General features: G+C 36.2%; 9 protein-coding genes and 1 long non-coding RNA gene across 10 annotated transcripts; 6 read left to right on the forward strand and 4 right to left on the reverse strand.

Annotated features, from left to right (window-relative positions):
• The first annotated feature begins 5,240 nt into the window (after window positions 1–5,240).
• Window positions 5,241–10,711, forward strand: LOC141902415 (cytochrome P450 20A1-like). The gene is made up of 11 exons (XM_074790128.1): window positions 5,241–5,377; window positions 5,615–5,664; window positions 6,186–6,355; window positions 6,437–6,582; window positions 6,757–6,924; window positions 7,917–7,995; window positions 8,196–8,369; window positions 8,719–8,842; window positions 9,057–9,171; window positions 10,139–10,203; window positions 10,276–10,711. The coding sequence occupies exons 1-11, from the start codon at window positions 5,309–5,311 to the stop codon at window positions 10,529–10,531; spliced, it is 1,416 nt and encodes a 471-aa protein (XP_074646229.1). The 5' UTR covers window positions 5,241–5,308; the 3' UTR covers window positions 10,532–10,711.
• A 4,144-nt stretch (window positions 10,712–14,855) lies between these two features.
• Window positions 14,856–16,316, reverse strand: LOC141902349 (RING finger protein 32-like). Its single transcript, XM_074790031.1, has one exon. It carries the CDS (start codon window positions 16,301–16,303, stop codon window positions 15,125–15,127), a length of 1,179 nt encoding a protein of 392 aa, XP_074646132.1. The 5' UTR covers window positions 16,304–16,316; the 3' UTR covers window positions 14,856–15,124.
• A 1,041-nt stretch (window positions 16,317–17,357) lies between these two features.
• LOC141902447 (THUMP domain-containing protein 1-like) lies at window positions 17,358–21,985 on the forward strand. Its single transcript, XM_074790178.1, has 3 exons — window positions 17,358–17,645; window positions 20,460–20,661; window positions 21,192–21,985. The coding sequence occupies exons 2-3, from the start codon at window positions 20,461–20,463 to the stop codon at window positions 21,951–21,953; spliced, it is 963 nt and encodes a 320-aa protein (XP_074646279.1). The 5' UTR covers window positions 17,358–17,645; window position 20,460; the 3' UTR covers window positions 21,954–21,985.
• A 3,443-nt stretch (window positions 21,986–25,428) lies between these two features.
• LOC141902448 (uncharacterized) lies at window positions 25,429–30,251 on the reverse strand. The gene is made up of 4 exons (XM_074790179.1): window positions 30,050–30,251; window positions 28,757–28,876; window positions 27,306–27,388; window positions 25,429–26,427 (listed from the first exon to the last, which is right to left on the reverse strand). The coding sequence occupies exons 1-4, from the start codon at window positions 30,114–30,116 to the stop codon at window positions 25,744–25,746; spliced, it is 954 nt and encodes a 317-aa protein (XP_074646280.1). The 5' UTR covers window positions 30,117–30,251; the 3' UTR covers window positions 25,429–25,743.
• LOC141902450 (large ribosomal subunit protein mL46-like) lies at window positions 30,178–34,708 on the forward strand. Its single transcript, XM_074790180.1, has 6 exons — window positions 30,178–30,257; window positions 31,318–31,516; window positions 32,608–32,735; window positions 32,820–32,965; window positions 33,833–33,964; window positions 34,440–34,708. Exons 1-6 carry the CDS (start codon window positions 30,185–30,187, stop codon window positions 34,590–34,592), a joined length of 831 nt encoding a protein of 276 aa, XP_074646281.1. The 5' UTR covers window positions 30,178–30,184; the 3' UTR covers window positions 34,593–34,708.
• A 576-nt stretch (window positions 34,709–35,284) lies between these two features.
• On the forward strand, window positions 35,285–52,182 carry LOC141901698 (uncharacterized). The gene is made up of 17 exons (XM_074789116.1): window positions 35,285–35,470; window positions 36,082–36,165; window positions 36,900–37,082; window positions 38,199–38,247; window positions 38,590–38,685; window positions 38,812–38,879; window positions 38,960–39,055; window positions 40,125–40,220; window positions 40,983–41,108; window positions 41,623–41,818; window positions 42,414–42,472; window positions 42,552–42,680; window positions 43,274–43,384; window positions 44,068–44,125; window positions 44,549–44,691; window positions 46,088–46,152; window positions 46,723–52,182. Exons 1-17 carry the CDS (start codon window positions 35,384–35,386, stop codon window positions 49,952–49,954), a joined length of 4,878 nt encoding a protein of 1,625 aa, XP_074645217.1. The 5' UTR covers window positions 35,285–35,383; the 3' UTR covers window positions 49,955–52,182.
• Window positions 52,183–56,077: 3,895 nt separating this feature from the next.
• LOC141902419 (cytochrome P450 20A1-like) lies at window positions 56,078–63,358 on the reverse strand. Its single transcript, XM_074790132.1, has 10 exons — window positions 63,092–63,358; window positions 62,055–62,104; window positions 61,241–61,410; window positions 61,012–61,157; window positions 60,223–60,301; window positions 58,522–58,695; window positions 57,645–57,768; window positions 57,425–57,539; window positions 57,277–57,341; window positions 56,078–57,187 (listed from the first exon to the last, which is right to left on the reverse strand). The coding sequence occupies exons 1-10, from the start codon at window positions 63,158–63,160 to the stop codon at window positions 56,932–56,934; spliced, it is 1,248 nt and encodes a 415-aa protein (XP_074646233.1). The 5' UTR covers window positions 63,161–63,358; the 3' UTR covers window positions 56,078–56,931.
• Window positions 63,359–103,670: 40,312 nt separating this feature from the next.
• On the forward strand, window positions 103,671–104,515 carry LOC141902918 (uncharacterized). Its single transcript, XR_012618978.1, has 3 exons — window positions 103,671–103,973; window positions 104,071–104,106; window positions 104,484–104,515. It is a non-coding gene; the product is annotated as an uncharacterized LOC141902918 (long non-coding RNA).
• A 7,801-nt stretch (window positions 104,516–112,316) lies between these two features.
• Window positions 112,317–114,222, forward strand: LOC141902155 (uncharacterized). Its single transcript, XM_074789795.1, has one exon. It carries the CDS (start codon window positions 112,551–112,553, stop codon window positions 113,913–113,915), a length of 1,365 nt encoding a protein of 454 aa, XP_074645896.1. The 5' UTR covers window positions 112,317–112,550; the 3' UTR covers window positions 113,916–114,222.
• A 4,166-nt stretch (window positions 114,223–118,388) lies between these two features.
• LOC141902182 (uncharacterized) lies at window positions 118,389–119,894 on the reverse strand. The gene is made up of 3 exons (XM_074789821.1): window positions 119,852–119,894; window positions 119,655–119,770; window positions 118,389–118,640 (listed from the first exon to the last, which is right to left on the reverse strand). Exons 1-3 carry the CDS (start codon window positions 119,892–119,894, stop codon window positions 118,389–118,391), a joined length of 411 nt encoding a protein of 136 aa, XP_074645922.1.
• Between the last annotated feature and the right edge of the window lie 8,285 nt (window positions 119,895–128,179).

Raw genomic sequence — 128,179 nt, forward strand, 5'->3', positions numbered from 1 at the left:
ACACAACCCTCCAATAACAACATGTTGCACAGAATAATGGCGAGTGTCTAAATGTTGTTTCAAAATCTGAATAGTAAACTATACTCGTTCATACCGTTAAATCAACTAGTTTATTCAATATCTTTACGATAAGTTTCATTTAAGCTACCGGCATATAGTATTTCTTATTTTTTGGCTGTGGTGTCGCTTGCAGATAAATCTCCCAGCATGAAGAAATCCTTTTCCTTTTTGTTTCTGGTTTTATCAGCTCCGGCTTTATCAACAATTCCCCAAAGATTTTAAATGACGCGTCTAGCCAGGATGATTCTACGTTTTACGAGTAAAATCCCACAATAAATGAATTAAATGATAAAATGTTTATTTAAAACATATGAGAAATATTTCGGGTGGTTACTACCACCCTTCTTCAGTCTAAAATGACTTGCCAAATACACACACAGTATTAATACATGAAATAGGACACGAGTCACTGCACCTTACGTTATGGGGACTAGAGCACTGACATATCTTGAAAGAAGTTTATTATGGGGGCTGAAACCATTATTGAGGTTGGTCCATTCTCAATCTGAAGCGACTGATCATCCAGCTTCTTAAAAAATTGATAACGAATTCATTTGTTTTCAAACAGTCTAAGCTTGCAGTAATCATTAAATACTCCAAGGTTTAAGGCTGTGGTTCATAATAGAAGTAATGCAATGTGGTTATTTCTCGTACTTTCAATCTAATGGGGAATACACAGCACCAGCTATCACTCCCGAATCCATATATTATCACAGGACCTACCAAATTAACAATAGATTAATCTATTTTTCTTCTCTGATATTCGGTATAATTTTCATTAATGATTTATTCATTTAAGAGAAAAGATCATTCAGTTTTAATTGAAATGTAAAGTAAATCGCACGCGGAAGACCTACTATCAACTAGTGAACCTGGTGGATCCTCGCCTGCCATATGTGTAGAATCCTCAATTGCCACAGTAGCGGTGCGGGTACCCCATTATTTGTGTTATCGAGGAGATAGCTCCCTTGTATGATAAAGAATAGGCGCACGGATCATGAGATATACGGTTTTAGATATAGTGATCCGAAAAACATCTTCTATAGCCTCTTCTACAGCTAGAAAACAATATCATTGAATAATCTATTGAAGCGCACTGATACCAGACGCGTAGCTTGTGATATGAATTGCTACTTTTCTGAATTTTACATTCGTAACGCAATACACGATAAAGTTAACCGAAGAATCGATGATAGAAAATCCTAGCGCTATCAGCCTCATCGTGTTAAGTCGACGGATATATCCTAGACTCATTAAACGGTCAATAAAACCGAAACCTTCGCAAATAATGAACAGCAAAACCACTGACAAAACCATCCTTAAAACCCTCATTTCCCTTCGAGACGATTCGTCAGTTACGCCGAGTTTGCGGCGACTGATCCGCCGAAAAAATGTCGCCAGAATTAGAATGACATTGATCACAACTAGAAAGCAAATCGGTAAAATGACGGTAAGATGCAAAACTAGAATACGCCCGGAAACTTTATAACGCCATGTCGAAAGTTTGTACCGAACAAAATATTTATATTTCTGAGTTCGCATTGTAATATATGGCCAAATGTCGGGGCAGTTCATGAATCCAAGGCGACGTTGGGGTAAAAATTGAATGAAGTGCCCCCAGAAATCAATCACTGAAATAAACGCCATTGCCCATAACGAAACCGTCTTTCTGGGAAAACAACGAGATTTTATTGGAAACAATACGACGATTAACCGCTCTAGACTGAGCAGTACAGTGCACCAGTTACGCGTCATCTGAAACATGTAGAAAAACGGCGTGGCAAACGAGATGAACATCCAACCGAAATTCCAGTCATTCACTCGAAACAAAATACTTCCCAACACGGCGTAAATGTACACAGTTCTCAGAGGATAAAGAACGAACGTAGCTACCATGAACAGAAGGTCGTTTAATGCGAGAATTTTGATGAGAAAATAATTATCAGATTTAAATTGCTTCAGAACTACCAACGTGAACGCGTTGAATATTATACCCAGTACGGACGCGGGTAGATACCAGCCTAAATATATAAGAACATTGAATTTATTAATCCATTTGACTGGATGAGATTCGTAAATCTGGCATCGACTAAGTTTCGGTGTTATCCACGCATCACTTGTCAAGTTACCGAACAACTCATCACCGCTGTACGACTGATTCGTCATATTGTGTGCTTGTTTGAAGAATAGAGAATCGCGGGGTAAATTCAATCAAGAATATAATTAAACTGTCATTATTCTTGTATGTTCCACTAATCAAAAAGTCCACCAATCCCCGATAACGTATATATTTGCAAACTAGATGGTATGATATGAATTTATTTTCAACAATACCTTTTCAAAATTGATGAACAAACAGTATAGTATAAGGTGTCGATGTCGATTTTCGAATATGGTTGAAATATATACAATGAGAATTCGTAACAAAATGTGCGTAAAGTACAAAATCATAGCGCATGTAAGGAAATGAAGAATATGGACCTTCTTGGAGCGGTTGTGAATCTCATTGGATCGGTGTACGATTTCAAACAAGGATTAAACCCGCACTGACAATCCATGGCTGTGACTGTTAAACCTGACTTAAACCGACAGGAATGAATATCCAGCGGAGAAATCGGAAGAGAATCTTTGTCTATGGATAGCGGGGTATTTTGGGGATTAAACGGTGAAATAGTAACGACCCGTTTTACATATCGAACTGTAACCGACTAATCTTTCACGATATAAAAGTTGGTGTTTTAGTTGACTCAACCCCGGGTGCAACTGCTTCTGATATCGAAGTAATTATGAAAAAAACTGAAAATAAAAGAATCGTCAGAGAAAAGTGCCGTAAAAAATGTTGTGTGTCATTTCGGAACAAATGACATTTCGCGCTTCAAGGATGACCACGAACAGCTAATACTCAACATAACAAAATTAATAAATGTACTAGAAAACATTTTCCAAACGCCCTGATCCACGTTTCGAGTATACTGCCCATGCCGCGCAAGGGGAAAAGTAAAACCGTCATATCCTGCAATGAGACGTCAAAGAAGGTTAACTCTTTCATCGAGAAACTGTGTCGGAAAATGGCGTTATGTATATAAACAACGACGAATATTTCTTCCCAAATATGTACATACCGAAATATGTATATACATATATATGTATATACCGAAATCGTTATTTGCTGTGAACGATAAAGGGGGAATCCACATTGGAATTGAGGGAGCCAAGATTTTAACTAACACATTTTTGACGTCTTTTGGGTCTATCCAACAGATTCTGAAAGCAATAAACGATCACTGAGCCAATCATCGTCTCTCCATGTGAGCCCTGCGCACAAAAAGATAATTATGGAAACTTGTGAAGCTAGCTTTGTATAGATAAATTTTCTCACTTTCATTTTCATGTCCTGTAAATATGTTTCTGAAACCGATTTTCATACGGTTGGTCAAAATAAAAGGTTTTCTACTTTCATTTAATATTCGTAGGTACGTATTTATGAGGTACATGTAGTTGAAAAGAGGAATGTTTCATATGTAAATCGTAATAATTAGACACCAGTATTTCACGCATTGGGGGTTAGCTTCCGCAATGAAAAGCTGTATCCACAACCTGAAAAGTAAGTACGATTGGACATACGGACGGCATGAACGTTCTGAGCGAGCTTGTGATTGGAGCCAATGATCTATTTGAATTTTCAGATTTGACCCAGAAAGGTTCTCGAAAGAAAGAGTGAAAGTTCGTCCAACACACGCATATGAACCGTTTGGATTCGCCGGGGAAAGATCCAGGATTCAGATTCGCACAAAGTGAAAGCTACATTTACATTGCGCGAATTATCAGACACTTCGAAATAAAGCTCATTCCCGACCAGGTTATCACACCAGTCTACGGTCTGGTAACCCACCCTAAAAACGAAATATGGATAACTATTGCTAACAGAATTGAATAAACTTCGATCGGATATGTAAAATGTTTTGGAAATACATTAAACAATTTGTTGAAATCAAAGTGGTTCACGCTACTCAAAATAGATGATCGTAATCTGTAGTCTTGTAATTTGGTAAAATTTGTATAGCGTATTTGCTTGATATGTAACAGAAAATATAATATCTAGAAATCAATGCATCGTCCAGTGTCGGTTGTTATTTGGGGTTTTTTCGGAATAATGAACATGTTGTGAGGGTTGAAGAAGAGCATACGGGAATCAGGTTTTTATTTTTACATGAATTATGGTAGAAATGCAGTAAAGTATATATAAAATATATATATATATACACACCGTATATATATATATATATATATATATATATATATATATATATATATATATATATATATATATATATATATATATATATATATATATATATATATATATATATATATATATATATATATATATATATATATATATATATATATACGGTGTGTATATATATATATATTTTATATATACTTTACTGCATTTTATATATATATATATATATATATATATATATATATATATATATATATATATATATATATATATATATATATATATATATATATATATATATATATATATATATAGTGTATATATAAGTGTTTATCACCAACTACTACGCACTTACGCGTACTTATTGTAGCAAAGTACTACATACACTGAGTTGAAAACTGTAAAACAAAAATAGTTATTCATAGTCCTTCAAGGCGTTGCTTTGGAAATCAGCTCAACACAATGTTTACTCAAATTACGTACTTGTAGATTAGGGCGAATCCTTTTCTTGATAGAATCAATGGGATTTTGTACTCCAATTGGTCGAAGGATTGGGAAATTTTCTCAGATTTCAAAACTCCCTGATATTTCAGAATTTCGAAACCGGCCAAATTGGACGTACTTAATATTTGAACAAATACCATATATGCATTGTAATACCAGATACCTAAAAAGGACTGATTATCAGAATAGGTCTACGTCAAATTGTTTTGAATATACGGTATTAATGACCAGAATTATAGCATGTGTGGATCGAAAGCGCTCTACTATAGCTCAGTGCATCTGCCGTGTACCTACAACTGCGTGCTTAGATACACGATGTACATACAAATATATAGTAATATCAAATGCATTAAAAACAAAAAATAAAAATTGCCCTACATACACAAGCTGCGGAAATCTCATCAATCAAAGCCTTTTAGTGAAATGAACAACCCGATATGGCTGACTCGAGTTAGACGTATATGAGATATCCGCGAATGAACTCACAGCTACATCGCGATGTTTGATTTGATGATATTATTCGCTGTATTTGTAGCAAGCATTATTGCATTCTGCTGTTTTCATAAGGTATGTTCACAATCAGGAACAAGTCCCATTGAGGTGAGTTGTAAAAAAGACTAATCTAAGTTTAGCTGATACGTAAGTATATGTATTACTATCAATGTTTTGAACTAATGAATGTGCGTCACCACAAAAAAAAACAGTACGGATAATCTTCGAGATCATTCTGCTATTCGTGCTTAGATCGCCATGGTTTGTTTATTACAATGACTGTTAAAAGATGATGCTTATTGTTCATTTCAGAAGGCTAAATGGCAATCAACTGTCCCAGGATTGAAGCCATCCGATCCTAAGTAAGACAATTTACTTACAACTTGTTTGAATTACGCGGAAAACGGATCCATCGCCCCGAATTCCGCTAAAAAGCTTTTTTCCAATACTTTAGTCTCAATTTTCGATCTTTGGATTTGCAGTGTTGGTTTACTTTATTTCGCCCATTTCACACAGATGTCAATTTATATAATCAATTGATTTTTGATGTCTCAGGAAGAGCTCTACTATATTTTCATTGGCTTTCTTTTTTTAATTTTTTTCCCTAAGACTCCATGTGGAATACTAATCGACTGATGGATTCGGTAAAATTAATTTCCCTGTTCTCCCTGTTTAAATTAAGTCAAGTAATTAAAATGCCAATAACTGGGGGTAGACTTATAGTAAACCTGAAAATAGCTCTTCTTACTTTTCGAATCTTTCATCTTAGTTCAAGCATGATTTGATCATCTACATATTCTGAAAATTTTACCGTATATCAGATAATACGACGTAAATAAATTATCGCCCAAATTAACTAAATTGACTGATTCGTTTGTTCAAGAGAAGGAAATTTGGCGGATATTGCGAAAGCCGGTAGTCTCCATGAATTTCTGCTAGAAACCCACAAAAAATTTGGACCGATTGTATCTTTCTGGATCAGAGAAACGATGGCTATAAGCATCTCCACCCCAGAACTATTTTCCGAACATGGGACATACTTTGACCGACCTCGTAAGTCTCGGAAAATATTCTATAAATTAAATGGCCTTTAAGACTGAGTCTGTTGTATGAGAGCAATTTTGGTTTTTTTAGCTCAGATGTACAAAAGCTTTCTACCTTTAATTGGTGCAAAGTCAATAGTTTATACCAACGGTACGGAAGGTCGTCAAAGGAGAAAACTTTATGATAGCTGTTACAGTCACCAGGAAGTTAATTCATTGTACCCACTTTTTAACGAGGTAAATCATTGAAATATCGTTATGAGTTATATTTCTCATCGTTTCGACGAAAGATATTTGCATGTCTTCCGAGTCTGGCGAAAAGTCTTTGTGTACTATTTCATGGTAGGCTACACATTAATCTGTTATAATATATGAATAGAATATGAATTAACCAAAACTATTTTTCTCCAGATAGTTGGGGAATTGATTGAAAAATGGAGTGCAAAGGTTGATGGGCAACATATTCCTGCTTTGAGTGCCATGACTGCACTGACTTTGAAATCCATTACGCGAGGGAGTTTTGGAGATTATTTCAAAGATGAGGAACAGATAACGGCATTCACAGAATGTTTTGATACTGTAAGTAACATTTCGTAGAAAATTAACCCGTCTGATAGATACCATCCGATCATTTTTAGCCCACTTGGAAGTTTAGTCCCAGCGGGCTATTGCGTTAGCTTTTCGTCCGTCCGTCCGTCCGTTCGTTCGTCCGTCCGTAGACGGAATCCAGTTATTTTGGGAAGTTTTGAAGACGCTTCAAGGTATGTCTTGATATTTGGTTTATACATGGATCTACCCCAGGCACATCTTCGCCAAAATCAGCACTTTTTACACATTTTCGATGTCATTGGTTTTTGTATATGGCCACCAGGGAGCGTTGAACAATACAATAACATAGTATTTCTATATGATATTCGTACCTATGCATATTTTGCTACCACAATCAATTGGAAAGTTGTAGCTCATGACATAGTCTAGGATCGTGGTGAGTTTTAGGGTCATTGGTTTTTGCATATGGCCACCAGGTAGCGTTGAACAATGCAATAACTTAGTATTTCTTCATTATATCCGTACCTATGCATATTTTGTTACCACAATCAATTGGTCAGTTGTAGCTCATGACATGGTCTATGATTGTTGTGAGTTTCAAGGAAATTAGTTATTCTATTAGTCAGTCACTAGGGAGCGTTGAATAGTAGAATAACTTAGAATTTCCTTATTATATTGGTACCTAGGTATATTTTGTTACCATGATCGATTGCAAAGTTGTAGCTCATGACATGTTCTATGATTATGGTGAGTTTCAAGGTAATTGGGCTTCGCATATGGTCACCAGGGGGCGTTGAATAGTAGAATAACTTAGTATTTCATATCATATTGGTAACTAGGCATGTTTTGTTATCACAATAAATTACAAAATTGTTGCTGCTGAAATGTTCTATGATTGTGGCGAGTTTCAAGGTCATTGGATGGGTTATTGAATATTTAAATTGTTAGATTGTTGAGCATCTGAAACCACTTCCCAAGTGGGCATGGTGTTCCTGGACCCCTAGTTTTTTTCATGTCTTTAGTCCTGGGCTAAAATGGAGCACACCCTTTCCTCTGTACCACCGGTGCCTGGGAGTGCTGAAGAGAAACATTTCAAATCAGGTACCTGCAGTCACCATATTAATAAGGTTTTGATTACACTTCAGGATCCAGTTCCACGGTTGTCAGTTAGAGTTAACTCTGAGGTAAGATTAGTTCATTTTCAAAGAGTTAACTCAGAGTCAAATCTTAACACCGAACTGTTGAACTGGGTCCTGTAGATAAAATATCTCCTTCTATAATTATCTCGTGATGTTTAACAGCTCTTGGAAAGTTGAAATCAATGGTTGCAGAAATAGTAGAATACCGCCGTAATAACCCAGCTACTGATGGAAGACGCCTTCTTATAGATGTTATACTTGAATCTGATGATGATGACCAGATCACTTCTGATTCCATGACATTTTTTACTGGAGGCTTTCATACTACTGCATCAAGTGAGTCTTTTTTTGTAATGACCGATCAGACTCAATTAAACACAATTTACCTCTCATCGATTTTGTTGATTGATTTGATATATTCCTATTGGTGTGTCCCTTGCAAACAGCGCCTCATCTGGAAACGAAGCAGAAGGTTTGACTTTGAAATCGGTACTCGAAATTTATACGTAATTTTGTTTGTGTAGTAAAGCTATATTTTCAACTGGATGTAGCGAGCTTAGTTGTAGAATGATTCTCCAATAATAAAAAAGACCATTTAAAGCACCGATCACTTATGTTTGATTATTGAGCAACATTATTTCACGCATATATAGACACAGAAGTGATGAATAAGTTTTTATTGCAGTGATGACATGGGCATTGTTTTTCCTGGCAGAAAATACCGATGTACAAGAAAAGCTATTTAAAGAATTGGCAAGGACATTGGATAAAAATGAAGACATGACTCCTGATTTGATCGAAGAGATGCCGTGAGTATTTTTACCCATTCAGCATTGTATGGACACTAAGATAAAATATAACATTGATAGGTCTTCTACGTACCGTGATTTTTGGCACCACGTACGATGTTACCATGTATTATACTTTCGGGGAAAGGGGTACTTTTGTCTATCACCACTGTATTCCTGAACAATACCCGGATCTGCACCTTGTTTGAAGACATTTTCACGTATCAATTTTCAGATACTTGCGACAAGTTATCGATGAAACTTTGCGCCTAGCTGTCATATCCCCTACTGCTGCCCGTTACAAACCAGATACCGACATCATGCTGGGTGGCTATATTGTTCCACAAGGAGTGAGTAATTTACTTTAAAGATTTCTATAGCCCACTTGGGACATTAGTCCCAGCGATCTATTGCAGTCACATTTCGTCCGCCTATCCGTCTGTATTTCGGGAAGTTTTGAAGATGCTTCAATAGATTGTATCGATATTTGGTTTATATATCTACCCAACACATCTTCCGAGGACATCTCTGATCAGAATCCAGATGGCTGCCTGGCGGCCATTTTTGCATACCGAAATTAGCACTTTTTGCACATTTTTGAAATTTTCGAAGGAAATTCTGAAAGTGTTTCAATTAGTTATCTTGATCCCTCATATATATTTGTTTCCCCCAGGGCCCATCAGCATGAAAAAATAGGTTCGATCGGACACTAGCTAGCTGCCTGTTAGCGGCGTGTTAGCGGCAAAAGCTATTTTTGGCTTGAATTCCAAGACCTGTAGCTTCCCAATGGTTAACCACTTTCATTGAAATTCGTTATGGGTATATGGGTATACTTTCGGAAAGGATCTCTAACATATCAGACGTGTTTTTGATTAGCAAATTGTCACGTTATTTGCGGCCATCAGTCCTCATTTGTAGGTAGAATGAGGTTTTTTGCAGAAAATTTCTACAGGTTTTAACTTGATAATTGTTACCATTGTCATATAATTCATTCTCTCACATGGAATTGAAGTTATCCAGTTTTTGTTCTCACCACCATGGCAGTTGAATATTGAAATACATTCAATTGTCTATCTATATTGGTTCCTTGATCGATTGCAAAATTGTAGCTCATGACATTATCTATGAATGTGGTCAGTTTCAAGGTCTTTGTCGTCAGGGCGTTGAATAGCCGAATTACTTAGTACATGTATTTTCATATTGTATTGGTACTCAAGAATAGGATCGTTGGGCATCATTTTAAACCACGTCCCTGGACCCCTGGTTAAAATACGGTACGTAGTTAAATAGAGAAATGATGTAATCTATCAATTTTAGACACCAGTACTTCACTCATTTGGGGTTTGCTTCCGAGATGAAAAGTTATATCCACAGCCTCAAATGTAAGTATTATGATGGATATATACGTCCCAGCTTCAGTAAAGAGCCAATAATGTTTTTGTATACATTTTTAGATTCGATCCAGAGAGATTCTCGAAAGAACGAGTGAAAGCTCGTCCAACACACGCGTTTGAACCATTTGGATTTGCCGGGAAAAGAAAATGTCCAGGATTCAGATTTACACAAAGTGAAAGCTACATTTACATTGCACGAATTATCAGATACTTCGAAATAAAGCTTGTTCCCGACCAGGTTATCACTCCAGTCTACGGTATGATAACCCGTCCTAATAACGAAATATGGATAACTATTGCTGAAAGAAATGAATAATATACATATGTACTGTTGATTCTATATGTAAAAAAATTTGGATATGTATTATACATTATGTTCAAATTGATCTATTATACATTATGTTCAAATTGATTCAAACGCCTCAAAGCAAACGATCTTTTAAGATTCGTATTCTTATTATTTGTGTAGAACTGTTTGAAATGGATTGCTTGAAATGCAACCGAAAATATAATTTCTAAAAATCAGTGTTTTGTCAGTGTTGGGTATTATCGCAACAATGGGGACCTCGAGGGACCGCCAAAAAATGGCGCCTAGAAACTGGAAACTTCTTTATTGAGTTCATCTTCACCGTGTTGACCGTCGTTTCTGGTATCGCATACGCGATGGTCACTGATGCATCGCTGATCATTCATTACATTTAAACTGTCATGATTTACAACCGTTATAGCAGTTAATTCTTCACCAGTAACATTATAGGAACTTAGAACGGAATGCGCTACATCCGTGGCATTGTCAATCTTTTGATAATGTTATCTCATCCCTGGTAACAATTGGTTCAATTTTTAGGATTCTGCCATTTCCGCCATCTGCCAGTATAGCATCATATTGAGGTCCGTATCGGAATGTTTGAATGAATACTTATATTTTACATCAGTGGTTATTATATCTATCGCACCATTGATCACAAAGCACATTGCTCTTGCAGTGTGGATGAGCAAAGTTTCAGCATGCAAAGTCGTAAGTATCTGGTAGCAGCATCCCTTTAGACCGGTCCACCCACTAAGGCACTTTGAATTGACTCCTTCGGAAATCATACGACAAACATTATTGTCTGCATTATCTTCATTTGATACATTAACGTTACTATTGTTAGTTATTGAATATTCCTTTTCACAAATAAAAGTCGTATGAGTTTCTTCGATTTGACACGGGAATCGAAGCCAATTTGCTGATCCTCGTAGATTATTCAATGTCATCGCAGTACACGGCATATTGATATCATTTATCGGTTGTTTACGAAGAGGAGGTATCAATCATCGAATAACTTCTGGTGTCGTCTCGTTACCAGAAGGTCTAAACCATCCCGTGTAGGTCAATGGTATTCCATCAGTCCACGTGTAGTAACCTTAATTGTGCGAAGTAGGCATGAAACACGTGACAACATTAAGAGCAGAGTATAGTTATGAATTCGAATATACATTTTTTACGTTCAATAAAAAATAAATTCAATACAAAGGGACTTTTTTAAGAACATATCTGTTAAATATCTGAGTTTATCAATGTATATGTTCATTAGTGTATCATTGGTTGTAAATCTCATTGAATACTGACTACATCGTGTGACATGTACTTTCAAAACCATATTTAGAAGTCCCTGCCATCTCAATCCAATCATGATTATAAGCGCCGGTAATGAGTATGCCTTCAACATTAGTTCTGTCGCAAAAATCTTCATCAGTCCACGTGTAGTAATCTTAATTGTGCGAAGTAGGCATGAAACACGTGACAACATTAAGAGCAAAGTATAGTTATGAATTCGAATATACATTTTTTACGTTCAATAAAAAATAAATTCAATACAAATGGACTTTTTTAAGAACATATCTGTTAAATATCTGAGTTTATCAATGTATATGTTCATTAGTGTATCATTGGTTGTAAATCTCATTGAATACTGACTACATCGTGTGACATGTACTTTCAAAACCATATTTAGAAGTCCCAGCAAACTCAATCCAATCATGATTATAAGCGCCGGTAATGAGTATGCCTTCAACATTAGTTCTGTCGCAAAAATCTTTTTTACAGCCAGCATTTCATGTTCAGACCTAATGCTGAGTAGATGTCCTCCTTTCTGTCAAAAGTAAAATTCTGCATTCTCCCAATTCCGACGTCCATGCATGATGTAAATAATACAAGAAACCCCAGAATCTAGAAACTCTGCTCTACGGCCATTATTGCGATGTGTCTTTATAGGGGATTATTCTAATGTACATGTATATAAAAATGTATGTAAAAAGCTTCTGTAATAATATCCAACTTAACACGCCGCCACAAGATTTTTAAAAATCTTACTCACCCAGGGGTAGTTGACTTGTATATCACCTTTGAATATAGACTTCACTTTAAATTCAATTTCACATCATTTTATTCTTAAAACACAGGTTTCATAGAAGAAAGATATAGTCTCAGGGGCCAGTTGCACAGTCGTGACTTAAGTCTAAAAGTGGTCTTAAATCTCAAGACTGGTCTTAAGTTGTTAGATTAAGTCTAAGCCATGACTGTGCAACTGGCCCCTGGAAACATTTTGAAATTTGTCAGTTATAACCATGGTTTCTCATTGTTACTATGGTGGTCACCCAAAATTGAGGATTTACCCCTAGGGATAACTTTGATACTCAGTCTATGAAACCGGGCCATAAGCATACTGGAGTTCCAGCCGTCATAGATACGAACAGATCAGCGTGATTTACTCTGAATTCTAACTGTATGATATCGTGGCTGATTCGGGCCATACTAAAAAAATTTTCTGTACGGCTAGAGCAACGATAAAATATATTTCACCAAAAACCAAAAGTTTTGAATTCTCGCGCGAGAAAACCAAACTTTTTGAATTCTCGAGCGAGAAAACAAAACTTTTTGAATTCTCGCGCGAGAAAACCAAAAAAGGGCCACCGTGAAAATTTTTTTTTATCGTTGCTCTAGCCGTAAAGAAAATTTTTTAGTATGGCCCGAATCAGCCACCATAGTATGAACGTCAAATTCATGGCAAACCCATCAGGGATGCCAATCCATTCTACAAACAATTGACAACGTTCCAAACTCATTGCAAATTTGTATCCTGTCGGTGTTTTTAGTTTATCAATTATTAATTCGTATTTTCTGCAGTTGTGAATCAACGCTCAAAACGGTATATGATATATACCCGACTACCCCGTGCACCATCGACAATAGTGCCAAATATCAACGATATCGAATCATTACGACGGATATCGTGCTTTCCATCACCGCATAATATTTTATTGGACTGACCGATGAGAAGGAAGTTTTCACTACAGAATATCGATGTCTCGATGTCGTAGTATAGTTTGATGTCGAACGTTCCCGGTAAAGAACTGTTGGTGAACCAACGACATTCAACACCGCGCGTTAGCGACGGATAATTTGGCGAAGCGATGTACCAGGCATGGAATCGATTGGGTACCACCAAAAATACATTACGTATTTTTGGTACCACGTATTATCACATGTTGAACTGACAGTCACAGACACGGAGAGATCGGCGTGTATGATCACCACTTTCAGGACGATCAGCGGTGTTATTTTTTTATCTTAAAATAGGGATTGTCCCTGTTATTTATTTGGTTGGTAAATTTTGTTTGATTTTTTGATTGAGTGTCCCTTACAGACCCACCACACCTGCCGAAGTGTAGTTGTATGACATCGACGGTGCAGCTCCGATGAGGATGGGTTTCTCCGTCAAGGGGTGCGCGATCTTTACTTCACATCTGGTGCTGAGTTTGCCTAAAAGTAAAAGTTTTTACACGGAGAGCAGTTTTGTGATTCTAATATACAGTGCATGGTTAGGTCTGTGGGTGCGTCGCAATCGAAGGGACAGTACTATGCGCATTGATAGACCGTCAGTAAGAAAACGGCGCAGGCACGTGAATATTGAATAAATATTTGTACACTAACGTATATATACAGTCTCGATCGGGTTTTATTTACAGTCACAATTATGTTTTTGGTAGTTTTTAATGAGACCGACGTCAAGAGGCAACTTTCCAGTCATCATTGCGCGCAGATAGACTGATCGGCGGTGTTATTAGCAGCACTCTCAGCAGCAGTATATACACCATGGAGAACAACAGAAACGAAATAATTGCATGCGCAAAGGATCACGCATTTGTTGCCACTGCAATCATTTTCGAAATGTAAATCGACTCCACTTTACCGTGTTAATTTTTTATCTGTCTCGTCTGTTTTCCCTAAAGGCCTCCAATCGAATCATCGCCAATTAGACTATACATGCAGCGTAATTTAACTATCTGGCTTATTCGTGATGATGAAACTTTCGTTTCGAAAAATGTGTAAATTATACCAGAATTTCAACCATTCACTCGAAAACAAATACTTTCAAACAGGGCGTAATTGTCTGGGGGTTAAGAATAAGCGTAGCGACCACGAACCACTCTATACTGAGCAGAACAGAGTGACCCGCGTCAACTAACACAGAAAAATAGCGTGGCGAACGAGATGAAAATCCAACCAAAATTCCAGTATTCACTCGAAAAAAAAATTCCCAACACGGCGTAAATGTACGCAGTTCGCAGAGGATAAATAATAAACGTAGCTATCATGAACAAAACGTCGTTTATTGATGATAAGTAATTATCAGATGTTTTGATAAGTAATTATCAGATTTAAAATGCTTTAGAACTACTAACGTGAATGCGAATGCCCAGTAGCAGTAACTTCGTCAGGTAAATGAGCTTCATCATTTACCTGACGAAGCTATTTATAGCGAATGAATTTATTAAACCTCTTCAAAGTACTTTGTCACACTTGCTGATGATTTCTACACCGGGTTAACGCGGACTACTTCAACTCAACCAAACTAGAATGACTCTAATGAAGAGAATGTTTTTGATAATTAGACCTACATACCGGACAGCTGTTAACGCTGCCTACATTCAATTCTTCGAACATATTCAAACATGTTTTATGAAATACGTGTGAACATGACAATAAAGTCACTTCTCTAACGCCAGGTTTGTAAGATTTCTTCGATGGTTCTGGTGGAGTTGCTTCCTCCTTCATTTCTGCCTCATCGTATCTGCCTAAGTTGGGATTTTGGTATAAACCCGTTTTAGACAACAGATTCAAACAAATAGGGCATTCCGAATCAGCCCTATCTTTAGCTGACGTTTCTATACATTTCCATTGTTCTTCCGTTATTTTAAAAGACGATTTCTCCCACTCATTAAACACTCGGTTACTAGATGCAACACTTTGATCAATCTCTGCTAAGAAATTATTAATATCGTTATCGAAAGAGTTTACCATTCTATCTACTATCGTTTCGAGTTTTCCTTCAAAATATATCCTCCTCAGCTTCGGGTTCTTCGGCGGATTTTTCTCCCTGTATTCTTTGAACCAAGCCCTAGCCCTGTATCCTCTCCAACACGCTTGTATTCTCGTAGCGCAACTGTCGCGGTGATGTTTGGCGCCTTCGTGAATAACTCTGGTTTCATACTGTTGTCTTCTACACATAGGGCACGACTTCTTACCGGAAAATCTCTCGAAAGCTTTTAAACAAACCAAATGAAAAACATGCGAACACGATAGTAACACCTGCTGACCGGTTCCAAAATCATCCTTACAAATGATACACGGTTCTTTAGAATCGTCGCGATTATTCGACTTAAGTTTAGCTATTCGCCAATCTTCCTCCGATAGTAACGACGGAGGCGACTCTACTAATCCTAGTTTCTGTGCAAGCGTTTGCGCAGGGGGTGCTTTATCAAGTACATATTCCCGTGGTTCCTCCTCAATATGATTCGAGTTTTTCTGCCGGTGCTTCTTAAGTCCAGTATCGACTACAGGTCGTCGTACCGGTACTGTTGGTTTCTTCTGTCGACTCTGCAATGAATGACTGCGTACCTGCTGAGCTGAATTGAGATTCAAAGCCATATTCTTCATATAATGATCTTGAAGAGCGACTGCCGCCAAAGCAGTGCTGTACCGGTGATCATTTTGTTTTCCAGCTTGTCTGTTTCGAGTAGACATTCGGCTTCTTTGCTCCATATACGCAAGTGATTATTTCTTGTTATAATAAGAACCGCCACAAGGTCTCCTGTGCCTAGTAACCGCAATATTGTTTATTCGTAACTAACTGTGATGAAAGGCAAATGGGATATTAAGTGCCGCATTGAGCTGTTCTCGACTCTGTGCGCGTTGTGTCGAAGTACTACCTATTGCGCCTTTATAAAACGCATTAGAGTCGGCTATTGAAGCTTACGACAAAGTGAAAATACTTGAACGCAAATACTATCAGGACAAACCCTGACGAGCAGCCTAGTCACGGACAAAATATAGTCGCTCTCGTGACTTTGTGAATTTGGAATAAAAGGCTTTTTATTTTTCCCTTTTTAAAGGGCAAAACTCAGAGAAAACCTAGTGCCAGACACTCACTTTCCGAAAAGAGACTAAGGGCTGATGAGAAACAAGGGTATTTATTTGCGTGGCCTAAGAATAACATAGGCCTATATCAAGATAGAAATATGATAGATAAAAAAACCAGCTCTCGGTAATACGGAGCGCCGAAAGAGAGCACTAACGTAATTTGGACTAAGGGTTTACGTAGTCAGTAACCTGTCTGTGGTTTAGTTTCACAATCGGATATTTTCACAAACCACAGTTGGTATAAGCCCATCCGATTATAAAAAGCTTACCACCAACGATTAGGTAACTAACTAGGGTTTACGATGACGATTCTTGTTCGTTCGGTGTGAAAGGAAGAAAACCACCCAAATATTGTCTGGGAAAAAGAAATGAATACATTGAATTTATCTTTTTATGAATGAAAAACTTTGAAAAGGAAAATGGTATGCCTAAGTACAATGGTCCCAGTTTCACAAAAAGAATCTCTTAAAATTCATTCTTTAAGTATCCCATGGCATAGCAAATGTCCCTATCATTATCTAAATTTTATGAATCGATCTTCATTGCAATATCACGGCTAATTCCCAACATTATCAACCAAGATTACACTTATGGTAAAGTGGTGCCCGGGATGAAACCTTAGAGATAGATCGATACCAAACGGCAAAACTAATATGATCAAGGCCGCGAAGTACGGCCTCCATTTCAATCGAATCATCGCCAATCATTCCAATTAGACTATCCATGTCATACCAAAAACCAACCATTATGCTATGCCGATTACATGTTTAAGAACTCAAATAATTGAAATAATAGAATTGACATTTGAATGGATTGAATTGACCCATGATCAAGAAAATCAAGGTTGACATGGTACATTCTTCCATACAAATTCAATTTTATTTTATTTTTATCGAAATTGTTGGTGGTGTGACTAAAAAGAAGTTATACTTTGTGTTAAAGCAAATGAACTGACCAGCTACATGTAAGTATCATTGATAAGATACCGATACCGATATCTTAACAAGGTTAATAATGCAAATTCTAGGATTTTAATCCAAGTCTTGGTCAGTAAATGTGGATATCAACAATTCAAATTCCAATTTAAATCCATATTTATTTGATTTCTTGTAGGTTTTTTTGTAAATTTAGGTTCAATAACCAAAGGCGTTTTTATTTAAGCAACTCGAATCAACACGGATCGAATTGTCCATTTATTTAATAAGCAACACGCCTCTACAACGATTTGCCTACAACGACTACGTCCATTTATTTGACCAAATCGCCAACCCGAGTCACCCGAGTACCCAATGCGACCAAATCGCTCATCGAAGCGCTTTGATTCAATTTGACAGTGGAGCGTTCGGGAATAGATCAAAAACAAAATGGCGGCTTTTTCAATCGCAGAAAATTCAGGTTCCGGTTGTGGAGAGTAGGCCTAAAGTCTATTTATTTTTGATTGTCCACGATCTTTTTGGGATATTATGCTTAATTTTGGGTGTGCATACCTCAAATAGGCTAGGTCTTAATCGAATCAGTAGAGTTGTGCAGTCCAGAAAAATCATCGTTTTTATATCCATTTTGTACCTAGTGGAAGGATTGATGAATATTCTCGAAAGTTGAGCTTTAAATCGGCGAGAAAGACCGCCATTTGGTTCCAGTTTGTTTACTTCTTTATGCAAATGAGCAGTGTGTACCATGTGATCTGGGTAAGTTTATTTTTTATGGGGAGAGTACGTTGCTCGCACGTGTTTCACTACGTGGGTATGGCCGTAATGGTTGTGCTATCATAGGCCTAAATCATTGCAAACCACATTGTTTTGATACCTTTGACAAAGCCATCTTTATTCACTAAGACGGCTTTCTAGACTAATATTGTGAGTCGTTGATTGGTCTCTTGGCGACAAGAAGCTGCTACATCCCCCATGATATAATTGACGCATCCTCGCCTCATTGCGCATATGTGCAATGCCTCATTTGCATAAAGAAATACGCAAAAAGGAACAAAATGGCGGTCTTTCTCGCTGATTTAAACCTCAATTTTCGAGAATATTCATCAATCCTTCTAAACAGTGTAAAATGGATATAAAAACAATGATTTATCTGGACTGCACAACTCTACTGATTCGATTAAGACCTATTTAAGCGAAATATCCCAAAAAGATCGTGGACAATCAAAAATAAATAGACTTTAGTGTCATTTATTTAAGGCGATTCGATTTGTACCACGTGACAGTAATCGATGGTGCAAAGCGATTTTATATGAGTTGCTTAAATAAAAACGCCTCAAGCGTTATAACAAAATTGCGGTTTTTTCAACTGCAGAAACGGGCTGAAGTTCAAAAGGGTTACGCAATGGATAATTTACCGTATACGGGTATTTATTTCTGCTATTTTACCGTACATCATCGCTGATTGGCTGATTTACGCCGCGCATGCGCACAGAGGTGCGCGACTTAGAAAACTCAAGGAAAGTGTGGAGAACAGAGTTAGAGAAAATAGAGCGGATAGAGTGAGACTCGAACCCGGGCCAGTAAATTACTAGCGCAGCGTCATACCACCAGACCACCGAGCTCGCTGAAACCCAACCGAATGTTTTAACTATCTATAGTACCTCACCTTACCCTAATCCTATCCCTAGGGGTAAAACGGAACCCTCTGGACCCTCACGACACTAACCCTATCGAAACCCTAATCCTCTTAACCCAATATAATAAATTTATTGTTACTTTTATTAGTTAATACTTTATAATTATATAGACCTAGTAATAATGTACGGTAAAATAGCAGCAGTAAATACTTTGCCATATACGGTTAAATATCTACTTCGAAAGGGTTGTGGTGTCTTAATAGCAGTGGGGACTGTTTTTTGGGGGGTCCAATCCGAGTATTATAACGCTACTCAAAAAATTTGCTAATTTTTGTATGGGAAGTTACATAATTATAAAAAATGCACTCCTACATGTGATAAATACCATCTGGCTTAACCATACTCTACTGTTTGTAGTTAGTTAACCCTTAACTTGCCCTAACCCTGACTGCAGTCCCAGTTTGCTTTTTGTGTCTCACGCGCCGTAGTGTGCGTTGAGCCGTAGTTCCAACTGGTGTACTTGAGAATTCAAACACGAAAGTAATTTCACACTTTAACCACAAAAACGCCCCGTAAATGTGATATTTTGACAAAGATTCAAAACACCAAACACGAAAGTAATTTCACACTTTTACGACAAAAACGCCCCGTAAATGTAATATTTTGACAAAGATTCGAGACATTTAGACAGTAATAAGAAGCATAATACAGGCCGATGGATATAGTAATCTATGGTGTCTATTAATGAATATTGCACGGGACCCCAAAATCGGAGGTTTAATTGTTCAGTCTCATTCCATGACAGTTAAGACTACTGCTTTGTCAAGTTTCAATGCCCTTGATATCCAATAGTTTGGAAGTTATGAGGATTTAATGCATTAATTCATTAACCCTTTCAGTGCTGACCAATTAAAACCCTATAGTGCTGGAGATAATTTGAAATTTGTTAAAAATTCCACCCTAGTGTGTTGAATAACGGGAATACCACTTTATAGTGTCTAGACCACGGCGCGGTGTATCGTTATTTGCTAATATTTCACTGTGTTTGTCAGGTGCTGCCATTTTTTAAGAGAGATAATTACTAATTACATCAATACACTGCAATGCGGTGTACTAGCAAAATCCATCACTGATTTATACACTGCACTGCGTGTAGACATGCAAATCATCTGGCACACACAGCTAACCTAATTTCTTTCTTGTTTTTAGTATGAGCGAAAAGCAAGGTCAAAAGCGTAAAAAGTCGTACTACGTCGACAACAAAAAATCCAACTGGAAATCTCAAAGCCAGTTGTGTCCGAAACAGAAAGGGTTTTTATTGACTTGCAACAACATGCAAGACAAACAGTGTAAAGCAGAAGCCTACCGGATCCTAAATGAATATGCTGATATTTTATACGGGCCAGAAAAGGTATTTGTATTAGCGTTGAAGGTTGAAGTTGCAAATTTTCTGGAGTTGAGTTAGACTAGAGTATACTGTCTTGACTACCCCTCTAATATGTCGAAATTCTCTCAAACTTCGACAAACTTCTTGTTAGACGACAATTTCTGATGTCAATTACTCTCATCTGATGATTTACTCAATTTACTCTCATCTGTAAAGTACCAATGATACTTAATTGGCAAGTGGGCATGGAGTCCAGTAACCATAGTTTAAAGTTGTGCTACCCTCTGCAGTTGTCCCTTCTGTATCAACTTGCTGCTAACCATTCATTGTATTGTTCATCCTCACAATTATTTTGTTAAAAAGCGACTTAAGTCACAAATTCACTCCCTAAGTATGTGACTTATGCAAAGTTGACTGTTATTAACTTAACATCAAACTTATCGCCAATTTGGCACCAAATAACTGACAGGAAATTCAGCAAAATAATAACTTAGACCTCACTTCACCTTTAACGGCTATTCATGTATTCATAAAATGAGTTGATCTATTTTCAGTCTGTCAACGATGGGGAAACAGAAGATAAAAATGACGACGACAACGACGATTTAGATGCGGCTCTTCAGCGAGAAATCAAGCGAGCGAAAACGAGCAAACAACGTTTTCAAGCGTTGAACTGCGGCGCGAAAAACTGCGTGTTCATCAAAACCGATTTGCCGCGGCCGGACGAACTGGCGACGAAAATATTTGCGGACGTTTTGTCGAAGCGCGAGGCGAAATCTCGGTTCATCCAGCGATTTCTGCCAATAACGCACGTGTGTAAGATACACGACGAAGACATCGCGAAATGCGCCGTCGAAATGGTCGGCGAGTTCAAGGCCGCGAATCGTCGGGACGCGGATGAAACGTTCGAATATTGCGTAATGTTTCGACAGAGATGTAACGGAAATGTCGCGCGTACGACATTCTACCAACACATCGAAGACGCGTTGAACGCGAACGGCGTTAATTTTCTCGTGAAGTTCGAAAAACCGAAGTTCGTCGTCATAATCGAGGTTATCAAAACGATCTGTTGCATGTCGATAGTCGAGGATTATTTCGAGTTCAATAAGTACAATATCGCCGGATTGATTAAACCCGACGAGCAACCGCGGCGAAATGAGAAACAGGAGGGACAACGAAACGAGGGGGAAAACGAGGAAGGCCGACAACGGATCGATGGAGAAAGCAAAGGAGGAGAAATAGACGAAAATGAAGAAGTAAAGAGTAATAACGTAAATGGAACTGACAACGATGAATCAGTTTCGGATATCGTTTGAGACCAGTGTATTTCATATTAGATAAATATACACAAATCTCTTCAAAACGAAAGAATACTTTATTTCATGATATCTTTCAAAAATCACTAGATACAACATGTAAGCGGACAAAAATTGATGGTTCGGCAGTGGGAGTCTACTTTTCCATGGGCGTCCCTAGGGGGGTTCGGTAGTAGTTCAAACGAACCCGCTTTTTTTTTTGTTGAATTTTCAAACGTCAACGAACGTCGGCAAATGGTCTGCATTTGCTAAATTAGCAAAATAAAATCGATACATAGGAAGTAAATGGGAACCAGCGGCCTCAGATCGCACCAGAACGTGCCTGCTTGCACGAATTTCCAAAAAATATGGGCCGGTTGCATAGTCATGGCTCAGACTTAAGACCAGTCTAAGACCAACTTAGTTCTATAGCTAATCTAACAACTTAAGACCCGTCTTAAGATTTAAGACCACTTTTGGACTTAAGTCACGACTGTGCAACTGGTCTCTGGGGAAGGTCCCCCAGACCCCCTCTATTCGTAAAAAGGAACTCCCCAAAAAAAATCCTGGGGACGGCCATGTTTTCATGATTATAGAATAAAACAGTTTAACCTCGTTAATACGATTCTGTATGAGACGAAACCCATTTGTTTCAGTGGTTTCCAACGAGTCGTAGCTAAGATATTAATATCAATTAAGCTTTGAATAATACAAAACCCATTTAGTACAATGTACAACGATTTTATTTTTGCCCAAAAGATTCGTATTAACAAGTTCCACTATGATTTAATTTTGGATTTAGCAGTTTATGGGGAACCAGTTTCACAGGGTTTTCACAGTTGTGTGCACGTTATGCTTGAAAAATTGAAAACTAACTCGCCCAATATATACCACCCATATCAGTGATTTAGGATTTTTATTTGACGCCTTATAAAACGTTACCATTATGAAACTTAAACAATGTTAACCATTCAGCGTCATTTTACAAAACACAACCGTAAATCGATGTGCAAAACGTCACAGGTTTATGTGTACACATACAAGCTATTTGGCAAAATATTATTGATAAAGATGTAGAATGGCTCCCTGTGATTATATAATGACCTCTATTTGAACGTCGAAATGTTATATTGCATTGAATATCATGATAAGAGGTATTGTAATAGTAAAGGATGTATGATTATATCAGGAGCGGCAGGCATAAATAGAAATGATAAGTAAATCGGATTATTCGGTTAAATGGCGGATGTATACACGATTTGGAAGTCTGATATAAAAGTCAGACCCTGACATGGGGATGCTAGTGGAATGACGAAGCTTTCTACGATCTGAGTAGGGCCGGCGTGAATTTCATCGGCGGCTCCAAGCGGTCAATATAAAACGTGTAAACAAATAATTTCAATATTCAAATGTTTTAGAAAATATGTTCGATATTAGGGGTATGCAGGTTTCATGAGATTAGCAATCTATAATAGCATAGCTGTCATATACGGCTCCGCGTCCACTGATGGCATGTGTATAAGGTGACAATTCAATTCAATACTTTATTGATCCTTATTACATTGAAATTCCGGGATGAAATTCCCAAATTCAATAAAGTTACAAATTTTAGAATAAGAAAATACAAAATACAAGACACATGGGTAATTCACACAGAATAACATGAATAAGTTATTTAAATGACGACGTCTACTTCAACCCAGACTCAAGTCTAGGATATCGAGTGACAGCCAAACCGGGCCCCGGGACCGGGCCGGCTGGCTGGATGAAGCAGACATCAGAAGAGCTCTTTCTTCAACTATGGAGGCAATGAAGTTGCAGACCAGCTTAGAGCATAAGTGAATCGAAGTTGGTCACAAGTTGACAATTTTTTTTTAATTAGACCAGTCGAAGACTGTATCATCGCCAAATCTCATAAATTTGCAATTCCACATTAGCTTATCCCAGAAATTCTACATTTTTTCGCAGGCGTCAAATAATTTATTAAAGTTAATTTTCTTGTTGTGACTAGTTCCAATACATAATACTGATGTTCTGGTCTTCGAAAAACCAGGCGTGAGGGTGGCAGCATTTTTGGGGTTGACTTGTGTTGAGAGAGACTGTAGAACCGAGTCAGAATTATAATATAAATCTCTTGATGAGAGAAGAATATTTTATTCCACAGCCTGATTTCAAGGTTGAGTCTGGTCCAAATATGTTTTCAATATGCTCCACATCTGTCTTTGTTGACATTAGCCATGATCAGACAAGTGTTTTTGGCCCGTGCCAAATAAGGCGTGGAACAATTGCTCAAGCGGTGTCAAATTGACCTATGCCTTTTTGGCGTGTCCATAAAAGGACCAGACCTGAGCAAAATATTCTTATTGGTGAATTTATTGCGTGTGAATTACAACTGCTTCCGGAAATTACTCACTTTGCTTTTTTTAAGCATTCTTTAATATCAAGCAACTGGTTTGCGTGCGATAATAAGCACATCCAAAATTTGACTTCGGCCTGATCGATGCTAATTCGGCCCAAATCGTCTCTGTGTGATCACGGCTAATATATTGTATTGCCTAGACAGTGTCTACAACAAACGATTTTGCCTCTGAATTTTGTAGTAATTGATTATAGAGTGCAATTTCATATAACAACAAACTTCAGGGCCCCAGAAAATCTGTTCGTTATAACCGAAAGTTAGTTATGTCCAGCATACAATCATCCTACTTGGGACGAACTTCTGAATCTGTAACAACAGATATATCATATCTGAGATTATAATGAGGTTCTACTGTGGGTGTCACTAAACCTAAGACCCCCTAAACCTAAGACCTAAGACCCGTTAAGACCTGACTCTAAATCATTATTTGTGTACTTTAGACTATTCAAAATGGTTCTAATATATAGATATTAGTTAAAATGATCCATCGATGGCCCATTTAAATTAGGTTTATTTATCAGAGACGAGATATTTGAGGGTCTTAGGTTTAGTATATTATATATAGGTGTCACTAAACCTAAGACCCATAAACCTAAGACCCGACTCTAAATCATTATTTGTGTACGTTAGACTATTCAAAATGGTTCTAATATATAGATATTAGTTAAAATGATCCATCGATGGCCTATTTAAATTTGGTTCATTTATCAGAGACGAGATATTTGGGGGTCTTAGGTTTATGGGTCTTAGGTTTAGTATATTATATATAGGTGTCACTAAACCTAAGACCCATAAACCTAAGACCCGACTCTAAATCATTATTTGTGTACTTTAGACTATTCGAAATGGTTCTAATATATAGATATTAGTTAAAATGATCCATCGATGGCCTATTTAAATTTGGTTCATTTATCAGAGACGAGATATTTGGGGGTCTTAGGTTTATGGGTCTTAGGTTTAGTATATTATATATAGGTGTCACTAAACCTAAGACCCATAAACATAAGACCTAACGGGTCTTAGGTCTTAGGTTTAGGGGGTCTTAGGTTTAGTGACACCCGTTCTACTGTACACAGTTGAGGGACCCTTCAAATAGTACCTACACATCCATGTTAGAAATTGATCAATATTGGCCATTTCAGCCGATTCAATTGGTAGAAAACATGTGTACGTACTATTTATATGGTTCGTTAGTCAGGCGTGGATTCAGGTGCTCTGGGTGCTGGAGAATCTCCCCTTTTGGAAATCATCGCTACATTTCAAAGTACCGTTATATTTCAAACATACAAGATGATCAAGTAGTGCCTAAAAACACTCGGAATGCATGAAATTTAGACCAAATTGAAAATTTTCAGGATGATCACAGTTAATCCTGGATTCGACCCTGCTAGTTTAATCTATATCACTGCCAAATGAATCGTCGTTCGACGTTGATTTACAAAGCGATTCGTTTATCGGACTTTTCATGATGACGTTTTGAAATCGTTTCTTCAACGCGACCGTCACCAGATTCGTTGGATCGTCGATCGAATAGCGTTTCGCCTGTCTGATCGGAGTGCCACCTGGTGAATGAATTCCCGGCGTACTTCGTAACGATGTTTTGCCGCTGGTGATGTGCTTTTTAAGTTCGTCGCCGAGAAGCGGTTTTCTAGTCAACGTCGACGGCAAACTTTGTCTACGAGATAAGACGCTGTTTTTTATAGCTGTGCCTAACTTTCTAGTACTTAACGGTGTCACGTTGAGGTGAACACTAGGTGGCGGCACCGGTGGAGGTCGAGGAACTGCAGGTACGGGAGGTGGTATAGGTATTATAGATGGCGCTGTAGGCGAAGTTTGACAAGCCATATCGGTACTACATTCGGCGGCGTCGAGTTTTCGTTTTTTGGCCTTCGGTTCGAAATTATCTCCAGATGGCGCTGAAATGTCATTGTGATCGCAATATTCCTTAACGTATTTCGAACATTGAATAAGACTGAGTCGAAGCGACGTCTTCAACGATGACGTATCCAAGTTGTCTATCTGCGCGAATAAACCCATGATTTCTCCTAGATGCCGATTCAGTCTGTCGTCATTTTCCTGAAATACGGCAGAAACGGCTTTTATACAGTAGAAACACCGGCTTAAATTCCGATTAGGGATCATTCATTTATTACGTACGCATAAAATTTGATTTTTTCAACCCCCCTTCCCCTCTGTACACAAAATCGGCCATGTTTTTATATATATTAAGCATTACACTATGCAATTGCACTGACCCCTCCCCCCTCCCCATATGCGTACATTATAAATGAATTACCCTTTATTTGGGACCGATGAAATAAATCTGGTTTTTTTTAGTAATCTGGATTTTGCATGATATTTTACATGCATTTGCGTATTCAGTCAATCTCTGTAATAGCGCCATCCTTTTCAATGCCACTGCCGGTGTAAAAAGTCAAAATTTCAAATTCAATGGAAATACCATAGCGCCAAATTTGGTAAAATGTTTTTATTGGTCCAAACAGTTTCATTACTAAGGACTTTAAGTTATACTGGTGATGGACCATTGATAATATCCAAATAAGATCAGATTTGACCGTATATACGTACAAACAAAATATATGTAGTTCAGATGCGTAGTCTTATATACTTTTTGAAAATGATAAAATGTCGAAAGTCTGGCATCATAAGTTCTCTTTTAAATAAAAATTTTGTGGGTGAAATCCTTGACCTTGACGATATGAAACTGAGGTTAATAATTGATGATCAAGTAAGTATCAAATATCCGATGGGGTGGTGGGTCCAGACAAACCGGCCTTGTTGACATATTTCACCGAGGTGATGCGCTGAAGAGATTTTTCTGAACAAATGGTGGCAATAATTTTTAGCGGTTTTCTTGACCAGTACTGAGAGTCTACTGTAGATTAAAAAATTTGGTGCTATTTGTTAACGCCGTTTAAAATGTTAGAACGTACTTTTCCGATTCGCCGTTTGAGTAAAACATCTCTTTCTTTGACTAACGTGATCCATTCATCTACTAATTTCTCATCCTCATTCGCTGTTCACAAGAAAATGAAATACATTATAAGCGTCTACAACAAGAATGGTTAAAATGTACTCCCAAAATATGATCAACTCAGTGGAACCTTGTCACAACGAATACCAGTGGACTAGAAAATCTCCGGGGCAAGTTGCTCTTAAGGCCACACTAAAAGAAAATCCTGTTTCTCGGGCAGGGCAATCACCAAAATGGGTAGGACATTTTTTTGTCTTTTTATAGAAAAAAGATATCGTTTATTCTTCTATCAGTGGGTAGGTTGCCGTAAATAATTTTTACTGGACTAAATTTTTAGTCAAGAATATGATTAACAGCTAGTAGACCACAATAATAAAAGGAAATTGAGGTGTTTGTACAATTAACTATAAAAAAAACTATATTTTGAACAGATTTCAGGGAATTCCTGGAATTTTATAATCCAAGGTCGCCATCAAAGTCCGATTAGCAAAGTTGTCTGAGCATGGCTGAGCCATTTCCAGAATCAAATTTTAAATCCGATATAATACAATTTTTTTATGATGTTGATCTAAGTGCCGACATCACGATTTGGTAAAAAAAAATATTTATGAGAAAGGAGTTTGGTAGTCGGTCAGCCACACATATATTTTTGAAAAAAGTTGTTTCACTTAAAATTTTGAAAAAGGGTCGGTAGGCAATTATATTTTATTCTGAAAATGATTATTTGAAATGGGGAAATATCGGGTCGGTCGGGCCCGAGAAACAGGGTTTTCTTTTGGTGTGGCCTAAAAGTTGGTTAAAGCGAACACTGGTGGATGAATGCCAGAGAGTGGCAGGGATCAGATTGATGAACTCAAGAACATTCACATGAAAATCCTAATAATCGGCTTATTTCATCTTTTGCACAGCATAATACCAGGATTTTTCGCAAAATTTCATATCAAGGTACAATAACATAACTTTCTATCACAGCCTAGATCTCCCTATTTTTGTTATCATCAAGGCTTTGTGTATTGTGTTCAGGATCTCAATGCAGACATGACTGATTGAAATAAACTAAAACAACAAGAATTAGTCATCAACATACTTTCAATTTACTGATTAATCTTTGTAATCGTGTTTTCGCAATTTTCTTGATAAACTGTAGAGTGGCAGATTATTATTAAGGGCTGTCCGTTGATTACTCTAAGCTCTCATACAGCGAAAAAGTGTCTTGCAACTAGTTGTCTCCAGTTACTTTGTCGATGTACTCTAGGCTTTAAGCTATCTATCAAAATTGGACCAGGGGCTGGTTGCGCAAAGGTTGGTTAAAGAATAGTAACAATGGACTTTTAATTGTCACAACTTTTCAGACACTGGCTCCAGGCCAATACCAAACTAAATCACAATCGGGTTTCATGACTACCTTACCTAAGCTTCCTAGCTGCGACTTGTCCGGTAATGAATTCAGAATTTCTACTCTGCGCTTCTCTAATTTCTCATGTCTCTCATTCAATGATGATTCTGTATCTGTTTGCCAGTGATACAAACCTGCAATTTCAAAATAATCTGACGCGGAACGGTGCATCATTCAGGGAATCATTTAGCCTACATTACAGGCTTCCTTACGTTCTCAAGGTGTTTAAATGAAAAACGGTTCGGGGTCATTCATTTATTACATACGCATTAGGGGAGAGGGAGGGGTCAGTGCAATTGCGTACTGCAATGCTTAATGTATATGAAAAATGGCCGATTTTGCGTACAAAGGGGGAGGGGGTGAAAAATTCAAATTTTATGCGTACATAATAAATGAATGATCCCTTCAGTATGTTTCGAATGTTTTGAAGTGTTGTACGGTAATCAATTGAAACAACAAACCAATTCATAGATTTACGTTGAACTGGATGCTCGTGGTATTCATGGCATACTTGTTAGGGCTTTAAATTGCATATGGAATTATTACCATGGCATCACACAGCAGGACCGTACATAGTATTTGAATTGGGGGAGGGAGTTCTATTGGATATAACACTTTCCCAAACTTCCTGAGGGGGAGCACAGGGGCTCGTATCAGAGTTGTAGGTAGTGTTAAAAGGATAATCTGTTAATCCAGTGTCTATATAATATGTGTAAAAAAACATAGTAATATAATCGATCCTTCGTCGATCGATCGAAGAGAGACGAAAAATTATTTGATTTTATCTGTGTGGTTATATTATATTCATCGGTCACCAGTTTTTGAGTTGGTCAGTATCCAATTTTATTTGGTCGGTATTGGTAAAGTTACTTTCGGTCGGTATCATAGTTTACTTTTTGTGTACTAATTTTACTTTTGGTCGGTATTGGACGGCTTTTGGTTGGTATCAGACGGTTTTGGTCAGTATTGGACTGGACAGTTTTGGTCGGTATTTAGAACCACCCGCTCAGAGATCCTGTTTAGATTTTGTGGAAACAACCCCAAGATCAAAATTTTCTTTTGACTGGGTGACTTGGGTATGCTAGGGTGTGTTTGTGATTGTGACTGTCAGACTTGTGCAGTAGAGAGTAGGCCCTAAGGCAAACCGGCAAAGGCAAGCCGCAAACAACCAGGAAAGTTATCAGATATAGACTATAGTTGCAAATCGCCCGCCCGGTTCATTCTTATTTTGTCAGCAGTTGAAATTAATTGGATCGGAAGTGTGTAAGACTATAGATCAGAATTTGATGTATAAATGATACTGATACCTTGTTTATCGGCCTTTTTGCCGAGCGAAATTATGCTCGAATTTGCCTCCATGCTCTCCATGGTCATCGACCTTCGTCCTGATGATTATCGCGCACTCCAGAAAATGTCGTCTCAACCGAAAATTTTCATCCAAGATGGCGGCCTCCATGTCTTCGCGGATTTTGAAGAATTTCAACAGTAAAATCTACAAAACCTGGCTTAAACACGGTAATAATGAAAAGTATTTCAATCCAAAATGTAAAAGTAAATTATATGTGATTTTGAAACGACCATTTAAGAAGAAAATGTTAATAATTGTTGCTTGGAATTTATGTTTTACTCCGTTCTTTCGTTTGTGGATGTACTAATTACCGAAATGAAATGAATAGTACGGTCATATCAATCAATACTAATGCCGAACCCAGTACACAACACACTTATGACGACTTACCATCATCATCATCATCATCATCATCATCAAAATCACGGACGGAAGGTCTGGTGCTACTGCCACTGGTGGTGGCTAGTCTGAAAACCAATCGTTATTACGTATACATTTAATCGACCAAATAACCGCTCATTTACCGCAAAGGCCAATAGTGGTACGGTTCCCTCAAACAACGTCTCGTCGTCTGACGCATAAGTGCCATAAAGAGGTTAACTCCTGTTTTTTGCAATGCAACAACTGATTTTAGCATCAAATCAAACCTATGTACTTAAATAAATTAATTATTTACCTTGTTGACTTTGAAGACTTGTTTTATAATAATATTTTTGATGATTTAAATTGGGAACCGGAGAATTTATTGATTTGATTTGAATTGAATTAATTGCCACAATCGGGGTTGTTTGTTGAACGACGGCTTGGTACCAGACTAGGTGGTGGCCTATTATTGGTGTCCAGCTTGTTTGTTGATTAATATTGGTTTAGTTGACAGGGTGGGTCCTCCTTATATACAGTGCCGACCCTCAGTGCCATGCAAATGCAAATACTCTTTCGGCGTTTGCTCGAAATTGACTAACAAGCATAGAGTATGGAGCGGTTTGTTCATATTGCCAGCAAATCAGGAACTGTGTCATTCCCATGTGCCAGAGTGCATATATCTTATTGAAAATGAAGGTATATATTTATATCAGGCACTGGTGACAGAACAGAGGTTTAATTCATAGCTGGCACTCAACGTGTTTAATGGCCAGCGTAGATGGACAGCTGAACTTAAGCTGTCCGTTAGAATACGGATATTCCAAGTTCTGAATAAAAGAAAAAATCTATTGCGTATTTTTCTAGGGATCAGGAAAGCTTCGGCAGTGACTGATGAAGCTCCCGTTCAAAAATGGAAATTATGCAGTGCAGTTTGTGTGGAGAGATATCCAGTGATAACCGCACCGATGAATACATTGGAGACGAAATGTGCAGAACTCATGAGTCAATTAGAGTTAGAAAATAGCGTACTGTCCAATCACGAAATCCAACACAAGGAAGATTTGTGAGTGCATCGGTTTTTTTTAATGATCATTATTCAAAATGTATTTATTAAGCAGAGAGAATCCCACAATGATAACAAAAAACGGTCGGAAAATGTTACTGGAGCTAGTAGTTTATTCGACGTTTCAACTATGTTCTAATAGCCATTTTCAGGTATTAATTCGAATATTGTCGACACATCGGATACACTACTAGCTCCAGTAACATTTTTGGACTGTTTTTCGTTATTTTTGTGGGATTTCCTCTACATTATCGTCACAACACTGATATGGTGTTTTATCAATCGTATTTATTAGATTTACTTTTTTAATTTACTACTTTGACGCCTCTTCGCAGGCATAGTACATTCTACATCACATTGTATGAACATCACAATGTATGACCTCTAGTTAGTGACCTAATCGTTAGTGATAAGGTTTTCAGATGCAGCTGATAGGGAATACAGTTACATCGATAAGTTTAATTTGGATTTTGACCTAATCTGGATATTGTTTCATGGTCCACCTATAAGTGTATGAAAAATACAGTCAAACCCATTTAATTCAAATCATTTTAATCTTGTGTTTTGGTAAAAAGGTAATACAATAAATATTTTCTCGAGTTATCCCACAAAATTATACGTATGGCTTGGGTTTAGTCAACCAGTCGTCATAAGATTTAATATCTTTTCGCTGTATCCAGGTCAAAGTCTAGTTAAGTTGTTACGATCTAGTCAGGGGTTATTCATTTATTACGTACGCATTAGGGGAGGGGGAGGGGTCAGTGCAATTTCATACTCTAATGCTTAATGTTTATGAAAAAATGATCGATTTTGCGTACAGAGGGGGAGGTGGAGTTGGATAATTCAAATTTTATGCATTCGTAATAAATTAATGATCCCTCATCTGTTTTTCTGATTAGTTCAATGTGTAACTGGGCTTGGTGCATCACATTTCCACGGTTGAGATTTCAATTTGGCTTTTCAGTTACTCAATCGTAGCTTCTAGTTTTAACTCGGAATTGTGGGGCCCGGATCTGTTGTTAACGCGATCTCAGAGGGAGTACCCGTAAAATCACCTCCTTATCGGGAAAAGTCTTTTCATTTCAACGTAGGAAAATTGCGGAAAAGAAGAAATTGGGCGATGAGGATTTTGGCGAAGTGATAATTCAAACTCGGTTAGATTTAGAGGACATTTGGGAACACGAATTGCAGAAGTTCTCGCCGGCGCCCCGCACTACCGGTACCAAATGGAAAATTCATCGTCATCATCATCAGAAGTTATGATAGAGAAAATCATCGCGAAATATTTCCGATCTCATTTCAGAATCTGATAAAACGAACGATTTAAAATCCACAGACCGGAAACTAGATCGGAAACTAGTGCTACTAGTCAAACAAAAACTCGGCGCTAATTACCATTGGATTTTTCCGCAAAAAGATTTAACCGACGACGAAGACTCAATGAGAGAGGTATCATTTTATTATGCGGGGTTATGTAGCCAAAAATTGTTCTTTGCAAACAGGACTGTCTGTGCAAATAATGGAACTGTCCGCTGCATGCTGGGCAAAAAAAATGTCCGTGCAAATAGGACAAAAATTGTCTGTATGAACAAGAAAAAAAATAGGGAATGTAGAATGATGAATTCCCTAATAAACTCCTGGCACAGGGGTAGCATAACCGGCCAGCTGCGAAATAGATTTAACTAACCGTGGAACCTGGTTACAATGAACCTCGGGAGATGAGAAAATATGTTTTTGACAACCAATAGTTCATTATTTTATGCAATATGAAATTATTAAACAGTCGTGTTGGAACTGCAATGATCGCCAATAGTGATCTGAATGGCGTTTTTTTTTTTTTTTTCTTTGAAAACCATGTTCTTGAAGTATTCACTGCGGCAAAAATCAGCAATTTGCCGAGGCAATCAATTGCTTACAATGCGCCTGTTGAAATTTGTGATTAAATGTGATATTTGGGAAAGAATTCTAGCTTCGTAATCACACCGCAAAAAAATCATTACATTTGAGGTCGTTACAAGGAGTATCCAACTGTACATAAGTTACCAGGGCTGTACCTAGCATTTGAATATTATTTTGGGGGGGGGCAGAGCATCCCGAAAATGGGACGTTCTATTGGATAAAGCAATAACATTTGCAAAATGGGCACTTTGCTAAAATATCTGGGGGCAACTAAGTGCGGCCCTGGTTAGTGATAGATGTCTAAAAAATTTATTTTTTTACGGATTTATTTGAAACATTTTTTCAGCAAATGTCGCACAATCAAGTTTGTTGCACAGTACACGTGACGATAATATTTTGTTAATTTCTTCCCTCTAGGTCGCTGACAACGCGTTGATTCAGAATTGCGGTGAACAAATGAAAACTCAGATATTTGGAAATGCTCCTTGCGGATTTCACAAATACAAATACGGAGCAGGGAAATTAGTGGATGACACTATCGGTTCAAAGGTAATTTCGAGAATTTAGAGGCTTTCCGTCAATTGGTCAGACTAGCGCCTAGAATCCTATAGAAAAAGGAAGGAATCATGGCGTTATCTCAGGGAATTATTGTGAAAGATGTCAAAAATCACTCTGTTTCAAAAAAACTTCTGGCAACCAGCAAAACTGTTTGTCAAAGTAGAACTCGCTTAATTCAGATTTTTATTCGGATAAAATATTCGGGCCATTAACCTGGAACCGTGATCTAAGCTATAATTCATAATTCGGATTTCACTTAATTCGACGAAATCCGGGCAGTTCCAATTAAAGTGAGTTCTACTGCATATCCAGCAACAAGTATACCGGTATCACATTTTCTTATACGGGTCCAAATCTTTTGGTTGGTTCTATCCCATAAGTTATGGCGCACAAATGTTTTTATCAATGTTCCACTGTTTTAAGAATGGTTTCATACGAAATTAGAATCCTCTCCGTTTCTTCGTAGGTATTTTTCTTCAAAGCTCAGTTGAGAGATGGAAATGTAACGATCAACGACGGCACAATCGCCGACTATGTTTGGATTCCTAAAGAAGAACTGGAAGATTATCTATTGCCGTCGTATTTAAAATCAGTGAATAAATTTTTATTGGATTTATAGCAGACTTTGAGAGATGTTGCCGGAAATATGCAGTATGTGTTGATAATCACAGCTTTATTAAATGACAATATTAATGTACCATAGTCTTGTATAGTTTGTGTAAAATAAAAGGATCAAATACTTGGAAAAATGCGGAAAGTTTCTTTATTGTCGTGATTCTTCAGTTGAAAAAGGTCACTGAAGTAGTAGGATGAGGAAATATTTAGAGGGCTCAAGATCTCGGATTGTTTATATTGTTAAATTTTTATTTCTATGGATTTTCCACAAGGACCTGACACAAAAAGTTTTGACCCCAGTCTCCTAGGTACTATATATACAAGGACTTTTCATATAAAGTACCTAGAATACTAGAGGGTAAAAATCCGCCTTTAAGTCCTTGTGGGATTCTTCGGAACAGATTTCAACGAAGAAATGTTAACCCCGCCAACAAGAATGTCGAGAAGGAAAATTTTTGAGTTCTCATGATTTCTTATCTAAATTCGAAAGTGGATATTTTTCAAAATTAGATTGTTTTGAGATTCCTTCCACGTCTCCGAAAAAATCCCTGCCGGTTTCTTTACCACCTAGGAAAAAAAATCGTTACAAAGCGGCGGTTTTCATCCTAGGAAAAGTAAAGGTAGTTTCTAGATTGCTGTGTAGATGGCGCTAAATATACGGAAGTAAATCAAAACAAATCCCTGGGAATTTTATATTTTCCCCAAAAGAAAAAACCCATTTAGGCCTTGATGGCGTCCGCGACGGTTATCAGTTTTAGTATAAGTGTATGATTGTTGTGAGGTAGAACCAGAACAATGGCTCAGTTTGGAAAGAATTTGGACATTTTTAGCGCTTCGAGAACCGTGAAAATTATTGGAACTCAAAGCAATGAAAATTTTACTGTAAGTTTTTGTACCACCACCATGTTCACTACTAATGTCGATGCCATAAAAACTTATGAAACTTAATGATTACGGTATACAAGGGTCCAGTCGTAAAAAAAGTTTAACTTTTAAATAGATTTGATTTCTTACAAATTTCTTATTTCGGTCGAGGATTTCGGCCTAATCAATCAAAGGCAGTGATATTTTACCAATGCAGCTTAGCCTCAGGTATGGATTTAGACGGTAGCACTTTAGTTCTTTCTACCATCGCGAAATATCTCGTGCCTTCTTTTCATGCCCAAAGTAGAAAAGGGCACATTGTTACAAGACAAGGTAGGCCCTGCTGGATGATTTTAAACTAAGAGATCAATTCTTCAAGATTTTGTCGTTATTGGCTGGAAACTACATCGCAATGCAGTTAATTTGCTAGAAAGCACTCCACGTCAGGACTTTGATTGCTTGCAGCTAAAGGCAGATTTTCAAAATTTCAGAATGCCCTTTTTATTTCAAAATGCCCTTTTAATAAGTTGTGCTACCCTAGACATTATCCCTGGATCAGCCCCTGAACCTGAAGATAACATTAAGGCTATGAGCTACCTGGTTCTTGTATTTTGTTTATTTCATTACAGCTGTATATAGTAGAAGTGTCAATGGGTAGATTCAGTTGGACGGTTAAACATCGTTACAGCGAATTTCACGATATGCACGAAAAGGTAAGAAAGTGCTGTCGATTTCAGGGTCCAGTTGCTCAAAAATTGGTTATAGTTAACCACAGTGGATAGTTGACATATTGACAATTTAAATAGCGTTGTTTCTACGGTATTTATCCCCCGGCTATCTTTAACCAATTTTTGAGCAACTGGACCCAGGACCCAGTTCCACAGTTGTGAGTTAAGATTTGACCCTGAGTTAACTCATTGAAAATGAACTAATTTAACTCAGAGTTAACTCTAACTCACAACTGTGGAACTGGATCCTGGTCTTTGGTTTTTGGACTCCTGCTTTGGATGCTGACTGACTGTTCTGGACTTATCAATTTTACCCTGTGTTTGGATTCGAGAACTCTGCTTTGTCCCCACTCGGAAACTTGGCCTTCAAACTGGACATGGCAACCAAAACCTCCATTTGTCTTGAAGCTCTGAGTCTGGTTTTCAAATTGAAAATTGTCTTCTTTACAAATGACAAGTTAAAAGATTTGCTATAACGGAGACAGACACAGAATGAGCCAAGCTGGCTTATCCAGAAAGTGATATCCCATGCTGAGTCCCACAATCATGAAAACCGAAGAGTCGAAATATTGAGAGGTTGAAATTTATTCAGAATCCAAATTTTTGGTTCGGTTCTAAAAACAACTCACATATCAGTAGACTTAATGGTTTGGATAAGCCAAAAATTGATGGGCAGGATGATTATTAGGTTATTACGATAACGGGAAATTTCTTATTAGCTTGTAGCTGACCACAAGATCGACAAGAATATTTTGCCGCCGAAGAAAATATTTGGTAAAATGTCAGAATCTTTTATAAAAAGACGACAGATGGATTTGGAGATTTACATACAAAGTGTACTGCATACGTTAAACTTTACGATTCCGCCAGTGCTGGCACATTTCCTTGACTTCCATAAATATGTAAGTACGTAATCATAGTTTTTTGGAGCGACGAGGACGCTTGTGGCATGTTAGGATCCTGCGGACGAAGATGCCGGATTTCATCTCAAATTGAATTCAAATCTAACTATAATATCTCAAATTCTACAAACGGTTAATGAAAATCGTGTCGTATATGAGACCTAAACATTAATCTGAGTTTTATCGAGATAGGCCTATCTGATTTGCTGGGAGGTTAAAATCTAGGTGAAAGTTTATTGCAGATGAATTGAATTTTGGATAAGATGTCCTTTTGACACACATGCCACTTGCGTTACTGCTATATCCAGTGAAACATTGATTTATCATATTTGGGTCATGATTTTCTGTTTTATGATTGCCTTAATAGTTCTACTTCATTGTACTATAAGGGGCTGTCCACAAAAGATATCCACACAAAGTTGCAAAATTCTAATAAATAAATCGTTGAAAATGAAATTTGTGGAGAGGTGTTCACTGTAGAGAGGGTTTAACTTTTCCAAGTGTACATGGTATTTGTATAAACCAGTATAATTCAAATTTCAATAAAATGTACAAGAAAGAAATTGAACCACAGTCACTGACAAACTACTAGTACTATAGCTACCTAGCCGGGTCCTAGCTTGTCACAGTTCCTCATTGTTTCACCTGATGGGCCTTGAGCTAGGGACACATGAGCGTATTTTTTGCCCGATCGCGACGATTAAATTTGCCAGCGAATTCGCCGATGAAATTATACGCCCGATACGAGCGGGCACACATAGCGAAATTCGGTCAGCGACTGGCACTAAGAGGGAGAGAGTTAACGAATCACATGATATCAACAATGCATCCTATTCGTTGATAAAAATGGATCGCTCGGCGAAATTCGCTGAGTGCGGGCAGACAAGCGAATTTGCGGGCGATCGATCGCCGGCGTAAATAATCGGGCGAAAATATCAAACATGTTTGATACGGGCGATTCGCCGGGCGATCGAGTCGGCCGACGAAATCGTCGTCGCCGTGAGTGGCCACACGAGCGAATTGGGCGAAAAAATACGCTCGTGTGCCCCTACCTTAAGTGAATATTAAGTAGTTGCGTTGATGTTTTTTGTGAAATGACTGAGTTATTTATTTTAGGAAATCCATGGTATAACAGAAAGTTTGGCTGAGACCCTTTATCTCAAAGGTAAAATTAAAAAAGGTGTCTTCCATTTATTTTCGTGTTTTAGGGCCCGATATCGGGTCTCTGAGCTGGCACAACGAGAAAGCTGTTTTCAGCATATTTTTTGAAGGAAACATATTTGACACTGAAAATTTATTAAAGAAATGCTGCTTACATGAAAAAGTGCCCTTTTTAGGGTATCTTCTACTCAGAGCAGATTTAACAATAATGGGGAATAAACCGCATAGGTACCAGTACCCAAAATAGCCTCCACCCCTCTCATTTCTGTACCCTTAACTTTGCCACATCTCACTTTTACAGTTGTTTCATGTGTTCTTTGCCTCAAATCTTTTTCCATTGAATTAGGTGATGGATTGCTTCAGTCGAAAGGTATATTCTCGTTAACACCACTACAGCTGTACGCTATAAATGAACGCCTGAAGCTAGCAGAGCCCACTTGTGGTAAGTAACTGCATCCAGTTGCGTAGACGTGGACATAAAATAGTCGGCATCCAAAGTGTGGAAATAAATGGATATTACAGAATTATGCCATTTTTCAATCTTTTTTGTTGATTGGTCTTGTTGTAGAGTCTGGTGATAAGAAAAAGGACATCGGACATATTTTAGACTTTGTCACTTTGGATCAAAAACTACGGGTATGGTATCAATTTGTTATTCTTTTTTGAGAATAACCCCATGACATTTTAGAAAAATGGTGTTGATTTGATGATTGTAGATTGTGGGATCACGAGACCCAGTCGGAGATAGTAATATTGATATGAATGCACTCGAGTTTGACATGACCGTGTTCCGAAATTTAGAGCATTTAGAGGTTGGTTCAAATCTTTTTAGCCCACTTGGGACTTTAGTCCCAGCGGGCTATTGCGTTCACTTTTCGTCCATCCGTCCGTCTGTAAAGGGAATCCAGTTATTTTGGGAAGTTTTTAAGACGCTTCAATGTAATGTCTTGACATTTGGGTTACACATGTATCTACCCTAGAAACATCTTCAGCCCAAAAACTGGCCCTGTCAGAATCAAGATGGCCGACCGGCAGCCATTGTTGTTCACCAAAATCAGCACTTTTTACACATTTTTGAACTTTTTGAGGGAAATTTTGAAGACGCTTCGATTAATTACCTTGATCTTGTGGCACCAATCAGATTGCTCGTTGTATAATCGCTGGGGTAAATTTCACGGAAGAACCATAAATGGGAAAACCCGGGCTAAAATGAAACAGAATATCTGATTGGCTAATAATGACATCATCTAAGCTGCGCGCGTAACTGCGCACTCAGTCTAGTGTGGCAGGGTTTCATACCGTGGCAATCTCAATGCCATCAGGTTTGAATCCCTGCCGGGGGAGGATGACTTATACCAGTCAATTTGGGAAACTGTTAGTCAAGTCAGTGAAAATTTTTCTTTTTGGAAAGACTGATATTCAACTGAACAAATTTCATTGCTTAACTGAGTCAGTGAATTGCATCATTGCTAGGCTACCCATTAGATGAAACTTTACCATATAGATTGAGACACTGTCTAAGGGATATAAATGAATTGTATTTGTTGGCTGATTCAGGCCATAAAATTTCAAATTGATGAAGAAAATAAAAGATGCTTTAGCATGCTGTGAAAACCTGGTAGTTGATTTCAGCACCCAACGTAAGGTTTTTTTTAGGTTGTAGATCCTGAAAAAATTTTAGGGCCTGAAAAGAACTAAAAGTTGTTTCTAGGACCTAAAAAGTTACACAGTTGTGTTTCTTTAATCAATTTGAGTTATGTGGCTCGTATCAGCCCCCATTCTAGATTCTACCTTTAAGATGGCGGCACGTAAAAATTAAAATAACGTGTGTGTGCTTTATTTTTCAGAGGGACGTTGAAATGTTTTGTTTTCTAATTTTAGATTGTAAATTGTAATGCAGCCATGATAAATGGAGTTGAAGTCTTAAAGAGAACTGTTAAAACTCTATCAGTTCGTCATACGATCAACTCACTAAAGGTGAGGTACATCATTTTCGATGATTAGTGTCTTTCAGTATCGATACACGGTTCATTACGGGCACCCCCAGTTAATTGAAGAAATCTCAAAAAGGCCTTGAATAGCAGTGAGTGTTCAAGAAAGGCATTGAAAATTGAGGCAAGGGGAAAAATAAGGGTCGGTGGCTGGTTAATTGACTGGAGGAAGTTCTTCGAACACTAGGCCAAACAGAAGTAGCCTCTGTTTAAATAGTCTCCTTTCTAAGTCTGTATACTCAAACAATTGCAATACGAGTTATAGGCCTAATGTTCGTTACCGGAAGTAGGTATCAGTTTTCGCGTCAACCAACTACATTTCAATGAAAATCCGTTGGTTCAAGTTTCCAGTAAGCATTTTCTCTAAAACTATACACGCTCTCACCTTTTCCAAGATTTCCCAATTTTTTGAGAAAATGCTTACTGGAAACTTGAACCGACGGATTTTCATTGAAATGTAGTCGGCTGACGCGAAAACTGATACCTACTTCCGGTAACGAACGTTAGGCCTATTACCCGTAATAGGTCCGCTTATAGAAGTTCTTTTTTTCCATGAGTGTATATGGGTTTCTATCTGTATCGATTAAGTCTTTTGATTCGTGTGGAAATTGCTTTATTTGGCTGAAAAAGATGGGTTCAAAGTAGCGTTGAATATCCACCAATTTGGATCTGCGATGCCATGAATTCTGATGCAGTTTTCGTCATATATTTTACATTTTTGATCATGTATATAGATATATCGTTGTAGGATATACTAATGAGGGATGTAGCGGATATGCCAATTGATGGACACGGATATTTGATTCCGTTTTGGTTGTGCTTGAGATTCGCTGATTTTAGTCATAATGAAATATCGTCGTTGGAAGAAAGCGTGGTACGTAATTTACAAGTCAAAACTCTGCAGTATTTTTTCTTTCATCCAAATTTATAATTCCATCATTAGATTTCCATCCTCCCCGGCAGGGATTCGAACCTGATCACTGGCATCGAGATTGCCACGGTACGAAACCCTGCCACACTAGACCAACTGAGCAGCTACTCGCGAAGCTTAGATGATGTCATTATTAGCCAATCCGGACCCGGTCAAGTGTGGCAGAGTTTTGTGTCTTGGCTGGGTGTAGTGATGCCATCGGGTTCAAATCCCTGCCGAGGCAAGATGTGTAGATTTCCTGTTGGATGAAGTTCTTGGTGTTACTTAGTTTGGTAACTAACCAAAATTTCATCTTGTTTAACATTCTAATAAATTCTCTGAATATTCTGTCTGAAAGAAATGTTAGAAAAAACAAGGAGTTTGATCTTTAGGTTGTGGGTTATTCTTCTATCCAGGGAATTCCTCCGAATTCGAGGAACTGGTTTTTCATTGTTGTTCATTCTGTTTATATTTTCAGAAATTGATCAGAAAAGTTGAACATTTAAACTTGAGTCACAATAAACTTTTGAGGATTGAACATTTATCGGAACTGAGTGAACTGATGAATTTAGACTTGTCTCATAACGCGCTACACGATTTAAACGCTCTTCATACGAAACTGGGAAACTTGAAAAAATTGAATCTTTCCGGAAACAACATTACTTCATTACAAGGTACATGTACAGATTTGTTTGCTTTTACTTGCGCACGATGGTCACCCTCGATAGAACTAATCGGTCCCTGGTTAAACCTTAAGATTGCTTACCGGGTAATTTGTACCAGAATGCTTAGACCGTATATATAGATTGAGTCCTGTTCTGGAGGAGGGCTATTACATTTAGTTCATTCGTCCATCATTTGTCCATCCGTAGCTAGATGGAGTCAAGCGCTTTTTTGGAGATGTTTCCAACCGGCTTTGATGTGTCGTCTTGATGCATCTACCCTAGACACATCTGCTGCCCAAAAATTAGCCCGATCAGATTTACAATGCCATTGTCAAAGTTCAACGCAAAATCTTATCGGTTATTTGTATCAGCATGCCACATTGGGCTCTCAACAAGTATTGGTATGTGTTTATACAGAAGGACGTTATGAGGTCTTGTGGCATTAGATGCTATTGGGTTATCAACAAATCCTTTTTTGATGAACCACCTTCTCCACTATCCATTGGACAAATGAACCAGAGTACAGAGAAAATATAATGTGCTCTCTATGAATTCAATTTCTCTATAAAGCCTAAATGAACATATTTGTTATCTTATTTTTCAGGATTGTCAAAACTTTATTCTCTTGAAATACTCGATTTAAGCAGTAATGATATTTCCAAGGTAAACTTCATTTTAGAAAAAAACATGGCCGTAGAAAATCATTTAGTGGTTGGGTTACTGGGTATTTTTTTTATTTAAGGTGATGGAAGTCAGTCATATCAGTCGATTACCCTGTCTTGAGAAACTATTACTAATGGGTAACCCAGTAACTATAGTTTTAGACTATAGGACTAAAGTGTTTGAACTGTTTGGTGATCGCTGTAGTGAGGTATGTGTTATGTACTGTTTACCTGTTAACCTGTTCTGCAGTTGTTAGTTATCAACAATTGAAATAAATGCCGGGGCTTGGTTTCTCGAAGAGGCTTAGCCTTTTAATGGTAAATTGATTTGGTAGTTAGTCCGTTTCTTGAAACTAGCCCCTTAAATCAGATTTAGACCCAATTTGAGAGAGCTTTGTCTGGAGATTGCAGACCAGCGAGCTCGCTGTATGTAGATACTTGCCCTTATATGTACTGTTTACCTGTTAACCTGTTCTGCAGTTGTTAGTTATCAACAATTGAAATAAATGCCAGGGCTCGGTTTCTCAAAGAGGCTTAGCCTTTTAATGGTAAATTGATTTGGTAGTTAGTCCGTTTCTTGAAACTAGCCCCTTAAATCAGATTTAGACCCAATTTGAGAGAGCTTTGTCTGGAGATTGCAGACCCCTATTTTGGCAGCGAGCTCGCTGTATGTAGATACTTGCCCTTATTTGTCCTTTTCATTTATTAGTGCTCCCATCAAAGTCTGTCCCTGAACCCAACCCTGTCAGATAAGTCTTGGTAGATATTCTTTTCAGTATGGTACGTATATTTCTTGTTGCAGTTGTGTTTAGATAATTTACGCCCGAGTCAGAAAGAATTGGACACTGTGGCGATATTACAAGCTATTCATAAAGCTCGACAAGGACGAGAAAAGTCGAAAAAACCAAAAAAGGTTCGGTTAATCAGACAAGAACTTCATTTGTAGAAATTCTGCAAAGCCCAACAATCAATACATGTTTAATATAATTTTAGGGCACTCTACTGTTACACCAGAAATAGGCCTACATTTATACAGTTGACTACACTTATATTGTTACTGCATATATGGTAGAAACATTTATATCGTATATTTCATTTGGCCTGATGAAACTCTTCAGTTTAGTAGCTCTCAGGGAATGAGCACAATTCGTAGGTAAAACAAATCGATCTGAAGTAATTGTTCCTGCCTACCACTGTCTGTGTGTGTGTTGAAAATTGCAGTTTAGCGGAATTTAATCAAAATGATAGACAAGGCTTCAGTCTTGCTGTAGTGCCCTAGGGCACTTTTTAAAAGAGTAGTAATGATATGTTTTCATCAATATCATGAATCCTGGACCTCAAGAGCACAGCACCTTTGGTCTTCTAGTATTTATATGCTTATACTGTACTACACTTACGAATATCATATTGATATTGCAAGTCCTCGTCAATACCATATAAGGGTAGTTGACTGTATGAGCTTGATAGATTTTTTTAAACCCACTAGAGAAGGCCTGAAATATCGTAAAGGTTCTTAATTTCATTCTATTTCTGTATATATTTTATCTTATTTTCCGTTGCACCTATTTTGGTTGAATTTCTATTTTGTTTTTTCAGCAAGCTCATTCAGTTTCGATAGCAGATTTAGAGGAAGGAATATTGGATGATCAAACAGGTAATCATAATGTACGTAATGTGACCTTCATTGGTTTTGTAAACTTATTCAATACAAGTCCACTATTGCTAAGATGTTTTCCAAGGATTGATTAACAATAAATACAATATGTTTCATTATCCTGTAATTTAAAATTCAAATATTCTATTTTCTAAAACTGATCAGTCCCCCACCTGACTCCAGTGGGTGTGATTTAGTTTGTTATGGAGCTACAACTGGCCGCTCAGCTTTTACGGCAAATAAACTTAAGATATAAAAAAAAACAATATAAACTGACCCTTACCTGATGACATGATCTTTGTCTCTCACCTTCCTTTAAAAAACATTTAGCTGTTCAAACTTTCGTGATTACGAGTTAGGAAAGCTTGATAACCGTGCCAACAAATTAGAAAATTTCATCATTCAACTTATTCATATCTACAGTGAGAACTAGAGAGTCGGATGAAACAGCGACCGAGGGAGCAACGAGGGAAGCTGAATATTTTCGATTACAAGTCGAAACTATTCGCGCACAAGGTGGCGAAGGTTGGCTGAGTCTACTTAATGATATACAGATTTCAGATCAGGTAAAAAAGTTCTATTTTATACAATTGTTTTTGACTAAACCGCTAAGGCTATTGTCTGGATTCATTATTTTACTACGTGCCCTCTGTCTCCTAGGTCGTAATGGGCCTTTACTTTTTAGCCCACTTGGGACTTTAGTCCCAGCGGGCTATTGCGTTCACTTTTCGTCCGTCGTCCGTCCGTCCGTCGACGGAATCCAGTTATTTTGGGAAGTTTTGAAGACGCTTCAAGGTAATGTCTTGATATTTGGTTTATACATGTATCTACCCTAGACACATCTTCAGCCCAAAAACTGGCCCTGTCAGATTCAAGATGGCCGACTGGCAGCCATTGTTGTTCGCCAAAAAAAGCACTTTTTACACATTTTCGAAGTTTACGAGGGAAATTTTGAAGACGCTTTGATCATTTACCTTGATCTTTCGATTATATTTGAATCTACCAAGGGCCCATCAGCATAAGAAAAATTGGGTCCATCTGACTCGAGATGGCCGTCCTATGACCTTTTAAGTGCCCAAAAATGTCAAATTTGGCCAGAATTCTAGGTCCTGTAGCTTCCTACTGGTTTGCCATTTCTCATTGCAATTTGTGATGGGTATTCTTTGTAAAGGGATGTTTTATACCTGAGACAGGTATTTTTGATCTGCCAATTATGATGCAATTGGCGGCCATCTTGGTGTCATTAGTACTTATTTGTAGGTGGGAAAAAGTTTTTCGACATTATATTGATACCTAAGCATATTTTGCTACAACAATGAATTAGAAAGTTGTAGCGTATAACGTGTTCTATGATTGGGGTGAGTTTCAAGTTCATTGTTTTTTGTATATGGCCACCAGGGGGCGTTGAATAATACAATATCTTAGTATTTCTATATTATATTCGTACCAATACATATTTTGTTACCGCAATCAATTGCAAAGTTGTAGCTCATGACATCTTCCATGATTATGGTGAGTTTTAAGGACATTAGTTAATGTATATGGTCACCAGGGGGCGTTGAATAGTAGAATAACCTGGTATTTCCTTATTATATTGGTACCTAGGCATATTTTGTTACCATCATCAATTGCAAAGTTGTAGTTCATGACATGTTCTATGAATATGGTTAGTTACAAGGTTATTGGGTTTTGAATATGGTCACCAGGGGGCGTTGAATAGTAGAATAACTTAGTATTTCCATATTAAATTGTCAACGAGGCATTGTTTGTTATCACAATCAATTACAAAATCGTAGCTGCTGACATGTTTTATGATTGTATTGAGTTTCAAGGTCATTGGTTTTTGTATATGGTCACCAGAGGGTGTTGAATATTGAAATTCTTAGATTGTTGAGCATTTGAAACCACTTCCCAAGTGGGCATGGTGTCCCTGGACCCCTAGTTTGTTTCTTTCTTTGATAGGTGTTCGATGTCGGTTCAGTTAATTCAAATAGAGTGTCTACATCAAGTGAACAGTCATCTGTCAGGTAGTGGAGTAGAAATTTGATAATCATTTGCTTCAAATACGACCTTACTTCAGTAGAAAAAGATTTCTGTTTTGAAAATGGCTCATTGAATTGAGTGGAAACATCACTACTCTCTTCGCGTTTCTTCAATCATAATTGTGGATCATAATTTTTCTTCAAAAGAAAAGACATCTGTTGCCCTCATTCACGCCAGATTTCGACATTCTGGACCCACTTCTACATTAGATGAGTTTATTTTTTGCCCAATTAAAATTCTATGGGTTTCCTTTGGATCCAGTTTGACATCAAGAAGCAATTCCCGAGTTTAAAAAGTGAATATCTCATCAGAAAGTAACTCTAGAGTCATATCTGAATCCATAACTGTTCAGCAGTATCTCTGCATCAGCCTTTTACGATGAGCAGATTTTCTAAGCAGATCTTATGAAGATCAGCGTTGAATATTGTTCGCTAGAAAATGAGCGATCGCATTCTCCCTTGGTGAAATTGGTTACAAGAAGCTTTGAGTACATATAAATTCTCATGCAACCTCGAAAGCAACTGAAACCTTTTTTGTTGCGCTTTGTTTTCTAGATCTGAAGAGATCGTGCAGTCGGCCACTTGTTCGAGTATCATTCCACCGCAGTTGCCCGGAGTCGAGGATAGCGAATTCGTTACGCACGTGAAACTGCTTATCTCTAGTTTAAACATACAGACTCATATACCGGGAATAACCGGTTCTCCGTGCGACGAAAACGAACACATATTCTCCGTGCTTTGGTGTCGGTGTTACCCGTATCGATCGGAGCAGACGTCGTTTTTCGCTAGCGTCGTTTTAACCAACGAAATGTTGCACATATTCAAACTGAAATGTTCGACGTCGCGCAAAACCGATCTGTCGCACGTCTACAGCATTCCGATCAACAACTTACAAGAGGTCATCGTCGGTTACTGCGGAATGTACGCGCGCGTCGAAGAAGCGTTTATCGGGTCGCCGGGCACGTTTACGTTTCGACCGGCGGACGCGTTTCAAATCGAACGGTTCGTCGCTCGATTGCGCGATCTGTGTAAAATCAACGATCAAGACGTGCTTCTGGTCGTACAGTATGCCGACGTAGCCGAGCAGCGGCTACAAATGGAAATCCAACGCCACGAACCGCGCGAAAATCTCGAAATCGTGCACTACACGTACGTCGAAACGCAGCAGCAGCTGACGGATAACCGCGTGTGCTCGGCGGTCGCGCTGACGCGACGCAATCTCTACCTGATTCACGAGAATATCCTTCATTTTCCGATTCCGACGTTCGAAATCAACGCGACGCCGACCGACAAATATCAATACGAAATCGTACAAATTCATCCGCTAGTGAATACGGTGAAGGACGTGCAGTTTATGACCAAGAGCGACGAATGTTCGGGAAAGCTTGAAGTGTTGTTGTACGGTTTAGAATTGACGTTTGAATCGGTTCCTCTTCCGTACAAAACCGAATTACCGGTTGGATCGGCCATCGAAGTCGTAGAGGATTGGTCACCGGTGTTTAAATGTTTTTTCCTATCTGCAGAGAAAAGAGATTTATTCCTCTGTCAACTGATGCAACAAAGGCGTAAATTATTACTGCCTATAGATCGCGCTGAAGGAAATGGTCACAATGCAAATTTTGATGCTGTAAGTTTAGAAGGCGCAACAGGATTTGGATCGAATATGTCGGAGACAACACTCGATGAGGAATACTGGGAAACTGCTGAGGAGGACGATATGATAGATACCCCTGGGCGGTTAACTCCAGATCCATCAAATTCAACAAAGGAAAAGAACCTCGGACTTGGAAATTCGGTTTTAAAGCTTAGTGTACAGAGTGAAGAAAATGACTTTTCAATCACTGATGAATTGGTTTCAGACCAACAAGTGACAGAGCCAGATCAACTTGCAGAGGTAGACGTAGTCTCACAAGAGCAATTGGACAAGGAAACACCCTCAGGTCAACAATCAGATATGTATAAACCCTCAGACCAACAAAGTGACATGGACAAACACTCACAACAGCTAATATACATGACCAAACCCTCAGAACAGCAAACATCAATGGAAACATTCTCAGAACACCAGCAAAATGACATGAATACTTTGCCAGAAGAGCAAGCTGATATGATCACACCCACAGAAAAAGAACCTGATATGGATAAATCCTCAGAACAGCAAACGTATATGGGGACATCCTCAGAACACCAGAAAATTGACATAAATACATGCTCAGAAGAGCAAACTGATATGGTTACACTCTCAGAAAAAAAACCTGATGTGGAAAAACCCTCGGAACAGCAAACTGACATTGATAAACCCTCACAACAGGAAACTGATATGGTGAAACCTTCAGAACAGACAACTTACAGAGAGAAACCCTCGGAACAGCACACTGACATGGATAAACCTTCAGAACAGTTCGAAAGTGAGGTTGAAGATTCTAAACAAGCGCTCTCTACTGCGAAAACAGATGATAGCCTTCAGGATGGATTGAAATGTTCACCAGCACCGAGTTCATCTTGTTGCACAACATCCGCTTTACCATACGTTTATGAAAACTCGGAGTTCGTGGAACAAATTGAGACTCAAATACGCAACACAGAAAATGTGATGGAATTATCATCAGCCATGAAATCATTGTCCCAGAAGTCTGGTGATGAAATCATTAACTATTTCCATAATAACCTCGTGCAATGCGGTCTCGAAAATGAAGAATTGAGGCACATTTTATGGAGTCCAGTTATTCCTTACGCGAGCCCGGATGTCACCGTTGTAACGTGTATATTTCTGAGCAGTAAAGCGATATATATAGTGTCGGATGAAGAAACCGTGATAAACCGAACGCAACCGACGACCTGGCAAAAACATGTCCGAACTCAATCCGATTCTACGGTCGGCGCGCACAGAGATCCTATCCCTGTTATGAAAACGCCGTTACAAGAATCGTTGCGCTGTATCGCCGTATTACCGCTGAAAAATCTTAAACAAGTCGACATCGGATTATTCGACCAGTGTTTCCGGTTAGCCGGTATAGACGGCGACAGCGTCTACACGTGTATGGCGCGCAGTATGAGTTTGACCGACGCGTTCGTTCATCAGTTGATGTCGGTGTTGATGAAGTGCCCGGCGAATTCGTCATCGGACTATTCGAGCAGCGATTCGGAGCAGGACATCTACGCGCGGTATTCGCGCAGCGAGCCGATCGCGTCGCAAATAAGCCAACGATGCAAGGTGAAATTCGTCTACGCCAGCGAGGAGTCGATCGCCGAGCTGTGCTTCCTCATTCACAGATACCTGAAAATAAAGATCGAAAATCCGACTGCGTTCACGATTCTCAGTTATTTGCTCGTTTTCCGACTCGAACCGTCGTCGGAATCGCCGCGAAATCGCGGTCGGCGCGACCAAGCGCGCTCGATTATATTGACCGATCGATATCTCTGTATCGTCAAAGAGGACTACGCGAACTATCCGCTGTTGGATTTCGTACGCAGTCCGCCGGACAACGTCCAGTACGAGGTCTGCGACGTTCGTCGACTCGAGTATCTGCGTCGCGTCGTCGTCAGCGACTTCACATCGAACGACGTGACGTTCGAGTTCTCCGACCACGACGAGGACATCGTCGTTGATCCGAGTAAGGATTACTTTCGCAAAGACGAAGACGGCGGCCGAGAGTCGCCGAAATCTGTTTCGTGGACGATTATCGTTCAGAACAGCCGCGACAAGGACAAGTTGTTGAAACTTATCGGTAAACAATGGAGCGATTGTCACAACGGTTCTCAGTTATCGATACAAGTCAGTACATGACTGCGCTATTAAAACTCGGATGTCTTATTACGAGAATTATTCTGCCGTCATTCCTCGTTCTCCTGCGAGACTTGTTCAGGGTTCGGTATATTCGTTTGAAGTTCCTTAATTGTTAACTGATAAATCTCGATATAACCATTCGTTTACATTATATTCGTTTGTATTGTATTTGTTTGCATTTTTGATTTCTGTGAAACCTTGTTGGAATGAAGCTTTAGCAATCAGGGTATCTGTTCTTTGGTTCATCATGTCCAAATTTTAATAACGATGATAGTGATAATTTATTTTCTTTTATAGCGCAACTCTAATGATAATTTACAATTTACAACAAATGAAAATGAAACGATATACATGAAAATAAAGGAAAAAAAAACTATTCGAGCAGCGATTCGGAGCAGGACATCTACGATAGTGATAATTTATTTTCTTTTATAGCGCAACTCTAATGATAATTTACAATTTACAACAAATGAAAATGAAACGATATACTTGAAAATACAGGAAAAAAAAAACTCCAATGATATTAGGGTAAAAACTTACTTTGAATGCAATCGAGTGAAAGGTCTCTACAAACTCTATCAATATAACTTCATAATAAGGTTCAACTGCAACAACTAAATATGCTGCAACTAAACTGAATAAATTTTTTTAGAATGAAGCTCATTTGGCATTTTCATATTGTATGATTGCGATAAACTTCAACGTTTTGGTCTTGACTAATCCAAAATTTATTCTGCTCACTTGAACAACTAACATATACGTATTTTATTTCGAAAAGTGGGAATAGTTGGGCCTTTTATTTTTATTAACTTGATCTGTATGTTGAATTTTTAGATATTTTAGAATTGTACCAGCTAGGTAATACGCTGGCTTGTGAGTCACCAATTCATGTTACATAAATACGTACCTGAAGATTACTGCCTTCTCCTACGTACAAATGCTTACGAAAAGAATTTGTACAAGACAGTGTATATCCTTTCAATGATTACATGTATACTCTGCCTTATTCAACCAGTACCTGCAGTACCAGTCTAATGACTAAACCATTGGTGAATGATTTGTTTGGAAAAACTTTTTACTGCCAAGATTCCCAACTGGGCATGCGGTCAACTTGGTGAAATTTCCTAAGTTCAATCATTAGCCACGTTCACACTAGATTCAGCGCTTACGAAGTACCGTACTTTGCTGGTGCCGAATTCACCAAAATACGGCGCTTACACAGCTAGTTAGTTCACACTACGAGTCGACAATTTGGCACTTAGTAAGCCCGGTATAGTAATCACCCGGTGTGCCGATAGAGGGGAGTGTAATTAGCTAAGCGGCGAATCTGCTTTACACTACAGAAAATACGCGGCCAGCTCAGTTCCGTACTGAGATCAGGTTTTCGGCTTGGAATCGCATTCCGCGCTTAATAAGCCGCGTATTTCAGTACGGAACTGAATAAGCCGCGAATAGGCCTCGAATAATTTCCAAGTGTGAACTCTTTGTACCGTACTGAAATCCTAGTGTGAATGCGGCTACTGTAGTAAGGCAGAGTTTCCTGCATTCAATGAGGTGTGTCTTGTGTTCACATGCATGCATTTATCATACTTGCTTAGTTTCATAGAAATATCAATTTGTGCTGAAATGTACAACGTTTCGACCCGGAATACATATAAAAAAATCTCTGTCACAGCATTCGTAATTGTAGTACTAACAAAATGTTGATCCTATTATCTAAAACCTAGCGCACTTCAAAGCATCACTTACAGGCAATTAACATGTCCCAGTGCGAATGACATCAGTGATTTCTCCTTAGGTTTTTGTAACGGTGGGTTTGAAAAATCATGATGAGCAGTTACGATATCTATCATAGGGGCACAATTTACCAAAATGGTTACTTTTACTGCACCAGTAGTGCTGAAAAGTGTTTACTTTTGCTTTACTGCTACAGGCCGTGTTTATGTTTGAATGTTAAAAAACGGTATTCTTTACTGTAAATATTCAGAATACGTCTGCACCTGGTTCGCGTAGTTTATGATGAGTTTGGAAATAAACTATAAATTTTGACTTTTATTTTCAAGAGCTTGTTTGTAACGGGCCCCTGGTTTAGAAAACTTTAAATTGTTCTTTGATGGTTTTATTTGATGGTGCAATATTCCTTATTACAGTTATTATATCTCATATTTAATGTTCGCGGTTTACCATTCTATGTAAAGATATATTTATTCAAATAAAAGATTCAAGAATCAGTGTATAGAACGTGTTAGCGTTTATTTGGATATTTTGATTTTTCTGAGCTTAACGATTCGAATACCAGTAGCTGGGCCCTTTGGGGTGTGGATAACCCTGTTACGCATTGAGTAGGTATATATTGACTTTAATCTGGAGGTTAACCCACTTATTAGCCCACTTGGGACTTTAGTCCCAGCGGGCTATTGCGTTCACTTTTCGTCCGTCGTTCGTCCGTTCGTCCGTCCGTAGACGGAATCCAGTTATTTTGGGAAGTTTTGAAGACGCTTCAAGGTAACGTCTTGATATTTGGTTTACACATGTATCTACCCTAGACACATCTTCAGCCCAAAAACTGGTCCTGTCAGATTCAAGATGGCCGACTGGCAGCCATTGTTGTTCGCCAAAATCAGCACTTTTTACACATTTTTGAGGGAAATTTTGAAGACGCTTTGATCAATTACCTTGATCTTTCGGATATATGTGAATCCCCTCAGGGCCCATCAGCATAACAAAAATTGGGTCGATCGGACTCAAGATGGCCGGCCTATGACCTTTTTAGTGCCCAAAAATGTTAATTTTGGCCCGAATTCCGAGTCCTGTAGCTTCCTACTGGTTTGCCATTTCTCATTGCAATTTGTGAAAGAGATGTTTTGTGAAAAAGATGTATATACCTGAGACAGGTATTTTTCATCAGCCAATTATGACACAATTGGGCGTTGAATAGTAGAATAACTTAATATTTCCTTATTATATTGGTACCTAGGCATATTTTGTTACCATGATCAATTGCAAAGTTGTAGTTCATGACATGTTCTATGATTATGGTAAGTTTCGAGGTCATTGGGTTTTGAATATGGTCACCAGGGGGTGTTAAATAGTAGAATAACTTAGTATTTCCATATTAAATTGATAACGAGGCATATTTTGTTATCACAATCGATTACACAATCGTAGCTGCTGACATGTTCTATGATTGCGGTGAGTTTCAAGTTCATTGGTTTTTGTATATGGTCACCAGGGGGCGTTGAATATTGAAATTGTTAGATTGTTGAGCATTTGGAACCACTTTCCAAGTGGGCATGGTGTCCCTGGACCCCTCTAGTTATTTTAGTCCATTGAGTTAAAGGGGAACTGCAATGAAAAATCTTTTGTATCTATATGTGTTAGAAACCTTTATAAATACATTTTCAAAACAGCAGAAAAACATTTCATCTAATACTTTATCCAAAAAGAGGGTTTTGTAGAGTGCTTGGCCGCCGCCGTCTTCACGTAGCATTTGGATATGTTTCACACAGTGAGTGGATAAATAAACGTTAAGGCTCCACTGGCAGCTCAGCAGGAGTATTTTAATCGCAATTTTCAACTGAGATCTTCGATGAGTGTATCTAAAATTTACACACTGGAGTGTGTGATGGGCTGGGATACTTCATCAATGTTTACATGCCTCACTTTTGGAAATTAAAACCAACTTTTAGTGTTTTTTCGATTATAAAAGATACAGTCAACCTTGCGTAAGACGGATCTTTTAGGACCAAGAAAAATCCTCCGATTTATGATAAGTCGGATTCCCAGGCTTTTTCCGGAAACTACGACTTGTAGAAGAGAAGGGAAAATCTGGACCATCAATAATATTCATCCGATATAAGCGATTATTCGACTTTCACAAGGTGTACTTTATCTGTCTTGAAAACCACGGGATGGTGCCGACTATTCTGCGTGAATGCCGTAGACCTTGGAGTATTCAATGATAGCTGCAAGCTTAGACTGTTTGAAAACAAATGAATTCGTGATCAATTCTTAAAGCGACTGGATTATCAAGTTCGATTGAAAATTTCCAAATAGACCAGCGAATCCGTCAAACTGCGAGGAAATCGAGACTTGACGAAAAGAGATAAAACACTCCGAAGAGAATCACCTTCCGGTCCACCTTACAAATTTCAACTAGATTTCACAAATTCGAATCCACAAACATAAGGTACTTGAATTTATGTTTTTATTACCGTTATCAATGCTAGGTTCGAATGACACACAAAAAGAGGCCGTATTCATATTTTAGCTTTGATATCTTGTTTTGTCAATACATCGAAGGTTAATTGTAATCTTGGTAAATAATGTAGGAAATTGTGATTTCAAGATCGATTCATAACATTTTAGATAATGACCAGACGTTTGCCTCAAAAGCGATGAGATACTTAAAGTATCAATTTTAAGAGATCCTTTATGTGAAGCTGGCACCATTGTAATTTAATAATTTATGCAAAACAATTGAGATCATTTTCCTTTTCAAAGATTTTCATTCGCAAAAAGATACATTTAATGTGCTTATTTCTTGTTCCCAGACAATATTTAGGGTGATTTTCTTCGTTTACTTCACACCGAACGAACGAACGATGTCAAACCTTATCCCAGTCCTGAATTAGTGGCCGGTTTGCGGCACTTCATGAATTTCTGAGAGCAGTTCTTACCTATCAAATTTTTGTCAGTATGTAATTCCTAGGCTGGTCTCGCAAAGAAATACCCTTTTCTCATTAGCCCTTTTTCTGAAAAGTGACGAGGGAGATAGGTTTTTATTTTTATCTTCATCCATTAAATAATATCATCAAATCAAACATCGCGATGTAGCTGTGAGTTCATTCGCGGATATCTCATGTACGTCTAACTCGAGTCAGCCATATTGGGTTGTTCATTTCAAAAGCGCACTAAAAAGCTTTGATTGATGAGATTTCCACAGCTTGTGTATATAGGGCAATTTTTATTTTTTGTTTTTAATGCATTTGATATTACTATATATTTATTTGTATGTACAGTGTGTACAAAGTACGGAGTTGTAGGTACACGGCAGATGCACGGAGCTATATTAGAGAGATTTAGATCCACATATATCCTATTATCTTGTGTGACTGGGAGATCAATGACGTTTAACTCTAATTCCAGTCATTATACCAAATATTCCAAAAAAATGTGACGGAGACCTGTTCTGATAACCAGTCCTTTTTAGGTATTTGTTATTATATATAGTATATGTTCAACTATTACGTACGGCCAATATGGCCGTTTTTGAAATTCTGAAAAATTGGGAAGTTTTGTAATCTGACAAAATTTTCCAATTCTTCGACCAATTGGAGTACAAAATCTCATTGATTTTATCTAGAAAAGGATTCGTGCTAAATAATCTTCAAGTATTTCTGGTAAACATTTTGTTGAGCTGATTTCTAAAGCGCAGTTGAGGTACAAAATTAACGTAATTTCCTATTTTTGCATGAAGTTTTCAACTCAGTAACACTTTGCTACAATAATGGTGATCTGGCTGAGGAAAAGCTGATCCCAATGAAGTGCGTAGGAGTTGATTATTGGTGATGAACCCTTTACTGGCTGCAAATGATCGTCGTACGGTATACGGTTTTGCGTCGTATTTCTTATGAAATATATACACTGTACCAAACCAGCCTGGGCGAAATTCAGTTATCGGAGTGAGTCGACTATAGTCGAACTGAATGAAACCGAATGTCCGTTAGTCGGAACTGTGGTCCGGAAATGGTCGACCACGCAATTATTGACCACGGTCGCTATAGCTCGGACCTAGGTTCAAGATGGCCGACACTGTGAAATACGTTTCGACCGAACTATAGTATGTTCGGTTATTAGTTCCGACCACTAGTCGACTAGCTACGAAAACCGAAGTTGGCCCTGGTTGACGGTCCGTCCTTAACAATATTCTCACTATTGATGTAAAATCCATACGAGGTCGGAAAAAACAACTGTAGAGGACGTTAATTAAAGCATAATAACGATAACACTTTCGCCATTTCGAAAAAAGAAACCGTGTTTTTCTTCATCACCACGTGCGTCGGAAAAGTCGCGTAGAAATAAAATGATAATATTTTAATATATATCATATGTTAGTTTTTATTAAAAAAAAGATATAACACTCCCATCCGCATTAATAAATCTTCGTTCATATCATCTTCTTTTCTTTTTTTCGTTCTTGGAAATGGATGAAAGGGTTAGGGTTGCCATATAATATGCTCTCTCGGCAATGAATCTGGGGATTGAAATGTGTGTTGATTGGGGTTCGAAACTCCCAGTGCTCTGGCATGCACTGATTTCGGTAACGACCATCAAAAAGTAACTAGGGGTCCAGGGGCACCACGCCCACTTGGGAAGTAGCTTGAAATAGACTCAACAAATAGAAAATTCCAATATTCAACGCCCCCTGATGAACATATTGAGAAACAATGGCTGTAAAACTCACCGTACCAATGACCTTGGAATTCGCCACAATCGTATAACATTTCACAGGCTACAATTTTGCAATACATTGTGGTTACAAAATATGCCTAGATGCCAATACAATATGAAAATATTAAGTTATTCAGCAACGCCCCCTGGTGACCATATACAAAAAGGTGACGAAAAGTGAATGTAGTAGGCTGCTGGAACTCAAGTGGGCTAAAAAGTGGCTCCCTCGGCCTATCTATCTTTATTGCATTTATCTAAATGAAAATAAAAAGCTGATTCCCGTATGCACTTCTTCAACCCTCAGAATATGTTCATTATTCTTAGAAACCACGAATAACCACTGACACTGGACGATGCATTGATTTCTAGAAATTCTATTTTCTGTTACATTTCAAGCAATACACTATACAAGTTTCTCCAAATAACAAAACTACAGATTATCAATTTTTGAGAAGCGTGAACCACTTTGATTTCAACAAGATTTTTAATGTATTTCCAGAAAATTACACATATCTGATCGAAGTTTATTCATTTCTGTCAGCAATAGTTATCCATATTTCTTTATTAGGATGGGTTACCAGACCGTAGACCGGAGTGATAACTTGGTCGGGAACGAGCTTTATTTCGAAGTGTCTGACAATTCGTGCAATGTAAATGTAGCTTTCACTTTGTGCGAATCTGAATCCTGGACATTTTCTTTTACCAGCGAATCCAAACGGTTCAAACGCGTGTGTTGGACGAACTTTCACTCGTTCTTTCGAGAATCTTTCTGGGTCGAATCTGGAAATTCAAAAAGACTCATTGGCTCCAATAATCGCAAGCTGGGTCATAATAATAACGCGTTCATGCCGTCGTCCAATCGTACTTACTTTTGAGGTTGTGGATATAGCTTTTCATCACGGAAGCTAACCCCCAATGCGTGAAATACTGGTGTCTATAATTATTACGATTTACATATCAAACATTTCTCTTTTCAACTACATGTTCCCTCAAAAATACAGGACGTAAATTACTCACTCCTCGGGGAACAATGTGGCCACCCAGCACGATGTCACTATCTGGTTTGTAACGAGCTGCTGTAGCAGATACAATAGCACAGCGCAAAGTTTCATCAACAACTTGTCGCAAGTATCTGAAACCGCAAATTCTAAAATCTAAACTAAAATCTCAAAAAAGTACAAAAAGTATTGATACAATTTTATGATCGTAATACTATTGAATGAGTAGAATGACTCACGGCATCCGTTGAACCAAATCAGGAGTGATATCTTCATCTTTATCCAATGTTTTTGTCACTTCTTTGAATAATTTCTCTTGCACATCGGTATGTTTTGCCAGGAAAAACAATGCCCACGTCATTGCTATTGAATGAAAACTGATTTATCACTTCTACGTGTCTATATACGTGAAATAATATAGCTAAATGCAACACGGATCAAGAATCGAAAATAAAACGGATGGATGCGTGAAATTGCCAAGAAATTATCGTTCTTGGCGAAGCTCGCTAAAACCCGTGATAATGACAGATCTGTGACGATTTCAGTGTTTTCTTCGTGTATTGATTTACATGTATTTACTTATTGCTATGAGTGATATTGCTTTTAATTCGTATCTATATTCTCTAATTATATGGTTATGTGGTTTGTAAGTTGTGTCATGGGTTGTGAGTTTTTCGTATTCATATGTGTAGATTAGGCATGCGGGGTACGGCAATTGTAAGTACTGGGTAAGACTTGATATGGTGGGATTTGTGAGTTTAGTTTGTAGCAGAAGGTTTGTGTCATCTTGGAGTAATCAGACTGATCAGATTGTGGGCCTTTTAGTGTGTAGTTTATGGGCTACTGTTTGTAGTGCCTTGGCACAGAAATATCTATCAGTCTGGATGGCAATTTGTTTACAAGAATCGGAAGAATGATGCATTTTGTTTCCGATTTCAAACTACTTTTTTCGTAAGGGACGCAACGAATAAATACATGTACATTGTAATTCAAATTAGAATATCAACTTAATATAGGGAAAATAAGGGATCTCTTCACCAAGGAACTGAATAAAAAATTTTGCCAAACATTGTTTAAGCGGAGTCTACCAACACCTATAATAACAAATTGACTCACTTGACGCAATAGTATGCAAGCCACCAGTAAAAAATGTCAAGGAATCAGAATCTATCTGCTCATCGTCATCAGATTCAAGTATAACATCTATAAGAAGGCGTCTTCTATCAGTAGCCGGGTTATTTCGGCGGCATTCTACTATTTCTGCAACCATCGATTGCAACTTTCCAAGAGCTGTTAAACATCAAAAGATATAGGGAGACTGATAGATTTTGTTTTCAGAATTTCAAACGGAACCTTAGATACTAATGGTGACTGCGATATACGGAATAATGCCACAGGAAGAAATGTCACCAGAATAAAATGCCACCAAATTTTGCGAATATAGGAAAAAAGCCACTGGTAAAAATGCCACTTTTTGTATAGTAGGAAAAACGCCACCAGGAAAAATACAGTTATTTACATACTTAGATTTAAATTGACAGCATTAATTTTCAGTCATTTTATCGATGATCCCTTCCTATTGAATTTCCAACTTACTCATGGTATTTAAGTACCAATCAGTTTCCCTGCTTTAAATTTCTTTAGTTTTTGGCTGATTTTATATTGTATATTACTCCTAGCTTGTACATGTACTTATATTTACTATTGTACCTTAATACCCCCTTAGTTTACTCTGCTTGTGATTTGTTTAGTTCATAACTGCTTAACTTCCGTGCATAACTTAAATTGTAAATATATATATCTTTATTTACGTGTCATCTCGATTGACAAGCCAGCCTATAATAAGGCTTACAAGACACATTGACATTTACAAGTACAACAAACATGTGACAAACTGGTACAACTAATTCAGATTGGATATAATTGGATTAAAATGAATTAGGAATTGCGAAGTTTCATTGCGGCTGATATGAATCTGCAAACACTAGTTACAATACGACTATTACTTAATAGAATTCTAACCTTATCGATATTTGACAAAAGATATATGTCTAGGCCCAAGATAGCATTAATCTTAGAAAAAAGGTCATTACGTAAATCAACGTATTTGAGACAAGTGCACAAGAAATGTTCCTCCGTTTCAACTTCATTCGATGTACATGCAACACATATTCTTTGTTCAATTGGCAGATTACGGTAGCGACCTAGTTCTATGTTTAAGGGGAAAGTACCATTTCTTAATCTTGCTATTGTGGAGCGGTTTGAACGTGATGTGTGTAATTTGACATAATCTTCTGTTCCAAATTTTGGCTTAAGTGAGGTATAAGAACGGAGTTTTGGTTGCAGAGGAACATTTCTTGGCCACGTTAAAGCATAGTTCCTATATAAAATTTTTCTAATATCATTCAAAACCTTTTTAATTTGATAGGTATTTAGTGTAGAAAACTGCAAGTTCTCATAAAAATATTCCATATTGCATTCAGTTAGTATTGCCAATTAGCTTTGCCAATAACGGCCAGTTCATAATCATAAAGAAACAAGTGTTTGGTATATTACCCCTTGTTTATATATCATTGTGGAAAATCAAAATGCTATGTACATAACTCGTTAATCAAACAAAAAATTATCAGTCTATTCTTAGTTAGAATTAAATTCATAATCAGTAGTTAAGTGGTAAAAGTCTGGAAATAAACTGTAGCCTTTTATTGCCATCATTTATTCAGTTCAAGCAGTTGAAAAATCATTGTTGGCATTTTCCCTACGTTTTGTCATTTTCACTGGTGGCATTTTTTTCCTGCAATCAGTGTCTGCGGGTACCTGATTTGTAACGTTTATCGTCAGCACTTCCGGGCACCGGTGGTACAGAAGAAACGGTGTGCTCCATTTCAGCCCAGAGCTATGAAGACACAATATCAGGAAAAATATCAGATGGAATCTTTCGATGGGTTACTTTTCGATGAAATGTAACTTACAATATCAAAACATTCTCTGAATGCCATAATTTGTTCGTCATCTTTGAAAAAATCTCCAAAAACTTCCTCGCGTAATGGATTTCAAAGCCAACGCAGTCATGGCACTCAAAGCAGGAATATGTTGCCCGTCAACCTTTGCACTCCATTTTTCAATCAATTCCTCAACTATCTGGAGAATAAATAATTCTGGCTAATTCTTATTTTGCTTTTTATGCTGTATCCATGTAGAATAGATTGACGAAATTTGGTATGTCGATATTATGGCTAAAATTTTATTAGAGCCGATTTCCCAATTTGACCTCTAGGGGGTCCTGAACAGGTCACACTTGTAAAATCTGTCAATTGCGATTAGTCCTACAATCATCATCCGATCATGACAAAGCTTGGTATGCAGAAACTATGGCCAAGGCATAAAAAGTTAGAGCCATTTTCTGGATTTGAACACTATAGCGCGCTGCTTTTTATGCTGTATCCATGTAGAATAGATTAATGTGTAGCCTACCATAGAATAGCAGGGCCTACACGCCGAGTTTTGCTAGAATCAGAGGACATGAGAATCAGAGGACATGAAAATATAGATATCCTATCGTCGAAATAATGAGATTAAACTCATAAGGATGTTTCAAAGATTTACCTCGTTGAAAAGTGGGTACAATGAATTAACTTCCTGATGACTGTAACAGCTATCATAAAGTTTTCTCCTCTGGCGACCTTCCGTACCGTTAGCATAAATCAGTGACTTCGCTCCGACCAAAGGTAGAAAAGCTTTGTACATGTCGGCTTAAAAAACAAGATCTTGTTTATATCACAGTCTCATTCTTAAAAACATATACGAGTTTGTAGAATACTTTGATGAGACTTACGAGGTCGATCAAAGATTGTCCTATGTTCGGTAAATAGTTCTGGAGTCGAGATGCTTACAGCCATCGTTTCCCCGATCCAGAAAGATACAATTGGTCCATATTTTCTGTGGATTTCTAGCAGAAATTCGTGCAGACTACCAGCTTTCCTAATATCTGCCAAATTTCCTTCCCTTGAACAAACAAAAATTGTCAATTCAGTCGATTTGGGCAATACTTGTACAATTTCTACACGCCACATTATCATCTGCTTTAAAGTGAAAATATGCACACTTTAGTTCGAATGAATTCATGCTTAAACCATGATTATAGATTAGAAAAGTAGGAGGTATTCTAAGAATTGCTAAAATCCTCCGGGATTAATTCCTTCTTTTCATTAACATTGGAGTATGAAATTTTCGACAGATATTTTCGATAGGGAGCCTTTTACATTTTCCGATTTTAGAGTTCGAAAGGGGAGGACCATTCCTATTGTGAGATTTTAGCTTGAAGTCAGTGGGAAAGTTGTAGCTTTAGAACAATCTGTAGTTTATTTTAGTGAACGGTTGCACCATTCTAGGACCAACCGTTTGGGTCCTTGGAGACTTAATATGGAGATCCCAAATTAAAATCAGGTTTTTTTTACCGGCCAGCGCCTAAACTATAACCACTTTCAACAAATATCGCTTGAACCAATAGAACGATTATGACGATACTTGGTACACAGGCACCAGACCCGTGCAAATGGAGTATCGGGGGTCCCGCTCCGAAGAAAACTTAGTTCCTTGATTTTTTCAATTCAAAAGGCAATATCAAGCAGAAACGTAAATTGTCTCACTTAGGATCAGATGACTTCATTCCAGGGATAGTCGATTGCCTTTTTGCGTTCTGAAATGAAGAATAAGCATTTAATTGCTTTTAACAAACAACCCGTGGCAATCTATAATTTTACAATAATTTAACAATCTACGTATCTAGAACGGAAGAGTCATGGGTACATCAAATGGAAATTTCATTTTTAGTTGAGATATACATGTACCTCCAAAAACCAAAACAAAAAACATTTACGATAAATAAAAAGTTTTTCCGATTTCATATCAAGTTATCATCTCAACATAAATTCAGAGATTTTCTTCTATAATTCAAAATTCGTTTTTTGGTCGAGGTCCATCGCCGTCCTAGGGAGATCATGTATGAAAAATGAAAATTTGCTTTTATGTCGAGTTATTACCTAAACATCAATCAATTTACGATTAATAAAAAGTTTTCCCGATTTTATGTCGAGTTTTTATCCCCACATGAATTCAACTTTCTATTTTCCATAAATTATTTCATATCGTATGGACGCATTCTTACGGGTGCATTCGTACGGAAGCGTCCCGAGTACATGAGAAAAATGTTTTATTTCTGATTTATGAATTAAGAACAAAAATTCAGGTATCTTTTGATGAGATATAACTCCAGAAAATAGATTTTGTAATTAAGATAATTTTTTTCCATTTACCGACGAGATATATCTCGTCAAAATACCGGAATTGTTTTGATTAGATCAAAAATACATCCAAAGCATGAAACACTGCCGTCCTGGGGAAATCTTTTCGAATTCAACAGACGTTTTCGATTTTCGAATTAAAAAACAGAAGAAAAAAGAAGGATTTCGTGTCGAGATAAAAACCCGTCATAAACTCGGCAAAACTTTTTATTAATCGAAAATGATTTATGTTAAAATATATCCCGACATAAAATCAATTTTCTATTACTTCTAAATGATGTCCCCAGGACGCCTCCGTAATCTTTTGATACACGTATTTCAGTTGAAATCTAGTTAGCCTCGTTTAAAAACACTTAAATTCCCGGTGGTTAACAAAGGCATACCTTGTAGAAATAGCAAAGTGCAATAATGCTTGCTACAAACACAGTAAATAATATCATCAAATCAAACATCGTGATATACCAGTAAGTTCCTTTGTGATACCAGTAAGTTCATTCGTGATATACCAGTAAGTAAGTTCATTCGTGATATACCAGTAAGTTCATTCGTGATATACCAGTAAGTTCATTCGTAATATACCAGTGTGTTCACTCGTGATATACCAGTGTATGTTCACTCGTGATTCACCAGAAAAAAATATACATTCGCAATACGTTTCATTCGCGGATATCTCGCATACACGTCTAAAACTACAGTCAGATCGGGTTATTTGAAAAAATTGAAGTAATTTATGTACAAGCTTTGTTTATCAGATTTCCGGGGCTTGGTTTTTTAGGACAATTTTTTTTTTTTTTATTTCGTTGTATTCTATTACGATGTAGGCCTTTACGTTGTATATCGAATCTCGAAAAGCACAGAGAAGTTGTAAACAAACATGCGTCGAGCTATGATAGGTTTCCCACCTGAATCGTGGTATTTTAGTAATGTCGTAATAAATAACGTCTAGAAGAGTTTACAAATAGTAACACCCCCCCCCCCCCCCCACCACCACTGCAAAATCATGACAAAATTTCATAGACCCCGTATATAAATCTTGATCCCCATCCATCTTGCATGATCGATCTGTAGACGCTGGATGCTTTCACCGGAAGGAGTATATCATATTAGTTTAACACCATCCTCCCTTGGCTGGGATGGCATCGCCACACTCAGCCACGGCACGAAACCATGCCACACTAGACCAGGTGCGCACGTACATGTAGAGAGAATCCCACAATTATAACGAAAAAGTCCGAAAATGAAACTTCGAGATAGCAGTTTATTTCAACGTTTCGACTATATCCTAATAGTCATCTTCAGGAATAATGAGATACTACAGCAGCAGCAGCAGCAGCAGATAAAAAAGACAAACGCGCAGAGCGCGTTTTTAATGCTCGAGAGTGGTGGCCACTCTCCTACATTCAGGACGCGTAGGTGCATTATTAATTGCTTGATATGATGATAGATATATGAATTGAACTATTATGAGATGAACTAAGGGGGATGTGGGTGGTGTGATATTTGTGTGGATGTGAAGGTACTGGTGGAAGGATTCAAGCAAAGGTACATACAGAACGGACAATTATTACTGTTTAGGCGTTTTTATTTGGTTCGGTCCTTATCAGGAGTTTGTTAGTGATTAGTTAGTAATGAGATACTACAAAAATCATGAGATATATATATACAATCCAGAGACAAAGAGACTAATTCAATTAATCAGAGATGATACAAACTAAAGGAAAATAAACGTAGAAACAGTTACACACTAAAATAGATTAAAGGGGAGCAAACTAAGGGGTAATTATAAACAACAATAGTGAGTGTAAATATAAATTAGAACTTGAAATCAGTAGTAAAAAGACAAACTAGGGGGCACTTAAATTAAAACAATGGTGAATACAAGTTGAGAGACTAAAATAGATGAGAGAACAAATAACAAATAATCAAAGGGGAATCAAGTGTCGAGTTTAACCAGTTTACAGAGGAATTTAGATATAAGTTTATTATGGGGTGAAAAACCATTGTTTAGGTTTACAACGTTGTTAGAATTTTCAATTATTAATGCAGATTCCAAAATATGTCTTTTAGTTTTATCGCTGCAAGGGTAAATTAATTCAGCATAAGCGAAATCAAAATTGTGTGAAGTCTGAAATACATGGCTAGCAACTCCGCTTTCAGGTTTAAAGTTTTTTACATCTAACTTATGCTCTTTTATGCGTTGATTAAGGTTCCGACCTGTTTCTCCTATATATATACTTTGTCGCAAACTTTACAACGTATTTTATAAATTCCACAGTTTAGGGATTCAGTTTTCGGTTTGTTATTAACTTAAGAAACTTTAGAATTCTCGAGGAAAGGTACATACGGTACAATGATAGGCTGTTTATAGGTAGCCAAGGTAGGAGTTCTAAGGTTGTTATTTCTAAAATGCGTAGTACCAGCTTTAAGGAGAGCTTTTTTCAATATGAAATCGGGGTAGGCAAGTTTTTTGAGAGATTGGTTAATATGTTGAATTTCATCGGGTTGAAATGAGGGGTCGCAAATTCTCAAAGCGCGAAGAAATAATCCTTGAGCCAAGCCGAGTTTAATATCCGGAGAAGTAAAAGAGAAGTAATGGATGTAGGATTCAGCGTTGGTAGGTTTCCTATAAACCGCGAATTTCAAAAAGGATCCACAGTTAAAAATCAAAACATCCAGCAAAGGTATTTTACTATTAGATTCCCATTCATATGTAAAAGCCAGAGACGGGTAAAGGGAGTTTGAATATATAAGAAAGTTATCAACATTGAAGTCAAAGGGAACCAAGGCCAGAACATCGTCAACATATCTGAGCCAGATTTTAGGGTGACTATTAGTATAAAGAGGCAATATTTCAGATTCAACATGTTCTAGGAATAAATTAGCTAGAATAGGACTAAGAGGGTTTCCCATAGCGATACCGAATGTCTGTTCGTAAAAACAATTGTTGAATTCAAAAAAGGAGTCCGTCGTACAAATAGAGATAAGGTCGATGATACAATCCGTAGGAATGCCGAAGTTAATATTAAGTGATGGTAATCTACGTTTTAAGAAATCAAGAGTAGGTCCAAGAGGAACATTGGTAAAAAGGGAAGTAACATCAAATGATATATATGTCGTTGCCAGGGATAATATTCTTAATACGTTCAAGTAAGTGTTGATTATGGCGAAGGTGCGACGGAGAGAACGAACCGAGCACAGGAGATAACTGTTTCGCGAGAAATTTAGATAAGCGGTACCGGTATGTAGGAGAATTACAATTGGAGACTATAGGGCGCAGTGGAACATTATCTTTATGAATTTTAGGCAATCCATAGATATATGGTAAAGAGGGAAGACGTGAATGGAACTTATTCAGAGTTTCTTTAGCGGTGGGACCACGTTTAATAATATCCGAAAGACTTCTGTTGAAATTAGCTTGCATACGAGGAAGAGGATTCGATTTAAGCTTCTTATAAACACCTGGGGCCAGTTGCACAGTCGTGACTTAAGTCCAAAAGTGGTCTTAAATCTTAAGACCGGTCTTAATTTGTTAGAATAGCTATAGAACAAAGTTGGTCTTAATGACTATGCAACCGGTCCCTGGATTATCCAAGAGAGATTGCATTTTAACATTATAATTATCCAGATCTAAAATCACAATCTTGCCACCTTTATCAGCCTTAGATATTTTAATAGTCTTTAACTTCCGTAGTTCTTGGAGGGCGAGCCGAAATCGACGAGATAGATATTCAAAGAGGTTCCTGTTGAGCAAATGATCGCAAATGGCAAATGGTTGATCGCAGCACCGCGCGAAAACTTGCGGCACCAATGAGATTGCTCGCTGTGTAATCGCGGAGGTAAATTCCACGGAAGAACTATAAATGGGAAAATGGGCTAAAATTAAATGATGTCATCATTAGCTTAGATGATGTCATTATAAGCCAATCAGATATCCCGTTTCATTTCAGCCCTGTATTTCCCATTTAGTTCTTTCGTAACATTTACCTGGCTCTAATGAGATTCATAAACGCTCCCAATCGTAATTTGGAAGTCCATAATCCTTATTCCTTACATGCGCTATGATTTTGTACTTGATGCAAATTCTACGAACGGTAGAACTCTCAAATGGTACGAACTCTCAATGTATATATTTCAACCTAATTCGAAAACCCATTGTCGATATCGACTGTTTGTTCATGAATTATGAAAAGGTATTGTTGAATAAATCATATCATACCATCCAGGGAGAAACACACTAGCTAATATGATGGTTATATCAAAGCTGTGGGTAGTTTTGTTTAAGTGGGTAGTGTAGTGTGATCTGTGTGCATTTGTGGCCAGCGCACAGATCACAACGATCATAGTTAGTGTAGTAATATACGTCCAGCTAGAGGCAATATGTGAAATATGTGGAAAAATATCAATATTACAAAATTGTTCATATGTTCAAAGATCCATCCATTTTTTATCTTAAAATAGTTATTTATTTGGCTGGTAAATTTCGTTTGATTTTTTGATTGAGTGTCCCTTACAGACCGACCACACCTGCCGGGAGCGAAACAGGGGGTTTGATTTTGAAATCGGAAATCGAAGTACAAATATAGTTGTGTGATCGGCGGTCGAGTTAACAGAATTCTTTTTTTTTTAAATCGAAGTACATAATTGGAAATTCGGTACCGGTTCATTCAAACAATCTTCCATTCAGTTTGAACCGGCAAGCAACTGATTGGGGTGAATTTTCTTGGCTGCCTAATTCAATACTTCGAGATTTTGGAAATAGCATACAAGGTTGAGGATCATTTTGTCCATTTTTATATTTTTGGTAGTTTTCTACGTGTAAATAGTCCGATAGTTTATTGTAGTTATTTTCTCGGGTAGATGATGATGTAGAAGTCCTGTAAGTTGATGATCCCGCGTGTTGACTAGATAGGAAGGAAGCACATTTCGAAACGCAAATTTTCCAGATGAGAGTATGGCCCTGAGGTATCTGAAGTGTTGTTGTATGACATCGACGGTGCAGCTCCGAAGAGGATGGGTTTCTTCGTCAATGGGTGCGTAGTTGGTACTTCACATCTGGTGCTGAATTTGCCTAAAAGTAAAAGTTTTACACTGGGAGCAGTTTTGTGTCTCTAATGTACAGTGCATAGTTAGGTCCGTGAATGGATCGCAATCAAACGGACAGTGCTATGCGCATTGATAGACCGTCAGTAAGAAACACAGACACGTGAATATTGAATACATGTTTGTACATTTACATATATACAGTCTTGATCGGGCTCTATTTACATTGTCCAGTGACGATTTGGCCCGGTCCAAATTGGCACCGATCAGGCTTCGGGCCAAATTTGGCCCGTGCCTAATTAGAGAGCGCGTTCACACGCAAACCATTTGTCTGGTGCTCAAATTAGGCTCGGGCCTGGTCCGACGTTTTTGGTTGGGCACAATTTGGCCCGGGTCAAACAGGCTCGGGCCCATTTGGCACCCATGTGAATAGTTGTTCCGGGCCAAAAATGCACGTGTGGTCGCGGCTTATAATCCATTCTTAACAACGGGTCCCCCGGTATGCTGATAAACACGTTGAAACATTAGATACCGGTACACGAATAAAAAATGTGAAAACGCTGTCAGAAATTGGTTTAATCATATCGATGGAATACAGTCATAAAGAGTAATAGTAATAGGTTTACACGCAAAATGTATGACATCATGCTGAGTGATATTGCACGGTCCCGCAACACGGGTAATGGGCACCTGGTGTACGCGATTTACTTAATCGACTTGGTTGCGGTATTGTGTGGATAAACCAAGAGATTTCAAAACTATCACCATATCTATATTCATTCTACATGTTTCAGATGACGCGTAACTGGTGCACTGTACTGCTCAGTCTAGAGCGGTTAATCGTCGTGTTGTTTCCAGTAATTAGATAAGTAGGCTTTCAGATCAGAGGGCGAGAGGGCGAGACACCACTCATCACCACAAGTAATTTTTTTCCCTAATAAATGGGGGAGAATGAACACCAACTAGAAAACAATAATGTCAATAAAAATCAATATTATTGTCAATATTGTAAAAAATACATCGATACATCTCATAAAACACGACATGAAAAAACTGCAAATCATATAAAAAATGTAATAGATTTTGAAACTCCAGAAAATTCCAATGAAAGAAAAGAACGATTAGAAAATATGAATGTGGATGAAATAAAATGTGAAGTTTGTAATGAATTTATAGTAAAAAGGAATTATAATAGACATCTCGAATCACAAAAACACCACCAAAATTTGAGTAATAATGTTTTAGGAAAAGATTATTTTGATAATAAACCTCAACAAGTAAAAGAATCAACTTTAAAAACAAAATCCATTTCAAATAAACCTTACATGGAAAATGTTAGAAATTATATTGATTCACTAGAAATAAAAGATACAATTGAAATCTTAGAAACATTACATAGTAAAATTGGTCCTGCAGCTATTATATTTAGATTCTTTAAAGGTACAACAATAGAAGATTATAGTAAATTTAATGAAATAATAGAAAAAATACTAGATTTGATAACAGATGTTGAATATCCAAAAATTAGTATCTCTGGGAAAGTAAGTTTTATAAAGTCAGAAGAAAAAATGGATTATAATATTCAAACACTCTCTGAAGAAATAATTTCAAAAACACAAATAAAAGAGAAGTTAGAAAAAATATTAAATGAATTTAAACGTCATATTGAAGAAAGATATTTTGAGGGTTCTGGCTTAACATTGAATGAAATTATATATTTAGATTTAAATGTTTATAATACAAAAAGAAATAAAACATCAAAAAGTAATAAAATGTTTAAAAATGATTCAAACTTTACAACAGAAAAGGATATTAAAGCATCATCTTATATTAAATTACCATTTATAACAAAAGCAGTAATAAATATTCAAAATGAAGATAATAAATGTTTTCTATGGTCAATTATTAGTTGCTTACATCCAACACAGGAAAATGTTTGTAGAATAACAGATTATCGGAAATATGAAACATTATATAAAATTGATCAATATCCAGTAACTATAAAAATGATTCCTAAAATAGAAAAAATTAATAATTTAAAAATAAATGTATTCGAATTAATGCAATTACCAAAGACAAAAGGTGAAAATATTAAAGATTATACATTGGAAGCTTTATATTTAACAGAATATTATGATGATGAAAATGCTATAGATTTGTTATATTACAAAAAAGATGAAAATGAACATTATATGTGGTTAAAACAAATTGATTTATTCTTTAGAACAGAAAGTGATCATCATAATAAAATTTATCTATGTAGAAAATGTTTATCCAAATTTATGACTGAGAATACATTATTAAAACATAAAGAATTATGTGATAATAAAGATTTTTGTAAATTAATAATGCCAACAGAAAAAGATTATAAATTGAAATTTACTAATCATAAATTTAAAAATATTGTTCCATTTGTAATTTATGGGGATTTTGAATCGTTGAATAAAGAATTAACTGATCAAGATAGAAAAGAAATATATAACAAAAAGCAATTATTAAAATCAATGGATAAAGGAAATGATTTAAATGAAGACATAATACAAGACCCACCAATTATAAATACAATTAAAAAAGTTCATCAAAGAGCTGCTGCTTATGGAATTTACATAAAATCAAATTATCCTGAATTATATGAAAGTCAATATATTTCTTTTAGAGGTGAAAATGTAGTTAATGATTTTTGTGATAAAATTATTGAATTAGAAATTTTGCAAAATTATTAAACAAAAATAAAAGAATAGTTATGACAAAAGAAGATGAAATTGATTTTAATTATGCAACTCATTGTTGTTACTGTGAAAAACGTTTTTATTCATTTGATAAAAAAGTTAGAGATCATGATCATTTAAATTCAAAATATCGTGGAGCTGCTCATGAAGATTGCAATTTACAAGCTAAAAAAGTAAATTTCGTACCAATATTATTTCATAATTTATCAGGATATGATACCCATCTATTTATAAAACAATTATCGGGAAAATTGGGCACAATTAATCAAGAAATAGAAGAATATAATGCTATGAATGAAGCAAATGTAAGAAAATATGATTTTAAACTATTAGCTAAAACATCTGAAAATTATATTTCATTTCAATTTGGTTGCATTAGATTTTTAGATTCTTATAGATTTCTAGCAAGTTCATTAGATAATTTATCAAAATCATTAGTTGATAATGATTTTGTTATAACTCGATATTATTATCCAAATGAACAAGATTTTAAATTATTGAGATATAAAGGCGCAATTCCTTATTCATTTTATAAAACACATGATGATTTTAATGTAACAGAATTATTAAAAGATCAATTTTATGATCAATTAAAAGAGGAGTATGTGAAAGACGAAGTGTTTAATAGAACATTAAATATTTGGAACCATTTTAAGATGAAAAATCATGGTGAATTAGTTGATTTATATTTAAAATCAGATGTTATGATATTGGCTGACATATTTGAAAAATTTAGAGAAGTTAATCTAAACCATTTTAATGTTGATCCTTGTTATTGCTACTCTAGTCCTGGTTTAACCTGGCAATGTGGTTTAAAATATAGAAATGTAGAATTAGATTTATTAAAAGAACCAGATATGGTTTTATTATTTGAAAAATCAATTAGAGGTGGAATTAGTGGTGTTATGGGAGATAGGTATTTTAAAGCAAATGATGAATATAAATTATTATATATTGACGCTAATAATTTATATGGTTGGGCAATGATGCAACCTCAACCATATAAAAATTTTATATTAACAGAAGTTGAAAATGATGATAAAACTGATTGGGAAAGCGCAATTATTAGTTTAAAAGACGAAGCGCCAATTGGTTATTTCTTTGTAGTTGATTTAGAATATCCTGAAAATATAAAGTTTAAAACAAGAAACTTACCTTATTGCCCAGAACATTTAACTGTAGATGATAGTTATTTAAGTGAATACCAGAAGAAAATAAAACCGAAAGATCATGTTTTTACAGAAAAATTAATACTTACTCAAAATAATAAATACAATTATACTGTTCATTATAGAATGTTAAAATTTTATCTAAAACAAGGAATGAAATTAAAGAAAGTACATAGATATATTGAATTTAATCAATCGAAGTGGTTAGAAAAATATATAGATTTCAATACTCAACAGAGAACCATATCAAAAACAGATTTTGAAAAAGATTTCTTTAAATTAATGAACAATAGTTTTTATGGTAAAACATGTGAAAATATTAGAAATAGAAATGATATTGAATTAGTAAATAATTCTGAAAGATTAAGACATTTACAATCAAGTCCTAGACATTTAGGAAATAAAAGATTTGAAGATTATTTAACAGCAGTTAAATTAAAAAGAACATCAATGAAATTTAATAAACCTATATTTATTGGTTCGACTGTTTTAGAAGTATCAAAATTATTAATGTATGATTTTCATTATAATGTTTTACAACCACTTTTTGGAGAAAAACATATAGAAATATTATATTTTGATTCTGTAACAGCTGACACCCCAATATTATTAAAATGTAATGATAAAATATTGATAAGAAGAATTTCAGAAATAATTCCAAAACAAAATGAATGTTATATTTCATATGGTGAAAAAGAACTAATACAAATAAATGGTTTAATAGATGTTTGGACAAGAAATGGATGGAAAAAATTAAAGAATATTATTAGACATAAAACAAATAAGAAAATCTATAGAGTTAGAACTAAATTAGGATTTGTAGATGTTACTGAAGATCATAGTTTAATTAAACAAAATGGTGATGAAATAAAACCAACTGATATAAAAATTGGAGATGAATTATTACATAAAAGATTTTACCCAAGAATGAATCATATGTCATTTGATGAAATAATTGATAATATTTATAATATAGAACCTGAAACATTGGAAGAAAAAGAATATTTTATCAAAGGATTTTTCATGGGTGATGGTTCAGCAGGTGTGTATAAATATGTTAATCGCACTCAATATCGTTGGTATTTATGCAATCAAGATTTGAAATTATTAGAAAGAATAAAGAAATTTTGCGAAGAAGTTTATTCACATAAAACATTTAGAATCATGGACCATATGAAATCATCCGCGGTTTATAGAATATTTGTAAATAATCCTAAAGATTTTGCTATAAAATATAATGATGAATTCTATATTCATGCAATAGTGAAAAGTAATACTTCAACAAAAGAAAAGATAGTTCCAGATTATGTATTAAATGCAAAAAATAATTTAAGAAAATGGTTCTTCATTGGATTCTATGCTGCAGATGGTTCAAAAAGTTTCAAAAACCGCAAAACAATATCTTTAGCTCAAAAAGGAAAAGTTGCTATATCAGGATTGAATATATTATGCTGTTCATTAGGTTTTAATATGAATATTGGATTGATTAAATCTAAACCAAATTGTTTTAATTTAAGCCATGTAGAAAATGAGTTAACAGAAGAAGTTAAAGATTTATTTGAAATATATAACCCAACTGACTATGTTTATGATTTATCAACAGATGATGGAACATTCAATTCTGGGTTCCCATTAATCCAAAAAAATACTGACAGTTACATACTAAAAATCAAGACAAATGATATAACAAAAGACTTAAAAACATTAAAACATCATTTTGATTTTAGCAATTATCCCAAAGATCATGAACTATTTAGCAATGATAATAAAAAGATTCCTGGTAAATTTAAAGATGAATTAGGAGGTGATGAAATGATTGAATTTGTTGGGATAAGAAGTAAAATGTATAGTTACAGAACAAAAGATCATGAAGCTAAAAAGTTAAAAGGAATAACAAAACATGTGGTTGATAAACATATAGAATTTCAAGATTATATAAAGTGTTTATATAAATCAATTGTAATGAAACACAAAATGAATTGTTTAAGATCAGAAAATCATGAAATGTACATTAATGAAGTTGAAAAAACTAGTTTAAATCCATTTGATGATAAAAGGCATATTTTAGATGATGGTATAAAAACATTACCTATGGTTATTAAAATGGATCTATATCATCAAACTCGAAATCACTATTGGCTTCTTCATTTTCATTTAATTGTTCAGGTTCTTCTTCCATTCCATTTTTCTCATTTAAATAAAGTTCTATCTTGTTCCACATTTCATCTCGCTCTCTTTGTTTCTTTTTGTTTGTTAATTCATCAAATGGAATTATAATATCTAGGTTTAAATAATTTACAATCTTATTTAAAAAGAATTCATAATTTATTGAATCTGTTATTCTATTTTCCAAATGATACATTAATATTTGTTTAAATATTTTTTTTATATTTTCCATATCTTCTTCTGTTAATTTAGGTTTTTCATAATAATCGTTAAATAATAAATATAAATACATTTTCTTTTGTTTTGTGTTAAATGTTGGTGGAATAATTGTTTTTATAATATCTTTTTTAGTTATTTCGCCATTTTTATTTTCTATTATTTTCATTTTTTCAAGCCATTGCATATATTCTGGTGTATGATCTTCTATAGAAAATATTTTAAAAATTTCATCAAGATAATTTAATTTTGGATCTATAAGAAAATTTCTAGTTTTTTCTTCATCCCATAAATTCTTTTGCCATCCACAATCAACACAAAATAACACAGTACCTTCTTGCCTTAAGGTCGCATAACTACATTGTGGGCATTTTTGTTTATAATTTATTGGTAATAGATTTTCATTAAGCTCTTGGTATTTTCTTACGTTTTCTTTATGTTTTATTGTTCTATTATGTAGATTTGAATTACTTGTTGTAATAATCAATTTACAATATTTACAATAATATGTTTTTCTTGTTAATTCATTATATTGTTTTTCTAACTTTTCAACTGTTTCTTCATTATCTGGTAATGTTTTCTCATATTTTATTTTTTCTAATAAATTATTTTTTCTTTCATTGAATTCAGTTTCAAATTTATTAGAAATTTTATCTATATGTGCTTTACGAAATTGATGATTCTCCCAATCTTCTATATTTTCAGGGCTATATTTTACTTGACAAGGCTCACAGAAATGATCTTTTATATTATCCTTATCATAGAATAAGAAAGGTCTTTTCCAAATAACTTCAGGTTCAACTTCGGCAGAATTACTATCAACATTAGCCGTTGCGCCATTAATTCTACACTTCTCTGAATGTTTTTTAACATAATTTCTTGAGAATAATTTATTACATTTTGGACAGTTTATTTTAGGGGGTTTATAATTTTCATCATGTTTTTTCATATGTCGAGCCATATTACTTTTTCTTAGAAGTTCACCACAAATTTCGCATGCTATCTTCTCATCCATTTATTAAGGAAAAATTTTATTAAAATTAATTTTTAGTGATGAGCGGTAATTTTTTCATGTTATAAATAATGGTAGAATTAAAAGAATACAGAATATTTGTTGATTCTAGAAAACTTACAAATTATAAATCTCATAATTTACTAGTACAATTAGATAGAGAATTCAAGAATTGTGTTGATTTAAAATTAGTAAATATAAGTTTATGTAATTCTTTTTATAATATAACGGATAAAACTATTGATCATAAATTGTTTATAGTTCAGGAAAAAAATAAAAGGTATCATTTATATCTAAAACCAGGGTTATATAATTTAGATACATTGGCACAAGAAATTAATAGAAAAGCCTGGCACAAATTAGGTAGTAATTCCGGGATTAGTATTAGATTTTTAAAAAGTGATAGTTCTGATAAAATAAGGATTAGGTTAACTCGTAGTGAAAAATATCAATTTTTAGTTAAAAAACCTATAGCTAAACTGTTAGGAATTACACCAGATAAACTTTATTCAAATGTTGATGCTACACCAAACTTAATACCTTACACACATTTTTATATTTATTGCAATTTAATCGATCCTACAAAAACATTCGAAGCAACTAAAGATATAACTTGTAATTCTGGTTTACTAAACATTTTACCATTGAAGAATGTTAAAGAATTTGGAACGCAAATAAATTATAATTTAACAGAATGTGATTTTAAACCATGCATTCCTAGTTTTAATAATTTTAGATTAGAAATTAGAAATCATAATGGATACTTAATTGATTTAAATAATTTCCCTGTAATTTATGAATTAGTTATAAGATGTAAAGAGTAATTTTTTTCACTATATAAATGAATATAACTGTTGGACCGAGTATATGTTTTGGGTTTGATTTTAAACATGGTAAAGAAATGAGAATTAAACTAAATGATGTAATTACTGATATAAAAAGTAAATCATTTAACAATGCATCAATGATTGATAAAGAAAATTATAATATAGAAAAAGTAATTGATTTAATTAAATCACCTTTAGAATATTATGAATTAAATGAAGATGGAATTATTGAAGATATTAAAAACATATTATCCAAAATATATGATAATCATAAAACTAGTAATGAAATAAATGTTGAATTAATCATAAATAAGTTAACTAAATATTTTGATGATAGTAATTTTTTTGATAAATAAATGAGTGATAATAAGTGGATAATAACTGGATTATATAATGGCGCATTACTATCAGTTGGAACTGTTGGCTATTCAATGGTATTAAAAAAAGTATTCAAAATGGGAAGTGTTAATGTTGATAGATTTGATATAAATGATATTCTAAAATTAACATTAGCAGTTACTTTATCCAATTTAACTATTGATTATTTGGAAAAACAAAAATATATTCCTCCCATATAAATGCATAATTTTTTTTGCTAAATAAATGGCTTCTGCAATTATAACTATTATAGGATCAGCAATTGTTAACGCTTTAGCATTTACTGGTGGTGGATATTTATTTAAACATATTGATAAAAATAGTTCATTAGGAGAACAAAGAAGACATAATTTAGCGTTAGAGAAATATAATAAAGCTGCAGAAGAATATAGAGAAAAGAGACACAACTATATGGATTACATCAATAAAGAATTATATGATCAGAAGATTTCACATAGAGATTTTCAATCAGTCGATGATGCAATGAGTTTATATAACGCGGTAACAAATAAAGAAAAATTACATCTTTACGAACCTAAATTATCAGATTATTATACCCCAAGTAAAGAACAACAGAAATATGAAATAATTTGGATTTTAGGTGGAACTGTTATTGTTATATTTGTTGCTTATAAGTTTACTAATTAGTAATTTTTATTCTAAATAAATGGAAGATAAAGTTGATAATATTGATATTATTCCTCATGATATAAATAAAACTAAATTAAAAACATATTTAGAAAAACAAATATTAGAATTTGAAAGTGACTTAAAGATAAAAAAGAAAAAATATTTAAAAAGTAAAATTATATATTATTTGATTATAAGTGGTTCGGTTACAATTAGTTCTGTAATAACATTTCTAGCAATATTCAGCCCATTAACACCTTTAGCTATATCAATTGGTGTATTAGGATTAAGTTCAAGTGTTTTAACTGGTATAAGTTCAAAATTAAATATAAAAAGTAATAAAGAAAAAATTAAAACTAATATAAAAGAAATTAATAAATTAAAGAACACACTAGATTATATAATAAGTTTAAATGGTCATATAACAGTTGAAGAACAAGATAAATTATTAAAAGAATTAATAAATTATTAATTTTTTAATTATATAAATGGGGTTTCCAAAAGCTTTCCAATATAATAAATCAATTAAATATAATATTCCGGCAATAGATTTTAAGAAAAATATTACATATAAAAATATAGTTTTAAATTCATTAACTAATTTAGAAATTTATGTTAATGAATCACAGTTTTTTATTTCTAAAATGGAAAATATATTTAATACATATGAAGTTACTTTTACTCGAGATGAATATCATAAATATAAAGTAAAATCTAATATGAAGTATTGGCAGAACCAATTAGATTTTGCTGTTTATTGTGCAACAACAGGATGTGGAATTAGTTGGAATGATCATTTAAATAACTTAGATAAAAATTTGAAGTATTCTGATTTAAAATTAATTCACACAATATTTAGATTTCACACATATTTTCAAATCAGAATAATATTAAATGAATTAGAATGTCCTTTACCCGGGTCTAAATATTTTAAAGAATTAGATAATAATATTAATATATCCAAGTTTTATAAAATATGTAATGAATTTAATATAAATATTAATTCCGATTTTAGAGCGCATGGTAAATTGCAAGGTGTTGGTGAAGAGTATGAAATAAAAAGAATTGATTATATGCATAGAATTGGAGCTTATCATAATTATAAAATTGATAATAATAATGGTTGGGTTAATTTCATTTTAGAAAATGGTGAAGGTTTTACAAAATCAGGTATACAAAGAATAAATCAATCTATTAGAATTTATTTGATATGTATTTTAGGTGCTCAAGTTGAAACAAGATCCCCAATAATTGGAAATGATAACACTTCATTCGATGCGCAGAAACAATTCAAAGTTTTATTTGAAGATTCCATTCATAATAATAAAAATAGATCGATTCCAGAAAACATTATAAGATATCAAAATTATTTAGATAAATCTCATGTAAGACTAAATTATTGTATAGGCCCTAATCTATTAATTATTTCTAATGATTTAGTATTAAAGATGGGAAATATAATTGGTTATAATAATCTAATTAAAACTGCAACGATAAATAATTCATTTGGATTAAATGATATAAATAAAAAGATTATTACTGCTCCAAAATTAATGGAAGGTGAAAAAAATAAAAAACATATTCAATCAACTGAAACTAAAACTAAGAATATTAAATTGGATAATGATTCCAAAATAAAAGATTACAATACATCAGAAAATATAAAAACTGATAAAATTCAACATGATATAATTAAACTAAATGATGATAATAAATCACATGAAAATACTAAATTAGCTATAACTTGTATAGGAATTGTAATCGGAGGAATATTATATTTTAAATTTTAATTTTTTTATTATGTAAATGGATGTAGAAGGTGGAGAAGATATTCCATTGGATCCTTTAGATGAACCTGGTATAAGTGATGAACAACAACCTGATTTTGATGAAACAAGTTTCAGTAATGATAATAAAACGGCATATAATACTAATTTAGGTGAAGATGATGATTATGATGATGATTATGATGATGATCCCGAATTACGTGAAAAATTAAATAAATATTTAAAAGCTCCTGAAATTGGTAGAATTTCAACTAGAAGAGAAAGAAAAGAATTTATGGAACTATTAGAAAAACAACAAGAAAAATATCCTGATGAATATTTGGAATTATTTAAAACGAAATCTAGAGTAACAGATACAATTGTTAACGAATTATTACCAATAGTTGTATTACATGAAATTGATACTGAAGGTGTTGTAGAACAAATTTTTAAAGATGACCCATATTTCACAAATAATTTAGAATTTAAAAATGATGCATGGTATTATAATCTTGAATTAAATAGGAATACTGTATCAATTCAATTATCTAGAATGGGTCAAGAAAATATTTATGAACCTGAAATGCGAGCAAGATCTACAATTGAAGGTTCAAAAGGTGGTAGAGAATTTCTTAGAATTATATGGAATGCAATCTATAGAATAAATGAAGAAGAACCAATTCCTAAAATTGATATAAACAAATATTCACCATTTAAAAATCCATTTAAAAATCCAAATCCTACTGATTTTGATCCAGAAATGGAAGAGAATAGAAATCGATTAGATAGATTAAGATCTTCAACACCCGAAACATCGAGAAGAGACACTCAACCAATTGATAATTATTCAAGTCAATTACAATTAGAAAAACAAATTGATAGATTAAGAGATTCAGAAGAACTGATGAATAGTGCTGGAATAAATCGACTGCAACATTTACTAGAAAAAGGATTTCTTAATTTAACTGATGAAGAATTAGAAGCATTTCCTGAACAAATACGTAGAGAAATTAAAGGTATACAAGTATCAGCTGATGAAATTGCTAATATTAAGATGAGATTTTCTAAAATAACCATGTTAGAAAAAGAATTAATTAATGCAGAAGAAGAATTAAAACAATTAGAATTAAATAGAGATTTTAATGTAGTTTATGAAGCTGATTTTGAAAACGGAAAGTTAGCTTTAGTAAAAGAAATAGATGATTTAGAATATAACATAAAATTACAAAAAGAAGAAAGAGATATATTATTAAAATCATATGATCTTAATCATATTAAAAAATTAAAAGTTATTTTAAAAGATTTGTTGATAAAACCAGATTCTGAAATATCATTAAAAGACAGAATAAAGTTATTATTTAAATTAGAAGGAATAACAATTCTTTCAATTCTAACATCTGTAACTATGTTATTTACAACAATTGGTTTAGCTATATCAAATGCTTTGAAATCTACTCCTACTCCCACTCCAAATAAACCAGATAAACCTCCAGGCAATAATTCTATACAAGATAAAGTTAAAGATGGTTTAAAGAAATTAGCAAAATATTTATGGGAACTATCTAAAAAATCTGCTGCAGCACTACCAGGAGTTATTGCTTCAATTGTTGGTTTTATATTGAAATTTGCAGGAAACATTATTAACTTTGCTGCTGAACATATTATTTTATTTTTAATTACAGTTGTAAGTGCTATTATTTTTGGGTTAGTAAATATGATATCAAAAAATATCAAGTAAACCATGATATCAAAAAATATCAAGTAAACCATGATAAAAAATAAAGAATTAATTTTTTTGTTAAATAAATGAGTGGGAGTTATATAAGTCCTTCTAAGATTTCTAGAATATCTAATGCTATTAAAGCAGAAAGATCACATCATATAATTACTCATAACCCTTCAAATATTAATCCCGATGAAACTTTATATGTGAGGATTCCTCGATTAACACAAAATACTTTTTATGTTCCAAACAGTATTTATTTATCCGCTGATATAAAAGTAATCGGTAATAATAATAATTATGTTGTTGATAATGTTGGAAGATATTTGATTAAAAAGTTAACAATAAAGATTGGTCCAGAAACAGTTTTCTCATTAGATGATTATAATTTATTTATGCATTATAAAGATTTATGGTTAACAAAAGAAAATAGAAATAATATGATATTTCAGGGTATTCAATCAGAAAACCAAAATAAATTAAGATCAGAAGCTAATAGCGCAATATTAACAAATGATGCAGATAAATTGATAAAAAGTATATATGGAAGCAAATATAAAATTCCATTAGACTTTGAATTGATAAATAATAATGCACCTTTATATAAATACGCAATTCAAGAAGATATTATATTTGAGATAACATTTGCTCCTGTAAATGAAATTGTATTATCTAGTGTTGTTAAAGATATGAGTTATAAATTATCGAATATATGTTTAGAATATGATACAGTAACTGATGAAAATATTTCAAGTATAATTCAAACTCAATACAATCAAGGGTTTTCATTATTATATGATTATATTGATAAATTTAAAACTGTAACTATTAATGCAAATGATGAAATAATAAATGAGAATATTAACTTCCCAAGAAGATCTATTAAAGGTATATTAATATTTTTTACTATTGGAACGTATACTAATGGTGCAATAAATGTTGACAATTATTATAATCCTGAAATAACAAAAGTAGAAATAACTATTGAAGGTATAGCAAATAAAATATTTTGTCAAGGAATGAGAATGATTGATCAATGGGTAGAAATTAAAAAACATTTTATGAATGAAAAAGTAAAATCATTTGAAAATTGTAACATTAATCAAATTGATTATTATACTGGTAATAAATATGCATTATGGTTAGATTTTAGAACAACAGAAGATAATTCATTACATGGTTCTGGAAAAAAACTACAGAACACTAAAGATGGAATACAATTATTCATGAAAAAGAATAAAGGAATCAAAAATTTTAAAATGCACATTTATATTATATCTGACGCGCAATTAAATATTGTAAATTCACAATTAGATAGTATTCAATATTAGAAATATAAAGTTAAAATTAAGGATATATAAATGAGAGGTAAAAAAACTCCTAATACTAAAGAACAATATTTAAGAAATTTATATTACAACCCTGAGAGTTCGGTTGCTTATTCTTCTATTAAAAATATATGGCGTAAAGTAAAACAAGATAAATTAGATAAGATAATCTCACAAAATTTAGTTAAATATAAAGATAAAAATGAATTTATGTTAGAACAACCAACGTATACAACACATAAAAAAATTGTTAGAAAATATAAAACTCGTAAAACTATGGTAAGTTATGTAGATCAACAGTGGCAAGGAGATTTAATTGATATGAAAAATGTTAAGAAAGATAATGATGATTATTGGTGGTTATTGAATATAATTGATATTTTTAGTCGTTATGTATGGAGCTTCCCACTTTATAGAAAAGATGCTGTACAAACATCAAATGTTTTAAGAAAATTTCTTTCGGATGATAAACTAAAACCAGAAAAAATACAATTTGATGATGGAAAAGAATTTGATAATTCACTTGTTCATGAACTCTTAGATAATCATAATATTAAATATTTTTCAACAAAATCAGATAAAAAAGCAGCAGTTGTTGAACGATTTAATAGAACATTAAGAACAAGAATGTGGAAATATTTTACAGCAAATAATACTTTTAAATGGATTGATGTTTTACCAAAATTGACAGAAGGATATAATAATTCTTATCATTCTTCTATTGGAATGAAACCTATTGATGCTAGAAAATCTGAAAATGCTGAAATTGTTTGGAATAATTTATATGGAGCATTTCTTATAGATGATTTTGGTGAACCTAAATTTAAAGTTGGTCAAAATGTTAGAATTTCTAAGTATAAAAAGATATTTGACAAAGGATACGATCGAAATTTTACTAGGGAAATATATAAAATAAAAAAGGTAATAACAACAAAACCATATGTCTATAAATTAGAAGATTTAGATGGTGAAGAAGTTGATGGCTACTTTTACGAAGAAGAATTAAGTTTAACTACTGAAAATCTAGAACAAGAATATAAAATTGAAAAAGTATTAAAAACAAAAACTATTAAAAGAAAAAAATATTCTTTAGTAAAATGGGTTGGATGGCCAGATAAATTTAATGAATGGATATTATCAAGTAAAATTAAAAATATATAAATGAATAAGGAATTATTCATATTTGAGCCTCATAATATGTTAATTTCTGGTGTAACAAATTGTGGAAAAACTTATTTTATATTACATTTATTAGAAACTGTTTATGAAAACTATTTTGATAATATAGTATTATTTTGTCCAACATATGAATTTAATCAAACTTATGATAAAAATATTACTAGGAATAATAAATTTATTATATTAGATCCTAAAACAGTAAAAGAAAATTTAGATAATTGTATAAAAATAGCAATTGATATTCATAAAGGATCAAATACATTATTTATCATAGATGATTGTGCTAATCTACATGATTCAAAAGTTAGAGAAAGTGAGTTATGTTATTTAGCTTTTTCTGGCAGACATTTTGGGATAACAACTTGGGTTTTAAATCAAAAATATAATTCAATTGTTAAAGACTTTAGAGAAAACATTAGATTTCTAGTTTTATTCTACAATAAAGATAGAAAATCGATGAAAAATGCACTTGAGGAAAATGATATTATTCCACATGATTTACATAATGAATATATGGATAAGTTGAAAAATATTAAAAGATCAAAATTACTATTTAGATTACAACACCCATTTAAATATGAATTTATTTAAATTCAACTAGTTTGTTAATCTAGTTGAATTCTAGTTGTTAGTAGTTGAAACAAAAATCAACTAGATTTAACAATATTTCAACTAGCTTGTTAATCTAGTTTAATTCTAGTTGAATTCTAGTTGTTAGTAGTTGAAACAAAAATCAACTAGAATGTAACTAGAAATAAACAAAAACAACAATATTTCAACTAGCTTGTTAATCTAGTTGAATTCTAGTTACATTCTAGTTGAATTCTAGTTGCAACAACACAACTAATTTGTTTGTTATATAAATGGGAGGTGAAAAGAAAATAAAATCTAAAAATGGTGATGTTCCAATTGAAAAAACTTTAGATGATTTAGGAATAACAGAAACAAAATTAACTCCAGATGATGGTGCTTTAAATAATGTTACAACAAATAATAATTATGAATATTATCTTTATTGTAAACATCAATTAGAAATATTAATAGCATCTGGAAAATGTAAAAATTTTGTCAGTAAAAATTTAACTTATAATGAATTAGATACAATGAAATCAGATGAAATTATTAGATTATTTAAGATTTATGAATCCGCGAGAACAGCTAGAATTAATGACGCGATATCAGAAAATGTAGTAAAAGGTTATAGTAAATTATGTAATTATATACTACCAATTGAAGATGAAAATAGATTATATTCCGATTTAAAAAATGATTATTTAGTTATGACTGAATTAAATAAATGGATTGGATATTTATCATTTCAATTAGGTGGATTTATGACATTATTATCAACTGGAGTTATAACATTTTCAAATATTGAAAGTAAAAATATTTCTATAATAAATGAGCGAGGTGAAAGAAGTGAAGAAAAAACCGAGAACTCAGAAACAAATTGAATGGTCTCGGCAATTAGGAATTAAATCACAAGAATATAAAAAAGCTGTAAAAGAAAAAATAAGTAATAAAAATGTTAATAAAAATGGTGAAAATATTGTTATTTCTACTCCTTCTGATAGTAGAATATTTGACAAATATTTATATTTTACAGTTGGATTTGTAATTGTATTCATTTTGATTGGGTGTAATTGGTATAAGAAATCAAATAAAATTCATGATATTAGTAATTCTGAAACAACTGCTATTAAAAATGAAAATACTTTTGAAATTCCAAAATTAACAATAAAAAAAATGGATTAATATTTTAGAAAAAAAGCAAAAAAAATAATTTTTTTTAATTAATTGAATATTAATTGAATATCTCACTACTTTTGTCTATCACTGTGTGGGTGCTGTTTATGGCACCATCTATGCGGAGCAATTAAATTGTCCAGATAAGTCATTTCGGATTCTAGATATTCATTATTTTTATTAATTTTTTTAAAAATTTAATCAACAATTTCTAAATCATGATGACCGTCTTCATTTTTCCCATGATATATTATTTTAAATCCTACTAAATCTTTCAATTCCTCCATACTCAATGAAACCCATTTATCGGGTAAAAACACTTTAAATTCTCGTGATGTACTAACATTACAGTAGCTTAAATTCGCTGATACTTTCTCTCCATATTTAGTTTTTATCTTTTCTAATTTCAATATTTTATGTTCAATTTCTTTTGTAACATCAACTAACTTTTTTATTTCAAATTGTTTTTTTGCTGGTTTTATTCTGTTATTTATTGTTGCTAAGAATGCTTTTCTATCTCCCATTTATTAGGAAAAAAAATTACTTGTGGTGATGAGTGGTGTCTCGCCCTCTCGCCCTCTGATCTGAAAGCCTACTTATCTAATTACTGTTTCCAATAAAATCCCGTAGATTTCCCAGAAAGGCGGTTTCGTTATGGGCGATGGCGTTTATTTCAGTGATTGATTTTTTGGGGCACTTCATTCAATTCTTACCCGAACGTCGCCTTGGATTCATTCGCCTTTGATTCCCCGACAGTTGGCCATATATTACAATGCGCACTCAGAAATATAAATATTTTGTTCGGTTCAAACTTTCGACATGGCGTTATAAAGTTTCCGGGCGTATTCTAGTTTTGCATCTTACCGTCATTTTCCCGATTTGCTTTCTATTAGTTATAATCGATGTAATTCTTATTCTAGCGACATCTTACCGTCGGGCTACTCGACGTTCAGAGCTCGGTGTAACTGATGAATTGTCTCGAAGGGAAATGAGGGTTTTAAGGATGGTTTTATCAGTAGTTATGGTATTCATTATTTGCGAAGGGTTCCTGTTTTAGTGACCGTTTAATGAGCCTAGGATACATTCGTCGACTTAACACGATGAGGCTGATAGCGCTAGGATTTTCTATCATCGATTCTTCGGTAAACTTTATCGTGTATTGCGTTACGAATGTAAAACTCAGAAAAGAAGCATTTCATATCACAAGCTACGCGTCTGGAATCAGTGCGCTTCAATGAATTATTCAATGATATTGTTTTCGAGCTGTAGAAGAGGCTAAAGAAGATGTTGTTCGGATCACTAAATCTATAACCGTCATATTTCATGATCCGTGAGCCTTTTCTTTATCATACAAGGGAGCTATCTCCCTGATAACACAAACTATGGGGTACCCGCACCGCTACTGTGGCAATCGAGGATTCTACACGTATGGGAGGCGAGGATCCACCAGGTTCGCTAGTTGATAGTAGGTCTTCCGCATACGATTTACTTTACATTTAAATTAAAACTGAATGATCGTTTCTCTTAAATGAATCAATTATTAATGGAAATTATACCGAATATCTGGGAAAAAAGATTAATCTAATGTAGATTTGGTAGGTCCTGTGATAATATATGGATTCGGGAGTGATAGCTGGTGCTGTGGGTTCCTCATTAGATTGAAAGTACGAGAAACAACCACATTGCATTACTTCTGTAAATTTCTTAATTTCTTGGACCGATCAGACGTCATCAGGGTCTAGTTAGATATCTGCATTAAAGCTGAAGGTTGTTCACAGTAAACCCTTCGCATAAATTGGAACTGGCAGATTCAGCGAATTCCTAGTGAACGGATCCAAATGGGAAATCTGAAGCATCAGAAATCAGAACAAAATATCTATAGCTTTTTTCTCCACGTGCCTAACGACAGCTGAGCTGAAGCAACTGAATGCATGAATATCATTGATGCAAAATTGCATCTTATCGCGTACCATTATTCAATAAGAATAACCTATACGTTACACCTCTAAGCTCTAGGTGATACTATTACGATGTGTTAGTGTTCGAGAAAATCGTTACATCATAACCAATTCGAATGCCCCAAAAACCAAGCTGGTCGAAGAGTCATTCATATTTTTCGTCATGTAGGCACGGATCCGGGGGATGCCCACAATTTAAAACGTAAACTTAGATCCTATCTCGCCTCCGCCAACAACGGTATCCTCATTCTCCTGAACTTTCTAGCTTACTCTCATGAAATTTACGTACTTTATCAACTCTCATTTCCTTTCCCTTTGTTTCTTCATTAACCTTTCACTTTTACTGGGCGCTTGCAACAGCGGCCTCTAGGCTTCGCTTGGCCCATACTGAAAGCTTCTTTTCTCTCATTTTATAAGTGTGCTTCAAAAATTGTAAATTCAATTCAATTCTTTGTTTTTCTCTCAACCTTTGTGCAAAGCCTGTAATGCTTTCCGTGAAATAAATTTGAATTTGAACGCGAACCCCCTCCAAAAAGTCAAGTTGAATTGAAATTATACAGGAAAATCAAAAATATCAAATTGTTACATAAAAACGGTAAAAAATTCTATATTTTCCTCTGTATTTCGAAAAAATGAGTTCATGTTCTCCGATGAGCTTTTTTCGGGTTGCCCTTTTAATTATATGATATGCCCTATTTGCACCCCTCCCTGAATCAGACTCTAGATCCATCCCCGTTACGAAGTTGTGACCATATTATAATGCCTCATACAGTCCTAAATACGATCGCATCAAAAACTATTTAACCAAGAACAGTTAAGCCTAAGTATATTTTTTAGCCTAAAGGATGTAAGAATTGGAAAGATACTGCTTAATAGTGGAGGGTCTCCATTGTCTTCTTTCTTGGATGATCCCAGAATCCTTTACCCAAAAACAAGACCACAACAAAAATGTACACAATATGAGCTGCTGCCCTTTATTAACAAGAGAAGATCACTAGGCTTAAGGGGACTGCCCAAGCCCCGTACAAAAATACAATATCCTTCTTCAGCAACATCTAAATTAGAAATCATTTTTTAAAATCGAAAATCTTACATTAACACACATTAAAATTTCATTTCTAATCCCAGATTTTTCTTACAGGTGCTGATTTCCCAGACCAGCCAGGTTTAATCTCATCCTTGTTTGCCCGGCCAAGGAACATCTGCATATTTTAAAACAAATTCATGAACTAACCTAGCTTCTCTTCTGTCAGGAGAATTACAGCCTAGAATTTCGTACATGCACTACATTTTTGATCGATTTAAGATATTCGAAAATGTACTAAATTCTCTCAGACTTTTACATTTTGTACTGTTGATAGGAAATGAACGTTGGAAGATTCTTCTCCAGTGAACAGTGTGCTTTATTCTTCTCTCCAGTTTCGTCTTCTGGTGTCTCTGATCTCTCTCTTAGATTTCAGGGACCCTCCTTATATTAGCCACTTGCCAGACTGCCAAATCAGCGAGCGTATTTGTCTAATTCTTGTTATGGCAATAGCAACCCGTTTTTTTTCTAATTCTTGTTATGGCAACCCAAAACTAAGGTTGTATTGAGTTCAAATAAATATAATTCTAATACGGGTTCAACCATAATTCAACGACGATAGGGTTCAACCACCGTTTGAAATAATGTAGTTGCTGTTACAATTTTTCTTTAATTGAATCTTATTGATTAACTTCCCAATATACATATTATTATATATTTCCTAATATCCCCCTGGACTTAATATTTTCGCCCCGAGATATCGAGATGAGACAACCAGAACTCAGAGAACAACCAGCGTCGATTGCACAATAATACAATGAAATTTGAAAGTTAAACGAGCCTAACCTGAAAGGTGAAGTTTGACTGGAATTCTATAGAGTGAGGTTATGGGTTGGAGATCAAATGAGATATAAGTTTCAAGAAGAAATACCATGAGGGAAAAGAAGTGAGTCACCACCCTTATACCAACTGCAGGGCTTCTAGTGGTCCTATTTTCCTATTTTTTCCTATTTTTTAGTGCTTGTCCTATTTTGTCCTATTTTTATATGAAAAAGTCCTATTTGTCCTATTTTCTCTCATTTTCCAGCTCGTCGACGACTTTTTATCGACAAAAATGTTCTTTATATCTTTTCATATGATGTGAAACACCATTTTGAGTGTTTGGTAGAACCTGCAGCATTCATGTTCGGTAAGTTCTGGCTATACAACTTCTTTTCTAATCTTTATATCCTAACATGCCCAATGATTTTGTTCCAAATGTCACATGTTGCAGTGCAACTGGGCTTTGGCTATATGAGGGTTACAAACCAGAGGTGGTCGAGAAGTCAATCTCTTTTCATCCAAACATTTCTTGATTATAATGCTAATTCTTTTGGGTCCGCCTCAGGTATACATTGCCAAGTATCACCACAGGGATGCTCTGTTGAGATCTAGCTGTGTGCAGTGACAATACTGAAAGCAATTATGGATTGCTTTGATTGTTGCCACTGCTTTAAATATTGTAACCTTAGACAGGAACAATGCCGAACCGGACCAAGTTCTCGGATTCATGGTTGATTGAAGATGATAAACAAGGACACAAAATAAATGAATGGTGCCAACCAGTGAAAGGCGATATTTATAAGGCATATTGCTTTATATGTGAAAAAAAACTATCTATTGATAACCAGGGTTTAGGCCAACTAATACAACATGCTTCAAAAATGATGCATCAAAATAATAGCAAGATAAAACTGAACAAAAATCAGAAAAAACTTTTCCCGGTTGATAACACTTTAGAATGTGAAAGCTTAAGTGATAAGGTACTCAAGGCAGAAATAATATGGGCCATGTATGTGGCTGTAAATGACTACAGCTTCTTGTCATGCAACGATGTGTGTGAAACTTTCAGATGCATCTTCAAAGATCCAGCTGTTATAAATGAAATGACGTTGTCAAATGGGAAAGTGTCTTATACGATAAGCGATGGAATAAGAATACAGTTGACAAATGAGTTGATGAATGATATTCAGGATTGTACTACTGGATATTGTGTTTCATACGATGAAACACCAAACAAGCAGAAACTGAACCAGTTGGATATATATGTGGGGTATTTTTCACCTATATCCAAGAAAATTGAAACTCGATTCATTAAGACGATAATGATGGGTCACAAAACAGCTGAAATGGTACTCGGGGAGCTTCTCGGTGCCATGAATGACTTCAACATTGACTTATCGAAAATCATAGCTTTGTGTAGTGATGGCCCAAATGTAAATATATCAACTTGGCGTAAGATGTCAGCAAAAGTAATAGAAAAGGGCGGAAAGATGATAGATGTTGGATCATGCAGCCTCCATATGGTTCATAATGCGTTTAGAAAAGGCTTAGCATCTTTTGGCGCTGACATAGAAGAGTTTGCAGGAGATATACACACATTCTTCAAGTATGCCACAAGGCGACAAGATTATGCAGTGTTCCAGCGAAAGGTTGGTGTAAAGGAAAATACATTCCTCAAACATGTTGATTCGCGTTGGTTGACACTAATTCCAGCACTCTGTAGAATCAGCGAACAGTTTCCAGCTTTGAAGGCATATTTTGGTGATCTCAAAAAGAATACTAAGAATGATGATTCTCAATCTGCATGTTGTAAACGAATACAGAAGGTACTACTCGACGTAACTGTTCCTGTGAAGATACAATTTATCCTAGATATCGGTAATATGTTTCAACGGTATGAAACTCTTTTCCAAAAGCGTGAACCGATGATTCACATTTTGTATACAGAAATGTGCGAGTTAATGCATAAAATATTGTTACGCTTTATTAAGCCTGATTCTCTCCCAGAAAAGACTGGAGCAAAGTTGCTGGCTGCTGATATTGAAAAATGTGAGCAGCTCTCTGATGCTTGTTTAGTGGTTTGTAAGCTCACCAAGGATAAACTTGCTGTTCTAGATTCTTCGAAACAAAAACTGATAATAAAAGGCATTCGGGCATTCTATGTTAAAATAGCATCATATCTCCAACAGAAACTTCCCCTTGGAAATAATTTCCTACGAAACGTGAGGTGTTTACAACCGGAACGTCGGTCTGTTCATCGATTTGGGTTGTCAATTAAGGCTCTGGCGGTTGATCTGCCGACTATCATACCTGCATCACAAGTCTCCACAGTTGTAGACGAATGGAAGATATATAGCAATGACTTGCTTGAAGATGATTGGTATAAAGACTCAGATGGAATAAGGTTACGAATTGATAAAGCATGGGAGAAAATATTTGTTCGCCAGACTGCTTCTGGTGATAGCAAATATACTGTCCTGCCCAAATTGGTAATGGCATGCCTTACTATATCTCATGGTAGTGCTGAGGTTGAAAGAGGGTTCTCTGCCAATTCACGCACCATTACTGGTTCAAGGGCAAGTCTTGAAGTTGAAGCAATTACAGGTTTGAGAATGATCAAGGACAAATTAAAGACCACTGGACAGAAGCCATGTGAAATGACATTATCACCTGAGCTACTATCATGCTGTAGACGGTCTTATAAAAACTATACAGAGAGACTTAAGAAAGAGAAAGAGATGGCTGAAAAGGCAAATAAGAAAGCTCTAGAAGATAGAAAAAGAGCCGAGGAGGCAAAGCAGGTAGAGACAGAATATGAAAATACAAGAAAAATCCTTGAAACTAGAAAATTAGAGTTGTTGGAAGTTGATCATTCATCCATGGAATCAATGACGACAAATAAACAACTACTCATGGAAGGCAATGAAAAATTGGCCAAAGCTATCAAGGAAAAGGACCTTACACAAATCAAAGTTGCACAGTGCATGATTGAGGTGGCACACAATAAATTTGATAAACTTGAGAAGGAAATGAAAGACAATCGACAGAGAATAGGTGAAATTGAGAAAAGGAAGAGAAAATTAAATGATGACCATGCTGAAACCATGAAAAAGCTAAAATGTTAAGATATGAACGGTGTGTAGACACATTCATCGTTGTACTGTATAAGCCCTTGGTCATTGTTCTTTTATTAAAGTGTAATTTTGTCTTATAGTTAAGTGAAATTAATCATTTTGTACTATTTACCAGTTTCATGGTGTTTTAAAACAGTTTTGAAAAAACATAATGCACCATCAGTGTTTAGTTTGTTATGATATAGTTTGTAGTGTTGCGAGTTAATAATGTTTATATAATGTTTATAAGTTCATGAAAAGTTTAGCATTATGTTTGTAAGTTTATACAGTGTAACCTCGATATAACGAACTCCATGGGACCTACGAGCAATCATATGATTGCTCGTAGATGGGACTGAAATCTATGTTCGCTATTTAACCGATAGTTCGTTATGTCAGGTGATAATTGTAATAAATCCACCAATCGGGACAAAATATATAGTTAACTGATAAATCGTTATATCAGGGTTCGTTATAACGAGGTTCCACTGTAGTTAAGATTTTAAATAGTAATACTCTGATACCTTTTGTATCTACCGGGTACCTCACTGCAATTTATTATGAGTTGCTGCTGTCATTCAGTTTATTGTAAAATGTTTTTTCGAAAAAAAGAAATGAAAAAATGTAATAAATAAACTTTATTTTCTAGTTTCAGATTACTGAAGTTCATTCAAAGACATCTGTGAATATGATGCTGCAGGTTGTATCCTCTCTTAATATATTAAAGTCCTATTTTCTGATGGATATCCTATACATTCTATGAAATTTTCCTATTTCTGGACACTCTTCCTATTTTTTTTATGGACCAGATCACTGGAACCCCTGCAACTGTTATCACTGGCAATGGACCATGGTTCTCATTATATTCATACAGCATTCTAATTATTTTGAAAATGTTTGCCTTTAATACAGTTTTTTTCACTAGAAAGCACTTTCCTCTATGTGATCGGTAGGGCCTAGATGTCTTCTGGATCCATCAAAAATAATGCTTGTAATATTTTGTCTCTCAGGAAGCTGCAAAAGCAGATCACACATTCCAGAGAAGAAAACTTCACATTCAAGATACTAAAAAACTGTATTGTCCAGCCCAGATCCAACTTAGAGAAGTCATCCAATTTCCTGATTATAAAGTAAGTAGGCCTAATTGATAACTAATAATAGTAATAACTTTATTTGCTCTCAAATTACAACAGCAGAATTATATAATAGAATACAATGGTACTTTATATATAAGTGTCATCATGGATGTATAGACTAGGGTTAAACTCTATGTCCATCACAGGCCTTGAAATTAAGGATGGCAGAGGTGGTATTTGCTGCAGGTTGTAAAACTATTGCTGTTTATACTAATTGTCTAGGACTTTAAGTGCTTTGATCATGATCTGTCACTCAATCATTTGTTACATTGTATAAAAACAGAAGAGGTGATGGCAGTTCTATTATAAAACCTTGGAGTAATCATTTGACATGATTACTCCAAGATAAGACAGGCAGTGCAGTAGTAACACAAGAACACTGCACTGGTGCCCAAATTATGAATCTATTGCCTGCAGTGTTTAGGCCTAATAGATAAATACATTAAGTGGTTGAATAATAAAGTTTGTTCATCATAAGTTGATTTACTCATTGTCTTAATGACATTGCAAAAAAACTTAGATGGTGATTTGTCCCTACAATGAATTGATAATTTGCTACGGCATTTTTGAAATTAAAAAAAGCTGCAGGTTTTAAAACAATTGCCGTGGGATAATTGATAGAATGGCTGTAAGTCAGATTTGCCCAAATTGGTGATATTCATGTTGGAATAATGTAATCGATAGTATTTTGAGTGCTGTGTGGTTAATTTTGCCATTATTACCAGGTCCTGCTAGTACATATGAATTTGAATGCCGGGAAGCTACTTACCTATTTCAAAAATAAGAAAAGTTAACATTTAATAGGGCCTATCGGAATTCCAATGTGTGACAATTTACAATTAATTATTTTATGGTGAATAAGAACAATAACTTACCAATATATAATATGATATAAACCCAAACATCAGAACTATTGGTAATAACCGAGAATTTATTTTATTCAGATTGATGGCGAATGCTCAAAAAAGAAAATGGAAAGAAAATCTAAACTTTTGAGAGAAGATTTAAAGGCCGGAAAAAAGATTAACTTTGAAAGGAGAATTTACATTCAGTTTCCATCGTGTGAACACCAAAATCACGTGGAAGGAGAGGTTTACCTTTTTCATTTATTTATTGATGGATAGTAGTTCCCTGGCCATCAAGCTGTTTGTTTCTTGTCAGTTTACACAATGTTTATATTTTACAGAGTAGTGGATTATCACAAATGATTGATAAGAAATTGGTGGAGAGCATTGAGCAACTGATTTTGCAAGGAGTCACTAATTGTAATGAGGTGAAACGACATCTACGATACCTGGTGAAGAATGTTCTATTTGATGAAAAAAGTGTACCAGCTAGATCAAATAGAAGGTTTTTCCCAACGCTAACGGAAATTAGGTCTCATATGAACCGTTTTCGAAGTTCCTACGGAAAGTCGAAGATAGATCAAGAAAACTTACAGAAAAAAGTAGATGATTGGAAAGACAGATTTCCTGATGATAAATTTTATTGTCGTCTTTCCAAGCACAGCAGTGAAACGAGTAGCAGTGAAAAGTTTTTATTTGTTCATCAGACAAAATGGCAGCAACGCATTTTAGCTCGCTATGGTGCAGAACTTTTGTCACTGGATGCAACCTATCGTACAACAAAATATGCTCTCCCATTATTTTTTCTCGTTGTAAAGACTAATGTCCATTATGTAGTCGTCGGTTCATTCATCACAGAGGATGAGACAACAGCCAGTATCAGAGAAGCATTGTCTGTTCTGAAAGACTGGAATCCTGGTTACAGTCCAAAGTACATAATGTGCGACTTCTGTGAAGAGGAAATTCAGGCCTCGGATGATATTTTTCCTGGTAAGTTTCATCTCACAGCAGAATCTCATGACTGTTGTTGGTGTGCTGGATAATGCCGTTAAACTTTCTCTTTTTAGCTGATGTAGCAACATAAATAATCAGTTTTTTTTTTTAAATTATAAATAAATTACAATTCATCAGTTGTCACCACTATATACCGTAATGTTTTGATGGGCATTATGCCATACTGTTGTACAACTGTCCATGCATTCATAAATCTTTCTTTGTGTAGGTGCATCTGTTTTAATCTGTGATTTTCACCGGGAGCAAGCCTGGGAACGATGGATGTCAAGAGTCGAAAATGGTGTTACTTAAGTTAAAGAAGAGGTTTTGGCAAAGTTTCGTCGAGTGGCATCTTCCAAAACCCAGTTGGACTATGAGAAAGTCTTTTAAGTTTGAAAGAGAGTGAAGTTTGGAGGGATCATTTGAAATTACAGAAATATTTTGAAAGCTATTGGCTCAAACAGTCTAAGGTAAGATAAAACTCTTGAAAAATATGTAAATGGGTTCAAGATTCGGCCTAAGTTACAGGGTCACTTAAGATCATCTCTAGAAATGATTCAGTTAATTGCATGAATTTGGTAGAATGGTAAGTGATTAAAAATGAAAATACGAATGATGTTTATGCAAAACTTTATTACAGAGATGGGTTGCTGCATATCGGCAAAATAGGCTTATGATACATGTTAATACCAACAACGGTATTGAGCGCCAAAACAAGGAGTTCAAACATAATTATCTACTGCGGCACAGAGAGAAAAAAGTTAGTGATATGGTCCAGATCTTGGTGGAGCAGTTCCTTCCTGATAAATATGACAAGTAAGTGCACCTTGAACACCTTGTTTTATACCCAATGATGATTGTTTTTTGTTTCATTTTTTAAATTTATTAGTATTGAAAATATAATCTGATAGTCATGAGTTTTATTATACTGTATCGACTGTTACATAGACATCTTCTACAGTAAATTTCAATTTTCAATCTTTCAGGACATAAGCATAAGGAAGGTAAATTGTATCATCATATGAAATACATAGCTATATTGTACATGTAAATGCTTTTGCACATATTTTAACAATCTTTGTATAACTTTCATTCAGTCTGCTAATGTTATAACCTATAGAACTTATTAGGTTTTTCATGTATATACGCTGTTTTAATTTACTTTCACATCTCATGATGCTCAAGGCTAACTCCCCTAAATATTAAGGTGCCTGTTAGAATCTTTACACACTTTCATCTAGTTTGAATTGATATTGTACAATGCTAATGGTTTTCCAGAACTTAAACATGTCTTAGGTGGAGTTACTTCTCTTTGCTTTTTATGGTGTGGTGTGTGTCCATTTGTTACATGTAGTTCTTAAATACATGTATAAATGTATAGCCTCTCAGGTCTTTAGTACTGTATCTATTTGTTATATTACTGTGATACCAAAAAATTTGATTTGACTGCCTCCTCAATGAGATAAGTAGATTAAAGCAATAAGTTTACAGTTCATCAAATTAATTGTATTGACCCATTTTGAAGAATTGATCCTGAAATTGACGGCTGATATTAACGGCCGAAATTTACCAAAGTAACAATTGGCTACTCTTGTAAATTAGAAACTTTGATATGGTCTCATTCCCTGAATTTATCATTGTTTTCTTACAGTTATGTTCTAGCGAATGTTCGTCAATCAGCTGCTTATCGACGGTATAATAAAGATATTTCAAAGATGCTCTGGGAACGTCCACACTTTTTGATCAAACACTGCATGGAAAAAATGAGAGCAGCATATGTTATCTCCAAGTAAGTTCTGCAGTCAGTCTTGTTGCTCATCTGTCAGCAAAGCTGATGGGTTAGGGGAATTTTATTATTTCAAGATTAAATTTGTAAATCTTCTATGGATCACACCCTACAGATATCACAAAAACAGCTTATATCTGTCAACAAGCTCATAAGTTCTAGATTTCATATGGCAAATTAGTGACGTCACGTATGCTGTGTAGTGGGTAGCTAGTCCACCTTAACTGACCCCGTGATGATCACTCTTTGGATACAGCTACTGTTTGCCATTATAAGTATGTCATTATGTACGTCTTATCCCAAGTCATTGAAATTTAAACAGAAATTTTAATAAATTCGTGAATACACATGCAGAAATATTTCAAATAGAGATCCCGTTTCTTGTTGATATTTATTTAATAATACAAACATTTTATGACTATAACTTGATATTTTCAGGGGATCGATTGAGAGTGGTCCACCACTGAAGGAAAATAGCTACATTGTAAAATCCCAGTCAGGAAGTGAAAACAACTATGTTCAGCTGCGTGGCTTTGATGATTTACCATATTGCACATGCTACGTTTGGGGAAAAACTGGTCTTCCATGTAAGCATATCTGTGCTGTCTTGAGACATACTGGAAAAACATTTCAAGATCTTCCAGCCAGTTACTGGAACAGTGTTTTCTTCACTCTCGATATTGAAAAACAAGCTCAAGTGGATGAATCTACTAGTGATAATAATAATAATGCATTTGCCAGTTATGATGAAAATTATGACAATGATAATGACAATGGATCCAACTTAAAAGAATTGCCAACACCTTTCAAATATTGTAAAAGCCTTGCTTCCGATTGTAGAGATACGCTTAAGCATATAATATCTTTAACTTACCTGGTAGAGGAGGGAGAATCCTTTAAGGAACTTAAAGATGATTTGAACGAAGTTCTTCAGAAATTTAGGGTAAAGGTTCCCAAAGACAAATTCCTCCAAATTCTTGGCCAAAGTTATATGCCACTAGTTTTAGATGATCCTTACTTATCAAAAGAATTGGACAAATTAACCATAGACTTATACAATGGTAGTAAAAATTGCACGTTGAGTCGGGGAATCTAATGATTCTCCTTCCTTCATTTTAATTGAATAAAATTCTGATTGTAAAACCCATTCCATGTCTTTACCACCGAACTTTTCTTTAACCAATTTAAAAACATTTTTCTAAATTAACATCTGTGGCATTTCCTTGTTCGTCCTTTTTTTGGTCTTTTAACTCATAAAAATAATTTCTAACTCTTCCGCTTAAGCACATTGGAAAAGCCGCTACAGCCTTCGTCTTCGTCTTCGTTACCCGAAAATGTGTCATCTGGTTTGAACGGTAGCTTGTCAGAAATAAAACCAATTCTTCTTGTACCTAGAAATTAGAAATCGGATGGAAGACGAAAGTAATAAGTCTAAAAACTAACTCTGATAATGCCAGAGGTAGAAATGGTAGGTGAAAATATGCAGAGAATTAGGCCTAAGGAAAGATGAGAATTTGTTAAGATTGGACATTATATTCTCATTCACATTACATTTCACATTGTAAATGCACATGTTTAGATATAACATGTTTCTAGGTAATAGAAATGTAGAAGTGAATCAGCAATTCATAGCGAAAGAAAGAACAAAATTGGACGCAATAATCTAACACTAGATGATACGTAGATACTACATACTAGATTATTGGACAGCAACTGTAAAGTGGATAAACTAAAAGTATTTATTTCCGCATCACAGGGAACTTATTTTGAGATAAAAACATTATAATTTATGGTTTGTTTTTTTTATTTATTGCTTTGCAACATCAGATGCGGTAATGAACAAAAAGGAATTCAAGAAACAGATAAACATGACGTTCGGTCATCTTTCGATATCTCTGAGTGACCACAAGTTGGCAAGATTTCAGTACATCAAACGGGCTTCTGTCGGTATACAAAAGAAAGATACAGCGCCAGTGGTCGGGAAGTTCAGGGAGATATGGACTCTCAGCAAAAACACATCTTTTGACCAAAAAGGCAACCATTATCAAAACCACTCAAGAATGTATGGGTGTCAAATGTTCATGAGGGCCCGGGAATTGCAAAGAATGAAATCATGCCAGATGAATGGGCGACCACGGTTGGAACCACTGAAGAACCTGATAGAACTGCTCGATGATGTGATGGAGCATAACTTCCCATCAACTATGTTCGCCATCAGTGCTGGTATTATGTCTGTTCATTATGAAAGTATTGTCCATCATTACAGCGGGTGACTGATTACTATTTCCTCTGGCCCACCAGGCACATGTATAGCTCTCAGCCTTAAAGCGTTGTTAGGGCTAATGAGAAGAGAAGGCCATCTTTATACACCTGGTACGAAGGACAAATTCCTCCAAATTCTTGGCCAAAGTTATATGCCACTAGTTTTAGATGATCCTAACTTATCAAAAGAATTGGACAAATCAACCATAGACTTATACAATGGGAGTAAAAATTGCACGTCGAGTCGGGGAATCTAATGATTCTCCTTCCTTCATTTTAAGTGAATATAATTCCGATTGTAAAACCCATTCCATGTCTTTACCACTGAACTTTTCTTTAAACAATTTAAAAACATTTTCTAAATTAACATCTGTGGCATTTCCTTGTTCGTCCTTTTTTTGGTCTTTCAACTCATAAAAATAATTTCTAACTCTTCCGCTTAAGCACATCGGAAAAGCCGCTACAGCCTTCGTCTTCGTCTGAGTTACCCGAAAATGTGTCATCTGGTTTGAACGGTAGCTTGTCAGAAATAAAACCAATTCTTCTTGTACCTAGATACTAGAAATTGTGGTTGACGGATCCGTTATTCAACTTATGGAAGACGAAAGTAATAAGTCTAAAAACTAACTCTGATAATGCCAGAGGTAGAAATGGTAGGTGAAAATGTGCAGAGAATTAGGCCTAAGGAAAGATGAGAATTTGTTAAAATTGGACATTATATTCTCATTCACATTAGATTTCACATTGTAAATGCACATGTTTAGATATAACATGTTTCTAGGTAATAGAAATTTAGAAGTGAATCAGCAATTCATAGCGAAAGAAAGAACAAAATTGGACGCAATAATCTAACACTAGATGATACATAGATACTACATACTAGATTATTGGACAGCAACTGTAAAGTTGTTAAACTAAAAGTATTTATTTCCGCATCACAGGGAACTTATTTTGAGATAAAAACATTATAATTTATGGTTTGTTTTTTTTATTTATTGCTTTGCAACATCAGATGCGGTAATGAACAAATAGGAATTCAAGAAACAGATAAACATGACGTTCGGTCATCTTTCGATATCTCTGAGTGACCACAAGTTGGCAAGATTTCAGTACATCAAACGGGCTTCTGTCGGTATACAAAAGAAAGATACAGCGCCAGTGGTCAAGAAGTTCAGGGAGATATGGACTCTCGACAAAAACACATCTTTTGACCAAAAAGGCAACTATTATCAAAACCACTCAAGAATGTATGGGTGTCAAATGTTCATGAGGGCCCGGGAATTGCAAAGAATGAAATCATGCCAGATGAATGGACGGCCAGGGTTGGAAGCGCTGAAGAACCTGATAGAACTTCTCGATGATGTGATGGAGCATAACTTCCCATCAACTGTGTTCGCCATCAGTGCTGGTATTATGTCTGTTCATTATGAAAGTATTGTCCATCATTACAGCGGGTGCCCGATCACAATGTGCTTTGGCCCACCAGGCACATGTATAGCTCTCAGCCTTAAAGCGTTGTTAGGGCTAATGAGAAGAGAAGGCCATCTTTATACACGTGGTACGAAGGGCAAATTCCTCCAAATTCTTGGCCAAAGTTATATGCCACTAGTTTTAGATGATCCTAACTTATCAAAAGAATTGGCCAAATTAACCCATAGACTTATACAATGGTAGCAAACCTGCCTGGCTTCTGAGAACCCTCCCAACACACACCACATACTAATTGATTGGAATCTTTTCAGAAGAAATGGATACCAAAGCCCTGGCGCAACAGTCCACCAATGAAAACCAGTTCGGACCAAGAGTTCTTTTTAAGACTGTCAGGTGTTTGGACCAAGAGTTCTTTTCAAGACTGTCAGGTTGGAGATGGTATTCTACAATGGATCTAAAAACTGGCTTTTATCAAATCAATCAAAGAATCAGATTGTGTGTCCTTAAGGATCATATCAGTATGTAAGGATGGCACAGGGACACACTAATTCTCCAGCAACTTTTCAGAAATTAATTGAGATATATCCGCGCTCCGCCAACTTACGTCAAGTATTGGCATTTCTATATACTTAAATCTTTTATTCGAAGACACTAAATGAGCATCTAGATAAGACTTTTTCGCATGTACTCTAATATGGCCTTAAACTCAGTTTAGACGAATGTCAGTTTTTTAGAAGTCAGTGTCGTATTTAGGTCATGTGCTTAGTGAGAAGTGTATAAAAGTACATGTCCTAAAATGATCGAAGCGGTAGACGTGGCCCGTCGCTCATCATCAAAAAGGTAAAGATGTGGCTTTGTTTTGCATCATACTATCAGAGAATTATTGATTCTCCTTTGCAAGCACTAATAAAAGGTTGTCATTGACTAATCATCGTCATTGTTAGGTAATCCTGTTAACATTGTTGCAAAAAATCTAAAAGCCAACATCAATACTGTAGATTCAGTGAAGTGGCAAACACTTTTAGAGTAGCATTTTGAGGAAGGAAATGATAGTAGAGATAGCTTTTTCAATACTGTTTACATTGATTGGAGGCAGACTATATATCATTTCTGAACACTTTAAAATCGATGACATGTATACTAAGCATAGCGGTAGACATGCATGCAAGGTAAGCAGGAGTGAATTTAAATTCAAGTTATGGTGTCCTCGTCGTAGTCAGGGTAGACATTCTACGAAGGCAGTATTGTACGAGTTTGACGAAAGGAACGAGGCAAGATGTGAAGTAGCTAGGTTATCAGGACACGGGAACAGACACCATAAGAGCTGCCGAGTACGTGGCACTTCTATGTTGATGAACGGGACCTCAGCATGTATATCAGAGAATTATCAACCTTGTAATATAGATATCCAAAATCTCGAATTGTTGAAATAGGCAGAAAAAAAAGTTAACCTTGCAATATAGATATCCAAAATCTAGATGTATTAAAATAGGCAGATGAAAAAAGCTAACCTTGTAATATAGATATACCAGATATCCAGATGTATAAACTATTAATCAGGAGCAGCTGAGACAATGCATATCTTATAAACACTTATTCAGGAGCAGCACAGACAATGCGTATCTTATAAACACTTATTCAGGAGCAGCAGAGACAATGCGTATCGTATAAACACTTATTCAGCAGCAGCAGAGACAATGTGTATCTTATAAACACTTATTCAAATAGGCAGAAAAAAGTTAACCTTGTAATATAGATATCCAAATCTAGATGTATGCAAATAGGCAGACAAAAAATTAACCTTGTAATATAGATATCCAAAATCGAGATGTATTCAAATAGGCAGAAAAAAAGTTAACCTTGTAATATAGATATCTAAAATCAACAAAACAACCGAAGCCATGTCTGCCTGCAAATGCGATAAAAAATGCATATTTGGTTGTGATATCACTGTCCAGTCCAACAAATCCGATCCACATAAAATAATTGTAAAGGAGAACAAATAATTCATTTTTGTGGAGACAAAAACTGCAGAAACTTTGATGAAATTGCATGGTGGGCTGACTGACTTCACCCTAGCATCATCTCGTAGTTTTTGAAACCAACATCAAGGGTTGATGGAGTAGCCATTTCTGATGGTTGCTCAGCTGTGATGAAGGTCCTAAGGCCACGTGAGACACGCCGTATCTGCTTCACTGTTCAGGATACAAGGGATAAATTCAATAAAATACCATGTGTCCACGCAATTGAATAACTTTTGGCATGGTTTTATGTTGTCATGACAAGCAGATGCATTCACCAATTTTTGCAAAGTCAGCTTGCAATCATTATTGCTTGGATTGTCGATAATTAACATGTGTATTAACTTAAGCTGATTCATCTTATCCTACCACACGATTCAATATGTCCGGAAACCATTTATTACTAAACGGAAACACCATGTAAGAGTTGGTGTACGTGGGTTAACCACAATCTATAGCCACTGCACATGCGCATATAATGTTAATCTGACTTTTTGGTGTGAAATAATCTTTAGTATTAGTTTGCAATTCAAGCGTTCGGATTGTGTTGATCTACTCTCAGGCTGACTCTGATCCTTTTCTACTTAAGGCGTATTTTTTAATGAGGTAGATAGCATTATAGTCTTTGGAGTAGGATATTTTCCGGGATCCATCAATTTCAATCAGTATTCAGCGGGATCATCAATTTCAATCAGTATTCAGCGGGATCAATCATTATTCACAATCTTGAGTGGGAAACTGTTGTTCTCTTTTTGGGATGAGTTATTGCCGTATTCTCAGAACCCAATGGTTGGGATGCAGGTATGCAGTATCAGCTGATTATCCTTTTTTGGCATGGTACTATGTTTTGTATCAGTACATTTCAGTAACTCTATTTCTGAGTGCTACTTAGATTTCTCCGAATTTCAAGGGCATGTGACATCCTGTTAGAGTGGGGCGAGGGAGTTGTTTTCTGGATCTTGCAACGGCAGCAGGGGTTGCCACACAGCTTCCCGTAATTCTAGTTTTATTCCCATTAAAGGATTAAATGATTCTTTATCGCTGTAAAACAAGTCATTGAAGCTTTGAGGAACATAATGGGGCAAAACTTCTATGCTGCCCTGTTAGTGATGTGCCGGGGTATTTTGGGCACCCATTACAGCTCTGTTGATGACTTTGGTGGGTATTGGATTACCATACGGATGGACCCCCTGGCACCGGGAAAACCCTTAGCGTAAGGTTTTTTCTAATCGCTCGTTGGTCGTGCTGAGAAATTTTACAGCCGGGGCACAAAAGAAAAACTTTTGGAATTGTTGTCTCAGAAGGAAATTCTGATCGTATTGGACGACCCTTAACTCACAAAGGAGCTAGGTGAGATGAACGTTGATCTTTTTAACAGGCCACAGAATTGTACGTTATCGAGAGGTGTGCAGCAACCGAAAACAATGCTTGTAGTTGCGAGTAATTTTGGAATCAGCAGAGAAACGAAGGTAAGACATGTCGCTGAATGGTATCTTTTCCCCGGGAGTGAAGGACCTGGGGTCGCTGAAAGCTTGCTTGCTGTGGGATCTGAAAACCAGCTCAAGTAAACTTATTTTAAAAAAGTCATTGAAGCTTTGAGGAACATATTGGGGCAAAACTTCTACGTTTCCCTGTTAGTGATGTGCTGGGGTATTTTGGGCACCCATTACAGCTCTGTTGATGGGTTTGGTGGGTGTCCAATTACCATAGCGGATGGGCCCCCTGGCAACGGGAAAACCTTAAGCAAAAGATTTTTCTTATCGCTCGTTGGTCGTGCTGAGAAATTCTACAGCCGGGTACGAAGGAGAAGCTTCTAAAATTGAAATTCCAATCGTCCTAGATCACCCAAAACCAACCAAAGAATTAGACGAGATGATTGTTCAATTGCATGATGTCAAGAGGAATTCAACCACCCAAAACAACACTTGTTGTTGCCAGTCATTTTAGATTTAGTGGAAAGAGAAGGTAAGAAATATATCACTGAATGGTCTGATGGGTGCAATTCGAATTCCCTTAATAGCAATATTTTAATTTGTTCAAGATAAATTTTTGTTTTTTTCAGTTATTGATATCACCAACCAAAACTTGGGAAATCCTGGTGAGTTTGCGGGAACCATGAGGGATCCCAAGCCACTTCCTTGGACTATCCCAGAAAATCTGAAGGAACCATTGTGGGACTTACTCCCCAAGACAACTCTAGTCCGTTGTACCCCATTGCGGATGATACCTCAGAAGTTTCATCCATTTTGGGCTATGGAACTTGAAGAATTTGAAAATGTAGCATAGCTTTTTTTCTGGAAAACCCTAAGCGTAAGGTTTTTTCCTATCGCTCGTTGGTTGTTCTGAGAAATTCTACAGCCGGGGCACAAAAGAAAAACTTTTGGAATTGTTGTCGTAGAAGGAAATTCTGATCGTATTGGACGACCCTAAACTCACAAAGGAGCTAGGTGAGATGAACGTTGATCTTTTTAACAGGCCACAGAATTGTACGTTATCGAGAGGTGTGCAGCAACCGAAAACAATGCTTGTAGTTGTGAGTGATTTTGGAATCAGCGGAGAAACGAAGGTAAGACATGTCGCTGAATGGTCTGATTGCTGCTAAAATGATAAATTTAATATCTTTTGGAGCTGGAACCATAAGCTCTGCATCATTATTTGATTTAGTAGTTTCATTCTGAAAAGTTCGTGATTCATGTTTCATCGCTCATGTATGGAGCCTGATAAGGAGCATCGAGATATTTCTTGATAAAAAAATGATTAAAAAAAAACTAGATTTCCATCGAAAAACAATTAAATGAAAATAGTTTGATATGAAAAAGAAGTAGTGGATATTGATAAAAAATTAGCATTGAATAAAAAATTCGCTCTAAAAATCTTGAAAATTAATTCATTTTTCATAGGGGAATTATTTCACTTATGAATATTTGGATTGACCATTTCATTTTGATGAAAAAATTATTTTCTGCCAAGAAATATCTTATGGCACTTGATCAGCCACTACTCGTGAGCTATCATCATGTACTGGAACATTAAAGTACTTTTTTTAGAAACCAATTGTATCTACTTCATGGATCTATCTCATTCAGATATTATTCAGAGCGATCATAATTCCATTCGAGGAGCCTGCTCTATTGCCGAATGAGGCATTCGACTGCCTCGAGGTGTTTGACAATGCCTCCTCGTACATAGGTAGGTTTTTAAAAGAAAATTAGTCGTATTGGACGACCCTTAACTCACAAAGGAGCTAGGTGAAATGAACGTTGATCTTTTTAACAGGCCACAGAATTGTACGTTATCGAGAGGTGTGCAGCAACCGAAAACAATGCTTGTAGTTGCGAGCAATTTTGGAATCAGCGGAGAAACGAAGGTAAGACATGTCGCTAAATTTGATTTCGAATTGTTCAAATTCGAGAATCAAAAGTATTTAAACGGATTGATTTACGGGAAATTATGGTGACATTCCGGAATTGGATTTAAGCTACTTTTATTTTGCCGATGTATGTGGATTGGTGAGCAATGTGGTTTGGTTTGGTTTATTTCTTGTGTATTGGCTGTTGAGAATGATTTGGTAACTTGGTAATCGTGATGCAGATGGAAAATTTGAAAGAGAATTTATTGTGTTAAGTGAAAAAAAAAAACAAACTGACTGACATTAACGAATTTGGATGAAGTGGGTGTAAAGAAACTGTGTTAAATTAACATTAATTGGACATTAAGTTATCATTGATTGGTGTAAATTCGGTACGGACAACCAACTAGCAAGTCGTATGATAAAATCTTTTTAGGAAAACTACTTAATACATATGAGTAATAAGTCAGTGAGCTCACTTAATTGAATTTAGGCAATATTTGGTCTGATTAATATTAATTATATTATCTTGTAACTGTATATTCATTTTATAGAAAATATAATTGTACTATTTTTATATGAATAGTTCTGCGTTTAGTCAAGTTCAGTTCATGTATTTCTTTCTGACATTTGTTCCCAAACCCACCGTGGCAATTTCGGTTTTCTTTTAATCCTGTGTAGCAAGTGGGTATTTTTAGGTGTTTTGCAAATTGAAAAAATACATACAAAATTTTAAGAAAACACGTGATTTCGTATCTTGGTGCGTCGCTTAAATTCAAGAGTACACCCACAATCGTCAAGGTGGAGGGAATTCCGGCTAACTGCCCGCATGCAGTTGTGAATAAAGTTTTTGAGCCATATGGCTAAATCATAACCGACTCATACCATCCGACAATCGGCAAAACTGATTTTCGAAACTGAGAGAAGCAGTTTTAGAGATCATACTGATATCTCCGATACAAAGGAACCCAAAATACGCTCAGGTGTCTGTACCATTCTTACTGACGGTCTATCAATACGTATAGCACTGTCCGTTTGATTGAGATACATTCACAGACCTAACTATGCACTGTATATTAGAAACACAAAACTGCTCCCAGTGTAAAAAATTTAGGCAAATTCAGCACCAGATGTGAAGTACCAGCTGCACACCCCTTGATGAAACAGAATTTGTCCGCCAAATGCTGACTACATATATCACCATCTAATCAAGTGTACACTTGCTAACCCAGCAATGCAATAGGTCAGCGTCATAATTCCAATCGGTGTCAAATGAAATCAAGCTTTTGATGCCCATAAAATTGTCTGTGTCCTCCCGCTCAAAGCGAGGCCTATGAAATTTTTAGGGTAGCATAAGCAAAAGCTTGTTTGGAATGTCGACTGAAGACGAAGTAAATGAGATACGGGGCCACATTCAGAAACTTGAAAACTTTGCCAAATTGACACAAAATGAACTTACTCGACAAGGTAACGAAATGTCTTCGTTCATGAATCTTACCTCGGCTCGCTTCAAATAGTCATGGTAGCCATTGGAAATAATGATAATCTAATATCAAATCTCCAGACCAATGTTGTGAAACTCTCAGTTATCTTTGTGAAACTTGACACGAATTTCAGTCATCGAATACATCAATGACGTAATTACTAAACCAACAGAAGCACGTAAACTGGGACAAACTGAATCCGGAGAAAACTCAACAGAAGACAAAAGAAGAACACGACAAGCAATATAAGGCCATCGAACTACCGTATGCGGAGGGTGACTAAGTTTGGCTCCATAATTCAAGAAACATTGAGGGCCTAGCGAAGAAACTCCTACACCCGTATCGTGGTCCATACATCGTCACCAAGAAGTTATCACCTGTTAACTATATACTCAAAACATAGGCAAGATGAGTATCGCGAGCCCCAGTCCATGCAAACAGAACAAAGATCTATATTCATCCAAGACAGATCCCTAGATCTGTCAGATGATGACGACGGTGCGCAAACAAATCAAATTGGTGAGGTAGACCAGACCTTCCCCGACAACGCCCAGACTGATCACAGAGAGAATGACGAAAGCTATTCCGTTGAGGTATTGTCGAAATCACGGAAGCGAAGTAATAAACGGCAATATTTAGTCAAGTGGCTCAGTTAGATTAATTAGTACATCTGAGCTGGAACCCTAAGTCATGCGTATGTTCTTTCTCTGTAGATATCTATGATTATAAATTGTGTGACTTATATCAGGGTGACACTTGGCCAGGAATCTCACAGGTGCAGTACGAGAGAATTAGAAGTGATGTCTTAAACTGCAATTCCAAGATGACCAAAAACTCACCAAAGAATTGGACAACTGCTGAATTGAACATTGTCAACAGGAGTTCAACAACCAAAAAAATTGCTAGTAATTTTGGAGTTAGTGGAGTAGGAAGGTAAAAAATATGTCGCTGATTGGTCTTATCTTAAGTTTGTTTAAGATTATTTTTCTGTTTTTTCAGTTATTGATATCACCAACCAAAGCTTGGGAAATCCTGAAGAGTTTGCAGGAACCATGTGGGATCCCAAGCCACTTCCTTGGACTATCCTAGAAAATCTGAATGAACCATGAATTGATTTGGTGCAGATGGAAAGAAGTAGAGAGTGATGGAACTACCGCTAGATGTGTGTAGTGTCCATGACGTGTTCAGTAAATTCTTGTGGTTAGGTGCGATACGGAACAAGACATTGAAAACAGTTGCTGAAGTTTCCGAAAAGGATATTCTGTGAGTTTGGTAATCCACAAACCGACCACTGAATCGAATTTTAAGGGGAATTTGATACGTTTTAGTTCGCTAAGGCGTCCCCAATCTCAAGGAAAAGAAATGATCAAGTTTTGATTTAAAAATTGGGGAATTGTTTTTGTATTAAATATTTCAACAATGTTTTTACCTTTCTTTACTGTGGAAAGATCACAATGGGAGTTGGAAAAAGATATAACGCTTTCTTCATTGGAGAGATGACAACACAAACTGGGTCGCACATATTCCTGAGCTTTAAAGAATAACTTTTTTCTGCACTATTAGTGTTTTGTGGAGGTATTTTGGGATCCCACTACAACTCTGTTGTTAATGAGTTTGGTGGGAGTCCATACCAGATGTCCATAAACCAAAAGAGTTGGACCCCTGGCACTGGGAAAACCTAAAACATTAGGTTTTATCATTAGGTATGAAGAAGCTACTAAAATTACTGTCTAAAGCCGAAATTCCAATCATCCTAGATGACCCAAAACTCACAAAGAATTGGACGAGATGATTGCTGAATTGTAAATGGTCAAGAGGAATCCAACGACCCAAAACAACACTGGTGGTGTTAGTGGTTAATATGGAATACTAGAGATTTTGCCTAGTAATGGGGATGATGCGGTTAAGTGTTGTGATGGATAGGAATTTGTGCGCCAATGGTGTGTATATGGTACATTGGTAATTCAAGTCACTTGGAGCATAGGAAAGTGGTGGGTTTTTCATAATGTGTGGTTTGGAATTGCAGGATATTGATAGTGGTTGCAGAGAGTGGGAAGGAATATGTGTGTAGTGGTAGTGTAAGTATGACAGAGGAGGATATATTGGGATGTGTGCCATCGAAATTGATGGTAATTATAGAAAACCGTAACTTCGTTTGAGATGAACGGCCATACTTAAATTCTTTTCAACGAACTTAGAAGTCCAAGTTGGCAATGTTGAGCCACTTTTTGAAGTAAGTGTTCATTGCATTTTAAATGAACATGTGTTGTTTAACAATTCCCACTAGTCATGAAGTCATATTTGTCATACCTTAGTTATTTTCATTACAGATGCAAGGTGAACTTTTTGAGGATCATGGGCTGAAAAGCTCCTTGAATAAAATATGAGCTCTGAAATGGCTACTATTGAAGCGAAATGCTCCTGTCGTTCTACTAACCATCTGAGTGAAAATTTAGTTAACAGCAGCACCGGTACAGTTATTGGCTTCAAAGACGCTTTAGTAGTAAGTACATTGGGTAGAGATGAAAAGGTAAAATTTTTTAGGCATATAAGTTCATATTGTCTTGAGTTTGGATATCAATCAACATCTATCAACTCAAAACATAGCAGCTAGCTTCCCAATGAATCTTCATCAAACATCTTTTTCAGTGAACGATCCAACAAATCTTCGACAATGACTTCTTGTATCCAATACCCAATGCACTTGGGATTTGCAGTCACAAAACATAGGTCACAAGGTATGACATGTGATCATTGGTTGGGAAAAGGTAAGAAATTTGTTTCTGTCATAATTCCCCAGCCAGAAACTTTTAATAGTTATAGTTTTACGAGAACATGAAGCCGGTCACCGAAGTCCCAATAGATTGCTGCTCAAATCCTGTAGTGTAACCAGTAACAGACAGTTGTGATATGTGAGTTATTCCTGAGGAATTCAGCGATAACCAAATTGGAAGAAGACTTTACCAAGGAAGAATCTGATAATTACGCTACAGCCGCAACGACTTCAGTAATGTATGATTTACCGGATGATTTGATTTCCGATGAACTTATATCAAAAGCGAAATACCAGGAGCCAAAAGGGTTTTTGGAGTGTTATCTAGTGTACTTCAATTTGGGCAGATAAGATAAAAGAAAACTGATCGCTACTAAGTGGTCGTAACTGTTGAACATCGGAGGGAAGAAACGCAAATTAAGGGTATCACAGGCGGCTTTTTCGGCATGGCAACAGTACAAGAAATTGCATTCGTGGCAGCAATGAGAAGCATGTACTGGTATATTCGCCATGATATTCCACGTACCACCACTCATAAGTCTAGATGCCCCCAATGTTGAGACCAATACGAGTTACACATCAGAAAGGACAATGACGGGAATGGTTTTCACCATAGTAGGTGAAATCGTCAGTCATTTCAATCGACGGATTTACATTTTAGACATTTATTCACCCCTTTATTTCATTCAGGTCAGGCAATAGGAAATGATCAACTGGCAGCGATAAAAAAAATCCTGAGTTTGTGCCAGGGTGTTAATGAAGCTATGCACTACTAAAACGACCATGACCTTGATATACGAAAGGTTGCGGGATTCAACGGCGACAGGGCGAGCATTAGACAGCAGTTATGGTGTTGCTGCATTGATGAAGCGTGCAAGTACTGATGTGGATACCAAAAACTGAGCTTAAAACTGGATATACAGGCAGGAAATTCATAGAAATCGGAGAAATCACTAGTTTATTGCGTGTTTACGAGGCTATGAATGTAGAACCTGGGCAGTTCATCAAATTTAGCACTCACACTTGAAGGACGACAACTTTATGTCAATATGTGAATCTGTGCCAAGTGAAAAAATTATGATCAAATTTTGTAAATATCTACTCGGAGTGGGTAAAAATACTAATATTGCAGCAGTAGGCGGGGAACTGGGACAATACCCAATCATTGTTATTTCTCTACGTCATTGTATTAAATACTGGCTACACATCAACTCGCTGACCAATAGGAGTCTAGTTAAAATTGCATACCTTGAATGTTATCTCCTAAGGTTTCTGGCTGGGCTGCTTACATGCAGAAACTATTATGTAAACTTGATCTTGCTAGTGTCTGGGAAAAGCATGGTACTAATTCCCGTGCAAGGACCGTCTTCAGGGCCAAAAAGGCACTCGAAGATGCATACTCTAAATGCTGGTATAACTATGTTAAGAGGCAAGATGCAAGCTCTAAACTTAGAACTTACAAAATTTTCAAAAAATCTTTCAGCTTAGAGAATTATTTTCTTTTTGATGCCTCTTACTATGTACGAAATACATTTACGAAGCTACGAGTCAGTAACCATTAACTTAGAATTGAAACTGACCGTCACACTAGACCATGCGTTCCTGCTAATGAAAGACTATGCAAAACGTGTGATTCTAGCATATCAGTCGAAGATGAGGAACATTTCCTTCTTCATTGCCCAGTGTATAATATCAGGCGATCTAAACTATACATGGACCTTGCCAGATTTTCAACATTTGATTTTAATCTTAACTGTTATTCGGACAAAATGGCCTTTTCTATTAGGCAGTAACGACCGTGAAATCATGAAGTATATTCAACAGTTTATTTCTGACTGTTTTTGTATTAGGAACTTTAAATTGTTTGGTGTACTACCGAAATAATGCCATAATTTCTCCACTGCATACAGTCAGTAACCTAAGCTGCAAACATATTTTTACTACAGCTGCATACAAATTAATTTGACCTTCGAACTCATCAGGGGGCTATTTATTACGAGTTTCATTCATTGTTTATCTGTTAATCTGTGGATGGAAACGCTAACAAGTGTGACATCTTCGATATGATGAGTTTCTTTTTTCATCTGTAAATTATTTCCTGAGACGCTGAGTATTATATTTGCAGGTTTGGCAGAAAACTCTTGGACCCCCTTCCAAACTTTCTCATGATATGATTGGATTTTTTATGAGTAAAGGCCAAAACCGCCCCTAGCAACGCCCTTGGTTACCACTTTAGACCCCAATTACTCCTACCATAAGTTAGTGAATTGAATTGAAATTGTGGAGCCATTTAGAAAACTATTACAGCTGCAGATAAACAATAGTTTTAAACACTCAAGGTTATGTGGATCTACTGCAGTGTTACTGGTAGTAGAGTGCTCAATCACAGAAATCTTCAGTTTTCATCAATTTTTTTGCAAAAACTTAGTATAAAAGCGATTCTGCACGGAATATTGATACTATATTTCGTTTCGACTGTTTACGTGGATGGTGTAAAGGCTGTTCAATATGGGGAAACCAAAACAGAAGGGTTGTAAAAGAAAATTCAGAGGTAATCAGCACACCCTACCCCAAGCCGCAGAAGGCGCGGAAACCGAGAACTTTCTGAATTCTTCCGCATCAGGAGCTAAAATTGCTACTGTTCTTGAGAACTATAGTGCTGATATTGATACAAATACCCCTCTAGAACTTACAGAGGGCTATATCATTGTTGATTTGGGCATATTGACTAAAAAATTTCAAGAACTGGTGTCGTGTAAGTGTTGCGGTAAGGACGTGTCATGTTACGTCAATCGTCATAAAAAATCTGGTTTCTGCCAAACGATAGAGATGAAATGTAAAGAATGTGATTGGTTTGATAGCTTCAATTCTAGCAAGAGGACAACAGGAGTTGGGCCAAGAGCTCAGGGTCGTCAAATCTCTGATATCATAGCAGGATGGTCAATGGATTTCGATCTTTTGGTGAAGGCTTGCAGTCGATAGAAAAATTTTGTATGGCGGTGAATATGCCTCCACCCATGACGCCCAAGAACTTTACCAATTTGGTTGATATCATGGCAGATAAATACAACATTGAGGCACGTATCAGTTTAAGTAAAGCTGCAGCTGAAGTAAGAAAAAAAGTAACAGGACTAGCCGATCCAGGTGACGTTACAGTTCAATCAGGGGTCAGCGTAGATGGTGCATGGCAACGTCGTGGCCATGCATCACATAACGGATTCGTCTCTGCCATATCAACTGTGAATAGTAAGGTTTTAGACGTAGAAGTCATGTCTAACTTTTGTGCATCATGTAATAAGATGGAGAGTAAGATGGAATCACGAGAATACATGCGGTGGAAGGTGAAGCATGCTCCACAATGCAACCTGAATCACTCTGGAAGTGCGGGTTCTATGGAATCCAGCGGAGCAGTAAGGATCTTTGGAAGATCTGAGAACCACCACAACATTCAGTATACTGAATATCTAGGCGATGGAGATAGTTCCTCCTTTAAATCCGTTTCGGAAAGTAAGCCATATGGTCCAGTCGAGATTGTGAAAAAGGAATGCATCGGCCACGTGCAAAAACGTATGGGCACTCGCACCCGTGCTTTAGTTAAAAAAAACGCAAAAGTTCGGCTTTCAGATGGCAAAAAAATATCAGGTCGTGGCAGGCTGACTCAAAAGATCCAAGACAAATGCCAAAATTACTATGGCATAGCTATAAGAGAAAATTTGAACGATTTGCCTGCTATGCAAAATGCGATCAAAGCGGGTCTATATCACATTGCCTCGACAGATATGAAACCCCAGCACCATCTATGTCCTAAGGGACCAGAGAGTTGGTGTGGATACAACACTAAAGACCCCAAATTTAAGCATAGATGTGGGCTTCCGGACAGTATTGTTGATCTTCTATTGCCAATCTATGATGACCTGTCAAGTGACGAACTCCTGCAGAAATGTACCCATGGCCGCACACAAAATTCAAATGAATCCTTCAACAAAATGGTATGGGACTACTATCCAAAAACAGTGTATACCAACAGGACTTCCTTTTCACTAGCTGTTGACATGGCTATATGCCAATTTAATGATGGCAATTCATCTGTTTTAAGTTTCTATGAGTCCCTGGGCATAGAACCAGGACTCTTCACGCGGCAACTATGTGCTAAGATTGACAACAGGCGAATTACCAAATCAGTCTTCAGATGCTCTGAAAAAGCTAAACATCAAAGGAAAAGACTCAGAGCTAAGAGGAAAGGCTTAATTGATACTTATGAAGAGAATGAAGGAACCGTTTATGAGTCGGGGGGGTTTTGAGACATCATTGTGTACGTGAATTGTGAAAAATTGTCAATTTCTCAAAATGCCGATTTGACTCGGACTATGGGTACGACTTTTCTGATAATTCGAAAAGTAATTGAGATATTGTAATGAAACTTTGTTTGTATACTCTTTGAATGTACAGCTATTGCCTGAACCTCAAAAATCCAACTTATATTGCTCTGTCTATTCGCAGTGATTGTTAGAATACATAATTAGATGACAAAATTTGTCATTTTCTGGCCGTAACAACTTCAAAAAAATTTTTTTCCCTAAAAGGTCAAAATATTTCAGTTTTTTTAGGTTCAGTCAATAGCCAGATGTGTTCTAGGTCATTCTAAACTGTTTTTATGAGTTTTGAAGCAATATTGTATGTTTTAGGAGAAAAGTCCTAGACTATTCAAGTTTGACCTACTTTCGTGGCTAATTAGCATAAATTTGCATACTTAATTAATTTTTTCCAATTAAATAAAATAACTTCACATAAGCTTTCATATGGTATATAGTTTCAATGGTTTATTGTTATGGCTTGAGATTTCCATTCAGAAGGGTAAGCCTACCTTAAAAAAAAACTTACTTTTTTTGGGTCAAAATTTTAATATTTTGGGCCTGAATTAGAGCCGTTTTTCAGCCGAATGAGACGCCATATTGGTTTCTCCGACTCCACAGTTAAGCTAACTACCGCCAAAAACTGTCTTACGGAACACTCCCACGTATGGAGCGCTCCGGCTACGATCATAGAACGTGACACATGCGACGCGCGCCGATTGAAGCATGTCAACCGCTGTAGCCTGCCCACGCATCGCTTGCTAATTGGCATCGGGATTGGTTAAATAAGAGTTTTATAATATTTTCAGACTGTGACCAGATTCTTAAAAATAGAACATATGTAATATACATTGGAAATATATAAATAAAGGTATATATTTGTATCATCTACCTGTTTATTCTTTTTGTGCAGCAATAAGAGCATTTTATTTTCTAATTTGAATGTATTTTCTTCAACGTACGTAACAAAAATCGGAAGGGTTATTGTTTCCCACGTCAATCAAGAAGGATCAAAGACTTTACATGAGGCAATCCCGGTGCTGGTGGCTGTGAGACTTTTGGTTGGATTTTCTCACGGGTGAATAGTATTATAAGTCGTCATGGGTCTGCTCAATTTGTTCATAACGTCTTATTTCTGCGGGAAGATGGCCCGCGTCCCAGATTTGGCAGAGTTCGACTTTGTTTCGTTGATTCAGATCGGTGCGAATTCTAAGGATGACAGAGAACACACGAGCGGCTGGTGTAGACAGCATGGCCTGCTGGAGAATAATATGGTGTGTCCAAACTGCGGAAGCCAATGCCGAGAACAGGGTGTGGCGCGTTACGTCGACAGAGTGGCTTGGAGGTGTACAGCATGACGATGCAAGCAAGTTTTTAGTATTCATCGCGGGAGTTTTTTCGAGTCACATCTTCACTTGTGGCAGCTGCTGGGGCTCATTTACATCTGGAGCCGAAGTGCTGGTTCAAGCCGTGGCATGAGTGTTGCCGAAACTATGCACGAGCTTGAAATAGTCGGAGCACACCATCGTCGATCGGAATCAGTTCTGCCGCGATGTCCGTGTATCCTACTTCGTTAATCATCCGACACAGCTCGGTGGACCAGGTAGACTGGTAGAAATAGATGAATCACTTTTTGCTCGGCGAAAATATAACCAGGGACGAATCGTTGCGGAGCAGTGGATATTCAGTGGCTACGAGGCAGAGGCGAAACAAGGTTTCCTTGTCCCAGTACCCAGGAGAGATGCTGCCACGCGGTTGCCAATCATACAACGGTGGATTCGTCCCGGCTTCACCATGTGGTCTGATATGTGGCAGGCATATAATTGACAGGCATAGGATTGGCCAGCTGGGGTACCAACACGGTACAGTCAACCATACGGTCAACTTCGTCGATCCAGCCGCAGCCGTAACGACGAACCGTGTGGAGGCAATGTGGCAGCGAGCGAAAGCGAAATTTAAAGCGATGGCTGGCCCGTCAAATCGTGCGATGATACCTGGTTACTTAGCTGAGTTCGACAGATGCGATTCGCGTAAATTCGACAGATACAATTCGCATTCAGCAACCGTCTAAAATTTCGGAACCACAGATCGGCAACTACTACAGATTTTAGACAGCAACAGGAACCACAGCGAACAATTTCGAGGAGTGACAGAGCGATCTTTTTGGAGCAACGCTACCAAAACAAATCAGGTCTAAAGATGGCCCTGATTGGTACAGGAATATTGACAAACTTCAGCTGATCCATCAGTACAACATGTATGGGAGTGTGGACAAATTAGACCAACACATGTGATATTACCGCTACCCCCACAGTGATCAAAGGATACCACGTAATTTATACTATGCTTTAGAAATAGCAATGGTAAATTCAAGAATCGCGTATAACATTGCTTTTCCGGATATAAAGCTTAGTGGCCGGAAGTTTCGATTAGCTGTAATCGAACCACTTTTACGTGTTCTACAACCTAACCAAATTCCTCAGCAGCTTGGTGCGGTTGATGAAAGGCTAACTGGACAACATTTTCCTGGAATCTATGCTGACAAAAAATTTAAACCTGAGTGTATAGTTTGTTCTAATAGTAGAGCAGGGAAGGGAAGCAAACCAGTCATTACTGCGTTCAGTGCAATATTCCAGTGTGTCTTGTTTCTTGCTTTCAGAGATATTATACGCGCCAGAATTATAAAGTTGTTGACTGACTTCATGCATTTATAAAACAGAGTAATCTGTGATTTACAACCAGAAACATGATTTCAACAGAGATGAGAATGCCAACCAACCTATAAAATCTGCAGGTTTTTTTTTTTTGAGTTCCACACGCGAACCAGCAATCGACGCAAGCAACGAATGGGGGTCCTCCCCAAGAAAATTTTAGAAATTAAAAGCCTTTTCCGAGCACTTAGAGCGATCTTGAACCCATGAACGACTATTATATTTTGGAAGGAAATGGCAAGTTCCAATGTGCTACATCTTCATTCGATGAAATGCAGCATCTCATGCATTAAGCCAAGCGCACACGAGCGATTTTTACGTGCAATTTCAGTGCGACTGAGAAATCGCATGGAAATCGCAGCGACTCGTCGCTCGTCTGCGGGGTCATGCGACTGCGACTGATTTCAGTTTTCATCGCAAGCGACCGATCGCACAATATCAAACATGTTTGATATTGTGCGATCGAAAATCGCACGTCGCAGTAGAATCGCTCATCAATCGCTCCGTGTGCGGCAGAATAATTTTTCAGCCAATCAGCGACCACTGTTACATCACGCAGTACTTCCAAGATGGCGACGCCCAGCAGTACCAAAACACCAGCATGGACAGGAGAAATGGGAGATGTTTTAGTAGAGATGTGGCAAGAGAGGCCTTGCCTGTATGATATATCTAGCCCCGAGTACTGCGACCGGGCGAAAAAATTTTCAGCGTTGCAGGATATCGCCTCAGTGCTTGAACTAAGTGGTAAATGATAATATAACAACATTCAATTCCAATTCAATGTTTTATTTGTCATAGGCCTATATAAAATAATTATTAACATGATACATTTGGAGTTGCATTATTCAGTAATTGAATAGGAGTTAAGATTGCAGTAAAAAATTCCATAATGTGGTGAAAAATATTCAGATATGATTTATCCTTAATCTAAAAAATATCTTGACATCTTTATTTCAGTTCCACAAGTAAAAACTAAATTGAGGAGCTTACGCACTCAATATGGTAAAACCATTAAACCCCCAGCCAGTGGAAGTGCTGTTGTAAAACTGACTACTCGACAGAAGTGGCTGCAGACTAGGCTTCAATTTCTGCAAGCTCACATGGGCCTCAGACCAACAACATCGAATATTGAGGTACGATTGAAGAGATTTAAACTATCATCATATTCTCTTGCCATTCTACTGAACCGTGAGGAGATAGGAAATATTCCATCAGAAGTTCACGTTGTTTTTTAGCTGAAGCCGGTGAATTTCTTTCACGGGTACTGGATAGACCAGTAAGATCCTCTCCGTTTCTCCACAAACCATTGGTGATTTGGCCCTGGGCATCTTCGTGATCGACCAAATTGGGCATCATATAATGGGGGGACTGATGCACGATCAAAAAGTTGTGCAGGCAACACGCAGCAAGAACCAAGTCTGTTACAAATTCTGGGCTTAGATTGATGGCACTTAAAAAAACCCTGAACCGATTTGCAAGGATTCCAAATGCATTTTCAACTACTCTTCTTGCTCTGCTAAATCTATAGTTATAAATTTGTGAATCCCTGTTAAGATTCCTATGCGGAAATGGTTTTCCTATATTATTTCGCAAATGGAAAGCATCATCACCAATGATATGATAATGAATAGGGACGTCTTGGCCAGGGAGAATTTCTGGAGGAGGGATATTGAGCAAATCATTTTGTAATGCTTCGTTGAGGGATGACTGGTTAAAGACACCAACACCAGCCACTTCGTCCACACGCTCCCACATCGATGTACAGAAATTGATTATCTGCGTCAACTAAAGCCAGCAATACTACGCTGAAAAAATGTTTGTAATTAAAAAACGTTGAACCAGTACAGTCTGGCTGCCTGATTTGTATGTGTTTGCCATCCAATGCCCCCATACATAAGGGATAATTCCATTTTTCATGAAAATTTTTAGCAACTTGTTTCCATACACCTTCCGATTTGGGGGTCTGAAAATATAGAATACGTTTCATTTTAGTTACAGAGTCAAGAATCGTCAGGTAGCCAGGAAAACAGTTTAAATGTTACTAGTGATCTAGAGGAAATTGAAGAAAGTGACGAGGAGCCGGATGCACCATTAACGAAATCAACGAAAAGACCTCTAGAAACAACCCCTGTCCAGTCTTCACAGCAGAAAAGGAAGATGAGAGATAAAAAGGAGATGGATGTGCTTGCTGGTATCGGAAATTTTCTCGAAAGCCGAAAAAAGTGCCCCTGCGCCTGCTCCTGTACCAGTTTCCGAGGATGAGATTGACACATATTGCAAAAATCTGGCTCATAACTTTCGAAAACTGGATGAAGATGCCTATGCCCACATAAAGCATGAGATTGCAGACATGCTTTATAAAGCACGAAGGGGGACACTTTTGACACCTCCTGCACAGTCGTATTTTGGAAATTGGGATAATGTACGCTACTAACCAGTATTAGTATCATTTGTAGAGTAGTGCTTCCAAAATAATAGTTTTAGTATTTTAGCATAGTCTCATTGCATTTACCGTAAGATTCACTTAATTTGGATCAGCTTAATTTGGATTTTTACTTATTTCAGACTAAAATTTCAGTCCCCTCAGGATTATTTCTATTCGAATGAGAGCACATAATTCGGATTTCATTTAATTCAGACAAAATTTTCTAGTTCCAGGTGATCTGAATTGAGTTCTACTGTATTACCATTATTTAGTCAAATATGCAATAATACAATCAAAACAAAATTTTTATTTTAAATGTTTATATTTTTAGAAAAGCAATACATTATGTAATTAAATTTAGGCAATATTACCATTATTATCGGTCAGTAATATTCAGTAAACCTCGCAGTGAACCGAATGAAGCAAGTTTAATTATTGAATAATACTGACATTGAAAATATTTCCATGATCTCGTACCTATAGTATTCATGCATTTGATAATCATACATATATACTACACATATATACTTTGATCTCGAAAAATACATGTACCTTTAGGTAAGTTCCCTTCAGCATAGAGTATATGGCTTGGCATGTCTCTCTGACGATCGCCGATATAGTGCGTTCACCAACTCTGTGGGCATATGAAATGCTTCTGAATGATTCACCTTAAATTTAGAAGAATGTACATTAGTTTTATATGTTTGAAATTTTTGGTAAAGAATAAATTTCTATTGAATTTAACTGACCTGTTGCCAAGAATCGCTCTTCAGGGGGGATAGGCCTTCTCATGTTTGTAGTGCGTTTTTGTTATCAACGGAGACACCAAGTTCGTAATCATATAAAAAAGATCTTTATTCATTCGAAAATAGCGAAAATCTTAGAAATCTTGGATGACGGATCCGTAATTCAACTCATGGAAGACTACACTAATAAGTCTAAAAACTAACTCTGATAATGCCAGAGGTAGAAATGGTAGGTGAAAATATGCAGAGAATTAGGCCTAAGGAAAGATGAGAATTTGTTAAAATTGGACATTATATTCTCATTCACATTAGATTTCACATTGTAAATGCACATGTTTAGATATAACATGTTTCTAGGTAATTGAAATGTAGAAGTGAATCAGCAGTTCATAGCGAAAGAAAGAACAAAATTGGACGCAATAATCTAACACTAGATGATACGTAGATACTACACACTAGATTATTGGACAGCAACTGTAAAGTGGTTAAACTAAAAGTATTTATTTCAGCATCACAGGGCACTTATTTTGAGATAAAAACATTATAATTTATGGTTTGTTTTTTTTAATTTATTGCTTTGCAACATCAGATGCGGTAATGAACAAAAAGGAATTCATGAAACAGATAAACATGACGTTCGGTCATCTTTCGATATCTCTGAGTGACCAGAAGTTGGCAAGATTTCAGTACATCAAACGCGCTTCTGTCGGTATAGAAAAGAAAGATACAGCGCCAGTGGTCGGGAAGTTCAGGGAGATATGGACTCTCAGCAAAAACACATCTTTTGACCAAAAAGGCAACCATTATCAAAACCACTCAAAGAATGTATGGGTGTCAAATGTTCATGAGGGCCCGGGAATTGCAAAGAATGAAATCATGCCAGATGAATGGACGACCAGGGTTGGAAGCGCTGAAGAACCTGATAGAACTGCTCGATGATGTGATGGAGCATAACTTCCCATCAACTGTGTTCGCCATCAGTGCTGGTATTATGTCTGTTCATTATGAAAGTATTGTCCATCATTACAGCGGGTGCCCGATGACAATGTCCTCTGGCCCACCAGGCACACGTATAGCTCTCAGCCTTAAAGCGTTGTTAGGGCTAATGAGAAGAGAAGGCCATCTTTATACACGTGGTACGAAGGACAAATTCCTCCAAATTCTTGGCCAAAGTTATATGCCACTAGTTTTAGATGATCCTAACTTATCAAAAGAATTGGCTAAATTATCCCATAGACTTATACAATGGTAGTAAACCTGCCTGGCTTCTGAGAACCCTCCCAACACACACCACATACTAATTGATTGGAATAATCTTTTCAGAAGAAATGGATACCAAAGCCCTGGCGCAACAGTCCACCAATGAAAACCAGTTCGGACCAAGAGTTCTTTTTAAGACTGTCAGGTGTTTGGACCAAGAGTTCTTTTCAAGACTGTCAGGTTGGAGATGGTATTCTACAATGGATCTAAAAACTGGCTTTTATCAAATCAATCAAAAAAATCAGATTGTGTGTCCTTAAGGATCATATCAGTATGTAAGGATGGCACAGGGACACACTAATTCTCCAGCAACTTTTCAGAAATTAATTGAGAAATATCCGCGCTCCGCCAACTTACGTCAAGTATTGGCATATTTCTATATACTTAAATCTTTTATACAAAGACACTAAATGAGCATCTAGATAAGACTTTTTCGTATGTACTCTAATATGGCCTTAAACTCAGTTTAGACGAATGTCAGTTTTTTAGATGTCAGTGTCGTATTTAGGTCATGTGATTAGTGAGAAGTGTATAAAAGTACATGTCCTAAAATGATCGAAGCGGTAGACATGGCCCGTCGCTCATCATCAAAAAGGTAAAGATGTGGCTTTGTTTTGCATCATACTATCGGAGATTTATTGATTCTCCTTTGCAAGCACTAATAAAAGGTTGTCATTGACTAATCATTGTCATTGTTAGGGTATCGTGTTAACATAGTTGCAAAAAATCTAAAAGCCAACATCAATACTGTCCATTCAGTGAAGTGGCAAACACTTATAGAGTAGCATTTTGAGGATGGAAATGATTGTAGAGATAGCTTTTCAATACTGTTTACAATGATTGGAGGCAGACTATATATCATTTCTGAACACTTTAAAATCGATGACATGTATACTAAGCATAGCGGTAGACATGCATGCAAGGTAAGCAGGAGTGAATTTAAATTCAAGTAATGGTGTCCTCGTCATAGTCAGGGTAGACATTCTACGAAGGCAGTATTGTACGAGTTTGACGAAAGGAACGAGGCAAGATGTGAAGTAGCTAGGTTATCAGGACACGGGAACAGACACCATAAGAGCTGCCGAGTACGTGGCAGTTCTATGTTGATGAACGGGACCTCAGCATGTATATCAGAGAAATGCATCAACCTTGTAATATAGATTTCCAAAATCTCGAATTGTTGAAATATGCAGAAAAAAAAGTTAACCTTGCAATATAGATATCCAAAATCTAGATGTATTAAAATAGGCAGATGAAAAAAGCTAACCTTGTAATATAGATATACCAGATATCCAGATGTATAAACAATTAATCAGGAGCAGCTGAGACAATGCGTATCTTATAAACACTTATTCAGGAGCAGCAGAGACAATGCATATCGTATAAACACTTATTCAGGAGCAGCAGAGACAATGTGTATCTTATAAACACTTATTCAAATAGGCAGAAAAAAGTTAACCTTGTAATATAGATATCCAAATCTAGATGTATGCAAATAGGCAGACAAAAAATTAACCTTGTAATATAGATATCCAAAATCGAGATGTATTCAAATAGGCAGAAAAAAAGTTAACCTTGTAATATAGATATCTAAAATCAACAAAACAACCGAAGCCATGCCTGCCTGCATATGCGACCATAAAAAATGCATATTTGGTTGTGATATCACTGTCCAGTCCAACAAATCCGATCCACATAAAATAATTGTAAAGGAGAACAAATAATTCATTTTTGTGGAGACAAAAACTGCAGAAACCTTGATGAAATTGCATGGTGGGCTGACTGACTTCACCCTAGCATCATCTCGTAGTTTTTGAAACCAACATCAAGGGTTGATGGAGTAGCCTTTCTGATGGTTGCTCAGCTGTGATGAAGGTCCTAAAGCCACGTGAGACACGCCGTATCTGCTTCACTGTTCAGGATACAAGGGATAAATTCAATAAAATACCATGTGTCCACGCAATTGAATAACTTTTGGCATGGTTTTATGTTGTCATGACAAGCAGATGCATTCACCAATTTTTGCAAAGTCAGCTTGCAATCATTATTGCTTGGATTGTCGATAATTAACATGTGTATTAACTTAAGCTGATTCATCTTATCCTACCACACGATTCAATATGTCCGGAAACCATTTATTACTAAACGGAAACACCATGTAAGAGTTGGTGTACGTGGGTTAACCACAATCTATAGCCACTGCGCATGCGCATATAATGTTAATCTGACTTTTTGTTGTGAAATAATCTTTAGTATTAGTTTGCAATTCAAGCGTTCGGATTGTGATGATCTACTCTCAGGCTGACTCTGATCCTTTTCTACTTAAGGCGTATTTTTTAATGAGGTAGATAGCATTATAGTCTTTAGAGTAGGATATTTTCCGGGATCCATCAATTTCAATCAGTATTCAGCGGGATCATCAATTTCAATCAGTATTCAGCGGGATCAATCAGTATTTACAATCTTGAGTGGGAAACTGTTGTTCTCTTTTTGGGATGAGTTATTGCCGTATTCTTATCCTTTTATTATTATCCTTTTTTGGCATGGTACTATGTTTTGTATCAGTACATTTCATTAATTCTGGGTATTAAATAATCTTCATAGATTTCTAAGATTCACCATTTAGTTACTTTTATTATTTCATCACAAAACTTACACTTGGTGGTATATTTGATATACAATTCATCATTTTAACTCTATTTCTGAGTGCTACTTAGATTTCTCCGAATTTCAAGGGCATGTGACATCCTGTTAGAGTGGGGTGAGGGTGTTGATTTCTGGATCTTGAAACGGCAGCAGGGGTTGCCACACAGCTTCCCGTAATTTTAGTTTTATTCCCATCAAAGGATTAAATGATTCTTTATCGCTGTAAAACAAGTCATTGAAGCTTTGAGGAACATAATGGGGCAAAACTTCTATGCGGCCCTGTTAGTGATGTGCGGGGATATTTTGGGCACCCATTACAGCTGTGTGTGTTGATGAGTTTGGTGGGTGTCCCATTACCAAAGCCGATGGACCCCCTGGCACCGGGAAAACCCTTAGCGTAAGGTTTTTCCTATCGCTCGTTGGTCGTCCTGAGAAATTCTACAGCCGGGTACGAAGGAGAAGCTTCTAAAATTGCTGTCTCAAATAGAAATTCCAATCGTCCTAGATGACGCAAAACTCACCAAAGAATTAGACGAGATGATTACTGAATTGCATGATGTCAAGAGGAAATCAACCACCCAAAACAACACTTGTTGTTGCCAGTCATTTTAGAGTTAGTGGAAAGAAAAGGTAAGAAATATATCACTGAATGGTCTGATTGGTGCAATTCGAATTCCCTTAATAGCAATATTTTAATTTGTTCAAGATAATTTTTCTGTTTTTTCAGTTATTGATATCACCAACCAAAACTTGGGATATCCTGGTGAGTTTGCAGGAACCATATGGAATTCTAAGCCACTTCCTTGGACTATCCCAGAAAATCTGAAGGAACCATTGTGGGACTTACTCTCCAAGACAACTCTAGTCTGTTGTACCCTTTTGCGGATGATACCTGAGAAGTTTCATCCATTTTGGGCTATGGAACTTAAAGAATTTGAAAATCTAGCATAGCTTTTTTTCGGGAAAACCCTAAGCGTAAGGTTTTCCCTATCGCTCGTTGGTCGTGCTGAGAAATTCTACAGCCGGGGCACAAAAGAAAAACTTTTGGAATTGTTGTCGTAGAAGGAAATTCTGATCGCATTGGACGACCCTAAACTCACAAAGGAGCTAGGTGAAATGAACGTTGATCTTTTTAACAGGCCACAGAATTGTACGTTATCGAGAGGTGTGCAGCAACCGAAAACAATGCTTGTAGTTGCGAGTAATTTTGGAATCAGCGGAGAAACGAAGGTAAGACATGTCGCTGAATGGTCTGATTGCTGCTAAAATGATAAATTTAGCAATATCGATCTTTTCCCCGGGAGTGAAGGACCTGGGGTCGCTGCAAGCTTGCTTGCTGTGGGATCTGAACGACGTGCGCCGATTGACACATGTCAACCGCTGTAGCCTGCCCACGCATTGCTTGCTAATTGGCATCGGGATCGGTTAAATAAGAGTTTTATAATATTTTCAGACTGTGACCATATTCTTAAAAATAGAACATATGTAATATACATTGGAAATATATAAATAAAGGTATATATTTGTATCATCTACCCGTTTATTCTTTTTGTGCAGCAATAAGAGCATTTTATTTTCTAATTTGAATGTATTTTCTTCAACGTACGTAACAAAAATCGGAAGGGTTATTGTTTCCCACGTCAATCAAGCAGGATCAAAGACTTTACATGAGGCAATCCCGGTGCTGGTGGCCGGGAGACTTTTGGATTTTCTCACGGGTGAATAGAATTTAAGTCATCATGGGTCTGCTCAATTCGTTCATAGTGTCTTATTTCTGCGGGAAGATGGTCGCGTTCCAGATTTGGCAGAGTTCAACTTTGTTTTGTTGATTCAGATCGGCGCGAATTTCAAGGATAACAGAGAACACAGGAGCGGCTGGTGTACACAGCATGGCCTGCTGGAGAATAATATGGTGTGTCCAAACTGCGGAAGCCAATGCCGAGAACAGGGTATGGCACGTTACGTCGACAGAGTGGCTTGGAGGTGTACAGCATGACGATGCAAGCGAGTTTTTAGTATTCGTCGCGGGAGTTTTTTCGAGAAGTCACATCTTCACTTGTGGCAGCTGCTGGGGCTCACTTACATCTGGAGCCGAAGTGCTGTTTCAAGCCGAGGCACGAGTGTTGCCGACACCATGCACGAGCTTGAAATACAGTCGGAGCACACCATCATCGATCGGAATCAGTTCTGCCGCGATGTCCGTGTATCCTACTTCGTTAATCATCCGACACAGGTGGACCAGGTAGACTGGTAGAAATAGATGAATCACTTTTTGCTCGGCGAAAATATAACCAGGGACGAATCGTTGCGGAGCAGTGGATATTCAGTGGCTACGAGGCAGAGGCGAAACAAGGTTTCCTTGTCCCAGTACCCAGGAGAGATGCTGCCACGCTGTTGCCAATCATACAACGGTGGATTCGTCCCGGCTTCACCATGTGGTCTGATATGTTGCAGGCATAGGATTGGCCAGCTGGGGTACCAACACGGTCCAGTCAACCATACGGTCAACTTCGTCGATCCAGCCGCAGCCGTAACGACGAACCGTGTGGAGGCAATGTGGCAGCGAGCGAAAGCGAAATTTAAAGCCATGGCTGGCCCATCAAATTGTGCGATGATACCTGATTACTTAGCCGAGTTCGACAGATGCGATTCGCGTAAATTCAACAGATACGATTCTCATTCAGCAACCGTCTAAAATTTCGGAACCACAGATCAGCAACTACTACAGATTTTAGACAGCAACAGGAACCACAGCGAACAATTTCGAGGAGCGGCAGAGCGATCTTTTTGGAGCAACGCTACCAAAACAAATCAGGTCTAAAGATGGCCCTGATTGGTACAGGAATATTGACAAACTTCAGCTGATCCATCAGTACAACATGTATGGGGGTGTGGAAAAATTAGACCAACACATGTCATATTACTGCTACCCCCACAGTGATCAAAGGATACCACATAATTTATACTATGCTTTAGAAATAGCAATGGTAAATTCAAGAATCGCATATAACATTGCTTTTCCAGATAAAAAGCTTAGTGGCCGGAAGTTTCGATTAGCTGTAATCGAATCACTTTTACATGATCGTGTTCTACAACATTACCAAATTCCTCAGAAGCTTGGTGCGGTTGATGAAAGGCTAACTGGACAACATTTTCCTGGAATCTATGCTGACAAAAAATTTAAACCTGAGTGTATAGTTTGTTCTAATAGTAGAGCAGGGCATAGGAAGCAAACCAGTCATTACTGCGTTCAGTGCAATATTCCAGTGTGTCTTGTTTCTTGCTTTCAGAGATATTATACGCGCCAGAATTATAAAGTTGTTGATTGACTTCATGCATTTATAAAACAGAGTTATCTGTGTTTTACAACCAGAAACATGATTTCAACAGAGATGAGAATGCCAACCAACCTATAAAATCCGCGGGTTTTTTTTTTTAGTTGCACACGCGAACCAGCACTCGCAAGCGACGAATGGGGGTCCTCCCCAAGAAAATTTTAGAAATTAAAAGCCTTTTCCGAGCACTTAGAGCGATCTTGAACCCATGAACGACTATTATATTTTGCAGGGATGAGAACGCCGACCTGTAAAATCCGCGGGTTATTTTTCTTGAGTGACATAAGCGAACCAGCTGACGGCGTAGCCATCATCACTAGCGAGCGCCGAAGGCGCGAAGCTATTTGGGGGGGATTTGGGGGCCCTCCCCCAAGAAAATTTTAGAAATTAAATACGTTTTCCGAGCACTTAGAGCGATCTCGAACCCATGAACGACTATTATATTTTGGAAGGTAATGGCTAGTTCCAATGTGGTACATCCTCATTTGATGACATTCAGCATCTCATGCATTACGGGTCGAGCCCTGAATTATTGCAGTTAAAATGCGCCGATGAATGCTCACTAAAAACATCACCAAGTAGTGTATAATATCCGAAAGCGTTCGCCACACACACGCAGCAACAGTAAGTAGACCTATATACGTTACTACTGTTGCTGTGCGTGCGTGTCTGCAACCGATCGATAAAATACATACAAACTCATCGTAGTACAAATGTACATACAAAATCACTGTGTTGCAATGAATATGCATTGAAATGCGATACTTTTACGTGACGATAAGTAAAACAGGCACTGAACGCTTTTACGGTTCACCTGATTACCGATCGCGCCGGACCAATTGAGTGAGATCATCACCCCCCCCCCATACTTTTACATCATTTTTGGACTATTTGGAAAATTGATATTTTTCAATACTGAAATCCGCGGCAAAAACCGCGGATCCGCGGGGAATTCTCATCTCTGATTTTGGAAGGAAATGGCTAGTTCCAATGTGCTACATCTTCATTCGATGAAATGCAGCATTTCATGCATTACGGGTTGAGCCCTGAATTATTGCAGTTAAGCAACTATAGACATTTTGATAAACCG

Source organism: Tubulanus polymorphus, chromosome 3, assembly GCF_964204645.1.
Source record: "Tubulanus polymorphus chromosome 3, tnTubPoly1.2, whole genome shotgun sequence".
NCBI lineage: Eukaryota > Metazoa > Nemertea > Palaeonemertea > Tubulaniformes > Tubulanidae > Tubulanus > Tubulanus polymorphus.

Bases quoted from the DNA above. Each gene is read 5' to 3' on its own strand.
- LOC141901698 (XM_074789116.1), top strand. From the start codon at position 35,384: ATGGCTCAGTTTGGAAAGAATTTGGACATTTTTAGCGCTTCGAGAACC. The intron at 36,166-36,899 runs GTAAGAAAGTGC...ATTTCTTATTAG, and splicing joins TTCACGATATGCACGAAAAG to CTTGTAGCTGACCACAAGAT. The intron at 41,109-41,622 runs GTACGTAATTTA...TTATATTTTCAG, and splicing joins CGTCGTTGGAAGAAAGCGTG to AAATTGATCAGAAAAGTTGA.
- LOC141902447 (XM_074790178.1), top strand. From the start codon at position 20,461: ATGAGCGAAAAGCAAGGTCAAAAGCGTAAAAAGTCGTACTACGTCGAC. The intron at 20,662-21,191 runs GTATTTGTATTA...ATCTATTTTCAG, and splicing joins TTTTATACGGGCCAGAAAAG to TCTGTCAACGATGGGGAAAC.
- LOC141902349 (XM_074790031.1), bottom strand. From the start codon at position 16,303: ATGGAGCAAAGAAGCCGAATGTCTACTCGAAACAGACAAGCTGGAAAA.
- LOC141902155 (XM_074789795.1), top strand. From the start codon at position 112,551: ATGGTCAATGGATTTCGATCTTTTGGTGAAGGCTTGCAGTCGATAGAA.
- LOC141902448 (XM_074790179.1), bottom strand. From the start codon at position 30,116: ATGACCATGGAGAGCATGGAGGCAAATTCGAGCATAATTTCGCTCGGC. The intron at 28,877-30,049 runs GTATCAGTATCA...TTGAAATTGCAG, and splicing joins CAAAAAGGCCGATAAACAAG to GTTTGTATCACTGGCAAACA. The intron at 27,389-28,756 runs GTAAGGTAGTCA...TCTTGTGAACAG, and splicing joins GTCGCAGCTAGGAAGCTTAG to CGAATGAGGATGAGAAATTA.
- LOC141902182 (XM_074789821.1), bottom strand. From the start codon at position 119,894: ATGAGAAGGCCTATCCCCCCTGAAGAGCGATTCTTGGCAACAG. The intron at 119,771-119,851 runs GTCAGTTAAATT...TCTAAATTTAAG, and splicing joins AGAGCGATTCTTGGCAACAG to GTGAATCATTCAGAAGCATT. The intron at 118,641-119,654 runs GTACATGTATTT...CTATATTTTCAG, and splicing joins TGAAGGGAACTTACCTAAAG to ACCCCCAAATCGGAAGGTGT.
- LOC141902450 (XM_074790180.1), top strand. From the start codon at position 30,185: ATGGCGGCCTCCATGTCTTCGCGGATTTTGAAGAATTTCAACAGTAAA. The intron at 32,736-32,819 runs GTACCAAATGGA...ATCTCATTTCAG, and splicing joins GCCGGCGCCCCGCACTACCG to AATCTGATAAAACGAACGAT. The intron at 33,965-34,439 runs GTAATTTCGAGA...GTTTCTTCGTAG, and splicing joins ATGACACTATCGGTTCAAAG to GTATTTTTCTTCAAAGCTCA.
- LOC141902419 (XM_074790132.1), bottom strand. From the start codon at position 63,160: ATGTTTGATTTGATGATATTATTTACTGTGTTTGTAGCAAGCATTATT. The intron at 61,411-62,054 runs GTGAGACAATTT...TGTTTGTTCAAG, and splicing joins ATGAAGTCATCTGATCCTAA to GGAAGGAAATTTGGCAGATA. The intron at 57,188-57,276 runs GTAAGTACGATT...TTGAATTTCCAG, and splicing joins CTATATCCACAACCTCAAAA to ATTCGACCCAGAAAGATTCT.
- LOC141902415 (XM_074790128.1), top strand. From the start codon at position 5,309: ATGTTTGATTTGATGATATTATTCGCTGTATTTGTAGCAAGCATTATT. The intron at 6,583-6,756 runs GTAAATCATTGA...ATTTTTCTCCAG, and splicing joins TGTACCCACTTTTTAACGAG to ATAGTTGGGGAATTGATTGA. The intron at 8,370-8,718 runs GTGAGTCTTTTT...TTTTTATTGCAG, and splicing joins CTTTCATACTACTGCATCAA to TGATGACATGGGCATTGTTT.